Source organism: Thermobia domestica, chromosome 4, assembly GCF_964235325.1.
Source record: "Thermobia domestica chromosome 4, izTheDome1.hap1.1, whole genome shotgun sequence".
NCBI classification, from domain to species: domain Eukaryota; kingdom Metazoa; phylum Arthropoda; class Insecta; order Zygentoma; family Lepismatidae; genus Thermobia; species Thermobia domestica.
The window spans coordinates 140,596,454-140,740,632 of record NC_137457.1 but is presented as its reverse complement, the minus strand read 5'-3'; the positions used below and the strand labels follow the sequence as shown (position 1 = coordinate 140,740,632).

Genomic DNA, 144,179 nt, shown 5'->3' with positions numbered 1-144,179 from the left:
CTAATCTTTTTGTGCTATTAAATTTGAGTGACCTATTGAAGAATGAATAAATTTTGTTTGCAATTAACAAAAACGGAGGTCTATTTTATGTACATTTTGTACTACTCAAATAAACAAAGAAATACCATATTCTGCTACTCAAACAAACGACGGAATAAGCTCAGAATTTCTATACCTTTTTGTGTTATTCAAATAAACGAAGGAATAAATTTGTGTGACTTATACCAACCATGAAGGTTCATTATATCATTTTGTATTACTCTATTTCATTTTTGTAACAATCAGAAGAAAACAGCTCAGAATTTTATACCTTTGTGGTGTTACATTTTGTATATTTTTGTGTCATCCAGAGAACAATTTAAATTGGCTCTCCCGTCACTAAGAAAGGCTTATAAAATATTTCAACGAAAGATTTAACAAACCAGAATTGCGTCATAATTGTGTAGAACAGACTACATAGCAATTAGCGTTCTAAAGAAAACTGATGAATGATGACAAATCATAACAGCATGCATGGCTATTTTTGATCACAGCAGAAGAATCAGCTCATCAAGGAGAAGAAAAGTTTTTTAAAGATCCATGTTGAACACCATCTATAAAGAGTGCTGAAGATATTTAAGCAACGTTACCCAACATTTGTATTGCTAGTATACTGCCTATTGTTCATCGATTCAATTATATTTTTAAAACTTTTTTCCTCGTCTAAGATAAAGTATATGAAACTTCAAATATATATTTTTGCATTTATGTATTTTATTATAATGGAATATAAGTTTATGGAGTATATTTGGAAAATAATAGAACATACATCATGATGTTATATTGCCTTGAAAACATGTTATTAAACACGGAGAATGCATAGAATGCTTTTATTGTAGGTATATAAAATTATTTATTTGATTTGCTTTTGCTGAAGAGCAGAAAAATGACTAGCATAGAGATTGTTTATGTTTCACCTAGAGAAAAAGAAATTTCACGTGAAAACGAGAAACCTATACTGTTAATCCAGCCGTCTGACCCCGATTTGCCAGATGAATTACGTGATAAAGTGAGAATCGTATATCCAACACAAGAAATAGAAGAAGTGTATTATTTTAGACGCTATAATAGATATAATGATGAAATACTCCCGGAAAGTGATGATGACAGAGTTTCAAATATTACCTGTTTTGAACTGGAAGCTAATGAGTGTGACTGTACTAGTGAAACTATTAGTGATACATGTGTTATACAATTATTTAATGAGTATACACCAAATTCAGTATTATTATGTGAAGCATGTTCTAAACATAATGAGAATGAAAAAGATCACAACTGTTTGCTGCAGTATGATTACGAATTATTGCAAAAGGTGTGGACGATCTTAATTAAACGTGAAATGAGAGAAAAAATCTATAAACTTTATATAGAGAGGCATTTTAAAAGTTGTAATATTAAGAACACTTATACTTTGGAGAAAAAATTTAATCTGTTATATGAATACATTACACAGTGTGATTATTATATCAACAAAATAGTAGAAATGTTTTTAGAGAAAGATAAACAATTATTTAATTCTGTAAATCAACACTGAGCCCACTGTAGCATATGCATTTGATTGTGTAAGAATAGAAGAACTTGAACTGTTAACTGGATCAATTTGTAGTACTGTAATATTAAGAATTTAATAGATAACTAACATTGGACTCTGGCAACTGAATTGTCAGGGAGAGTCAATTTACATTGTTCTCTGGATGACACAAAAATATACAAAATGTAACACCACAAAGGTATAAAATTCTGAGCTATTTTCTTCTAATTGTTACAAAAATAAAATAGAGTAATACAAAATGATATAATGAACCTTCATGGTTGGTATAAGTCACACAAATTTATTCCTTCGTTTATTTGAATAACACAAAAAGGTATAGAAATTCTGAGCTTATTCCGGCGTTTGTTTCAGTAGCAGAATATGGTATTTCTTTGTTTATTTGAGTAGTACAAAATGTACATAAAATAGACCTCCGTTTTTTTTAATTACAAACAAAATTTATTCATTCTTCAATAGGCTAGTTACCATTGACCTTCTTTGCTTAAGCCACTCAAATTTATTCTTTCCTTTTTCTGCTTGCTATAAAAGTGAATAGCTCACACAAATTTATTCCTTTGTTTGTTTAAATTGGGTAGACCAAAAACACAAAAAGCTGTAACATGCTGAGCTATTTAAAATGGTATTTCCTTGCTTTTTTCGATTTGATACAAATTTTTCAAAAAGGTATAAAATTCTAAGTCAGTTAAAAATGGTTCTCGTTGGTAAAAAAAGAAATAGAACACCCAAATTTGCTCTTTCGTTCATTGAGCTATTATAAAGATACCTTCTTCGATTTTTCTGGTTAGTACAAAAAACAGGTCACTGAAATTTATCCCATCGTTTGTTTAAATAGTACAAAAGGTACAGATTCTCAGTTAGTTAAAATGGGTCTTCTTCGGTTTTTTCTGGTTAGTACAATTTTGTTCTTTCGTTAAAATACTCAGCTACAAAATTAAATAGCTCACTCATATTTATGCCTTCATTTATTAGACTAGTTTAAAATGATCCTTTTTTTTCTTTTTGCTTATTCCTTTGTTTGTTGAAATAATACAAAATGCTATAAAAACTCAACTTCGGTTTTTCAAATGCATTACTTCGTTTAATTGATTTTAGAGTTGACACAAATTATAATTCCTTTGTTTATTTGAATACTCCAAAATGGTGCAAAACTAAATACTCCATTGTTTAAAATAGTCCTTCTTCGCCTTTTGCTGAGCCATTTCTCATTGGTACAAAATTGAATAGGTCACTTAAATTTATTCTTTCGTATATTTAAATATTCAGCTAGTTCATTTTCTCTCGTTGGTATAAAAAGTAGAACATCGAAATTATGACTTGTTAAAATGATCCTTCTTCGGGTTTTTCTGATTGATACAAAAATAGAACATTTCAGTATTTCAAAAGTTACATAATGGTCAAATTTGAGTAAAATGGTTCATGTTCGCTTTCTCAAATTTAGCCCTTCGTTTTGATTAAATAATACAACATGCACTAGAAATTCTAAGCTAGATAAAAATGGCATTTCTCCTTGGTACAAAATGGAATAGATCACTTAAATTTATTCTTTCGTATATTCAGCTAGTTCATTTTTTCTCGTTGGTATAAAAAGTAGAACATGAAATTATTCTTACATAAATTCTGCGCTAATTAAAAAGGACTTTTTTTGCTTTTCTTTCGTTTATTTGAGTATTACAAAATGAAATGAAATTCTGAGTTAGTTAGAAAATAGTCCTTCTTGCTACAAAATTGGAAATCTCACTCAAGAGACCTTCGTTTGTTTAAATAGTACACTGTTAGCTAAATTGGACCTTCTTCGCTTTTTCTGTTTAGTACAAAAAACAGGCCACTCAAATTTATTCCATCGTTTGTTTAAATAATACAAAAATTTACAGAAATTCTCAGTTAGTTAAAATGAGCCTTTTTGCTTTTTCCTTTTGTTTGTTGAAGTTGACACAAATTATAAGTCCTTTGTTTATTTAAAAACTCCAAAATGGTACAATATTTCATTGTTTATTTGAGTAGTAAAATTCTGAACCAGTTAAAAATGACATTTCAGCATTGGAACAAAATTGAATAGGTCACTTAAATTTATTCTTTCGTATATTCAGCTAGTTCATTTTTTTCTCGTTGGTATAAAAAGTAGAACATCGAAATTATGAACTTGTTAAAATGATCCTTCTTCGGGTTTTTCTGATTGATACAAAAATAGAACATTTCAGTAAGTTCAAAAGTTACATAATTGTCAATTTTCGTTTGTTTAAACAGTACATAATGAGCAAGTTAAAGTAGCTCTTCTTCTCTTTTCTGGTTGATACAAAAGAAAATAATCCACCTAATCTTCACTTCCTTTTTTTCTGGTTGGCATTCATTCGTTTATTTGAGTAGTACAAAATGGTATAAAAGTCTGAGTTAGTTAAAATGAACCTTCTTCGGGTTTTTTTGTTTATTGAAGTAGTACAAAATTGCAATTCTCGTTGGTACAAAATTGAATAGGTCATTCAAATTTATCTTTTCATTTGTTTAAATAGTTAAAATGGTATATCTTTGCTTTTCTTGTAATTGGTACAAAAAAATAAAATAGACCACTGAAATTTGATCCCTCTATTATTTGAATAACACAAAAAAGGTATAAAATGACCCTTCTTTGATTTTCTTGTGATTGGTACAAAAAATAAAATTTCGTTTATTTGAGTAGTACAAAATTGTACAGAAATATGGAACTAGTTAAAACGGATCTTCTTCATTTTTTTCTGGTTCATACAAAGATAAATACTCCATCCAAATTTGAGTAAAATGGTCCATGTTCGCTTTCTCAAATTTAGCCCTTCGTTTTGCTTAAATAATACACAGCTACTTAATACGGCATATCTTTCGGTTCAAAATTTTCGGTGCGGATTTTGCAAAGTAAAATTCCGTTTTTTTTCTATTTATAACTTTAGAAAGAATACGTTATTGGGAAAAACACTTTTGGTGATCTATAGTGGGAACAGCCCCAATTACTTTTTCTTGCAAACACCTGATTTTTTCCGAGAAGAATTTTGCTTGCAATATAGCGTTACAGTGAATAATTGTTGATCGTTAAGAATAATAGGTTATTTAAAAAACACTAATTGGTGTTCTATAGTTGGAACAGTCCCAATTACTTTTTCATGCAAACAGCTGATTTTTCCGAGAAAAGAATTCTATAAACATTGCTTTACAGTGAATAATTGTTGAACGTTAAAAATAATAGATTATTAGAAAAAACACTAATTGGTGGTTTATAGTTGGAAGACAGCAATTAAGATAAAACAGCAAGCATTAACGATTTTACAATATTCTAAAAGTTAGATAAACAGCAAAAAAACAAAAAGGAGCGATTCAATATAATATCCGAATCTCAGCAATATTATTACTAAATGTGGAAACAGCACCTCAATATGGGGCTCAGTTTTCGTGTTATTAGGTTTTAAGTACTTTGACCTTTGACCTCGATGATCATTATTTTGGAACTTGTAGTAGTTGATGACCTATTACTCAATGTGGAAACAGCACCTGAGTATGTGGCTCAGTTTTCGTGTTATTAGGTTTTAAGTATGTTGACCTTTGACCTCGATGATTAGTATTTTAGAACTTGTAGTAGTTGATGACCAGTTACTAGATTTGGAAACAACATCTCAATATGTGGTTTCGTTTTCGATTTATTGGGTTTTAAGTATGTTGACCTTTGACCTCGAATACCAGTATTTTAGAACTTGTAGTAGTTGATGACCAATTACTAGATTTGGAAACAACATCTCAATATGTGGTTTCGTTTTCAAGTTCATTGGGTTTTAAGTATGTTGACCTTTGACCTCGATGGCCAGTATTTTAGAACTTGTAGTAGTTGATGACCAATTACTAGATTTGGAAACAGCACCTCAATATGTGGCTCAGTTTTCGTGTTATTAGGTTTTAAGTATTTTGACCTTTGACCTCGATGGCCACTATTTTGGAACTTGTAGTAGTTGATGACCAGTTACTAGATTTGGAAACACCACCTCAATACGTGGATCCATTTTCGAGTAATTAGGTTTTAAGTATTTTGACCTTTGACCTCGATGGCCACTATTTTGGAACTTGTAGTAGTTGATGACCAGTTACTAGATTTGGAAACACCACCTCAATACGTGCATCCATTTTCGAGTAATTAGGTTTTATGTACTGTGACCTTTGCCCTCGATGGCCACTATTTTGAACTTGTAGTAGTTGATGACCAGTTACTAGATTTGGAAACAGCACCTCAATATGTGGATCCATTTAAGAGTTATTTGGTTTTAAGTATTTTGGTCTTTGACCTCGATGACCACTAATTTTGGGACATGTAGTACCTGATGACCTATTGCTAAATGTGGCTCTGTTTTCGAATTTTAATTTTCGACCTTGATGACCAATTGCTAAATGTGGAAACAGCACCTAGATATGTTGTTTCGTTTCTTAGTTTGACCTTTGTTCACAATGGTCAGTAGTTTGAGGACATGCTTATGTCATTTCTGCTATGTTAAAATAGGGGTTGGAAAATGGAACGAGTTCACCCCTGCTATGTTACGTATTCTTATGTCATTTCTGATATGTTAAAATAGGGGTTGGAAAACGAATACACCCTTGCTATGTTATGTGTTATCTGCTCTTCTATGTGTTCGTAATTTCTGTTATCTTAAATACGCCATGTGTTATCTGTTGTGCTGTGTGTTACGTAGTGTTATGTGTTATCTTCTCTTCTATGTGTTCGTAGGGGTTGAAAACGAGTACCCCCCCCTAAAATGGAGGTTGTAAAAGAGAATGAGTACACCCCTAAAAAGTGGTCATAAAAGAGAACGAATACACCCCTAAATGGAGGTCGTAAAAGACCGTGGGTTCACAGTGTAAGGTGCTCAATTTCCCAGGGGCTTGTGAGTTTTTCTAGTATGGCCCAGATCGATCACTTTTCTACTACTGTTACTCCACCCCGTCTCGCAAGCGGATATTACTGTAAAGGAAAAATATTTTATCCGTCTAAGGGACGGATATTACTTTATACTGACAACTATTAATATTTGGTTGTTTCTTTCGTTTCGAAAATTGAATATTTTAAGATGTCAAATAGCAAAGGTATACCAAAAAGGAGTAAGGCTATACCACAAATAGCTATAGAACAGTTAGAGATGGCTATAGATCAGAAACTGATTATGATTACGGATCCGATGACTCGTATGTTCCTGAACAAGATCATTTATCCAAAAGTTCATAAAAGCAATCCAGAAATAGATTTTAATGATACCAATAACATATCTGATAAGGGATACAGCAATGATCAGAAAAGTGATCAGAATAATACGAAAGTACAACAGAAACTGATAGTGTTTATTGCAAAAAAAAAAAAAAGTTCAATCAGATAGAGTTGCAAGAAGCCAAATTTGGGTACTAAAACACCTAAGTGAAACGTTAAAAAAAATAAATTGTCATAATGGGCAGGACCCGCGAATTAGTTATAGAATTTTCCAAATCCAGAGGATATCTGGCATTTATTCTTTACTGATGACACTTTGAACGAAACTGTGAACTGCATTAGTGTACAATGGAAGTGATGAAAAGAAAGTTACATAACTCCTTCTCAAGTTATAAGAATACTGATAAAGACTAAAATTGAAGGGCTCATTGGTTTCATAACTTTGTGATCCATTTTCAAGTCGGGGCGTGATAGCTTGGTATCACCTTTATCAACTGACTGCACTGGACTTCATGCTTTTCATGCAACCATGTCTCAAACGGTGTGAAGTTTTGGTTTGATGAATCATCTACTCGTGAACGAAGGAATAGAAAGAATCCTCCAGCAGAAGTGTCCAATGTTTTCAATACGTTCATTTCTAATTGCCAAACGGCATATTCTATTGGGGTGCATATACGTGTTGATAAAACACTACAAGGTATATATTTAGAAATTAATTCTTAGCGGCGAAGCATGTTGCATTGAACTCATGGGTACATTTACAAGTGAACTACGATGTGCTTCTTATCCAGTTTATTAATTTTGTTACGTAGAATCAATTCTCTGGGTGTAACTAAACCTTATTGAAAACTTACTTACACCACTTTGGCTTCAAGCGTCTCAATTGTGCGTGTCCGTCTCTCAGGCGGATGTTACTGTTATAGCTTATTTTTTGGATGTTACCAACTAAGGGTTAATGGTAATAGATGTTGCAAGCCACCTGCGGCGGACAGCATTATCGATTGAATTTAGACCTAACGTTACGCATATAACGATATATGCAACCGAAATCGAGGTGTGCCGTAGGTTGCTTGCCAGGAATTGCCATGAAAGTAGAAGCTTAACACATTCTACATTCTTTTAATAAGTTGGAGTTATTTCCGGAAATCTAACGATGGAATTTGTGACAAAAATGAGGAATAACCAAGCACTATCTGTGTGGAATCAAAATTGCGGTGGTCCTCTGCAGAAGGTGGAATGAAGTTAGCTGGCCAATAGTAATCACTTTTATTTATTTATTTTTAGAAAAAAGTTAGGTTTTTTTATAGTGCATTAAAGAAGGGATTTACAACAGTAGCGAAGTTCTAACGATGTGTGAAATCATATTTGTGGCCTTCTCTGGTGTTTGGCCCGGCCTACGGCATGAAGCTACCTGACCACTAATGGACTTTTAAAACAAAACGCGTTATCTCTAGAGCAGTAACGAGGGAATATGCGGCAATAACGAGAACTCACGACGTGTGAAATCGAAAATATTGTCTGCCGTATCAGTCTTTTCTTTTATGCTTGCATGTAGTTCGCAGGCCGGTAATGACCTTTTTAAAAATATAAGGGTTTTTGCAGTGCATTAACGACTGAATATGAGACACTAAAGAGTACTAAAGAAGCACCCAAGACTTGGGAAATCGAAATTGTGGCCTGGCGTCGGTATTCTGTTTGGCCTGTGGCACAAATTAGAAGCCTAACAAAAGTTTATTTTAAATGAGCGAGTTAACTAGAGAGCACTAACAATGGAACATGCAACACTAACGACCACTACAAAAGCACTAAAGATGTGTGAAATCGGAATTGTTGTTTGTTGTAAGTCGAAATCGAAATTAGCGGGCCATTAAGGGCTTTTGTTAAGTAGAAGTTATCTGTAGAGCATTAGCGATGGAGTATGCATCACTAGCGAACATTAACGAAGCACTAATCACGGGAGTATTCGAAATTGTGGTATGGAGTAGGTTTCTTCTCTGGTCGGCTGGCATGAGTTAGCTGGCCAATAAGAGTTTCTTCAAAAATGTAGGCTTTATTTACGGAGCACTAACCATGGGACATGCGCACTAACGACCATAAACGACTAATAACGATGACTTATATCTTGGGGTCTGCTATAATTTCCATGCAGACTGTTGACGTAAAGTTTGATGGGCTAAATGAAAATTTTTAAAAATATATATACATTGTCTTTCAAGCACTAACGATGGGACATCCAGCAGTAAAGAGCACTAACGATATATGAGGTCGAAATCGTGGTATGCCATCGGTGGCTTGTCAGCATCATAAAACGGGCCAATATTTTAACCCTAAAAACTGCATACATATGTAGAAGCACGAAACTTTAATGTTTATAGCACTAAAAAGCAATAACGCTGGTCGGACTAGTAAATTCATTCATGTGGTGACTTTGATAGGTTGGTCTGTTGGTATGACGATGGCAGGCCATCAGTGACTCTTAAAAATTTGACGTTGTTTTTGCAGCACTAACGATCCGGTTTACAACACTAACGAAGCACTAGCAGTGTGTCAAATCGAAATTGTGGCCTGTTATTGATCCCCTGCAAAGTTCATGGACATTGAATTTGGAGATGTAGCACTACAGATGAAAAATGGCAAAATTTGAAACGACCTTCCCTCGCATATTTGAAAGCAGAATCTTTTCCTCGGGTGGACAAAAAAAGATTGTCAAATTAGGAGCTAGTTAGAACTTAAATTTGAAGATCTCACAATACAGGTGATTGCAGTGGGACAAATTTTGAAATAAAACACCTTTCCAAATTTCAATGGTACAATAGTTTTTCTTGTGTTGACCTAAATGTACAGTTCGCGGTATAGAAATTGTTACAAAAATTCTAGGTCAAATTAATAACAAAGTCTTGCCCCGTTTCCTTATGCATCTAGAAATAAATGTCTCAATCGATTAGTTGTTTCAAGTACGATCCAACTCCAACTTCTCCCTTCCTTCACCTCTCCTTGTCTAAAGTAGTGTGTTTGACGTAGTACACTCTTTCCATTCAGACGGAAAGAAACAACAATCAAGTTTACAATGATATAGCTCTAAAACAGTCATTTTCATTCGTTTGTTCTGAAATATCTTTCAACAGCCTACATTTAAAAGAGTCACACAATCGTCCCATAGCTTTATTAATACATTTAGTTTCATTCTTTCCGTTCTTTAAAGAATGAAAGCTAGTAAGATGCTCTTTAAGAAATCTATGGCAATTGCTAATTACGGCTGTAAGTTTTGTGCTTCCTAAAATCTGTAATGCATGCACAGACCTTGAGAATATCTACTGACAGAAATGAGTGTTAATCAATGATTCATTTCATATTTTTTCAGTAATTGCAAGCAAATGTTCCGAGAGCGTCATTTGGGCAGGACAGTAGGGTGTAATTTCCCCTCCATTGAGCTTCATAAATGTATATTTTTTGATCAAATGTATAATAATACACCAATAAAAAAGTCTAAAACTTTTGTCGGCGGACACTCTCCCCCTCCCACGGAATAAAATCTAAAATCACACTGCTTTTAGCAACAAACCTATAGAGTTACGATAGCACATTTGTGGAGATCTTACATTTGGTTTCAAGAGTCGAAGGTTTGATCTCAAGCCATATGAGTTCCTGGACGACATTGAGAGAGGGAAAGAGAGATTGAAATATGGAGACAGAGAGGAATGATATACATACACAGATTTAGACCTGGGGGAAAATGATCGGAAAGCATTCGTATTATGACGAAAATTGTGATTTTGTGAAACAGAAGAAGGGAAGGTTTCGAACTGCGAGGATCACATTAGGCAGTTGTGCAATTAAGGTGGAGGACACTTTTGAGAGCATCAGATGAATACATATGCAAAGAAAGATGTTGAGAACTGAGGAATTAAGGATTTAAAAAATCTACAGCTTTCGAGACGAGTTTCGAACCGCGAACCTTGTATTTATCGAACCATGACTTTATCCATTCCGATACGGAGAACTCTGTACTCATTCATGTACGTTTAATTTAGCTACGTTGAAAGCTAACTTAATGGGATATTCCAAAAGTTGACTTGATGGATGCGCCGTTCTAATGGGGTATAAACCTCTAGTAACTTAGTTAAAATGTGCATAATGAACTTCTTGTTTAGAACACTTTTTGGGACAGTAAAATTTGTTACTATTGTGTTAATTAGGTGACAATTGATAGAAGCATTTTATAAAGCAATGCAAAACCCTGTGCGTCATTGTCTGCTAGGTGAATGGTTAATGTATGTTACATCTACGTGTATGGACCGAGCTTCGAATTAAGACCATTCTTATTGATTATTTTTTGAGCTACATTCATACTGTGCATTCCACAAGTTCAATTTCGAAGTAATGTAGTCACAGCTAGCTTGATTCGATATTATTTTCAAATATGATATTTGTTATTACATGCGTTTGTTTAACTTGCGATGTTTCAAACTTGATATTAAACCTTACAACCTTAATGTAACTCATTTTCAGAACGGCATATCATCATGAATGTTTGCAAAACGATGGCACTCAGGTTTTATACAAAATTAGTTCTTACTAAAATGTATGTATATATATTAGAAAGTTTGACTCAGAAGAAAACGTACAGTGCAACATTGACTCTTGGAGAAAATAGTAGAAAAAGGGGCGTTCTGCGTGACTGGCTCTCTACCCACTTTCTCAGTCCCGCCTGAAGCAGACAATGAATTTCCCAGTGCTGCCCGGCACATTATGCCGGACGACACAGGGGATACGAGTAATCGAGCACCCTGAACCATACACCCACGGTCTTTTACGACCTCCATTTTAGGGGTGTATTTGTTCCCTTTTATGAGCACATTTTAGGGGGTGTGCTCGTTCTCTTTTATGAGCACTTTTTAGGGGTGAACTCGTTCCCTTTTATGATCACTTTTTCCAACCCCTAGCAGAGAATACGAAAACATGGCAGAGCAGATAATATATAAGGCTACGTAACATAGTAGGGATGTACTCGAACACCCTGAACTGTCCACCCACGGTCTTTTACGATCTCCAATTTAGGGGTGGACTCGTTGTCTTTTATGAGCATATTTTTCAACCCTTACTTTAACATAGCAGTAATTACATAAGACTACGAACTCATAGCAAAGCAGATAAAACATAAGACTAGGAACATATAGCAAAGCAGATAATACATAAGACTAGGAACACATAGCAAAGCAGATAATACATAAGACTACGTAACATAGTAGGGGTGGACCCGTTCCCTTTTATGATCACTTTTTCCACACCTTATTTTACCATAGCAGGTAATACATGGAGACTAGGAACATATAGTAGAGCAGATAATCTTTAAGGAATTGACTCTTTCCCTTTTTCCACCTTAGCAAGACTACATACCATAGCAGGGTGTATTCGTTGCTAACACCCTGAAACGTAAAACCACGTTTTTTACGACCTCCAGTTTAGGGGGTGAATTCGTTCTCTTTTATGAGCACATTTCCCATCCCCTATTTTAACATAGCATTTGTTCCAACCCCTATTCGAACTTAGCAGACAATACATAAGACTACGAAAGAGAATAGGGGTGTACTCTTTCTCTTTTATGAGCATTTTTTCAACCCCGATTTTAACTGTAAACATATCAGACAATGAACATAGCAAAGGGGGTGTACATAAGACTACGAACACACAACTATTTAACATAGCAAGGGTGTATTCATTCCACCCCTATTTAAACATACCAGAACTAGTAAAAGAGTATGACTTATTTTCCAACGCCTATTTTAACATAGCAGAAATTACATAAGACTACGAAACATAGCAGGAGTGTATTCATTCTGTTTTATGAGCATGTTTTTCAACCCTTAACCCATTTAGGACCAAATTATTATTTTTTGATTTCTTTCACTTTAAGAACTCAACTTAGTTTATTATTGCCTAAGTATCACGAAAATATAAGATTTTGATTTTTGCTGCGCACCGGATGTGATTTACGCCTATAAATAGGGCGCTGGTCCTTTCTGATATACTAGAAAGGCCATATTCCTAACTAATTGCATTATATTGCTTGAGTGAAGCAATTCAAATATTTACCGCAAAGTGCTTCAAGGCATTGAGTGATCACGGCCGGTCTATCGAAGCACGAAGTCTTCCTGATTTATATATATATATATATATATATATATATATATATATATATATATATATATATATATATATATATATATATATATATATGCGTGCGTGTTTTGTATTGATGTTTATTTACCAAAATTATACAAAATAAGATATATGACAAATAACTAAACATAACGTACAAATACCAGTATTTAGAACACTAACCAGTTACGTTTGAAGTTCAGATAATTGCTATTTTGTAATTTCGATCTACCTGTGCTAGTTTGTTACACGTGTTTGGCTTTGATTCATAGTTTATTTTTCTTTGCCTTGTTGGTAATTTACGAAACGCTTTGAAACACAATGTGACATAACACTTTTCAAAGTACGATAATGGTATTCAAGTGCATCTATTGGCATCTTTACGTCATTCTTTCCATAATGAAGTAACCACTTCCAGCGAGGTGTATATCATTCAATAGATTTGAAGAGGTGACCACCAGGTTTGATATATATGATAGATATACAGATATGTTGCGTGTAAATGTCAGAAGATACATATTGAACTGAGTTGGTTTAGTAAACATAATTATGAGTTTACGATCATCATGTTAATAATTCGTGAAAATATCACCCAATACCACTTCTTGCATCTTATATCAATTGTAAGTTTTTGAAGCAGTCGACACCTCCCATATGGTTATTGTAGGATAACATGAGGCTCCTCAATTCTAATATGCTCATGATGTAGTCTCCTCCGCCTCATCGTTCACGAAACAGGATGTATGTTGTCAGAATTTGTGCCAATTAGAACACGTCAATTGTCATTCCATTTGGCAATGAGGACTTACCATCCCAGTCGAATCTGTATTCATATGAACTCCCTGCATATGTATGTACTCAACTCCTGAATCAGTCAATGGATACTGAGACACGATTGCTTTGCAGAGTACCGATTGCTCTGAATCCCAATTCACAAAGATGTATTAGCAGATCTCTACTTGCGAAAAAAATCTCAAAATATAGCAGATGACTATTCGGACCATTTACAATATCTAGCATATAGAAAACCACTCTGGAATCTTAAGAAAAATCGTCTTCTATATCATGATGTATATTGTCGCTAGCACTCTCCTTTATTTTCATATCCTTTCCATAGCAGAGATCAAATACTTATAACAAGTTTTATTATCGAACAACAGAAAATGATGTTCTTTATATGTACATCATAACGAACTGTTTCCTTCACTATAGCTATATTGCACTGAGTCACTGTTGAAAATACAAAAGAATAACTCTGTAGGTGATTTGTTTACAACATTTCTCTTTCAGTTCGCTGAAGTTTCTGGCAGTTTGTACACCAACTTGAGGAAGCTTTGTGTATGATGCGTATTTCTTTTTCAAATTTGAACATTATTATTCAGCACTTTTCTTTTTCTGCCACTTATTTCTCTACTATAGTTACACTAAAGCTTTGATGCAAATTACATTCAATTGAGAAAAGTAAAAAAAAAATGTAGTTTTTAAGTATTGAACAATGAATGATAAGCGTAAGAACGCGAAAAATCAAGGGCGTCAGTCTATCTATACATTCGCTTTTATTATTTAGTAGTATATTGCTTTGGACCAGCGTCCTATTTATATGACACTAATGTTTCAACATCTATAGCACCGAAAGTAATAACAAAACTAAAATAACTTTTTGATAGTCTGATTGCCGCGTACCTATTGCTGCCTAATACATATAAATTAAATGCATTGTTTGTATTAAAAACAAAAAATAACGTTGCCCGAAACATACCCAAATAAAGTAACTTACACAGATAAATTTAAGCGTCCGTCTTTTACACAGGGAAAGGAAAAAATGTATCAAAAAGTTACAGTGCATGATGACAGGTCTCCAATTGCTCCCTGTAATTAGCAGAACACGAAAACCTTATTCTTCTTTTTTATAAAAAATAAAATATCAGGTGTCCTAAAAATAGGACACTGGGCCCGAATGGGTTAATTTAACAGACAATGAATACCTATGTAACATAGCAAAGGGGCTGTACGCACACACTGTATTCGTTCAACCCCATATTTTAACATACCAGAAATTACACATTCTCCACCCCACAGATTTCGTTCCCAACCCCTAAATTAAAATAGCAGTAATGACACAAGCATGTCCCCAAACTACTGAACATCGGGAACTCGTAAACGAAGCCACATTTAGTAATTGATCATCAAAGAGCACATGTCCCAAACGTGTTGACCATCGAGCTCAAAGATCAAACTCGAAAACGGATCCAAATATTAAGGTGGTGTTTACACATTCAGTATTTGGTCATCAAGTGCTGACCATCGAAGTCAAAGGTCAAAAGACTTAAAACCTAATAACTCGAAAACGGGTCCACATATTGTGGTGGTGTTTCAATATTTAGAAATTGGTAAACCAACTACTACAAATTCCAAAAATAATGACCATCGACATCAAAGTTCAAAAATACTAAAAACCTAATATCTCGAAAACGGATCCACATAATGAGATGGTGTATCCACATTTAGTAATTGGTCATCAACTACTACAAGTATCAAAAATAATGTTCATCGAGGTCAAAGGTCAAAATACTTAAAACCTAATAACTCGAAAACGGATCCACATATTGAGGTGGCGTTCCCACATTTAGTAATAAGTCATCAGGTACTACATGTCCCAAATTTAGTGTCCATCAATGTCAAAGGTCAAAATACTTAAAACCCTATAACTCGAAAACGGAGCAACAAATTGAGGTTGTGTTTCCACATTTAGTGATTGGTCAGAAACTACTTCATGTCCCAAAAGTACTGATGATCGAGGTCAAAGGTCAAATATTTAAGCCTTAATAGGTACTAAACGGAGTCACAGACTAAGGTGCTTTTTCCACATTTAGCAATAGGTACTATATGTCCCAAAGTTAGTGGCCATCGAGGTCAAAAGTCAAAATACTTAAAACCTAATAACTCGAAAACGGAGCGACATATTGAGGTGCTGTTCCCAACTACTACATGATCAAAAGTACTGACCATCGAGGTCAAAGACCAAACTCTTAAACACAGCAAGGTATTGAGGTTCTGTTTACAAATCTAGTAATACGTCTACAACTAATACATGTTCCAAAAGTACTGAATATCGAGGTCAAAGGTCAAATATCTAAGCCATAATAACTTTAAACAAAGCCTGTGTGACCTATTCAGTTTTGTACGAAGAAGAAAGAAGTGAGGAATGAATATATATGATTGCCTTACTTCGAGAAAGAAAGCAAAGATATGACATTTTAACAAGCTGAGAATTTTATACCATTTTGTACTACTGAAATAAATAAAAAAACGAAGAAGGATCATTTTAACTAACTCAGACTTTTATACAATGTTGTACTACTCCAATAAACGAAGGAATAGACTATTTAGTTTTGTACCAACGAGAAAAACAAAGAAGTGAAGAATGAATAAAATTAAGGTGAATTATTTTATTTTGTACCAACTTCTAAAGAGAAGAAAAGCTACATTAACTAGCTCGTTATGTACTCTTTAAACAAACGAAAATTGACCATTATGTAACTTTTGAACTATTGAAATGTTCTATTCTTGTATCAATCGAAAAAAAACAAGAGGGTTCATTTTAACAAGTTCATAATTTCTGTACCTTTTCGTGATATTCAAGTGAACGAAAGAATATTTTCGATGTTCTACTTTTTATACCAACGAGAAAAAATGAACTAGTGAACATCATCTTGTAATATTTAAATATATGAAAGAATAAATTTAAGTGACCTATTCAATTTTGTACCAATGAGAAATGCCATTTTAACTGGCTCAGAATTTGTGTGGTTTATTTAGTTTTGTACCAACCTGAAAAAATGAAGAAGGATTATTTTATATAATTCTACTACTCAAATAAACAATGGAGTATTTAGTGTTGAACCACTGAGGTAAAACAAAAAAATACCACTTTAACAACTAAGAATATTTTACCATTTTGGAGTATTCAAATAAAGAAAAGAATAAATTTTAGTGACTTATAATTTGTGTCTACAGTAAAAAGGACCATTCAATTAGCTCAGAATTTTATATCATTTTAAACTAGTCTAATAAACGAAGGCATAAATATGAGTGAGCTATTTAAGTTTGTAGCAATCAGAGAAAAAAACGAAGAAGGATCATTTTAACTAGCTGAGTATTTTATACCATTCTGCACTACTCAAATATACGAAAGAACAAAATTGTAGTAACCAGAAAATTCAAAGAAGGACCATTTTAACTAAGTGAGAATTTCTTTACCTTTTTGTACTATTTAAGCAAACTATGGGATAAGATTAAGTGGCCAGTTAGATAGCCAGTTTTTGACAATTCCTTCACAATATAATGATACACTTTCTTACAGGCTCCTACCCAAACACTTTTATTAGGAAACACCCAAATTTGTACTAAGGAAATAAAGCGAATTTAGTTTTGTACCAACCACGAAAAAAAACGAAGAAGGTCCATTTTAACCATGTTGTAATATTTAAACAAACCAAGGGATAAATTTGAGTGGTTTTTCAATTTTGTAGCAAGTAGAAAAAAGCGAAGAAGGATCATTTTAAGTAACTCAGAATTTTATATAAATTTTTTAATACTCAAATAAACGAAGAAATAAATTTTGGATGGAGTATTAGGTTTTGTGCCAAGCAGAAAAGGAAAGAATTTGTACTGATCAGAAAAGGCGAAGAAGGGTCATTTTAACTAAATCATCATTTTATATCTTTTTTGTGCCATTCAAATAAACGAAGGAATAAATTTGGTACAATCTATTCATTTTTGTACCAATCAGAAGGAAAGCAAAGAAGGGCCATTTTAACTAGCTGAGTATTTTTGTGCTACACAAATCAACCAATGAATAAATTTGTAGTAACTAAAAAAGCGAATTTAGTTTTGTACCAACCACGAAAAAAAGCGAAAAAGTTCCATTTTAACTAGCTCAATATTTCTGTGTCTTGAGAGCAAAGCGAAAACACTTATTCTGGCGTGAGTCTTATATACTCATCTACTTGAGTCATTTTACAGTCAGGCAAGGTTGAATAGCTAATGATTGTAAAAATGTTGAATATGAAGAAAGTGGTAGGAAATGAAGAACCCTGAGAAAATTCACAGGGTGTTGTTCATCACAAATTGTCATGGCCTGGGATTGAACTAAGGGATCCTAGTGCCAAATGTGTGCACTCTAGTAATGGATCAAACTGTTTCCCTTCAAAGAGTATTCCCTACAGTGATAATTAAGAATGGTGTCTAATATTGATCTCGTAGGTTTTCGTGCTCATGTTTTTAACTAAAACATTTTTTCTACAAACATTACAATGGACAAATGATGAAAGTGAATATGTATAACAAATAATAAATATTGAATGGTTGTATAAAATAATCTCTAATATTAAAAGTTAAATAAAATTGAATTAGCGCACAAAACTCGTGTTCAAAGAATCAACACAAAAACGTTTCATCTACACCTGTATCGCCCACCTATAATGCAACTAGATAGTTCGTTCGTTTTTTATAGTAACAATAAGAAAAATATATAATTTTGCATTTATGTATTTTATTATAATGGAATATAAGTTTATGGAGTATATTAGGAAAATAATAGAACATACATAATGATGTTATATTAACGAATTGTTTCTTGGAAAAGATTTATTTTGTATTACTTTGAAATATATTATTAAACAGAGAATATGAGTAAAGTATTTTTTGATTGTAATTTAAAACGGAGAATGCATAGAACACTTTATTATATGTAGGGGTAAAATGTGTTTAAAACATGAGCAGAAGCTTTTATTGTAGGTAGATAAATAGATGTATCACACTTGAAAAAAATATCTATTTGATTGGTTTTTGCTGAAGAGCAGAAAAATGGCTAGCATGAAGATTGTTTATGTTTCATCTAGAGAAAAAGAGGTTCAGCGTTAAAACGAAAACCTATTCTGTTAATTCACCCGTCTGACCCCGATTTGCCAGATGAATTACGTGATAAAGTGATAATCATATATCCATCACAAAAAATAGAAAAAGTGTATTATTTTAGACGCTATAATAGATGTAATGATGAAATACTCCCGGAAAGTGTTGATGACAGTGTTTCAAATATTAACTGTTTTGAAGTGGAAGCTAATGAGTGCGAGTTTACTAGTGAAAATATTAGTGATACATGTGTTATAGAATTACTTAATGAGTACACGCCAAGTTCAGTATTTTTATGTGAAGCATGTTCTGAACATAATGAAAATGAAAAAGATCTCAACTGTTTTCTGCAGTATGATTACGAATTATTACAAAAGGTGTGGACGATCCTAATTAAACGTGAAATGAGAGAGAAAGCCTATAAACTCTATTTAAAGATGCATTTTAAAGGTTGTAATATTAAGAACACTTATACTTTGGAGGAAAATATTAAACGGTTAACTGAAAAGCTCGAGTATATTCGAGATTTTAATTTTACAAATAATTTAAAACCTCGAGTATATTCGGGCATCATACGGAATTATTACAATTGATCACCGTTGAACGGTACAAAGTTTACAAGCTCGAGTATATTCGAGGTTTTATTGAAAGCGCATTTTAGGCTTACCTAAATCATTGTTGCTTTAAGTAAAAATAATCACACTGTTGCCATTCGTTTTGTTCCTAAAATGTTAGAAGATGTTAGATGTTAGAATTTAGCAATAAAAAATACGTAAAAATTGAAACGCTCCTTTGGAAATAATTGGTAAGTTAACCGGTTAATCTGGTTTATGAATACATTACTGAGTGTGATTGTTATATCAAAGAAATAGTAAAAATGTTTTTAGAGAAAGATAAACAATTATTAGTTTTGTAAATGAACACTGAGACACTGTAGCATATGCATTTGATTGTGTATGAATAGAAGAACATATTTATCCTCAAATATATAATAGGGCTAAGTAGTTTGATGTAAGTTGAGAAATTACAATTGGTTACAGAGAATTGAACTGTTAACTACATTATTTTATAAATGCATTTATTTTTGTACCAATCAGAAAAAGTAGAAACTCGTATCCATATGCCAGAATAAAGGTTTTCGCTTTCCTCTTAAGCCAGAAAAAGAAGAAACTCGCTAAGCTAGTTAAAATGGAGCTTCTTTGCTTTTCTTTTGATTGGTACAAAAATAAATGAGCCACCCAAATTTATTCCTTGGTTTATTTCAGTAGCGCAAAATGGTATGGAAACGGACTTTCTAAGCTTTCTTTCTTGGTTGGTACAAAACTAAATGAGACACCCAAATTTATTCCTTCGTTTAATTGATTAGTAAAAAATGGTACTTCCTTCCTTTTTTGCTTGCTACAAAACTGAATAGATCACTAAAATTTATTCCTTTTTTATTTGAGTACTACAAAAATATAAAATGGCCCTCCTTCGCTTTCTTCGTTTATTTAAATAGCACGAAAATGTATAGAATGCTGTCAGTTAAAATAGCATTTCTCGTTGGTACCAAATTGAATAGATCACTCAAATTTATTCCTTCGATTATTTGAATAGCACAAAAAGATATAAAATGATGATTTAGTTAAAATGATTTTTCTTCGCTTTTACTGGTCAGTACAAATTCTTTCCTTTCTCTGCTTGGCACAAAACCTAATACTTTATCCAAATTTATTTCTTCGTTTAGTTGAGAATTACAAAATTTATATAAAATTCTGTGTTAGTTAAAATAATTCTTCTTCGCTTTTTCTTCTTGCTACAAAATTGAATAACCACTCAGATTTATTCTTTCGTTTGTTTAAATAGTACAACATGCTCTAGAAATTCTGAGCTAGTAAAAATGGCATTTCTTCGCTTTTTCTGGCTAGTACAAATTCATTCCTTCTTTCACTTGTGTAGCTTTTTTGTTTGGTACAAAACGAAATAGGTCACAGAAATTTAACCCTTCGTTTGATTAAATATTACATAAAAGTATAAAATTCTGAGTTAGTTGAAATGGTCCTTCTTCGTTTTCTTCGTTTATTTAAATAGCAAAAAAGGTATAAAATGCTAAGTTAGTTAAAATGGCATTTCTCGTTGGTACCAAATTGAATAGGTCACTCAAATTTATTCTTTCAGTTTTTTTAAGTAGCACAGAAATATTAATCTGGTTATAATGGACTTTCTTCGCTTTTTTCGTGGTTGGTACAAAACTAAATTCGCTTTATTTGCTTAGTACAAATTTGGGTATTTCCTAATAAAAATGTTTGAGTGGGAGCCTGTAAGAAATTCTATCATTATATTGTGAAGAAATTGTCAAAAACTGGCTATCTAACAGGCCACTCAAATTTATCCCATAGTTTGCTTAAATAGTACAAAAAGGGAAAGAAATTCTCACTTAGTTAAAATGGGCCCTCTTTGCTTTTTCTGGTTACTACAATTTTGTTCTTTCGTATATTTGAGTAGTACAAAATGGTATAAAATACTCAGCTAATTAAAATGATCCTTCTTCGGTTTTTTCTTTGGTTGCTACAAATTTAAATAGCTCACTCATATTTATGCCTTTGATTATGAGACTAGTTTAAACTGATAAAAAATTCGGAGCTAGTTAAAATGGTCCTTTTTAGAGTTGTCACAAATTATAAGTCAGTCAAATTTATTCCTTTGTTTATTTGAATATTCCAAAAAGGTACAATATTCTTAGTTTGTTAAAATATTATTTCTTTGTTTTTTTCTCGGTGGTACAAAACTAAATACTTCATTGTTTATTTGAGTAGTAAAATTATATAAAATAGTCCTTCTTCGCCTTTTCTAGGTTGGTACAAAATTAAATAAACCACACAAATTCTAAGCCAGTTAAAATTGCATTTCTCGTTAGTACAAAATTGAATAGGTTTCTTAAATTTATTCTTTCATACATTTAAATAATACAAGATGATATAAAATATTCAGCTAGTTCATTTTTTCTTCTTTGGTATAAAAAGTAGAACGTCGAAATTATTCTTTCGTTCACTTGAATATCACGAAAAGGTACAGAAATTATGAACTTGTTGAAATGATCCTTCTTCTTTTTTTCTGATTGATAGAAAAATAGAACATTTCAGTAGTTCAAAAGTTACATAATGGTCAATTTTCGCTTGTCTAAAGAGCCCATAATGAGCTAGTTAAAGTAGCTTTTCTTCTCTTTTTCAGTTGGTATAAAAGAAAGTAATCCGCCTAAATTTTATTTATTCTTCACTTCTTTGTTTTTCTCGTTGGTACAAAACTAAATACTCTATTCCTTCGTTTATTGAAGTAGTACAAAATGGTATAAAAGTCTGAGTTAGTTAAAGTGGTCCTTCTTCGTTTTTTTGTTTATTTAAGTAGTACAAAATGATATAAAATTCTGAGCTAGATAAAATGGCATTTCTCGTTGGTACAAAACTGAATATTTCATTCAAATTTATCCTTTCGTTTGTTTAAATAGTACAAGATGATTTAAAATTCTCAGCTAGTTAAAATGGCATATCTTTGCTTACTTTCCCGAAGTAAGCCAGTCATTTATATTCATTCCTCACTTCTCTCTGCTTGGTACAACACTGAACAAGTCACACAGGTTTTGTTTAAAGTTAATAAGGCTTAAATATTTGACCTTTGACCTAAATAGTCATTATTTTAACATGTGGTAGTTGTAGACGTATTACTAGATTTGTAAACGGAACCTCAATACGTTGCTCTGTTTAAGAGTTTGACTTTTGACCTCGATGGTCAGTACTTTTGATCATGTAGTAGTTGGAAACAGCACCTCAATATGTCGCTCCGTTTTCGAGTTATTAGGTTACAAGTATTTTGACCTTTGATATCGATGACCACTAATTTTTGGACATGTAGTACCTGATGACCACTTGCTAAATGTGGAAAAAACACCTTAGTATTTGACCCCGTTTAGTAGTTATTAAGGCTTAATTATTTGACCTTTGACCTCGATCGTCAGTAGTTTTGCGACACGTAAAGTTCGTGACCAGTTACTAAATGTGGAAACATTTCCTCAATATGTTGCTCCGGTTTGGGGTTATTAGGTTTTAAGTATTTTGACCTTTGACCTCGATGGCCACCAATTTTGGGACATGTAGTACTTGATGACCTATTACCAAATGTGGAAACACCATCTCAATATGTGGATCCGTTTTCGAGTTATTAGGTTTTAAGTTTTTGACCTTTGACCTCGATGATCATTATTTTTGGAACTTGTAGTAGTTGATGACCAATTACTAAATGCGTAAACACCACCTAAATATATGGATCCGTTTTCGAGTTATTAGGTTTCAAGTATTTTGACTTTTTACCTCGATGGTCAGTAGTTGATGACCAATTACTGAATGTGGAAACACACCTCAATATGTGGACCCGTTTTCGAGTTTGACCTTTGAGCTCGATGGTCAACACGTTTGGGACATGTGCTCTTTGATGATCAATTACTAAATGTGGCTTCGTTTACGAGATTGACCTTTGTTCACGATGGTCAGTAGTTTGGGGATATGCTTGTGTCATTTCTGCTATGTTAAATTAAGGGTTGGGAACGAAATCTGTGGGGTGGAGAATGTGTAATTTTGTGGTATGTTAAAATAGGGGGTTGAACGAATACAGTGTGTGTTCGTAATTTTATGTACACCCCATTTGCTATGTTACATAGGTATTCATTGTCTGCTAAAATAGGGGTTGAAAAAATGCTCTTAAAAGGGAATGTACACCCCTGCTATGTTTCGTAGTCTTATGTAATTTCTGCTATGTTAAAGTAGGGGTTGGAAACTAAGCCATACTCTCTTACTAGTTCTGCTTTGTTTAATTTGGGGTGGAATGAATTCACCCCTGGTATGTTAAATAGTTGTGTGTTCGTAGTCTTATGTGAACCCCCTTTGCTACGTTCATTGTCTGATATGTTTATAGTTAAAATCGGGGTTGAAAAAATTCTCATAAATGAGAAGGAGTACACCCCTATTATGTTTCGTCGTCTTATGTATCATCTGCTAAGTTCGAATAGGGGTTGGAAACAATGCTATGTTAAAATAGGGGATGGAAAATGTGCTCATAAAAGAGAACGAAACACCCCCAAAACTGGAGGTGGTAAAAAAACGTGGCTGGACGTTCAGGGTGTTAGGAACGAATACACCCCTGCTATATTATGTATTCTTGCTATTGTGGAAAAAGGGAACGAGTCCACCCCTTAAAGATTATCTGCTCTTCTATGTGTTCGTAGTTTCAATGTATTCTCTGCTATTGTTAAATATGGGGTGGAAAAAATGATCATAAAATGGAACGAGTCCACCCTTACTATGTTACGTAGTCTTATATATTATCTGCTCTGCTATGTGTTCATATTCTGTGCTAGGGGTTGGAAAAAGTGATCATAAAAGGGAACGAGTTCACCCCTAAAAGTGCTCATAAATGGGAACAAATACACCCCTAAAATGGAGGTCGTAAAAGACCGTGGTTGTAGTTTTCAAGTTGCTCGATTTCTCGTATCCCCCTTGTGTCGTCCGGCGTAGTGTGTCAGGCGGCACTGGGAAATTCATTGTCTGCTTCAGGCGAGACTGAGAAAGTAGGTAGAGGGTCAGTGGAGCAGAACGCCACTTTTTCTGCTACTGGAGAAATTTCAAATGAATTTACTATAGGTATAAATTACAATCTCAACACTCTACTGTGGAAGCTAAGACACTGAAACCATTCCAGGGAACGAAAGGGGTTACAAGTAAAAAAATTAATAGAAAACGAATAATATTGAGGTTAAATTCATAATATTCTGGTTGGAAGAGATGAATAGTGGCTACCTTGGATAAACGGATCACTTGTTTGCAGCTTTGGATAAACGGAAAATTGTTTTAATAGTATATTCTAGATTCAAATATGATTGTTTAATAAAGTTTGTTCTTCAATATTACGTTTTATAATTATTTTTTACTCTATTCCTTATTTATAATCACAAGTTTCCTCTATATATTTATTCTATGTTTTACCTTTCTTATTTACATTGTATATCTTATACTTGAAGAGCAGCTTATGACAATTTAGAGCAGCAAGTACATATACAAAGTGCAAGCCCTAGCATTTCAGAGCTCCTGTTCTACGAAATCACCACTTTTCTGTAAATTATATCTAATTTTAGAGATGATGATATACATTTTAGTAAAACATGCCCTCAAAAAGTTTTGTCTACGCCCCTGCAAAACAGTGAAAATTTTAGAGAGGGAGCAGTTAGGAATGTTTCCCCAGAAGTTATATCTCCAATAATTCCGAGTGTGATATCAGTATTTGTGCATTATCACTTTTCACCCGCAGTGTATTGAAACGCAATAAAAAGAACTATTTTGAAGTCTTCACTTCTTCCCCCTATGACCTCATGCCAATAGGATCAACCTTGGACATATCCGCATCCGAAATATCACCTTTTATTTCAGTGATCCCAAAAACTATCCATTCGACACAAATATAGGATATTTTCGGTTATTTTTGCCTTTCACACACCCATCGTCAACTCCATGCCAATCAATGCTTAATTTGGACTTATGCAGCATCCGCAGTGTCACTATTTATCTTTGCACTTGAATTCGACACTAATATCGTTCGTATTTGACGTTATTTACAAGTCATCTTCACCTTTTGGTAGGGGTGATTTCAGTGTCTCGCCCCCATAACTATGGAGAAATTTCAACCAACGTAAGTATAATTATAAATTACCATTTGAAAAATAACTGTACAGATGATCTTTCTCGAAGAGGAATTCGTTAACTACTTTGTTACGTGTTTTGTTGCAAAACTCATGAATCGTTGCGGAAAAATTGCTTTACCAGTTAATGGTGACTGCTTTGATAGCAAGTGCAAAACATGAGAATTAAATTTGCCATATCTGTAGTTTCGTGTCGAGATGAAACAAACTTGTTAACCAAAGGTTTAAGAACAACTCAAGTTATTTAGTATAAACTTTGCCGAAGATTATTCACTTTGATCATCATAAAAGAAATAAGAAAGACGTTCTGAAACGAAGAAATATATCATACATCTTTGCAAGCGGAGGCAAAGAAACCTAACGTAATATGACTAAGGACGAATAATTTACGGCGTAGTGATCGTGGTTGAGTGGTGAACGCGACTCACCAGTAATTTGGAGGTTCGTGGTTCGAATCCGCGTTGGGTATTTTTCCAACTTTAGAATTTTTGACGGCGAGTGAACGACGTTGAAACACGTTTTATTATTTTCAGATATTTGAATACTCTGATGTTTCAATACTTGAACTATCAAATCTTCAGGGATAATAATCGTAATCGAGTTTCGTTTTAGTTTAAGGTATTATGAGTCTGCTGTTACACTTTCTAATGGAATTACGATTCCCTGTTTCTTTTCTATATATTTGTGAAAACACGTTAATGAACAATAATATGCAACTGTTTTTCGATTCGGATTGGTTTGAGTTAACAGCTTGAAAATGAAATGTCTACATTTAATGTTTCACGATTATGCCTGTCAGGTGGAGGAAAACTATGATTAAAGCAAGTGAATTATGATCGACGAATTGGGGAATTAAAAAGTTGGAGTGTCCCGAGGAAAGACACAAACACATCTCAAGATTACTTGACTTGTGAACGAACTAGAGACCTCACCCGTCAGATACTTCGGTAGGCGGGGTCTCAGTTTCGATTCGCGCTGGGAGAGCCTTTGAAATATTAAATATCCTCGATGCTACAGTGGTCGTGTCCCTCTCGTTCAAGGTTACTGGAAATAAATGTAAAACGAGAATAACCGAATATAATAAACATAAGTTACAGAGATAATTTCGGTCTTTTTTTAAAATTTAAACTTGAATTCTCTGGACTATAATAATTTATCATGACCGAAATTAGTTTCATTATATACACGAGTGTTACTCTTACTTAAGAGAGCAGTCATAGGGTAGTGGTTTGAGCAGTCGTTTCGTGAGTCAGGGGTCCGCGGTTCGTTTCCCTCCGGCAAAAATTCAGAAATATTTCATAATTTAAAAAGTTGATATTTCTGATGTAGAATAACATTAAACATAGTCAATTCCTCTCGTTCTTAAAAGTTAGAGTTGAACGACTTCCTTCACTTTAGAAAAACTAATATCAAGACGTCACAGACTACACTCTCGATTCCTACTGTCTGAAATCTTCGCGTGTTTCGCAAACAATTCATGAATACAAAGCTGTCATCCTTATAATCCAGTATAAGTCATAAATTTCTCTGAAACGACATTGTGGAATTGTTTCTAATTTCTTCCACTCTTACTAAAGGTAACAATAATATTTCCGTTCATCATTTTTAACACGCTCCATATATTCGTTCAACCAAAATAGGTAAATGCAAACTATTCTTTTTTCTATATATATTTTGTTAAAATATCAATATAACGTAAACATAATCCAATCTTTTTACCCAAAGAAAGGGCGTACTATGTATAGTGATGAAGACAAATCCTACTTAGTTTCTGATAAGACATTTGAAGGTTCGAATTTCATATTGTGTAGTAGATGACACCTTCTTTTTCCCCTCTTTTCCTTCCAAAGTATCTCTTATAAGGCAATTCATCCTTATTGAGGGTCCAAAAGTTTCTTTTGACTTTTCTTAACTTCTGTATGCTTATTTGCATTGGAATACTACGTAATATTTAGGTATCAAATATTCAGTAATAATAATAATAATAATAATAATAATAATAATAATAATAATAATAATAATAATAATAATAATAATAATAATAATAATGTCAATGAAATGGACAGTATCATTCGTTATTATTTGAATCAAATCAGCTTGTTTTAATCTATTTTAAATTAAATTGATATAATAAGCACAATTATGTGCAATAATGACAGAAAGAAAGGTTACCAATAAAACAGAAGTGGGAGAGGAGGTTCAATATGCAACGAAGATTCAAGATGCGGACGCCTCTTTTCAGAAGGAGGATCCAGGTTCGAATTTGGACACATCTAGCAAGCCAGATGAAGCGCAATGTTCATATTGCCATAAGAGTTTTTTAAGCCAACGAGCCATACATACTAATAGATGCCACCGCGAATCACTCAAGAGAAATCTATCTTCTTCCAATGCGAAAAGTGCCATTACCTATATTTCAAATATATTAACACACGAAGCGATTGATGAAAATTCAACGGACTCAACAGCTAAAATAGGCGAACTGTTAATTGTTTTAAAGTCCCACATTTCTACGCTCCGACGAGTTCCACGAGACCAGCTATGGCTCACTCCTTAAGTGAAGTTCTACAAAAGGTCACGAATACTAATGTTATTGATGCTGGGCTAGATCTTTTAATCTTCCCTTATGTGGTTCTCTGTATTCCTCCATATGACGAAAAAGTTACCAGCCTCACCACATGGGTGAAGCAAAGACTACGAAACTGGTCGGATAATCATCGAGATGCTTTGTCAGCCGAATTCATTAAATTATACAAAGTTTGTGATTTCTCAAAATCCACATCAATCCACAGCAAGGACATTGAAAAAAAAACTGTGATGTTAGAGGTGCAGTAAGACTATTAACATCCGAAGACTCGATAGCAACTCCAGATAATTCATTGTTAGAAGCACTCAGAGCAAGACATCAAGCTCACTCACATTTGTTAGACATTCCTGAACCTCCAGAGGGATCAGCATCAGCAACTAAAGTATCATCAACTGAATTATTGATTCGAAGCTCGGACCCTACATGTAGAAGTAACTTACATTAATCATTCACATAACAGACAATGACGCACAGGGTTTGGTATTACTTTATCAGATGCTTCTATCAAATATCACCTAATTAACACAATAGTTACAACTTTTAAAGCCCTAAAAGCATTCTGAACAAGGATAAGTTCATTAGGCAAATTGTAACTAAGTTATAAGAGGTTTATATCCTATCAGAACGGCGCAACCACCAATTCAACTTTTGGAATATCCCATTAAGTTGGCTTTCAACGAGGCTAAAGGAAAGGCATGTAAATGAGTACAGAGCTCTCCGTATCAAAATGGATAAAGTCATGGTTCGATAACCACAAGGTTCGCGGTTCGAAACTCGTCTCGAAAGCTGCAGATTTTTTAAATTCTTAATTCCTCAGTTCTCAAGACCTTTCTCTCCATTCGTAATCATCTGATGCTCTAAAAAGTATTCTCCACCTTAATTCGACAACTGCTAAATGTGATCCTCGCAGTTCGAAACCTTCCCTTCTCTGTTTTACAAAATTACAATTTTTGTCATAATGCGAATGCTGTCCGATCATTTTTCCCCAGTTCTAAATCTGTGTATATAAATCATTCTTCTCTGTCTCCATATTTCAATCTCCTTCTCTCTCTCTCTCTCTCTCTCTCTCTCTCTCTCCCTCTCCCTCTCTCTCTCTGTCTCTCTAAATGTCGCCCAGGAATTCATATGGCTTGAGATCGTACCTTCGACTCTTGAATCCAAATGTAAGCCTTCTAGAAATGTGCTGCCGTAACTATAGTTTTGTTGCTAAAAGCAGTGTGATCTTAGATTTTATTCGGGAGAGGGGGAGTGTCCGTCGACAAAAAATTTTCACTTTTTTATTGAAGTATTACTATACATTTGATCAAACAATATGTGTTTATGAAGCTCAATGGAGGGGAAATTACACGCTCCTGTCCTTCCCCAATGACGCTCTTGGAATATATAGAATGTAATTACTGAAAATAAATTAAATGATTGATTGAATAACACTCATTTCTGTCAGTAGATTTTCTCGAGATCTGTGTGTGCATTACGGACTTTAGAGAGCACAAAACTTACTGACGTTGTCGTAGGGAGCATCTTACTAGCTTGCAGTTTTTAAAGAAAGGAAAGAATAAAACTAAATGTGTTAATGGAGCTATGGGAAGATTGTGACTTTTTTTTAATTTAGGGTCTTAAAGATATTTCAAAAGAAACGAATGAAATAGACTGTTTTAGAGCTATAACATTTTAAACTTGATTCCTGTTTTCTTTTTCGTCTGAATGGAAAGAGTGTGTTACGTCACGCACACTACTTTAGACAACGAGAGGTGGAGGAGGGGAGTGGTTAGAGTTGGGTTGTACTAGAAACAACTAATCGATTGAGACATGTATTTCGGGATGCATAAGAAAACGGGAAAAAATTGTTATTAATTTGGACTTAGAACTTTTGTAGCAATTTCTATGCCGCGAACTGTACAAAAATTGGACAAAATTCTGAGCTAGTAACATTTAAACTTGCACATGTCGCACTACAACTAAATGTAAGCCGGTAGTATGAAGTATGGTAGAATATATTTCAAGGAAGATATAAAATTTCCGGAAAACATTTACCCCCTTGTGTTCCTCATTGTGCGAATTATTGGGGAAATGAAAATGTGTTGCTTGTTTTAGTGAGGGATGTAGGGGTCATATATATTTTAACCTTTTACCTATGTACGTTATTATGAATAATATGGCAGGGTGTTAAAATTTCCCAGTTTAAAATTTACCCCCATTGTGTTTCTCATTGTTGGAATTATTGGGGGAAAGTGAAATTTCGTAGTTGAATTTATTGGAGGACGTACGAGTTATATATGTAGTAAAGTTCTACATATGTACGCTACTTTGAATAATGTGGCAGGGGTAAAAACTTGCCTGGTCATTCTTTTACCCGCTTGTATTTATCATTGTTGGAATTCTTGGGGAAGGTGAAATTTTGTTGTTGGTTTCAGTCAGGGGTGTACGTGTCATATATGTAGTAAACATTTCCGTATGTACGCTAGTATGAATAATATGGCAGGGGGTAGAAATTTCCCGTGACAGTTTTACCCCCTTGTGTTTCTCATTGTTGGAAATATTGGGGGATGTGAAATTTTTTTGTTGGCTTAAGTGTATGATGTACGTGTCATATATGTAGTAGACTTTTATCTATGTACACTACTATGAATAATATGGCAGGGGCTAAAAATTTCCCCGTACAGTTTTAACCCTCTCGTGTTTCTCATTGTTCGAGTTGTTGGGAGGTGAAATTTAATTGTTGGTTTTAGTGGGGAATGTTAGTGTCATATAGGTAGTAAACTTTTACCTATGTACGGTAGTATGAATAATATGGCAGGTGGATAATATTTTCAAGACCAGTTTTACCCCCTTGTGTTTTTCATTGTTGAAATTATAAAGGGAGGTGAAATTTTGTAGTTGGTTTTATTGGTAGATGTACGTGTCATATATGTAGTAAACTATTATCTATATACGCTAGTGTGAATAATCTGGCAGGGGGTAAAAATTTGCCTGATCTTTTTTCTACCTCCTTGTGTTTCTCATTGTTGGACTTATTGTGAGAGATGGAATTTCGTTGCTTCATTTGGTGAAGGTTGTAGGTGTCAAATATCGAATAAACTTGAACTATGTACGATAGTATGAATAATATGGGAGAAGGGGGAAATATTCCCGAGATAGTTTTACCCCCTTCTGTTTCCCATTGTTGTTATATTTGGGGACGTGAAATTTTGTTGTTGGTTTTAGTGGTTTATGTACGTGTCATATATGTAGTAAACTTTTACCTATGTACGATAATATGAATAATACGCAAGGGTAAAAATTTCCAGGGAAAGTTTTACCCCTTGTGTTTCTCATTGCTGGAATTGTTGGGGAAATTTTTTGTTGGTTTCAGTTAGGGACGTACGTGTCATATAGGTAATAAACTCTTCCCTATGTACGCTAGTATGAATAATATGACAGGAGGGTAAAAATTGCCCGGTGTAGTTTTACCCAATTCTGTTTCTCTTTGATGGAATTATTTGGAAAGGTGGAATCTTGTTGATTGGTTTGGTGAGAGATGTAGGTGTGATTAGTGCTGGGCAGTGGGAATATTCCCGGTGGAAAGGAATTTTAAAAATGGGAATATTCCCGGTGTTTTTTCCCTGGCCTATAAATTCCCGGGAAGGAATTTATTTCCATTTCTTTACTTTATCTTCCAAATTATAAGAACCATATGACTATTTACTTTATTTTAATATATTATGCTTTACTTCTAGGTTTTAAATAATTTGGAGGTTAAAAAAATTCAAATTATTTGACGGTACTTTATATAACTGATAATATGATTTTTTAAGTTCCATTTCCATTTGCACTAAAAAGTATGGTAATTGTTTTGTATTGGAGACCAACACTAGCAAAAATTAGGATTATTTACGGAAGAAATGAGCTGATAGTGATGTTCAAGTAGTCAAGAAAACATCGGACATATTTTTTTAAGGCAGTAGGGCGTTTATACAAAACGAAAAGGTAAGTGGTAATTATTTATGTGAGAAAAGAAAGTGAATTTTTGGTAACGAAGATAGGAAACACCGTGCCATGCGGGTCTCTAACGCGCCTTCATTCGCTAACGTTCGTTCTGCAATGTTGTCTGAATTTAATGTTGCTAACATAATTAAACGTATGAAACCATAAAACAACCGCATCGGAATAGAACATCGCAAAAAAGTAGGTGCACAAGCTGGCCCCCAATGCTAAAGAAAAGCCAAAATTAGCAAAGTAATAATTTACAAATGATGAAAAGGAACCACTTTGTAAAGTAATTTAGAATTATGTAGAAATAGAGATGAAGTCCTATTAATAAACCCTGAACCAACATTAGTAATAGACGTCGATCTGTCTCCTCTCTCTGATTTGAATTTCTGAAGAAGTACTCGGACTTTTTTACGTGTGAATTAACGTATGGAATTTGGAGAAATAGGTAGAATGAAAGGTCGTGTATGGGCAATGTTACGTGCTAAAATATAAAGATAATTAAGTATCTTGCAAATTTTGTGAACATAAATATGTATTCGCAAATGTTGATAAATTGGTGAGACATGTACCCAATTTAAGTGGTTTATAAAATTTATAAATTTAATGTGTTTATAATATTAGTAATAGAGTCAAGTTAAGCAAATCCACTTACATATAAATTTAACCTGTTACTATATAATTTACTATATATTGTTTCACACATTTAATTGATAGAACATATTGTAAATTAATATACATTTATTCGTACTCTCTAAATATAAGAAAGTGTTAATAAAGTAACATAGTACCGTTCAGAATATACATTTTAAAGAATCCTCTGTGGACAACAGTAATAACATGCTGTGATGTAAAAATAATTCAACTTTGAAATTATAATATAGTAAAATAATGCAATTTTCTTTCTGATTGTGCATAAATTCCCGGATAAATTCCCATTTTGGGAATCTTCCCAGAGAATTTACCCTTCTCGGGAAATATCTTCCCGGGAATTTACCCTTCACTAGGTGTGATATATCTAGTAAACTTCAACCTATGTACGCTAGTATGAATAATTTGGCAGAGGGTAAAAATTTCCCGGGACATATTTACCCCTTATGTTTCCCATTGTTGGAATAGTTGGAGGAGGTGAAATTTATTGTTTTTTTTTGTGGGGGATGTACGTGTCATATATGTAGTAAACTTGTAGCTATGTACGCAACTATGAATTATATGGCAGGGGGTAAAAATTTCCCGGGTTAGTTTCACCTGCCTTGTGTTTCTCATTGCTGGGATTTTTTGGGAAAAGTGAAATTTTGTTGTTGGTTTTGCTGAGGGATGTAGGTGCCATATATGTAGTAAACTTTTACCTATATACGTTAGTATGAATAATATGGCAGGGGCAAAAAATTCCCTGGACAGTTATATTCCCTTTGTGTTTTTCATTGTTGGAATTTTGGGGAGTGTAGTTTACTTATATAAGCTAGTATGAATAATATGGCAGGGCAAAAAATTCCTTAGACAGTTTTATTCCCTTTGTGTTTTTCATTGTTGGAATTTTGGGGAGTGTAGTTTACTTATATAAGCTAGTATGAATAATCTGGCAGGGGGTAAAAATTTGCCTGGTCATCTTTCTACCCCCTTGTTTCTTTCATTGTTGGGATTATTGGGGGTGGTGAAATTTTGTTCTTGGTTTCAGTTAGGGATGTAGGTGTCATATATGTAGTAAACTTTAACCTATGTAGCTAGTATGAAAAATATGGCAGGGGTAAGAATTTCCCGGGACAGATTTACCCCTTTGCTTTACCGCCGAAAATAACTGTAACAAAAATAGCTGAATATCACACAACAGTAAGGCATATAAAAAGCTAATTGTGAGGTTATACAGAGGCAAATATAAAAGCTTTGCTACAAAAATACTTACAGAGACCGTAATTCAATGAGCTCGGAAATACAAACTAAGAAAACAATCGATATTCTTCAGTCTACAGAGCAATTGCTACTTAAAGAATCGACATATACTACTTCGGGAATCGAGACAAGACGAGAAATGTTTACGATACTTTTCGTCTCATCTCGATTCTCATCTCCAAAGTGAGACGATTACTTGAGTTAGCCTGGTTCCGTCTCCGATGTAAAATGTTAATTCTCATGTTATTTTGTTTGTTTTAGAAACGAGATGAGAAATTCTTCTTCTCGTGGGCAACCTTAAAAAACCGACATATTCTTTCCAAATGTTACGTTTCTGCTTGTATTGGTATGACCTGAGCGATAATTAGCTCCTAGCTTTCAATCTTCTACAATATAATAATAACTATTATTACTTTAGTATTATTCCTATTATTATTCTTGAAGATTTGATAGTTCAAGTATTGAAACATCCGAGTATTCAAATATCTGAATATAATAAGACGTATCTCATCGTCGATCAATTGCCATGAAAAATCCTAAGGTAAAAAAATCGTGACTTGGATTCGAACAAGCGCCTTGACCATTGAACCACGATCGCTATGCGGTAAACGATTCGTCTTTAGTCTGGTTACGTTAGGTTTCTTTGGCCCCTCTTGCAAAGTTGTATGGTATTTTTCTTCGATTCAAAATGTCTTTCGTATTTCTTTTATGATGATATAAGTGAATAATCTTCGCAAACTTTGTATTAATAACTAAACCTTGTTTCCGGATCCTGGCTTTTTGGGCTATTTTTTAGACTTTCAGTCAAGCAGCTACTGTATCGTCACTATTTATCCTAGGATCATGGTTCATACCTCGTTCTCGTCAGAATAGAGCTGGCTTTCAAATGGTACCACTTTCATGCTCATACCATATACCAGAAGCGGGAAAAAATGTCAAAGTGAAAATTTCGGAGGGAAAAATTTTTTCTCGAACTTTGGCTCCCCCTGAACCCCCCTATGTGAACGTAGCCATCTAAAAAAATCTGATAAATAGTACTTGGAGTACTGAATGAGTGTGCCAAATTTCAAGTTTCTATCTTGAATAGTAAGGGCGGGAGAATTTTTATCAAAAATTCCCACAATGCCCCAAAGTACCATAAAACACTATGATCTGAAGGGAAAAAATTCCTGAGACATCCATAATTACCCTAGGACTATAATCCGCCAATCATTCTCTTCAGAATAGAACTGTCTTTATGGCGGTACCATTCACATGTCTCCATCATGTATCTAAGGTGGGAAATTCCTCTAAAAAAGGGATTTTTGGGGCAAAATTTCCCGTTTTTCAAATTTTGCCCCTCTGGTCCCCCCTGTTTTCAAATTTTGCCCCTAATTACCCTAGAGTAATAATTCGACCGTCATTCTCTTCAGGATGGAACTGCCTTTCAGAGGGTATGACTCACGTGGTCCTATCATGTATGTGAGTCGGGAAAATGACCAAAAACGGGACTTTTGGGGGCAAAATTTTCCTTTTTTTAACATTTCGCCCCTCTGGTCTCCCCCCTCTTTTAACACTGACATCGGAACAAAAAATCTGGTAAATACTACTCGGTGGATTGAATGTTTGTGCAAAATTTCAATCTTCTACGTAGAAAAATAAGCCCGCCAAAAAATATTTCCCTACTTTGCCCCAGTTTTACCCTATACAGAAGTATATTTGGATAAAAATTCACTGAGACGGCCCTAATTACCCTAGAATAATAATTGGACCGTCATTCTCTTCAGAATGGAACTGCCTTTCAAACGGTGTGACTCACGTGGTCCTATCGTGTACGTAAGGCTGGAAAATGACCAAAAACGGGATTTTGGGTTAAAAATCCCTGTTTTTACCCCTTCGCCCCCTCTGGTTCCCCCCTGTTTTAGCACTGACATCGGAACAAAAAATCTGGTAGATACTACTCTGTGTACTAAATGTTTGTGCAAAATTTCAATCTTCTACCTCGAAAAATAAGCCCGCCCAAAAATATTGAACATAGACTTCGAAAATGAGAAGAGAAATTTTTGACTTATGACGTCATCACCTTCTATGTCTGGACGCAGGACGGTCTGAAACCATACGTAATGTTTTCTACAATGCCTCTGGACTTGGAAAATAAAACAAACCCGGACGATAAAGCTCAAATAGAAGAGAAATAACGCATTGTACTATGAAAAGTGCATATGGTACAAATTGTACCATAGGATCCCCAAGGGGTTAAACCTTGTTTTTTTTTTATTTTTCTCCACACGAAAGTACTGATATGACTCATATAATTCTCATATTTTGTATTTGTTTCAAAGCAGTCGCCATTACCCAGTCAATTACTTATGCCCGCCACGATTCATGTTAACCAAGAGAAATTCAATTTCCAGAAACGAAACTTTCACTTTCCGGATTTCGGAATATTATGGAATTCGGTAAACTTCCGCAGTTAAGAAAGATTCCGGAACTCAGGGAAGAACACTAAGTTAATAGCTGTCTACAAACAAACAATTAATGAAAAGCATTTTGTATCCTCCAATACGTTATGTATTGAAACCGACAACAGTTTCTGTATCTAACCAGAAATTGCTTGCATCTAGCTACTGGAAGTTTATATATGAGGAACTATATTTTGTCTTATCTTTTAGTGAATAAAAAACCTGTAAACCACTTATTGTCTAAATGGCTTTCGTTAAATCCAAGTTGTAGTTCTCACAGTTACATCAATGCGTGTCTATATGATCTGGTTAGTAAAACTTTCTATATGATAGAGTAAGTAAATCTTTTCCTACTCTCCCGTAAAGTTGTGATACGCTCTAGTACATAATACAGAGCAAATTATCAATTTATCCAAAGTTATTGTATTACTACATATCTGCTTCCACCGCTGTTAACTCTGGTCGATTTCATTGACGCGACATGTTGACATTCTACCCCTTTCTTCGTTTACTGAACCAAATAGTAAGTATTCTGAATTAGATTACTGCGCGTGCCTCGTAGATAAATATTTCTGATGCCAATATTTTCCGTCTTGTCCAAGGAATGTTCTTTTCCTTATTCCCAGCATGACCCTTTTATTACATAATATGAAGAGCACGTAGGCCTAAATACCTCATGTATTACATAGCATGTAGGTTTAACTACAACATGTAAGAACATTGTCGACTTCCAGCAATGAAGGAACATGTGTTCATAGTATACAACCCACGGCAGTGATAGCTGCTAATGCAGTGTTTGTAATCCCTAACGACATAGTGGATTAGTGGACAAAGCACTGGCTTTTCGCGGCGTTCACCTGAGTTCGAATCATGCTGTCCACCTATTGTGGCTTGATTTTTAAATCAATTTTAGAGAAAGTATTGTTTCTTTCCGCTACAAGTAGTCACTCTTTTAGAATTTTAATTCGTCCATCACAGTTAAAGTAACTGTCTATTCTTATTCTTTTTACGAATGATGAATCTTCTCTTTGGTTTCATCTCAAACATGCAAACGTAATGAAAAGACGCTGTTAATAATAATAATAATAATAATAATAATAATAATAATAATAATAATGATAATAATAATAATAATAATAATTGAAATATTACTAGCTAACTCTTGCGTATATTTCCAACAACATAATTTTATGTTATCATGTGGAAATAAGTATACGCGATAGCATATGAAAGTTCTATTAGTAGATTTCAATGCGAAGGTAGGACGAGAGGATATTTTCAAACCGATTATAGGGAACGAAAGTCTGCATAAGGAAAGTAATGACAACGGTGTTAGACTCGTGAACTTTGCAACTTCCAAAAACCTAATCGTGAAGAGTACAAAATTCCCACATCGCGACGTTCCTAAATACACTTGGACATCACATGACGCGAAATCACATAATCAAATTCATCACGTTTTAGTAGATAGAAGAAGAAAATCTAGCATAATTGATGTCCGGTCATTTAGAGCGATTATCACTGATTGTGACACTGGTCACAAACTGGTAGCAGCGATAATACGAGAGAGGTTATCGTTGAATAAAGATAATAATCATTGTCCGAAAATGGAGAAATTCAATTTAAAGAAATTAGAAGAGAGCCAAGTAACAGAGAAATACCAGATTGAAGTTTCGAATAGATTCTCGGCTTTAGAAGATTCGGAGGGCACTAGTGCTGAGGATACCTGGATTGAAATTAGAGATAGCATTAAAATATCAGCAAAAGAAAAGTTGGGACACGCGGAAATACGTAGGAAGGAAGCATGGTTCGACCAGGAATGCACAAAACTAGCAGAGAAGAAAAAACAGTCAAAATTACGCTGGCTACAAAATCCGAATGAAATGACTACACAAAATTTCGCAGATAGTAGGCGGGAAACTTCCAAAACTTTTAGAACAAAGAAACGCGATTCTCTGAAAGTTAAATTAATTAACTTGAAGATAATAGTAAAAATAAAAACATACGGGACATTTAAGAAAGGCTATCAACCTCTTGCTTATATATTAAAGAAATCTGACGGTACAGTTCTCGCTGACACGGATAGCATCTTAAATAGATGGAAAGATTACTTTGACGATTTGCTTAACACGCAACCAAAAACTAGTGTGCGTGAGGAAAAGGAGATACACACCGGAGAACCGTATATTTCAGAAACCAACCGAATGGAAGTAGAAACCGCTATAAAGAAATTTTAAAAAAACACAAATCTCCTGGTGTAGATGAAATTCCGGCTGAGTTAATTTTAGCTGGAGGCGAAAAATTGTGGAAGAAGATACACAAACTCATTCTCCTTATGTGGAACAAGGAAGAATTGCCACAGGAATGGAAAGAATCAATCATTGTTCCAATTCACAAGAAAGGTGACAAAACTGGCTGTAATAATTATCGAGGCATTTCTTTTCTGTCAACATTCTATAAAATCCTTTGAAATATTCTATTAGCAAGACTGACCCATACACAGATGAAATTATTGGAGATTATCAGTGTGGATTTAGACGAAATCGATCAACTATCGACCAAATATTTCCCATTCGCCAAATACTCGAAAAATAGTGGGAATAGAATACCCCGGTATATCAACTATTTATTGGTTTTAGAAAGGCGTATGACTCGGTTAGGAGAGAAACATTATACAACGTTCTTACGGAACTTGGAATACCGAGAAAGCTAATTAGATTAATTAAGATATGTTTAAATGAATCCCAAAGTACAGTCCGGGTAGGAAATTTTTTGTCCACGAGCTTTCACGTCAAAAATGGCATGAAACAAGGAGATGCGTTGTCGCTATTATTATTTAACTTCGTTCTGGAATACGCTATAAGGAAAACCAAAGATAGCGACCAGGGCCTACAGTTGAACGGTATTCACTAGTCATAAAAACCGCTGAACAAATATCATTTATCATTCTCACCCTAATAGTAATAACAGCACTAATTACTCTATACTACTCTATCCGAATTGCCTATGCTGCTATCATCATTAACCAACATAACCAAACATCAACCTCCTTACTCAAAAAAATCAAGAAACGTCAATTAGATCAACATTTATTATTGTTTCATTAAGAGGGATAATTATCCTGCCTTTAGCCGTCAATATTCTTTAAATAAAAGACTTTAAGTTAAAAAACTAATGGACTTCAAACCTATAAATAAAAGGCAACCTTTTAGGTCTTAGTATATTAAATACTACTACTCCGGAATTGCAGTCCGACATCATAAATATTGACTATAAAACCTTATAGGAGGTTTACTACACCATAAATACATTTACAATCTATCACCTAATACTTCGGCCACCCTATTTACTTTTACTTGCAACGATGATTATTTTACGAATCAAAATGACAATGGTACAATATACTTAATCTTTGGGGCCTGAGCAGGAATACATCACTAGGCCTCCTTATTCGAGCAGAACTTGGTCGCCCTGGTAGCTTAATTGACGATGACCAAATTTACAACGTAATTGTCGCTGCCCATGCTTTCATTACAATTTTCTTCATAGTTATGCCAATTATAATTGGGGGATTCGGTAATTGATTAGTTCCCTTTATACTAGGAGCACCTGACATAGCATTCCCTTGTCTAAATAATATAAGATTCTAATTGCTAACTCCCTCATTAACAGGAAGAATTGTAGAAAGTGGTGCAGGGACTGGATGAACTGTATACCATCTTCTCTCCAGAGCTATTGCTCACGCTGCGCCTTTGTCGATCTTTCTATTTTCTCCCTTCATTTAGCTGGTGTGTTCTCAATTCTTGGGGCAGTAAATTTTATTACAACTGTAATTAATATGCGAACTCCTGGAATAACTTTAGAACGAATGTCACTATTTGTTTGATCCGTAGTAATCACTGCCGTATTACTTCTACTATATCTTCCTGTACTGGCTGGAGCCATTACAATACTTTCAAATGACCGAAACCTTAATACTTTCTTCTTCGACCCCTCAGGATAAGGAGACCCTATTTTATATCAACATCTATTTTGATTCTTTGGTCACCCTGAAGTTAATTCTTCCAGGATTTCGTATAATTTCACACATTGTAACCCAAGAAATTGGTAAAGAGGAAACTTTTGGTGTTTTAGGGATAATTTACGCAATACTAGCAATTGGATTCCTAGGATTCATTGTGTGGGCCCACCATATATTCACTGTTGGTGTAGACGTTGATACTTGTGCTTACTTTACCGCGGCCACAATAATCATTGCAGTCCCAACAGGAATTAAGGTATTCAGATGAACTTCTGGGAGCACAAATAACTTAGTCACCTTCAATCTTATGAACTTTAGGCTTTATTTTCTTACTTACCGTGGGAGGCCTCACGGGAGTTGTACTAGCAAATTTATCTTTAGATATTGTCCTACACGATACTTATTACGTAGTAGCGCACTTCCACTTTGTATTATCTATAGGTGCTGTATTTGCCATCATAGCAGGAATTATCCATTGATTCCCCTTATTCAGAGGAACAACAATAAATCCAACATGACTGAAAATTCAATTTCTAGTAATATTCATAGGAGTAGATATTACATTCTTTCCTCAACATTTTTAGGCCTAAGAGGAATGCCTCGTCGATACTCAGATTACCCTGACGCCTATACTACATGAAATATAGTATCAAGTATTGGTTCATTCCTCTCCTTCGTTGCCGTCCTAGTACTTGTAATTATTATGTGAGACGCCCTTGCAAGAGCTCTGCCAGTAGTCTTTTCAGACCAACAAACAATCTCCTTGGAATGATTTCAAAACTTACCGCCCGCAGAACATAGTTATGCAGAACTTCCTTTACTAACAAACTTCTAAGGTGGCAGATAAGTGCATTGGACCTAAGCCCCAAATATAAGATAATAATCATCTTTCTTAGAAATGGCCATTTGAAATCAGCTAGGTCTCCAAGATGCTGTATCTCCTGTAATATAACAAATAGTATTCTTTCATGACCACACAATACTCACTGTAATCATAATTACAGTCCTTGTAGGCTATTTACTAGCCTCCCTCTTGCCAAACACATGTATTAACCGTAACTTACTAGAAGAACAAATCTTAGAAACCATTTGAACAATTCCACCTGCTGTTACATTAATCTTTATCGCCCTTCCGTCTCTGCGAGTCTTATACCTACTAGATGAAATTCATCAACCAGCAATCACCCTTAAAACAATTGGCCATCAATGGTATTGAAGTTATGAATATTCCAACTTCTCCTTAGCAGAATTTGATTCCTATATAATTCCCATTAATGAAATAAATCCCAGTTCATTTCGTCTACTAGATGTAGACAATCGTATTGTATTACCGATTAACATTGATATTCGTATCTTAATTACTGCTACTGACGTTCTTCACTCATGGGCCATGCCGACTTTTGGAATTAAAGCAAACGCCACCCCAGGGCGTTTAAATCAAGTAGCAGCTAATATTACACGTACAGCTTTATTCTTCGGTCAGTGCTCAGAAATCTGTGGAGCAAATTACAGCTTTATGCCGATTGTCGTTGAAGCCTGCCCTCATTCAATATTCATTAACTGAATAACAAAAATAATACAAAAACTTTGATGGTTGAAAGTAAGCAATGGTCTCTTAAACCAAAAGACAATAAAATAACAATTACTTCCAATGGAAATAATTAGTTAAATTATAACGTAAGCATGTCAAGCTTAAATTACTATTCAATAGTATTTTTCTATTCCCCAAATATCCTCCCCTAAAATGGCTCATATTATTCATTATATTCTCCTTATGCTATCTATTATTTGCATCTATTACATATTTTAATTCAGACACACCCTGCCCTACCTTAGACAGTATTAACATTAAAGAAAACTATAAATTGAAAATGATAACAAACCTTTTTTCAACCTTTGATTCCTCTACTTCAATTATAAACATTTCATTCAATTGACTTAGGACAGTAATTGGACTTCTAATTATCCCAATTCCATTTCTTCCCAGACGATCAAACATTTTATGAAATAAAATTACCTTAACTCTTCATAAGGAATTCGAAACCATAGTCGGCCCTACTAGTCATCAAGGAAGAATCTTAATATTTATTTCCCTATTCTCCTTCATCTTGTTCAACAACTATATAGGATTATTCCCCTATGTGTTTACCAGCTCTAGTGACTTAACTTTTACATTAACCTTAGCTCTTCCACTCTGAATAAGTTTTATGATCTATGGTTGAATTAACCACACCCAACATATATTTGCTCACCTCGTTCCTTCCGAAACTCCAGCCCCTCTCATACCATTCATAGTATGTATTGAAATAATCAATAACATCATCCGTCCTGGAAGCTTAGCTGTACGACTAATAGCAAACATAATTGCAGGGCATATCCTCCTAACACTAACAGCTAATACGGGCCCTTCTTTATCTCTCTCCATGCTTTCATTATTAATAAATGGACAAATTACCCATCTAATATTAGAATCTGACGTTGCACTAATCCAATCCTATGTATGTGCAGTCTTAGTCACATTATACTCAAGAGAAGTTACTTATATCAGCACCACAGGTTATGGCATTTGCGGATGATGTAAATTTAATAGGAGATGATGGGAGAACAATAGAAAGAAATTCAGAGACCTTATTAAACGCTTACAGGGACATAGATTTAGAAGTAAATGCAGAGAAAACTAAATACATGGAAGTGCATCGGGATCGGAATACAGCAAATTATGGATACATTAAAGTATTAAATAATACTTTTGATAAAGTGAATAGTTTCAAATATCTAGGAGCAATATTAACAGAGAAAATCATATTTACGAAGAAATTAAATGTCGACTAAGAGCAGGAAATTCGTATTACTATTCGGTTCAAAATCTCTTGTCGTCGCGAATTCTGTCGAGGAATTTGAAGCTTAAAATATACAAAACGTTAATCATGCCCGTTTTGCTGTATGGCTACGAAACATGGTCACTTACTCTGAGGGAAACCATAGACTGAAAGTATTTGAGAACAAGATCCTGAGACGAATAATCGGACCTAAGAGGGACGGGAATGGGGAATGGCGGAAACTTCATAACGAGGAACTACATAATATATATGGTTTACCCAACATTTTTAGGGTCGTCAAGTCTAGGAGGCTTAGGTGGGCAGGTCATGTAGCTAAAATGGAAGAAAGTAGAAACGCTTTCAAAGTCTTGACTGGAAGACCAAGCGGAAAACGACCATTAGGAAGATCTAGGCGCAGATGGGAGGACAATATTAAGGCGGATCTCGCAGAGCTAGGAATACAAAGTTGAAACTGGATGCAGTTAGCTAAGGATAGAAGTCAGTGGAGAGCTTTGGTGAACGCGGCATTGAACTTCCGGGTTCCATAGGCCATAGAGTTAGTTAGTTAGTTTGTGAAAATAAGTTAGGCTGGCTTGCGACCCCACATATTTTTTTCGATGTCCCTTATCGGTTCACTGTGTTCAACGTTGGTCCCATCCCACTATCACCTCCTATTCTCTCCATATAAATTATCGACATTTTGCCTAAATAGTAGTCTTCCGTGTCCCCATGACTTCCCATGACAATGCCTCTTCATTCTTTTTGAAACGAAATCGCTTATTTTTCTGAGTACTATGAGTGCCAATTTCCAGCGTTATATATATATATATATATATATATATATATATATATATATATATAATTATTATTATTATTTTACTTACCACTAATGTTGCCTCACGCAATTTGCAAATAAGAGTTGTCGCCATTCATGCTACCGAACTCGAAATACATGATTTACAGTTCTCTCCGTTAGGGGAAAGCAGATTTATTATTCTTTCAAATAACACGTTTCACAAGTTGCTTCACTTTCAAGGTGCAACTTCATATCATCACTAACAATAATATTGTTCCGATAGGAAAACAGCCACCTCCTTCAAAAAAGCCTGACTAGCGCGAAAGTCGTGAACCTTCTTTAGGTGATTAATCGGGTCCAATATTTCAATAAAAGAGGATAAATCCCTGCACTCAAATATATCAGTAAAAGATGAAAAGTAATCAAACATTGTTAATACCCCTTAATTGGCGAAATTTCGTTCCCTTGAAACTTTTTAATAGTTTGAAAGGCCGTCATTTTGAGCACTTTCATCTGATTGTTTTGGCTAACGAGCTCGTTCAAGATATTTCAACAGTTAATATTTGTGCCAAGTTTGGTCTCAATTTGCTGAAAATTACCTCGTTTATGGCATTCACAAAAGCGTTATATATATATATAAATATATATATATATATATATATATATATATATATATATATATATACAGAGAGAGAGAGAGAGAGAGAAGGTGAGAGTGAGAAAGAGATAGAGATAAACTGCCTCGCACCCTTCTCCCTCTCGCACCTGTGCTGCGTCGGAGCTAAACCCTGCCTCTTTGCAAAACGTATTGACCAGCCTAACCTAAAAAGAACCATCCCAGTACTCAACGTAGTAATCGTGATCAAGAAGTTAAAGGCATGTAGTTATTGTATTTTTAATGACCATCAGTATGGGTTCGAACTCCTCCTCTTCCGTGACTTTTCTTGTTGCTTTTTGCAACTACGTAGGAACGTTCAATTTTTATTATTTATTAATTGCAAAAGTCGTTTACATTCGAAATCAGAGGAAGTTTGGTGGAATTTGTTCGGCTATTCTCTTTAGAAATGAAGACAACAATAAAAGCAATACGCAAAGACAAAAGGTATTGTCAGTATTAAACATTACCAATAATAATTGTTATGAAAGAATAAATACAACCCCTTTTACCATTTCTCATGATCTGTATACATTATTAACACAAAGTTTCGAAAATCTCCTTGCAGGGGATTTTAACTGACTTCCTTTATATTTGTAAGCCAGCACCTTAACCACTACACCCATGTCATTGCTTGGTAAACGTTTTGTTGGCGGCGTGTTTGTACTCTATGCTGGTATTTGTATTCTATGCTCCCACTTCGACAATTTTTACTCTTTTTTCTCCGTCTAGCAAACTGTTTCTGGCTTTCTTTTTCGGTCTTGTCCTTCATTTAAACTATGCACTAATCGCATTCACAGCTTGTGCCCCTCTGCCATGTCTTATTCAGATCAGACTTTTCTTCTTGTGCTTCAGTAAACATTTGATTGATTTAATTCTCATACTCTCCATGGATGGAGCGCAGGAATGCCAGACTCAAAAAACAGGTGTACATTTACTTTCCTGACAGACTGTTCTATTATAAAAAGTTTTGAAATTTGGCAATTTCCAAAAGTAAAGTAGAAGGCTAATGTTCACGTGCTAAATAATTAAAGGGCTGCACTAATATCTCTATGCCTTCTGAAAAAGAATGGTCGCGTATACACACCTATATAACCATATAAGGTAATAAGATCTCTCGAAATTTGACAAATTAGGTCATATTCCTCTGCAACTCGAATTTTGGCAACTTTCACCCATCAAACGGAAAGAAATGGTCCTCCAATACTTATTGAGTTACATACCGTGGTCCTAGGCTACCACACAAAATTTTTAGATTTGGCACTTTGAAAATTTTTAGGGAAATGGTATTTTGTAAACCTGTCAAAAACCGCTGCCAGAATGTAGGGGGATGATACTATAGTACCCCTAGGTACTAGATCGTTAACCTGGGCGCCAGAATCCGGGAGTTGCAAAGTTCCCTCATCTTGCACCATTATTACTCCACCTATGGATAAATTTGTAATAAAGAGGAGTGGTTCCTAGGGTAAGCAATGCTGATTTTACCCAAATTTTGCACATAGATAGTACCCTACCAGAAAGCAATAATTGTGAAACGGTTCACAGTGCCACTACATAGGACTTGAAATACAGAGATTTGTTCGATTTTCTAGATTGAGACCCCAATAATATATCCTTCTACAAGGAAGATTATCTTAATCGTTTCAGAGGTGAAGTCGGAAGAGTAAACGGGTAGTAAACATAGGTTGAAGATTCGCGACTACATCGGGATATTGACTTTTTTTATAATGTGTTCCATAGATTGACATGAACACAATCTAATCACACATATAGTTCACTCGACATATTTTGGGGGAATAATTTAAGGTTCGTTGGTGTTTCATCGATTCTCTTCAGCTGGTGGTAAAAAATTTCAAAACATGACTGGAGTAAGCGCGAATCGTCGCTGTGCGCCAAGAATTTTTAGTGGAAGCTAGATAGTTGACATCTATTGTCCACCTACGCTTACTGCTTGGGGTAGTGAATGATGTAGTTGTCTTCTAGACTTCATTTTTGCCGAAGTCGGCAGTCTACTAGCCTTCGATGTTTATAAACGATGATAAAATAACAATAATAATAACAATTGAAATAAGTGATGGTACTAGTAGTATCACTGATAATCGAATAATAATATTGTCTATGAAAGATACTTCAAACTACATACATGAATTGGCCAGTTTTGGTTCCACTCCACCCAAATCAGAGTCGAATTGGAGGAGATTTTTCGCGCTGAGATTTAAAGTAGATCTAAAATTGACTTTTTCAAGTCGAGTCGAGTTTCAATGAAAAGTCGTTCGTGACCATCCCTACTAATGGGAGGTTAATCGGATTTAAGCGAAAACGAAAGTGACACTATTTACCTAAGCGACCATGAAAACTGTGCATTCCACACTAATATCGATCATTTTCTAGCAATCTTTTATATGTATCCCCCTCTAAATCACCATACCTGAACAGACAGTACTCTTTTTCACACTGTAACAAATATGGTTAAAATTACTCTCCGCATACATGATTTATCTTGCAACATACACACACACACACTTTATATATATATATATATATATATATATATATATATATATATATATATATATATATATATATATATATATATTGTTACAGAGTTATGCCTCGAAGTCCTAAGCCGGACTCAAATTATGGGGCGAGACGCCCGCGCTTTTCAAATTGTGTGTGCAGCAAGGAAAAGAGAGAAAGGGAGAACGGAGTCAGGTGAGGCTCTGATTGTATTAGCAACCTGATGCCTCATTGACACCAACCCACACGCGTGTAATAGTGGTATGACCCTGGCTTTGATTTACTCAGATCACAGCGCCGGGTCCCGGATGCAAATTTAGTTAATACCACGCAAGCGATAAGTACATGAAAAACATTATGTATTTGGAGCTATGCGTGAAATAAAAAATGTAAAAGTAAATATAAAATAGAAAATTCAGCCCCGGCGTGATGGGGAAAAATCATAGAAAAACTAGACGTCTTAGCCACTATTGAGCATGCGCGTGAAGAAACTTCTCCAAGCTCGTCGAGGCTCGTGACGTAGCTTTCGAGCGACGTCAGAACTGGCAGAAATGCGTGGGACGAAGTCCCTATATAAGCGAGGCCTGTTCGCCGGCTCGGGTGATTCTCCGGCCTGCAGTCAACCAGTGTGCTTCGCTCTTGATAGGGACGCTCGTCAGAAAATCAGGTATGTGATTATTTTTTTCTAAGTCTCCCCCCCTCGACACGGGATGAGCACCTTGAGATTTGTTAGTAATACATTTGAAGTTTAACTTTTAACATGAGACCAAATTCCCTCTTCAAGAATTATCATTTTTCCTTTCGGGCCAAATGCAAGTTGCAAGTACGGATTATCAAATTCACTATTTTCAATGAATCGCGGCTTAGCATAAAAACCTTCTAGCACCCATTGGGTAATGTAGGGGTGTGCCCATCAATGTGTTGTAGTAATAACTTCAAGTTGTAATTCCAAGTAACCGATTTGTAAGTTTCATCTGTATCCTCATTTTTTTTATTCTTATAAATAAAATGTAAAATGGAATGGTCTCTTTAATTTAGTCAAGCTATCCCTCCCTATCTAGATTCAGCTCACAGTCTTCATATGTTACCTGGGTTTCGATTTCCAGTACAAGCTCTACCACTGAAATACGAGTCTCCCCCCCAATATTGAGACTTTTAGTACACTTTCTCATCATCTTCGAACCAGTGAGACAAAGACGTTTTCAAGACCGAGGCTTAAAGGGACTCAGAACCGACTTTGTCATACTGGGTGGAGAGTGAAGGAGAGATCTCAATTACGATTTCACCGAAAAGAAAGTGTATACAAATATAAATGCCAACCTCAGAACAGAAAACAACGTAACAGTTTTATGGTGTTCGGTGTTCGCCGGGTAACGAACTGTGTGTTCTTGAATCCCTAAACAAATCTCTGGTGCTCGTTCACTTTATAGGGGAACCAAAAATCTCAGTTGCGTTTTAGGGCAAATCGCGAGTATTTTTTTTTATCGAAGAGTTTTCAATATATAAAAGTGTAAAGTGTATTCGAAGTTTTTTCTTTTGACTAGTCAAGTGGTGAATCTGTATTATGTAAAGTCAATAAAGTTCAGTGGCGTACTTGGACTAGGCGGTGTTCAGCTTATGACTCTGACATACAAGTATATTTTTTCTGCTCTAAGTAGTGCGTTTTACAAGGAGTGAAGTAGCGACGAAAATGTCTATTCTCAACTTCTTTCGCTTTAAGTTGTTATAAGTCAGCTAAAATCCCTACCACTTATTTGGGGAGGATCACAGGCAGATTATCTCTAGACAGCAGAACCGCCCGTTTCATGGGATGAAAGTTCGACGGTCTGCCTGGCGATAAGTGTCTAAAATCCTTTCCCATGCAAAGCTTGGGGGTCAAAGGTATCTTATTCTCTTGGTCCAGCAGGGCCCCCCTGCACTAGGGGTGCATGTCCGACGGCTGCCTGGGAATAACTGCCTAAAACTCTCCTTTATGCAAATGCAACACCAAAAATCAAAATGCAGGTACATGATCCAATGGTTGGATGTTCGTAATCCCCCTTGTGTGCATTAAAAAATGATGAAGTTTAAAAAAAAGAAAAGAAAAGAAGTTAAAGAATAGAAGTAAAAATTAAAATCATCATAAGTGAACAAAATAAACATTTTCTGTTATAAACAGCTGTCTAGTCACTTTCCATTTCCCGTTCTAAAGAGTAAAGCAAAATTTATAAAGAAAGGGAAGTTGAGTATTTCGAGTTCAAAGGAAGTTAAATGAAGATGTTGAAATAATAATAAGTATCTTAATACGTAAAAATTTGACGTAGCATTTCCGAAGGAAGTAGCTATCAGTGATTAAATTCCTATTATATCAGAGGAAATAGGTTGATTACCCACTGCCCTGGTTTAAGAGGGTACTGACTTGAAAAACAGATTTATTCATCAAAAATGAGTTTTGCGCAGAAAATAAAAGAAAAGCTATTAGATTTAGGGCAATCCCATTGTCCTAAGACACCCACGGGCAAGCACCGTTATATTTTGGATCGGTGGAATAATTATTATTGTATTGAATGCAATAAAATAAAAGTACATGGGCATTCTCCTCCTCAATTTGGCCGTTGGAAAAAGAACCCATTACCGAGATATTTGGATACGTGGAGTCAGCCCAGATATCTTGAACCAACGACCGCTAGCCCGCAAACTCCAGACGCTCCGGCGAGTGGTTACGATCTAACGCCGCTTGCCGCGTCTAGCCCTATCCCGAATAGAAATGATACAGAAATACAAAGTGCTGGTTCAAGTGAAAAACCAACGCCAGCTCCGAGGAAGATATATGTAAATTCAGATACTGACGAGACCCCAGCGGAGGTAGATCCAAAAACTCTAGTGAATGAAGTAAATTTAAAAGATGAACTAGAAATAGCAGAACTAATAACTGCAGGTCAGGAATGCCCTCAAGCAACAATTGAGATAGAAACAACAGCAGGTGTAATACCTGATGTCCCCTCGAACCAAAGACCCTTAGATAATAATAAGTTAGCTGATAAGGAAAATAGATTAAGTAACTTAGTGTTAAGTTCATTGAATAAAGATATTGGTTCAGAAGAACCAGATAGCCCAGTAGCGCTATATTTTCCTATAAAATACGAACTGTCAGATCCTACAACGCCGTTACAAATGCAAAGAGCGACCTTTCAATCCTTTTATGCTGGTAGTAGTGATGAAACAGTTTATGCTGAGATCGGTCCTAGAACTATGTATGCTAACTTAGATACTGAATCACGAATATCAATGAGTAAAGAGCCAATTTACGAAAATATTGGTCCCGAACCCAAGGCTTTCACGAATAAAGAGCCAATTTATGCAAATATAGGAACCGAACCAAGGGAAACAAAAATTGAGAGCCCTGACGAGAATAATGAAAATGAATTGCGCTCTCTGACACAACCTAACGATGAAGTATTAATAGACCAGATTAGGCATTCATTACAAACAGAATTGTCCCCAGCAGTAGGAAACTTAATTCGACCCTTAACTAGACAACTTCGGAACAAGAAAGTGCAGGTCACTGTTGTTCGTCACCAAGGTGACGACGAAGAGAAATTAGGTATTTTATTTCAAGCTGACCCCTCAGCCCCCTTTGAAGATTTATTACCTGAGGAATATGTAGTAGGAAATTTTGACATGGAAATACAGACCGACGTTTTCCAAAAGAAAGATGTTAGCGTTCAGACCGAATATAAGTTTACTAAAATGATCCGGATTGACACAGATCGTGAACTTAAGGTTATTCGGACAACCGCGACTCAAACCAACCCTGTCATGTTTGAAGATAGCCTTACCCTCCAAGAGAAACTGCAATATTTGAACAGTATAGATAACATACTCAGTGTAGTTAGTAAAGTTAGGTGGTCAAACGGAGATATTAGTAGTGCCGATGTAGATGGGGGTGAATCGTTGAAAGACGATTGGTTGGGATACGAACTACAGAAATTACAAAACGAAGAAATAGCCCGATTTCAAGAAGACAACCCGGAGTCTTCTCCTGCATCATCCCTGGAGAATGAGTCAAAACATTCATGGAACTCCGAAGAAGAACCCCGATATGACCATTGGGATCCTCCCACGGTTTCTACTCCCCGAGCAGCGAACCAAGACTCTCCCACAGAGCGTGCTGAACAGAGAAATGACCTCGTCGCCCCTGCTCCAGTTGAGAGGATGTTAGACGATGAGAAGAAAAGTTGTGATATCTTTCCCTCAGTTTATGCCCACCATCAGAAGCAAATGGAAGAAGAAGAAGAAGACAAGGATTCCTGGTCTGAGAGTAGAATAAACGAAAACATTGGTAAAATCTTTGATTACGCGGAATTTGGTGCGTCAGTAATTTGTTTAGATGAGGTAGAAAATAGAGACGATCCCTCAACCTCTCCAACCCAAAGTGAATCTAACAAACAAACTGATAGTGTTAAGGATATTGGTTTACAACCTTCAGCTAGTGCTAGTTCTAAATTTAGTTCCTATAACGAAACTGGTGAATCACCTGCGACCAAGGAAATGAAAAAGTACCAACAAGAGGAAAGGTTAGATCCCTTACAGATAGTGTTTGTTTCGCCACCTAGTAGCGTAGTTACACCCACGACCCCAGTGGAGAAATTAGAGTTTAGCGAAGGGGAAAAGACAGAAAAATTAGTATTTAGCGAACAAGATAGATCTTATACATCAGAATTTAGTCCAGAACAAACCTCCGAGTTAGAAAATAGAAGCGTAACTGATACCGACTATAGGTCCGTTTCTGAAAATTTCAACACCTCAGCTTCTTTAGACTGATCCTTAGATCTGAAAGATGAGCCCGTTTCACATTCATCAAGTGAAGATAAGACCTCTGACAAGCAAAAATCAAATTTTTCGCCCTTTTTAAAATTAAATCCTGAAGATAAGCGTCATATAAATTTAAAATCTGAGCAAGAAATTAAAACTAGTCCGGTTACCGAGCCATCTGTACCATATAGTTTTGAGAAACCTAAATTTACAGACACTGTTGTAACAGGCAAAGTTAGCAACCCTCCTCCCGAGGGTGACAATCAAAATTCTACTATTGGTGCTAAACCACAAGCATTCAAGATCTATCCAAATGTTGAAATTCCCTCCTTCTCTGGCAAAAGACATGAGTGCGTGGAAATTTTTCGGCAAGAATATGAATTAGTGGCTAGCATATACGAATGGTCAACCCCAGAAATAGTAAATTACCTTCCTTACTGTCTGAAAGGGGAAGCTTTCTCCTTCTATTTAGTAGACCTAGCAAACCTTTCACCTTTAAACTATAACGAGATGAAGGAAAAACTTGAAAAGGCTTTTCCTAGTATTGAGTATACTGCAAGATTAGAATACGACGTTGATACGAGAAAACAACAACCCAATGAAAGTACTTTAGCGTTCATTTATAAGTTAATAAAGGATTTGAAATTCTTACGAGGTTGGGTTAATGAAAGTGAATTGATGAGTAAACTTAGAATGAGTTTGTTAACTGACATCCTAAATAAGCTGATGCTGGAAGTGGATGATTGTGATAATCTCGAACAGTGCCTACAATATCTTAGAAAATTTCACACAGCACAAAGTTTAGTTAATCAGAGAATTAGCCATGACGTAATATGGGAAAATGACCGCTCGGACTGGTCAAGCATTAAAGAACAACACCAACCTGGATTTGTACAGATTAGTTCTTGTTACTCAGACGAAGTAGTAGCAGAACCGGGTTACAAAATGTATAGGAACACTCACCAAAATACCTATGGCTTTGGCCATGGGCAGGCGCAGCTTTGTACAGTCAAGATAAAAATAGGAGACCATTGGGCTCAAGCTCTTAGGACACAGGCTCAGAAATTTCGCTGGCTTCGAAAACCCTCTTACCCCCAACTAGCTGAGAGACTGAAGGGTTATGTAAAGCTTCGTGGCGTAGGTGCCTAACCCACAGATTACATTCCTGTGGTAAGAATAGCGTGTTGTTTCAAGGATCACTTGAAAACAACCAAACGAAGGTTTCTAGACGTAGCTATAGTTGACCCACAGTTTTGACCCTATGATGTCATTTTAGGGATAGATTTTTTGCACAAGTATGTCACAACCATTCATTCCAAATACTTGGAGCTAGCAGATAAAGACGGGAATCATGTTGAAGACCTATGGTTTACAATCCCAAAAGGTACATATGGGCATCGTCAAGGTGTGATTCATACCTTAGACTTGAAACATGTTGAACGATACCCACCGTCAGTAGGAAAAAGATCGTTTAACGATTCCCAATCCATACAGAACGATAATGCTAGACAAACGGCTTTCTCTATCCCCCCTCATAGAAACAAACCAACTTATAGGAAACGGAACCTCCCACTTAGGAGTAAGGATCCGTCTCCAAAATTGGTCACCGGGAATCCCATAAATCCCGTTGTTAGTGTACCTGATAAGAGACAAAAACTCCCTGCTAAGGAAATTACATCTTGCGTATTCGTGTGTTCCAGGGAAACTACAAAATTTCCCTCGGAGTCTACGAATAGAACGAATAGAAAAGTCAATAGGCGTAAAAATGCAAGACGTAAAAGAACTAAGAAAAGCAAGGTATCGTCCAGTGCTCCTGAGCTGGAACTTACCAATTCGCCTGACTTAGAAAAAGAGGAAAAGAATCTCTGCAGCTTTGACCCTCAACCAGGCCCTAGTGGAACTTTGGTAGCTAGTTCTACAGAAAGTTCGAGTACAGAGATTATTCCCAGAAAGAAAAAGGATGCGTTTTATGCGACAATATATAGTAAAAATAACCAACACTCTGTAAAGCCACCTCTGGCCTCACAGGCGCCTTATGAGCCTGTGGAGGACCAATCAAGTAGAGGACAGTTAGAAACATTCGAAAAACCTTTGACAACGGAAGGAAGTGTAAATGATCCAGCAACTCTCTCTGACCTAGAGAGTTCTGCTCAGGATCATAGTAAGAAAGAGGTCGTGCCAAACCCCCTGGGGTTGAGCGACGAACTTTTTGATATCTATCCGGACTCTACCTATAAAGTACACCTTCCAGCAAATGTCCGTGTGCCGTCCAAGGCTTCGTATGACATAGAAATTACTGCACCAACCGGGAACGTGCATATTTGGGAATTTCTACCGTCGAAAGGAATTCGATATTGGCACTCCTGTTTGACCCCAGAGGTCCAGTTTTTACTGGCCATGGAAATATTACTCTGACTATTTTTAATAGTTCAGATCGAACCAGATTTTTGTCTAAAAACCTTTATTTAGGGAAACTTGTTCCCCAGGTCGAGTCCTTAAATGACAAGACGGACAATGACGTACAGGCCGTTAATCAGATCATACACCTTACTAACAAAGATGAAACAGACGACGTGGAAGTCCCTGGACAACCCCAGAAAGTCCCCCAAACAAAAGAAGAATTAGCTCAAGTACTAAATATTGGCCCAAACTTAAACCCAGAAGAAAGAAACCAATTACTGGACTTATTGAGGAATTTAGGGATGTTGTAGCCTGGGACAAGTCTCGTCTGACTGCGGCTTCCGATAAATTTATGTGCCCCTTAGAGGTCATCACAGATATTCCTGTTTCTCACTCCCCATATAGAGAGAGATAGTCGCGGAAGAGATCCAGAGAATGTTAGACAGCAATATTATTCGGGAAAGTAAGAGCCCATATTCGGCACCCATTGTGATAGTTCCTAAAAAAGATGGCTCCCCGCGCATATGCGTGGATTTTAGAGGACTGAATAAGATATTAAGGCCAAATTATACGCCAGTGCCGCGCATAGATGAGGTACTAGCGTTCTTAAACGGGACCAAATTAATAAATACTCTGGACATGCAAAATGGATACCATCAATTGCTTATCCGTCCGTGCGATATAGAGAAGACTGCATTCATCCGCAGTCGGGGAAAGTTCGAATTCTTGAGACTATCATTCGGCCTAACCACAGCCCCGGCCCTTTTTCAAAATATGATGAATGTTATCTTTGGTGACATTATGTGCAAGTATGTAATCTGTTATTTAGACGATTTGGTTTGCCCTAGTCCTTCCTTCCCAGCTCTAATAGAAAGAACGAAAATTATTTTATCTCGACTCCGGGAGGCCAACCTAAAACTCAACCCTAAGAGATGTTACTTTGGTTACGAAGAAGCCTCGGTGCTTGGTCACATCGTCGGTAGACGAGGAATTTGTGTAGATCCCGCAAAAACGGAAGCTATATCAAAGGTCCCATACCCTACTACAGTCAAAGAAATACGTAGTTTTATTGGACTTTGTTCATTCTACAGAGCTTTTGTCCAAGGATTTTCTTCGATTGCAAAACCACTCATTTTATTGACTAAAAAAATGCCAAATTCGAATTTGGAGAAACCGAGAAACGAGCCTGGGATACCTTGAAATCTTGTCTTATATCTGCTCCCGCCCTTGCTCACTTTGACCCAAATCAGGACGCCATAGTCTATTCGGATGCCTGTCGAGACGGAATAGGTGGATACGTCGCACAAATTAAAGAAGACAACAAAGAGCACCCAATAGCCTATTTTTCGAAATCTTTGTCCCCAGCGGAACTCAACTACTCCACGGTTGAGCTTGAAGTGCTAAGAGTTACTAATACAATTTTGCATTTCCACTTTTTATTGGCAGATCGTCCCTTTATTGTTCGGACTGATGCTCACGGCATATGTTACCTAAGAAATAATAAGATGCAATTCTCGTTTCATGCGTTGGGCCATCCGTTTACAGCCTTACCAATTTACAATTGAACACATCAAAGGCCGCAATAATGTGACCGCAGACTTTTTGTCAAGGTGTCCGCTAAAAGAGGAGTTACCCTCAAAATTTGGACAAGAAGAAGATTGTGCCGATGTGTGCAACCTAGTGTTATGTCCCAAAATAGATATAAGAACAATGCAGAAAGAGGACGATAAAATTAGAGAACTAATACAAAAGAAGAAAGATAACCCTACTGATCGTGCTCTAAAACCCTATGTTGTAGTTGACGATGTCTTATATCGAGTCATGAACAAAGATAAGAAACTAGTGATACCAGAAAAGGCTATCCCCGATATATTACAAGAAGCCCATTCGTCTCCGCTGTGTGGAGGCCACACGGGATTTTCTCGCACTTATTCTAAAGTGAACGAACCTTACTACTTTCCTAACATGGGGAAAATAGTTAAGGAGTATGTTCGCTCTTGCGACGAATGTCAGAGGGTGAACATCCCTCGAGAAAAGAAACAAGGTTTTCTTCACCCTTTACCTGTAAAAGAGGAATTATTTTCCCGTTGGAGTTTAGATATTTTTGGCCCGCTACATAGTAGCGCAGGCTACACTTATATCCTGGTCATGATAGAATATCTTAGCCATTTCGCAATATTAGTACCGCTACGAAATATGAAAGCTCCGACCGTGGCTAGAGCCATGTTGGACGAGTTAATCACGCGTTTTGGCCCCCCAAAAGAGATATTGAAGGATAGAGAAACGAATTTTCTCTCAGCGATTATGGCCGAACTAAACCACTTATTTGACATTAAACATGTTCGAACTGCAGCATTCAAACCGTCAACAAACGGACTGTGTGAGCAATTCAACTCTGTCATTGCAAACTTTCTAACTAAATACACGGCTAAGCAGCCTACTAAGTGGGCAGAATATGTCAGATTGTGTGCATATGCTTACAATATATCAACCACCCCAATTAGAAAATACTCCCCATACGAGATTGTCTTTGGTCAAAGGGCTAGATTTCCCACTCAGTTGGACACCCAGTATCAATTTACAAAAATACAGGAACATCAGAAACAACTAAAGTTAATCCGTAAGTTAGCCCAGCAGGCTATGACACATGCACAGCAGCAAACTAAATTACGAGTTGATCGCACTAGACATGCTATTAAGTTAAAAGTTTCTGACTTAGTATTGTGTAGAGATTATCTACCTAAGAAGGGTATTTCTCCTAAGTTGACACCCAAGTTTATGGGACCGTATTACTTACGGAGTATTTCTCCCACAAATGCCTGTAAAATTGAATTAGTAGCAAACCCTAACCACACTCAGATTGTAACTATTGAAAGGTTAAAGAAGTATTTCCCCCGAGATAACTCACGCGAGCTGGAAGTTTCTAGCGATAGTGAGGACGAGGAATGTTAAGCGTATCATATAGGTTGCCCATGAGACCTAGTCGCCTCAATTTAGACGAATTTTTTAAAAAAAACAGGAAAACTTGGAGTATATTATTTAGTGAGTGTGTTGAATATATCATATCTCGCATAAACCTCTAAAAAGTGGAGTACACGTACTTAAGCATGACCTCTGGCATACCGGAAAAAGTACATACATAACTATAGATAGAGCCTAAAGGTATACATTGTGAAATTGTGAAAACAAAAAAATTGTATAGTATAATCTTCGCAAATCAAAACCAAAAAGTTACTTCCTGGGATCCATTCCTTCTCTCTCTTCGATGCTGTAAAAGAAATTAGATACCCATGGCCTACTATGGATAATAGGCACTCATCTTAGTCGGCGGCGCTAAAATTGATCTGAGGAGCAAATAAATCATTTTTAGAATTAGGGCCCTACCGTACCTAACATACCTACCATAACTACCATACCAAGGAAAAGTTAGACGCGTCACAGAAAAGATTATGTCGAGTTGTTACCTAAATGAATAGTTTGCCAACATATTGGGGCGAATATTTTTTTTCTTTGTGTGAATGTTGCCGGCAACGAATGAGTTACCCTTCTTCTTCTCCTATAAGACTCCCAATATGCTGACAAACACAGAGAACATATAAGGAAAACCAGTGTTGACATGGCTGAAAAGAGAAAATGTTGTTATTAATCCGTACATTTATACATACATGCGTAGATCCCTGTTTAAAATATACTCAAGTCCGACGTTAAGTATACGTCGTTGCAGCTGCAAACTCCTCATTCACATTATAAGAATCCATCCGTTGCCGCCGCCTGATTATTTTAGTACTTTCTCTCAAGAAACTTGCCGCTCTTCGTGCCTAGGAATGCGTTAACCTTGAAAATAAAAGCAAAGTCAATATCGCTTGTTTTTGTTACGCAGCTACAAAAATTTACTCCTACTTATGATAAACGCGTTAATGTTTACATGCGCTTATTTGACCTGGGATGTATACTCGTATCACAAAACAAAAAGGGAAGCTTGATTCTCCCCATCAAACATCTATATAGGCGTTTTTAATTATACCCGTTGTTCCTTTCCAGGATACCATCGGATTCTTACAAATAACCATGGCCATGGCACAAGGGCATCCCGAAGAACATCACTTGCCCCTTGGTAACGTTAACTCCGTTGCTACCGCTTATTTCCTTTCTGTTGCTGGGGTCACCCTGGACCCCAATTTATTTATTCCATACGAGCTTTCTTTTCTCGTAACCAATGAAGCCCCCATGGACGGCCCTGTCGTCCATGACCTTCTTGCTACTCCTTTTTCCTCTGTATCAGATCTATCCTACGCAAACCAGCTCCGTGTGGCTATACACGAAGCAACCACCCAGACTGCCTTCAATGCTGGTCACCATCACTTAGAAGACGTCCTGGGGAGATTGATGACCCATGTCCCTTATGGGACAGTCATTTTTACGTTCGGAAAGGCCGCCACCGAGCTCTTCCAGGTCAAGCTCCCGAGGCGCCCATTCATGGACCTGGCGGTGGTGTGCCCTAATCCATGGCATCATTGGCTTGCCCATCCGGCGTTGGGGCTTGATTTTTCCTGCCCAGTGGTGACACACTATGGGATTGATCAAACCCGGTGTAACCACAGCCTCTTGGAGCGAATGTATTATACCTGTTTGAATTGGAATCTACCCTCCCCTAATCCCAGTAATTGGGAGCCGGATTCGGGGGCCTCTGATGCATAATCTTCCCCAGTCTCGCACCCGGAACCATTTACACTTCAGATGGGTGCGACCCCCATTGTTTACTAACAGGTGTTGTTTAGAGGCGGGGCGCCATTGCAGCTCCCTTTGCTATGCAGCCCCTTGGGTCAGGGCAATCTTGCGACCGCCTTGGAGGTAAATCGGTACATGACCCAAAGATACTGATAACCATGGACGCAGGATATTATCCCGGAATCTTGTCCATGGTGAGGTTGTCGTACCAAACTGGTACTCCGATGGGGATGGCCAGCCTCCTTGTGCCCCCTCCCCCACCCCATTTCTGTTTTCTTTCCCACTCTCCTCCTGCCTCTTTTTTTATTTGCTGCTCTCCGCTTTGCCAGAGGCACTCATCACTCTCTCTCCTGTCATAAGCTTATGTTTACCCTCCCTCTTCGAGTGCTTCTGCACTCCCCTGCCTTGAGTACTCCACACGTGCCTGCCCCGTTTGTTTGCTTTCGAGCTTCGTTCGCAATTATCCCTATCTTTATTTTTTATTTTTTTCCCGTAGTTTGGGCGGTTAAATTTAAAAAAAAACTAAAACAAAAAAATAAAATAAAAATCAAAACAAAATAAAAATACAATACAATAAAATAAAAACCAAAAAATAAGGAGAAATACGCCTTCATTTTTGTAATGCATGCTGCTGCTGTGGACTTCGTGTCCATAGATATATGTGTCGCAATTTTCCTGCAACCCTTCTGGGTGAACACAAGTGACCTTATGCTGCTGTAAAATTGCCAATCTCTTAGCGATGGCCAATCTAGTGGCAAACTACGGCAATGTACTAGCATACTGCGCATATTGTACATAATGCGTTTACAATTATATGTGTATCAATCATTCATTTTTTTAAAGATGTAAATAGCTACCTGTGTACTATACTTCGCTACCTTTAGTTTGTAAGATTACATTACCTTTAGTATGTTCAGTTCATGTTGAATTATGATCAAGTATTAACAGTGATGCTCATTCTAGAATAATGTTTTTCAGTTATAAGAACATTCATGATATTTATCAAAATACTAGATAGTATCATATTGTATCATCATTTCATTGTGGCAAGATAAACTTAGGTTAGTGTTAAGGCTACCATATGTATTTCGTAAGAATATTGGGGGTAGATCGAGTCCCCCCATTTTTTTATTTTATGTCCTCCCATCATTGAGTAATGGGCTAGAACCCGAATATTGTAATTAACTCGATTATATTACTATCGCCATGTTATGTAAAGTAACGGTTACATAAATAACATCGTTGTGAGCTATAGTGCCCTCCTAGATGTTGTCTTACCACTACACCACTATCCTCGTGTTTTTTCAATCATCCCTGTGTAATTGCCTTTATACAAGTTAAAATCTTGGCTTGGATTGATTATAAGGCACACAACTCTGATTATACAACGCAGAGTGGTATTAAATCACTCTATCACTTGTATATTAAAATAATAATAATAGTAATAATAATAATAATAATAATAATAATAATAATAATAATAATAAAATAATAATAAAACAATTGGAAGTGAATCATTACGTGTATATCATTTCGTAATTAGGTTCAATACTCGAATAATAGAGTCCGTCATAATTTGCATGACACATATTAAGGATACTTGAGCTCTGTCAACTTGTTTTTAATAAATCTAGTATAAAATAACTTAATTCTATTCAGGATAACACTTGTGATTATACCCGTCAAAAGATTTAAAATTACAAGTCAGGAGACTTTCAAAATTTGGTGGCCCCCTCCATAAGCGCCCCTGTTTAATAGGTGGAAAACACTGCTTCACAACAGCGCATGTCGCACACGAACTTTAGGATATAAATATAAAAACGTGACGGTAATTATCATTTTAAGTTAAATAAATTGTCAAAATAAACAAACAAAAGTAGTACTCTTTAAAACTTAAAAGTTAATCAAATATCATTTTGCTTAATGGAATTTCTTAAAATGTTCGCGGATAGTTCCTCAAAAACCCCCCTCTCATTCAGGGTTAAAACGAAAAAAACAAAAAGAAAGAAATCACCTCTTATCAGGTGACGGAAGTGAATCCAGCTGTTAACAAGGACTCAGGATGATAGTTGCGCGAAGCGTCAACATCGAAGAACACACCAATATTTACAACGAGAAAATATAGAAACAATTTAAAAAAACAGGGGAATAAAATTACAACAAAACGAATATGAATAATAATGTTGCCAAACAGATTATCACGATTAGGATACACCGTAGTCTCTGTTAAGCAATTGGTTCTTATTAACCTCTAGTTCGATCCCCCGATGGATCATTTCTTTTAACCTATATCTAAATTATCGCTCCGCACGATCGCAAGTTTATATTTGAATTGGTTATGTGAAAGTAGGTTAGACTCAAGTACTTGCAATAGACATCTAGTTTACCACATATCATCACTATCTACATTAGGGGTCCCGAGTTCGAGACCCGGAATGGTTCTGTCAAAATTAATATCGTTGTAAAAAAATCTCAATTATCGGTGATTATTGGCATTTACGCAATTGTATCCAACCTTGAACGGAAACAGATAAGTCTGAGATCGAAACCCGACTCACGCACTTTCTGTATGCGTAACACACTCCAAACTATAGTAACATCTTTTGTTTTCCTTAGGGAACCATTTACTAACCACACATGTAATGAAAAACACACTTCTTATAATCACTATTAAACAGTTGCAGTTTAACAGTAACTTTGGTCACTATCTTTCGTTGTGGCTCTCAGTTAATTCAGTGATAAAAAAAACGGTATGGGATACTCCCAGGATACTAACTGCGATTTCGTTGCACTCGAGTTCAGCACTAAACTATGTTAACACTCACTGGTAAAACGAATTGGTAATTTGGCGTGAAGAAATTGAAAACGCATGTTTGAAGAATAATACACTAACAATTCAGGGAGATGGTACTTACCCTGTAACAGGAGACCTCCCCTCATTTTCTTTAGAGACGTAAAGTCTTCCCTTCTTTTTCCTTTGCGTTCTTCGAGCAAAAGATGATACGTATACTCCAACAAGCTGAAAAATATGAAAAAAAAAGTTAAGAACTAATTTAAACTCGTTGGTTATAATACTTAATAATTAGCACAGTGCAATAATTAGCATCATACTTGATATTTAGAAATTAGATAAATGTAACGATTATTTAAATCCAGTCACGCCTTAACTACCAAGTTCGTTAAAATTTCGACTAATAAGTAGTTGGGACACTACACACAACTTCAAGTCCCCGGGTCCAATCTATAATACTATGTTTGGATGTGAGAATGTTTCGTTTCAGACCTTTCATTGCAGAAGCCTTTCCGCAGATGCCTGCCCAGGTGAGAGAAGTGAAAAAACACTGCGCATTGGAAATAACTGAGTATTCATTTTCTTTTTTATATTTTTGTTAAAAGTTATTAATTTTTAATCATTTGATTATCAATTTACTTGGAGATAACTGACTATTTATTTTCCTTTCTTATGTTTTGTTATAGGTTAAAGTTAATATTTTTTAATCACTTGAATATCAATTTACTTCAAAAAAGGAATTGGACATTCTCCTTTGTTATTCTTACTAAGCTACCTACAAAAGGATGCAATATAATGAGCAAATCATAATGTGCCCAAGATAAGACTGCCTCCTCTGAGGGCATAATTTGTCAATAATTAACTTTATAAGGCTCAGAACCCTAAAATATTGATTCAAGAAATCTGTATCAATTGAGTCAACATATCATCAAGGATCTAGTGAGACACTATATAAAAAAAGAAGAAATAAAAGAAAAGGAAATCAGCATACAATTAAAAAAATATGCACGTTAACTGAGAATTTCTCAAGTGCTGGATTGCCCTATTGTGAGATACGTCTTATCTCGAACACTATGGGTACACAAGGTGTAATAAAGCGTAAAACTAGAAATGAATTTCAATTATGAAATTTTACATGCTTAAAATTTATATCAGTTTTCTTGAGACATTTTAAATTTTTAGTTCAATCAATTGACATAAATTTTGAAGATACTTTGGAACTAATTCTCCTAACTGGCATACTTGCAAAGGTATAAAGAAATTTAATTAATTCTTGTTGAATCTAAGATCTGCTTATTAGTCCTATGGTTCACGAAGTTACTTAAAAGCATTCCATCAACTCGTTCAGTTTTATCTCTGTTAGACTTAAAATTTAAAAGAAAAACGTAGATAATGTTAACATTTCAAGATATTAAATACCGTATACAACAAACTTTTTGTATTCATGCATAGCAATCCAAACGACTGACCACTCCTATCCTCTAAATGAGAAAAACAATGCAAATTTACTTATCTGACGATGTTAAGATGTCCCTAGTCTGAAGCCGGCGTCTGTAACAGTACACTAGATGTTTTCTCTCAGTTGCGATACAAAACCCCCCTTTTCCCCTCTCTCTCCGAACATTCGTCAGCTGAGCTGATAATTTACAAGCCACATATCATTATACCAAGCTGTATAATTAGCTAACTTCCGCCACGCTGGCTCAATTCAAACTTCCTTTTAACACTCTATTTCTCAACCTGACTACATCTAAAACAAAATATACGGCCAATGTATGTCAATAAAGCAATGTATGTTCTGACGTTTTAATAACAATCAAGGTATTGCCCATCTTGTAAAGTACCTTGGATTCATCACCCATTAATCAGTGCAGTAAAATGAAAAGTATACTCGATAGTCCACTTGCCTCCATCATTATTATTCCACTCACGAAGAAACAAACCAAGTTAGGTACATCAATCAATTTGTGAAGAACTTGTTCTACCATGATGTTATCTTTATCTTCACCCACAGTCACAGCTCAAACACAAGAGGCATCCTAATAGTAATGTGTGGTCAGCGCACATACACTTATTTCCAGACTTCTGATCTAATTTGTTCATGGTACAAAATTGATTCTTAATCTCATAGTGATATTAATACAATCACATACATTATTTAAGACAGGTACCCATACTTAGAATCTGAGGATGTGTGGACAGCACACTCAGGATAGCTGAGTGAAAAACATTTTTCTTATTCGATTCTCACTTTCAAATAGCTCATTATTGGTAACTTTCCATCGATCACTATACCTTTCCTAAACTGATGTGTGGTCAGCCCCGTTAAAAAATATATATAATGAACAATTACAAGAAGGATTCAGTGGACTTCCTATATAAACAAGTACTCTGCATAAGCCAGGGTTATTATGTAACGCATTAATGATAATGTAGTCTAATAGTCTCTTTGATTGCAGATCTCTATCCATTGCCTTCCCAGTGTGATGTCTAGAGTAAGCCCCCCCCACAGTCTTGATATCTGGAGGTACCCATGGATCCAGATCACAGCCTGTCGGCCCCATCCAGGGCTGATCCAGAGGGACGATATGAAAATCAATTATTGTAATTGATCGATCCATCACTGTTTGATAGTGGACAACAGTTATCTAAAACCTGAACTTCCATCCAGATACAGAACTTTCTCTGTGCCACAAAACTTATAAACTTCTGCAGTGACAAGGAAATCTCGTTTATCTACGGATAGACTCCCATTTACCTACATCAGTTCATTGCTTACAGGTGAAAAAACTCTTCTCGTACCAGGACAAACACAAAATTTGGACAAGTGATAATACTCAATGTAAAAGTAATAAAAACCCCTTCAAATCAGCGTTGTGACAAATCATAAGAAGATTGTAACAAAAACTCTTTCAAATCAGGGTTGTGACAAATCATAAGAAGATTGTAACGATAACCACACAAGCAAACGTTAAGAGACTTTAAAACTTGTTCAATATATGAAATAACTCAATTTCAGTGTAATAACCACGATCTAATGTACCAAAAGCCATGGAAAGTTATTGTCTGAATATATAAATTAAATTCCTACTGTTTGGTCAAGTAAAAGCACAAATCTGTTTCAGACAATTGAAGAAGCCTAAATGTGAGTACAGTAATCGACTCTCCACATTCCCATTCCACTATGTTAAAGACCGACATTTTTGGAACCTCTGTATATTTATCTTTTTTCAAAACCCGAAGAAAAAAAGAACGAGGAAGTATTTTATTAAATCATCCATTGCACATTGAATTTAATCATATCTGCATTCGACTGTTGCTCAACAACAGGATACATACATGTCACCATGTATGTCATCTCTATGTAGAATTATTCTCCGAATAACTAAATCACTTACACTATGTGTTTAAGATTTAAGAACAGAAAAGTTCACCACAAACGGATACCTATGGTTGTTATCAGTCAAGGTTAGTTGAATTAAAAGAAAGAAAGGAACATACTTCCGGTGTGTTTAAAAGCATATCAACCATAGCTTATGTTGTGGTTAACTTTTGTGTTTAAAATCTATCCTATAAAACAACAAGCACATGATGGAACATGATGTAACTTTACTTCGTAAACTTCCTTTATAACCACAAAGAAATCACTCTCGATTTCGTTTTGTATTAAAAAAAAAGACATAAAATACGAATGCTAAGACCAAACCTTCTTTTAATAATAATAAGAATAGAAATACTAACAATACTAACCTAGAGACCCCCCCAAACATGCCCCCTAATTATAAAGAAAATTTATACAGTCCCTTCTAAAACATGTACTATAGAATGGTAAATGTAACTGCATTCCTGAGTATTATAATTTGTATCTGTTACTACCATAGGCCATTAGGACATAAACTAACACACTAACCATAGGGTCAACTCTTCAAGTATTCAGTCTCCCCCTTGCTGACAGAACCTCTCATGGAAAAGAAATCTAGAGTGGTTTTATGTAATCCCTAGGTGCGCTAAAATGCGCTAATCAGTTTGTAATGTCTGTATATTGCCAGAATACGTAAATGTCAATGTGTCTAGCGTAATGCATACCACACAGGATGATAGAAACCAAATCGAGGTCATAATAGCAAACAGACTGAGTAGAAGTTTATAAAAACACATATACATACTGTGATCACTTGTATAGGACAGAGCTATACAGTAAGTTTGTAATATATTACACTTAGTGCAACCAATGTAGAGAGCAATAGCTAATAATGTTAGATTTATTCTTCAATCATATTGAGATGAGTCTTAATATCAAACGTTTATAGACGCACTTGAAAATACTTATTAAGCATTGTGTATTAATCGTTAGTCACGCATTATTCAAGTTGCACTATATACGCGATTTAAGCATTTGGTATGCAATCGCTTCTGTATTACAAGAATTATATTACAGGATATGTAACATGGTAATCAAATACTATCCAAGTTATATTTTTCCTTATATGCCATAATTATTCAATATTTACTTGATTCTGGATTTCTAGGAAAGTAGAGTATCGCCTATGCTTTATGAATTATAAATGGTATCTTGAAACAACATAAGGAATTTTGTTCACAAACTGTAAGGCACAACCCCGCAAGATTTTATGAAATAAAGCAAAAACGATCGAGTGTACTACTCTATATCCTTGTATGTGTTTCCCCTTTAGTTTATACTATATACAAGGAAAACTGCTATTGTAATTTTATTATTCATCTCAGTCAAACTTTAAAGCGCTTCACGCTATTTGCTTTTGAGTGTACTTAATTCTACTACTAGATTAAAATCTACTAGATTGATTTCACATGAAATCTCTTAACAATTATTAGCTAGAAGGATACAATGATTGTAAGGTTTCATTCTACAAATTTCAGATCATAAAGCTTCGTACTAAAAATGGTCCTTTATTTCACTAGTTTGTTAGTAGAATTGTTGTAGCATTTAAATGTAATATAGTCAAAACACATGAAATCTTACAATCCCGCTCTCTTCCAATTTATTCGTTCATAATCTCCAAAATTCTCAAGATGTTTGTTTTTAGTTTCTCAGCACCTTACGTAAGGCCAGTTGTATATTAACCCTTTAAATCCCAGCAACTTGCCTTGGACAACCGTTTCTGTATTTGGATATAAATATCAGGAAAATAACTTTCAACATTTTTTTTACCGAGGTCGGCGGATAACTGTTACACAGTTATGCCTCGAAGTCCTAAGCCGGACTCAAATTATGGGGCGGGACTCCCGCGCTTTTCAAATTGTGTGTGCAGCAAGGAAAAGAGAGAAAGGGAGAACGGAGTCAGGTGAGGCTCTGATAGTATTAGCAACCTGATGCCTCATTGACACCAACCCACACGCGTGTAATAGTGGTATGACCCTGGCTTTGATTTACTCAGATCACAGCGCCGGGTCCCGGATGCAAATTTAGTTAATACCACGCAAGCGATAAGTACATGAAAAACATTATGTATTTGGAGCTATGCGTGAAATAAAAAATGTAAAAGTAAATATATAAAATAGAAAACTCAGCCCCGGCGTGATGGGGAAAAATCATAGAAAAACTAGACGTCTTAGCCACTATTGAGCATGCGCGTGAAGAAGCTTCTCCAAGCTCGTCGAGGCTCGTGACGTAGCTTTCGAGCGACGTCAGAACTGGCAGAAATGCGTGGGACGAAGTCCCTATATAAGCGAGGCCTGTTCGCCGGCTCGGGTGATTCTCCGGCCTGCCGTCAACCAGTGTACTTCGCTCTTGATAGGGACGCTCGTCAGAAAATCAGGTATGTGATTATTTTTTTCTAAGTCTCCCCCCCTCGACACGGGATGAGCACCTTGAGATTTGTTAGTAATACATTTGAAGTTTAACTTTTAACATGAGACCAAATTCCCTCTTCAAGAATTATCATTTTTCCTTTCGGGCCAAATGCAAGTTGCAAGTACGGATTATCAAATTCACTATTTTCAATGAATCGCGTCTTAGCATAAAAACCTTCTAGCACCCATTGGGTAATGTAGGGGTTGTGCCCATCAATATGTTGTAGTAATAACTTCAAGTTGTAATTCCAAGTAACCGATTTGTAAGTTTCATCTGTATCCTCATTTTTATATTTTTATTCTTATAAATAAAATGTAAAATGGAATGGTCTCTTTAATTTAGTCAAGCTATCCCTCCCTATCTAGATTCAGCTCACAGTGTTCATATGTTACCTGGGTTTCGATTTCCAGTACAAGCTCTACCACTGAAATACGAGTCTCCCCCCCCCACTATTGAGACTTTTAGTACACTTTCTCATCATCTTCGAACCAGTGAGCCAAAGACGTTCTCTAGACCGAGGCTTAAAGAGAGTTGGACTCAGAACCAACTTTGTCATACTGGGTGGAGAGTGAAGGAGTGATCTCAATTACGATTTCACCAAAAAGAAAGTGTATACAAATATAAATGCCAACCTCAGAACAGAAAACAACGTGACAATATATATATATATATATATATATATATATATATATATATATATATATATAAGTGAGTGAGTGTAAGAGAGCGAGTAAGGTATTATAATTCCCATGTGCAAAAGCATAGTATTGAATTGATACCCCAGGAAAAGAAATTCAATTGTGCCTTGCTTTCGATCAGTTCACGTGACCTCTGCTGTTCTAGAATTTCTTACCTTTGAGGATAGCTAATTTTTTTCACAAGAAACATTATCTTATTTTGGATATGCTCTACGTCTCTGACATTTGAAGAACGTAAAACACATGCTGTAATGCGTGTATAAAAATAGCAACAAATAAATACTATAAATAACATATTAATTGCTGTTACACGATAATTTTAATTTGCATTTAATATTCACATACAAGATACCGACGTTCTGTCAATACTTGAGACTTTATATTCAAACATAATAATATTGACATATTGTGTATCTACGTATTATCTTATATATATGTTACCGTCAGAACTCGAAATTAGGTAAAACTAGAATTTCCTAGTTAAAACTAGTTTTCTCAAAGCCGCTTCGAAAGAACTAGTATTAACTAGTCAATACTAGAATTTACGATGTTAGTTAGGTAGTTCTAGTTTTTACTATTTTTCCTTCTAGTTAGAACGTGTTATTACTAGTCAAAACTAGTATTAACTGAAATGTGTTACCGTCAAAACCCGAAATCTGTTGAAACCAGAATACCCTAGTTAAAACTAGTTTCGGCAGCCTTTCGTATGAACTCAGTATTAACTAGTGAATTGTAAAATTGACAACGCTTATTAAGAATGCGTAGTTTACTATTTATTTTCATTAAAATACAACATTAATAGTGAAACCTGAAGAAATGTATTTATTAAGACACTTAGAAATAACTTTTCTTTTGCACAAATATCATAAATGTTTCTATATATTTCTAAAAAGTATTATGGCACTCACAATATCATAGAAATCCTTTGTTTTTCCAGTACTTTGCGAAATATAAGCCCTCTTGCATGCATAACCTCTGAATCCTTGTCGTTCAAATACAATTCTATAGAAACATTTATTAAGAAATACACAGAAAAGACTTTCGTTTTGCAAAAATATCTGAAATGCTTTTCTATGTTCGCACAAGATAAAATCCACACTACTATTGCACTACTACTTATTCAATTCGGTGGTGCCAAAGCCAATCTACTGACGTAATATTTTATATTTATTATGAAATACAAAGAAAAACGTTTTTATTGCTAAAACATCTAAAATGTTTCTATTTGTTACCACAAGGTAAATTATCATGGCATTTTGAGTTGCAGAGAAAACCTTTCTTCTTGCACAAGCATCTTTTCGAAATACATGCTTTCTTGCATACATAACGTGTGAACCCTTGTGGGGTTAATGCTGCTTTCCTGGCTGCAGTTCCCAACGAAATTTCAGTATCTGGTACTTCGATTGGTGTCAGGAACTCCTCGTGGCAAATGTCGAATTCAGACCTACAACAGACACATTTTGTTTAATCACATGGTGTGGGAATCCTGAATCACTTATATAAAAAATAATAATGACTTTTCAAAAAAAAATGTATTTTAACGCACAATTTCCACACTCGTCATAATTAGTATTTCAGAGAAACACCGGTAGTTAATCTGCGTATTTCCTACAAAAACGCCTATGCACTAAAGCACATTTCACGAGTACCGGTTTCACAAGCTAAACAACAGTCTTTTACCAGGATCAAGTTCGTGACATGTTATCAATCTACTGGTGAGTACACAGCAGACAACAACAGATGGGTTACACATTATTAAATCGGTTCCGGAAAAACATAATGGACATTATAACAGAAAATTATTTTGACATAAAATGATGTGAAGAATCCATCATTATTTCGATTAATAATAATATTACAGATACGTATAAAACACTAACATCTATGGTTAAGGGTGTTGACCAAGCTCCTCCCCATTAATTTTTCCGTTTTTTGAGGGTTGTGAGAAGTTGTAGGTCACTATCTCCATTTTGGAAAGCAAGCAAGACAGAATTTAAATAATTCTATGATCTAAAAGGATCGGCGCTGTAAACAATTTACTTTCTGTATAGAAATTTGAATAGCTGTGAATAATGATGTCACACGCTGACTACTCAAAAATCTAAACAAAAAAATAAGTTGTTTACAGGAATAATCCTTTCAGATCACAGACGTATTAAATTCTATCTTGCTTGCTATCCAAAATTGTGATAGTGACCTACAACTTCCCACAATCTTAAGAAAGAAAAGAAAGTAGTGGGGAGCTTAGTCAACACCGTTAACATATACAATATAGCTCTTAATTACCGAGCGGCCATAGATAAGTTGGTAAAGTGCTGGCTTCGCATTCGGAAGGTCGCAAGTTCGCGTCCAGCGGCCTACCATCCTGATTGAGGATTTCCAGCTTTTATAACTCTCATACCAATCAAAGAATGTGATAGTACCTATAAAACTAGTCCTTAACCAACTTCCTTCCCATATGCTATCTCGCACCCCATCCCGGCGAGATGCTTAAAGGTCTTAAATGAAAATGCTTAAGGCCTTCTGCGGGCGTGGTCGCGGGCTCTAAATCCCGCTGGGAGCTCTCCGCCTCGGTTACAAATTCGAGCAATGGTTCGGATCCCACTTTAACCTGTAGGTCCCGTAGTTAGAAGCTCCTTAGCTTGTTTAGGACGTTAGTACAAATTCTATCAATAAGGAGCACATAAAATTCAGAAAACTTACCTGCAATATAATTTATCCAGATTTCCATCCTTGGTTCCAATTTTGTGCAGATGTTTTCTAGAACAAATCCAATAACATTCCGAAAATCTGCCTTTGCTCTGTCCACATCATCCGGGATTGGTATTATGACATTATCTCCCACTTCAACAGGTGGATGGGTGGCATCAGAGATACGTTTCATTTTCTTGGCCTGCTTTGACAAATTTTCACGCGCTTCTTTCCTGGATGATGTGATATCAACCGCACTAGGACCAGCCTCATTTTCTCCTTCATCAAATGTTTCATGTTCACTAACGCGCTCATTCATGTCCTCAATAATACTCAGGAGCTCGTCCTCATCGTTTATGTTTTGGAGAACATCTGATGACAGTGCTGAAGTCCTACTCTTGGCTCAATGTCCAACACCGCACGGTATGGAGACTGTTTTATTCCGGAATGATAAGCTCGATTTTTCATAAACTGAACAAAGCTGAGACCAATTGACCAGATTGTTGTTTTATTATCATGCATCCAAGAGGCAAGCATATTTTCTATATCTTGATTTGCCCGTTCTACTGACCCTTGGCTTTGGCTGTGCCTGGGCTTTCCGTTGACTAACTTCAACTCAGGCCAGAGTGTCGTTAGTTCCTTGATGACAGAATTAACAAACTTTCTGCCATTATCAGAATGTAAAATACAGGGGGCACCAAATGTCAAAAATATGTCTGTCAGTTGGTAGGCTACTTCTTCAGCTCTTTTGGTTTTCAGCGCTCACAGTAAGATAAACTTCGTCAGATGATCCTGGTATACCATGATAAACTTGAACTTACGATCAGGGTGTGCTTGCATGTCTATCAGGTCCACTTGACATCGGCTGTTCATTTCTGTGTGAAGTATTGGCTTAGAAACAAAGCCCTTCTTTTTCATACTTTTCTTCCGTTGATGTGTTTCACACATTGACAGAAAAATATTTATCATTTGAGTCGTAACGTTGGCATATTTCCTAGAAGTTTCAGCTTTCATTCTATCTCGACCTCCGTGTGCCACAGCAACATGTGATGCTTCAATAACATCAAAGATCTCCTCAGCAGGTAAGTAGTACTTCACAGGCTCACTATTCGACACCAGTTTTTTGTTTCACCAATTTCCAAAACATTAAACCGTTTCAAAGTCTGTACTATAAAGGTGTTTTCTTTGCAGCAGATTTGCCTCTTCAACTTCAGTTAAAAGTTTACTGTAAACGTCCTTGGTCATTGCATTATAGTGACTGTCTTTTTCATTTTCCAAACGAATAATTACTTTGAGGAATCTTTCTTTCAAAATTGTTTCTTTATCGGACTGACTCATTACAACGAATAATCACCTCACACTTCCCGAAACACTAACACACGCTTAGCCACGACAAGAGAGACGCACCTGCACACTTTACAAAGGCTCCGAACAGACTGAGAGAAAACAAAACAATACTTTCCCAGTAGGAGCAAGTCCGAACTTGCAGAAACACTGTTAACTGATCCATTTTGGTCAGAACTAGTTTTAACTAGTAAAAACTGTATATGATTCACATTATATAGTCTTTTTCGTTAATTCCAGAATTACCTAACTATCATAGTAAATTCTAGTATTAACTAGTTAATACTAGTTCTTTCGAAACGGTTTTGAGAAAACTAGTTTTAACTAGGAAATTCTCGTTTTACCTAATTTCGGGTTATGACGGTAACACACACACACACACACACACACACATATATATATATATATATATATATATATATATATATATATATATATATATATATATATATATATATATATATATATATATATATATATATTGTGTGTCAGAGAGAGAGAAAGAGACAGAACTAACGTAGTTTAATGTAATTGTTTTACATAATATTCATGCGTTGACGAACATACAATATCATAAAACTACTGACTCCAATGGGTATCGATCTCACGACCTCATGATCTGAAAGCTTCGGGTTTACCTCTTAGCTGAGATAAACACTCTTGGGAAGTATTTTATACTGAAATATAACTGAGTACATTCTTGAATGTTGTTTGGCGTATGGAAGTAACAATGACGAAACAAGAGTGTGAATAGATAGTTTCAAAATAATGTATTATTTACTCTTTCAATCAATGTTACTTTTTCTACACCTAATACCCTTTCAACAGTTCTTATTATTGAGAAGAAGAAAACATATGTATAATTTTTGCCGATTGACAAGATTGGCTTGGAGTTTAGATCCAGTGGGTTTAGTTATTTATTTTCCTATGATGTCAGAATTTGGACTTTGAAAGTGTTCCATTTAAAACAGCCATATCGCTTATTCTGTTTGGATTATTATGCATGTTTTTATAATTTAAAGTTTATTCTTTGAAGAGTTTTCGTTTGTATTAATATTCATTTATTAAAACTGTTCCGTACGAGAGACACCCGATATGGCCCTGGATATGTGGCTGCTTACATTCGCAGTGGACATGTATCTCTTTTACATTGGGTTTAGATTTGCAGTCGCGGTGAAGGACAGCCTCACGGAATTGTAGTACATCAGGAAAGTGCTCAGTACTTAGTCATTATGAGCAATATCATGGTGAAATCCGAACAAGTACTTCAGCCTGATAGTATAATTCACTTCCAGGAAGATCAATACTTCCCATATGGTTGAGAAATGGTACACAGGGCAGACTGAGATTGATTTATTTGACATGCCACTTCATGGAGGAGGCCGCAATCCCATGGAAAATACACAGGCAGAGGTGAAGTGGGACTCTAAGAGAAAGTTGATCTGAGGCAGATCCACCAAGAATTTCGTATGATCTGTGGGACCTTGTTTTCGAGACATGTCTGGGGGTAGGAGAAGGAGAAAGATTTTTCGCATAATTAATAAATTCCATGTCCAGTAGAATAGACCGTGCAACAAATTTAGGAGACTCTCTGACACAATATTAATGTCAAAACAAATTTTATCAAGGCTACCGAAAACGTTCCGGAAAATATTTCTAGCAATAAATCAGTTCATGTGTATGTTTATGCAATTCTACTAACAAAAAATACATTACAGGCTTTGAACTCAAACCATCATGATTAATAATCCCGTACTCTACCAATGACCAAACATGAATACACAAACGTAATGTGAAGAAGGTCGACTTCGAATTTCCAGTTGTACAGGATGCTATAGAATATATATATAAGTTCAGCTGTAATTTGCCGAATAAATGAAGAATATGGAAAGAATAAAATAAAAATTAGAAGAATGTTTTGTAATAAAAAAGAAAAATTATTTAAAAAAAACATGTAGTTTTAAATATTAAATATGATATATTGCTAGTTTGAGGGGGTATATTTGAATGAATGTAACACTAATATCAAGGTGCAAATACTACTAAAGATATAGAAATGTCTGAGTTAGTAACCTGAAAAAAAGCCAGTCGTTGGTTGGGAACACTGCTTGCGCCTTCTGGCATCTGCTCCTTGGCTTAACAGTTATTTCAGCGGAGGAAGCCACCGCGATCGGAGAATGGTCAGCAGAAGGGGAAGTGAGCCAATTCGTGTGCCTATATCGTAACCGTGTGTAACAATTAAAAAAAAAAGATGTCGCGAGTTGACTCATAACTATAGCCTGTAACTTCTATTCGTTTGGTTTCTTATATACACACACATACACACACACACACACATATATATATATATATATATATATATATATTGTAAAACTTTGTGTAATTTCGTCTCATATAAGGAAGAGGTAGAGCAGATAATAAAAAGAGTGCCCGGAATCGACTCCCACTACCAGTTTAATTATAAAATCCACTATATGAGTATTTGTACAAAATACTATACAATTTGGTCTCTATTTAAAAGGGTGAGTAAAAGGTAGTCTTTGACCGAGTGGTCGCAGACAGGATCTCCAACAGAGCCCCGTAGCAGGCTAAGAGGAGTGGAGTTAAGGAACCAATGCTCCGTAGCAAGCAGAGGCAGGTTAAGTTGCCAACAGAGCCCCGTAGCAGGCTAAGCGGCTGAGGTTGGGATTCCCAGACAGAGCCCCGTAGCAGGCTAAGCCAGGAGATAGGATAGGCGTAGTCCCGTAGCAGACTAGAGGCCTGGGGTTAGGTTACTCCAAGAGTCCCATTGCAGACTAGAGGAGGATCACCAGAGAACTGGTCCCGAGTTGCCTTCGTCCATCCAATTTATAGGGTCCTTTTGGGTGGCGGTGGCGCTGTTGCTCCGATATCGTCTTCTGCTCCATGGGAGGGGCCAGAAGCCGTCGTCTGCATGTGATTACAGGTCCCTCTGGTGCAAGATCCTCTTGCCGAACCATGTGGTGTTGTTTGTAAACATTCAAGCGTGGAACTGCTTGTTTACGACATCACATAGGATATTACACCCCCTGGCTTGTTTAAAAAATAAGCCGAAGGGTTATTTTTCTTTATATGAGGGTTGGCATCTCTGAGGTATCACACACAAAAAAAGCACTAAAACATTAATAACACTTGCAACACACAAAAAAATCACTTTTCGGAACAGTAATAAGGTAGCGGAAGACAGCACTAAACAGTTGTCCCTAATCACAGGCAGGATCGGTGCATTTATATATGTCACTTCATTTCCGTCGAGGTAGGGCTGTTTTTGGCTTGGCGTCAATAAATATATACTAATTCACTTATAGTAAGTGGGGTTGGAGTCTGTGTTAGCTGTTGCTCCTTAGTTGTATTATTGGTATTAAATGTTTCCAAGGGAATAGGAGATGAAATTTCTATGCGGTTCGTTCTAGATTTGTTTGGTAACGAGCGAAGACGACAATATAATATGTATAAAATAGTAAGACTTAGGAATACTAAAAAAGTTGCAATTAATACGGTTATATAAAGATAATTTATATTGGAAAGTTCTGATTCGAACGGCGTGATTTCTTGGTCACCCTGTATAAGGTGTAAACGTTTCTAAAATATTTGCACTAAAGATATGTATTTCAATAAAATAATCCAATTTTAAATGTCAATGACAATAGTAATGATGGTCCTGAATTCCTTGTCATCCTGTATAATGTAAGCGTGGTCATAACTTTTGGAACATCCTGTATAATATTTATGTTGCGTAATGTCAGTGACAATATGTAGTTCACAGAAGAAAAGAAAAAATATTATCGATGATAATGTAGAAATATGTTAGCTGTCCTTGTAAAAGATCATTTGCCTTTTAAATGCGGAAATGCAGATGTCAGCATCCTTTCATTCAGTTGCAGAATAATGAATCAGCTTTTTATAAAACAAAGAGGAAATGAATGTTTGTGTCGTTATGAAGAGTGTTTTTATCTGCTGAACTCGCGTCTCTGTATTTCTTTCCTCTTAGTGGTGAGTACTGCATTTTTTTTCGCTCGTGTAGAAAATAAAATGAAGTTATTTATTCTTGTTCTATATGATCTCTGTATTCATGAAATGGCTTAATCCGGTCCACTGAAATCTCCTGTATTGTTTGACGATATGAATTTGGAAATTTGATCTTATAAAGATTAGGATTAACTCTTTCGATAATTTCTAGAGGTCCTACGTATTTGGATGAAAATGATTCTGGTATCCCAACTTGACGATTGGGAAAGAATACAAGTACTTTCTGTCCCTTATCAAAATTAGTTTGTTGATGTCTGCTGTCAAAATATTTTTTCTGTTTATTATAACTTGCGATTAAATTATCCTGAACGATCCCTCGTATCTTATTCAAATGTTCTTTGTTGACACATAATGTTGGAGTTGACGCTAATGCAATATCAGAGATGGTCTTAGGTTCGTATCCATACATGAGGAAAAAAGATGAATATCTAGTTCCGGCCTGCACAAATGTATTAATTGCGAATGTTATGTATGGAATTAGTTTTGGCCATTGATTTTGATTCTCCTGTACAAAAAATTTAAGAGCGTTCTGTATTATTCTGTGGAATGTTTCCACTACACCCAGATTTTTGTGGTCATACGCTGGACAAAATTTAAATTCAAAATTGTAGAATTTTGCTAAGTTTTGCAGTCTCTTAGCGTTATGTACAGGGTGTCTATCCAAATACAGGTATGAAAAAGCTTCGTACTTAAGAATAATGTCATATATGAGATATTGTTCAATTTCGTCTGCTGTGATGTTGTCTACAACTCTGGTGACACAGTATCGCGTGGACATTTCTATAGCAACTAGTATGTGTTTGAATTTTCCATCTCCGACCGGCACTCGCCCAATTGAATCGTACTGCCAGGCAGTGGCAATGGGTTTAGATGGGTGATGTAGCAATTGGCCCGCTGGTTTAGCTGGTAACTTCTTTAGTTTTTGACAAAGATTGCATGTCTTTATTCTATTGGCTATGTAAGCTTTCATGTTAGGAAAATAGTATTTTCTAAGCGCCGAATGGTATGTTTTGGTATATCCAAAGTGTGGTGCCATTGGGTTATTGTGTAAGGCATCAAACAACTTACTTAATAAAGATTTCGGCGCACAAAGTAGATATAACAATCCTAATTGGGGATGCTTCTGTGTTCTGTATAATATCCCGTCCTTTAGAGAAAAATATTTTGCGGCTCGAAAAGTAGACAACTTATTAGGTTCCTTATTTTCCAAAACAGTAATAATGTCAGAGAATGAAGGATCTTTCCTTTGTTCTTCTGCTAAATTTGGTAGGATTATAGGTTGTTCAATTTGGAGAGTAGTGTCTAAAGAATGGGATGCAAATACTTTAGCATCTTCCGTGTCCGAGAAATTGTCAATTTCTTGATTTTCTCCCTGTTTAATCTCCTGTTTATCTTCTAAACGACTAAAGATGTCCGCTGGGTGTAATTGACTTTTAATGTGTTGTATTTCGAAATTGTAGTCTGCTAAGAATATTCGGTAGCGACTAAATTTTCCAACTTTATCCGCTTGTGTTGTGAGAGATGTCAAGCATTTGGCGTCTATAAATAATTTAAATCTTCTATTTAGTAGGAAGTATCTAAATTTTCTCAAAACATAAATTAAGGCGTACAGCTCTTTTTGCCAAGTGGATGCTTTCCTTTCACTTGGTGTAAAACGTCTACTAGCATAGGCAACAACACGTTCTTGTTTCGTTTTTTGGTTATAACATGCTAATAAGCCTCCTGCGGAGATAGAGGAAGCGTCGGTATACACACGTATTTCCAGTGAGGGATCGAAGTGAAACAAAGATGGCGCGTGTATGATGTCAGTCTTAAGTTTCTCAAATAATTCGTTATGCTGAGAGGTCCATTTAAATTTTGAATTCTTGTCTAAAAGGCACTGAAATGGTTCTATTTTTTTCTGAGAAATTTTTGATATGCGCTCTTAAATAAGAACATAATCCTAAAAAGCTTTTCAGAGTTCTTTTAGTAGTTGGTTTCTTAAAATTTCGAATCTTGTTAGCGATTTTGGGTGAAATCTTGATTTCTTTCCTACTAACTGTGAAGCCTAAAACGTCCAATTCTGTGTATAATAAGTGGGACTTTTTTGGACTGGCACGAAAATCATGCTTTCTTAATCATTTAAAAAGTTTTCTAAATCCGATAACTGTTGTTTCCAATTTTTACTTCCCATGACCAAATCATCAGCAAAGGCAGTTATACGGGGTGGTAGGCCCTCTAAAAGCATGCGTACAGCTATACTGAGTCCGGCGGCGGAACTGGAGTGACCCATGGTACACCTCCGTAGAATATCCTCCGTATTTTGAAATGGTATACTTAGGTAATGTGAGAACCTATTACAAGCCTGGACATTCAAGACTAACCTGAATTCCGAAGTCCCTGGCTTCTTCACAATGAGCAATGGCGATGAAAACGAACTATCGCTAGTTTCCTTGATAATATTTGCGTCTAAGAGTTGCTTAATTTGTAAGTCAATTTGAGGTCTTACTGCTAATGGAACCGGAGGAGATCTTTGATGGAAGGATGCTCCTTTGTCTATCCGTATTTTATGTATATAACCTCGGAAATATACAATGTCTGTTGGTGTGTAGGAAAAAACATCTCTATATTTAAAGAGTAAATCTTGTATGGCTTTCTTTTTTTCTTCTGATAAATCCGGGTTTATGTCAAACAAATTAATATCAAAAAATGATTTTGTTTCTTCTAATTGATCCTGAATTTCTTTGTCTGATCTGTAAAAAGTTTCGTCATCATGGCCATTATCTTGACAATTACCCTGTAAATCTACTTCTTGAAGATTCTCTTCTACGTAAGCAATTGGGGTGCTTTTTACTAACGTTACCGGTCTACTAGTAGGATTTGATATTAATAAAGTCAAATTGTTCTTAAGTACCTTAGTAGGTAACGTTTGTAGTCCGTATTTGTCCAGCAAATTTTCTAATGGAGAGATGAAAAAATATTTATTATTCTTTTGCCGATTCTTGACACTAATTGGTAAAAAGAAATGTGACCTGGCTGGTATGGTAACCTTCCGAGTTGTAAAAACATCAGCCGACTTGTGCTGTTTTATTGTATGCATAGCGTTAGCAGATAATTTTTCCTGGGTATCAATTTCAATTGGATACTGCGGAGGCCATGGTTTCTTGTATACTGACAACATGTTATTCTTTAAGTCAATTTTAGTCCATAATCGATTTAGAATGTCTTCACCGAATAAACGCAAAAAATCTCCATGTTCTAAAATTATGAAATAATGAGAAAATGTTGTTGAGCCAATTCTGAATGTAATCAAAGCTATATAGCGTAAATTTACGACAGAATTCTCAATTCCTCGTAGATTAGTGCTAAAAGGAATCAATTTTGTGTATGGTGGAAGCCAATTTTTAGGCCAAAGACTCAATGAACTGCCAGTGTCTATGATTACAGGATACTTTTCTTTATTGATTGTCACATTTATTAATAATTTATGTTCCTGATTTAACATTTTAATGTTCTCCCTTCTATCTGATAACGGAGCTACTGCATAAAGTGATGTATTTGCCAATCTTTGTTGTTCACTTTTTTCCTCGTTCTCGGCCCTCAGAACATGTTCTTGAGAGGGTTTGTCCTGTTGCCCCCCTAGGCGTTTCCCTGCTGATTGTTCTTATAACATGTACTGGAAGAATGACCTTTCTTATAGCACGTACCGCATACTGTAACTGTTTCTGGCCTAGGATTACTATTATTATCTTTATTGTTATTTTTAGAATTGTTCTTATTTCCATTTCTCTGCCGATTTTGATTTCCGTTATTTGTACTTTTCGACCTATAATTGTTACGGCCACCTCTCCTACATTGTGAGTTCTTTATAGCATTTTGAGCTACAAGAAGAGATAGTTCAGCCATTTGATTTGCTAATTTAGTGAAATCTAACGAATTACTTGCACTGGAATTACTAGATGTACTAGGCGCGGGGGGTTTGGGAGGGGGATTCGGATTAGCAACTTGGGGGGAAGGATTTGGAATTATCTGATTTTGTGATGCACCCTGTAGCTGTGGTGCTGAAGGTGTAGGAAAAACTGGAGCTGGTTGCTGGTATTGATTCCAACTAGGTGTTGGGTTACATATCGGATAGGTCAGTTGTTGTTGATGCACAGGGAAGGAAGCGCCAGCGATTGCTGATGAATGTAAACTGCTGACTGGTGTACTCTGATCGCAGAGTGAATAAAATGCCTGTTGTAATTCCACGTAATCACGTTTCTTCATTAGGTCATTAGCTTTCTCGAGGTTGTGTAAATGCGTTTGTAAGGCGTGAACAGTTGTAAATGTTTCTAACGCTATCTTTTGCAAAAAAGTTTTCTTTAATCCTAAGGATAAATAGTTTATTTTCTGCTCCTCGGTGGCCTGAGGCAGAACTTGTTTAATGACCCTTAATTTTCTGAGAAAGTAAGCATCTACTGGCTCGTTTTCACCTTGTTGGACTTGAAAAATTTCGAATTCCGCTCGATATGCCGGTAATCTTGGTCTACTCAGTGCAACTAATTTGTCTTTTAATTGTTCATAATTAAGCGCGTCTAACTGATTCTGGGCCTTTAACTGTAGTACTAAATCAAGTGCTACATCTTGTAAGTACATAGGTAATAGTTCTTTCTTTTTCTGTTCATTCCATGAATGCAACAATGCAAGATGGTCAAAAAGCATAAAAAATCTATCGGGGTCCTCCGTAAGGTGTCCCGAATACTTAGTGAGGTGTGGTATATTAAAAGAAGGGCGCGAATTCTGCTCCATGTTAAAAATGTTTTCTGGAAAAGTGTTTTTACCAGTTCTAGTTTGAGGCATAAACAAATTCGCTTCACTAAAAGCACTAACACTTTAAAATTCACATACCTTCCAAAGAAAAAAAGTCCACTTCCGGTTAATAAAAATACTGTCCGGTAGGGGAGTATTCAGAGCTTATTCTGAGTCGGTCAAGCCTCTACCATGTAAAACTTTGTGTAATTTCGTCTCATATAAGGAAGAGGTAGAGCAGATAATAAAAAGAGTGCCCGGAATCGACTCCCACTACCAGTTTTATTATAAAATCCACTATATGAGTATTTGTACAAAATACTATACAATTTGGTCTCTATTTAAAAGGGTGAGTAAAAGGTAGTCTTTGACCGAGTGGTCGCAGACAGGATCTCCAACAGAGCCCCGTAGCAGGCTAAGAGGAGTGGAGTTAAGGAACCAATGCTCCGTAGCAAGCAGAGGCAGGTTAAGTTGCCAACAGAGCCCCGTAGCAGGCTAAGCGGCTGAGGTTGGGATTCCCAGACAGAGCCCCGTAGCAGGCTAAGCCAGGAGATAGGATAGGCGTAGTCCCGTAGCAGACTAGAGGCCTGGGGTTAGGTTACTCCAAGAGTCCCATTGCAGACTAGAGGAGGGTCACCAGAGAACTGGTCCCGAGTTGCCTTCGTCCATCCAATTTATAGGGTCCTTTTGGGTGGCGGTGGCGCTGTTGCTCCGATGTCGTCTTCTGCTCCATGGGAGGGGCCAGAAGCCGTCGTCTGCATGTGATTACAGGTCCCTCTGGTGGAAGATCCTCTTGCCGAACCATGTGGTGTTGTTTGTAAACATTCAAGCGTGGAACTGCTTGTTTACGACATCACATAGGATATTACAATATATATTCAGTTTATTAATCGCAAGGAGTTTTGATGTTTTACTCGACCTCTAGTTTTGCTTGTGATCTGACAGTAGGTTGTGGAAAATGTAAGAAAATTGTATTTTCTTGTAGTAGCTTACTTTCTACTCATTTTCAATATTAAAAACATTATTAGCTTCATATTTTGATCATTATTAACAATGTTTGATTAACTTTAAGTCAAATCGCAAGACTTTGACTTTGCTTCGCGCATCAGTTTGACCACGTATGTTGACAGTTTAAAGTTGGCTTTCTGACCGAATTCTGATTTAAATTCGGTTCTTGTAGATTCTGTTAATTGTTATAAGTATATTTTGTTAACTTTTTATTGTGATTAAATAGCGTTTTCTCAACTCGGACGCTGCATAACCTGAAAGGTTGAATTTTTTATTAATTTTTGTCTTTTACAGTCACCGGCAAAAACAGCCGAGTTCGCAGGATTGCATACATTCCAGTTATGGTTGCACTAAATTATCAAATTTCGGGAAATAAATAATAAAATCGAGTTTCGGGTATGATTTGGAGCATATATATATATATATATATATCGGGTGTTGCAAAATATGTGTTACAACGCTTGCGAGGTGACTCCTGCCACTGAGCAAGAAAAAAAGTTATCTTGAACTTTCGGCTATCGGACATAGTTTCGGATCTACAATGTGCCGAAAGCGTGGGAAAATGACTTTCGAACTCCAATAGTTCGGAAACTATCCAACGTAAAGAGGGCGGGTAAAAAATCACTGAAGAAGTCATACCTGCTGTATTGTATTTTGCATGTTTCACAATCCTACCATGCACGCGCAAGGGATTCCCCAAAGGCACGTAGGGAGTCCCGGATGATCTGCCAAATGAAAATTGGTCTAAATGAATATGAATTGATAGAGTTTCTATCAGGTAACAATAATTCGTTTGTATTAAGTAGATATCTGGAACAAATACAAAATGACGAACACCTTTATGCCCGTTGTGTGTGGTTGCATAATCGCCAAGTACGAATGCTGGCCAACAGTGACGTTCTGAGTATTAAGTGTAGCAAATTTATATTCAAACGCTCTAGAAAGACATCTGGACTGTCGGTAAAGAACAACAGATTAAGCAAGGTGATTCACAGGTGTGGGAACACGTAACGAAAAATGCCCAGAAATGCACTCATACTAAGTAAACGCGAGTTCAAAGCGTCGGAAATGTAAGGAATAGCATCAAGAACATGAAAGCCATTCCCAATTAACCAATAATATTCCATCAAACCAATCCAATATGATGTACGCGGTTGCATACCAATAAGCATGCAACAACTGAGGTCAAGTTGAAATTGTGCAAGGGGACTCACAAAGAAATTGGGTACATTAATGAATATCACTAATGTGACCGCATGATCGATATTGAAATATGACCAATGTGTGTGTTGATATCGACATGTAGCTAATAGACAAATGTCAACATGTCTCACTAATGCTGGAACAATGTCCCACGTGCGAAAAAGAGGAAAATAACTACTCGGGTTTTGAATCTCAGGCCGAGGGCTGCCCGTAGGATTGGAAATTGCGACCACGCTAGCGAAAGCGAGCGCTCTAGCCCTGAGGCTTCGAGGGAACCTCACTTTGTCTATATTCATTTCTTTGAGGAGTACCCACTTTGCTTGGCAAGCGCTCTTGTACAGCATCCCGACATGGTTGTTTGTTTCATTTTGTTACTCCTACTGCACAATTGTAAATAATCAATGCTTTAAGACGTTTCTTCCTATGTCTCGTGTCGTTTTATTTTCCATATGTATGGTGTTCCAGCTGTGGTGTTACATGTGGGAAATTGGTTCACTTTCGTCGTTGTGTTAGCATGTGCAATGTGTGTAAATACGAATTTCTGGAGGTATTTTCCTATATTTCAAGTACGTCATATGCCCCAGAATACGTGGCACATGATACAAGTTTTGTTATTTTCACGCTCTATCAGAATTTGAACCATGGATTAAGAGATTTATTTTCATATGTGTCGACTGTGGGACAATGTCACAAACAAAGAGGGACATTATTACAATCGTGTTCTACAGAGGTTGCTCAGTCTACTTTTGGCCAATTTCGACTTACCTAAAAATTTAGAAGAATCCATGGCGCCAGGACCTTAAGTGCTCGATGTGTTTCCCTTGGTTCCTAAAAATAGCTCGACTGCGTAATTTCAAAGGTAATAGGCTTCTCTTAAGAACTGCGAGGTGAATCTTGTCCCATTCCCTTTGCACAGCTTTCGAAAATCCTCCCACAGTTGTATCAGACCGTTTCCCCAAAGCTCGCTTCAACAATCGAAATACACAATAGTCTATAGGTCTTGCATCTAGAGATTTAACAGGTACCTCATTGAAAGGTATCACCTGTATACCACTTGCCTCCTCCATCTCCCTGTAGAATGCGAAGGACGATTGTGAGGTATGTGATGAGGCCTTGTCCATGTGAATGCGCACCGGATTGGCATCATTTTCGTACATTGCTGGAATCTCATGCTCGTAGATCGGCCTCATGATATGCTCCTGAAAATACTGCGAATGTAGTTTGTAGTTCTTCGCCACCCTACGAATCTTCAGCTTACCTCGGTAACAGTTGCCAGTAATGACCATGAACCCTTTTGGGAAGGATTCTTTACAGACACGGACCCACCTTACCGTCTCTCGGTACATGACGGCTCTCGGTTCGCCGCAGTCGGAAAGGTAAATCCATGCTTCATCAAGCGTTACGACGTACATCCATGCACCATTGTTTTGCCAGACCGTTCGTACAGCTTCTGGGCTTTACACTTTCGTTCCTTTTAGTGTACATCCGTGAGAAGATGGCTGCGAGCTTTCATGACTTTTTCCAGATTGAGTTGATGGTGTAACGTCCGGCTCACATTCCCCAAAGAAACGCCAAGACGATTAGCCAAACACCTTTGTGTTGGCGGATTTTCTTACATTGCCAGTTTGCGAAGTTTCCTCTGCATGGTGGATGTGATGTTGGTGCATTCCCGTTTCCTAGACAACTTCGTTGATGGTCCAAATGGTGGAGATCCGTTACCCTTGCACTTTTTATAATTTTTTTTATTCCACTTAAAATGATGTTGCAACCATCCTTCTTGCGCTGTTTTCTAATGACAGAAACACTAAAGTAAGCGTCGCAACGAACTGCAACATATCCTTCCAAAAACCGGCTTAGTTTGGGCGGCATTTTGGGTTGCAAAGCGGAAACCCTCAAACTTGGAAACTAATTGAACACAAGACTCACAACAATGGTCCTGTTTTGTGCGTTATTGACGTCCGCGCGGAAAAACAACTCCATTCCCAGGAAGCCACTGCCATACATTGCAGGACGCCACGAGCCAGGTCGGGTCAACGGCCGAGTATATTCTGTCCGGGAGGGAGAAGGAGCGAAATCGGCCAAACGTAGGCTGAACAACCTCTGTAGTTATCTTCTACAAAAAAGTGCACCAGATGTAATACCAGAATGTACATCGTTATTTTTCTAATTTTCACACGTTAAACGGTGTCCCAGCAGTAGTAGGACATGTTGACATGTGTATATTAGCTACATGTTGATAACACAGGCATTATCCATATTTCAATATCGATCATGCGATCCTACTAGTGACATTCCATTAGTTTACCCAGTATTTCTGTGAGTCTCCTTGCAAAATTTCAACTTGGCCTCAGTTGTTGCATCCTTATTGGCATGCAATTGAGCCCATCATATTACATCGGATTAATGGAATATTATTGGTTAATTGGCAATGGCTTTCATGTTCTTGGTGCTATTCCTTACATTTCCGATGCTTTGAATTCACGTTTACTTAGTATGAGTGCATTTCTGGGCACTTTTCGTTACGTGTTTCCGCATATGTGAATCACCCTGCTTCATCTGTTGTTCTTTACCGACAGTCCAGATGTCTTTCTAGAGCATTTGAAAACAAATTCGCTGCACTTAATACTCAGGCCGGCATCCGTACCTGGCGATTATGCAACCACACACAACGGGCTTGCAGGTGTCCGTCATTTTGTATGTGTTCCTGTTATCGACTTAATACAAACGAATTATTGTTACCTGATAGAAACTCTATCAACTCATATTCATTTAGATCAATTTTCATTTGGCAGATTATCCGATACTCCATACGTCCCTTTGGAGAATCCCTTGCACGTGCATTGTAGGATTGTGAAACATGCAAAATTCAATACAGCAGGTATGACTAAGAGAGTGATTTTTACCCGCCCTCTTTACGTTGGATAGTTTCCGAACTATTGGAGTTTGAAAGTCATTCTCGCATGCTTTCGACACATTGTAGATCCGAAACTATGTCCGATAGCCGAAAGTTCAAGATACCTTTTTTTCTAGTCTCAGTGGCAGGAGTCACCTCGCAAGCGTTGTAACATTTATTTTGCAACACCCGATATATTGAATTATTTATTTCTACGCATTTTTTAGTAATTTTTGGAAATTCAAATTAAACGTGTGTAATTCAGTCTTATGTTGAATTCGATCATTAATGTTCAAATTTGTATCAAATTTCTGCATTCTGTGGTAGATAAGTATATTTTGCTAATTTTTTCATTGCGATTAAATCGCGTTTGTCTCAACTCGAACCCGTTTGGTGATGCAATTAACCACTGGCTCTTTTCCGGTTCGATTTCGTTAGAAACTAATTTTTAAGAATAGCTAAAATGATTTGTAAATGTTAAGTTAATGTTTCTTTAAGGATATTACTGTTAAAAATTGTTACCGATAACTGAGAGTTAAGTATTAGGGATTTTGTTAGTGATATAAAAATTAAAGTATTTTGAGGTTTATAAGCGCTTACACTGTCTGTTGTTTCACGGTTCGGAGTCAAAACAAGTACGATTATCAGTTTTGAGCATAATGTGAAAGATTGAAATTTTAATTAATTTTTGTCTTGTACAGTCACCGACAAAATAGTTGAGTTCACGGGATTACATACCTTCCAGTTATGGGTTCATTCAATTATCACATTTCGGGAAATAAATAATATAATCCAGTTTGCCATTCCATTTGGAGCTTTTTGTGCATTTTAGTAATCTTTTGAAATTCAAATTAAATGTGGGTAATTCAGCCTGATGTCCAATTCGATCGTTAATATTTAAATTTCTATCGAGTTTCTGTGTTGTATGCTGGATCTTATTTAGAATATTGGTAATAATAAATTGTTAACATTGGATTAAATTATTTTATGGCATATTGCAGCCTCAAATTAACATTATAATGATTGAACTGTTTAATTAATGGAATCTGTACGTATTTTTTTTCTAGCTGGACATTATTTTGTTACCCACTCCTTTGTATAGTCGGTGTGGTTTGACCTTTGATTTTTTCTTTTTTCGGAGAATTCACCATTAAATTTATTTTGTGAACGGCTGTGACGTGCAGGAGATTTGAACTCTGGCTGAATTCCTCTATTAAATCGAGTAAAATAATTGAGGTTAGAGAATTTAATTAATAATATTTGGAATTATCTCGTTTTGACGAAATTACTTGAGAAATATAAAATATAATAGTTGACGTTGAAATAACTTGCTACTTTTCTGTTGGTCTATTTCAATGTTGTCTCCTTCATAGTATTATTGTAGTTAGTTTGGAGTAGTTAGTTTGTTAGTAGTAATATTTTGTATTTTATTTGGTTTCTGTAGTACAGTATCTACAGCTGGTTGTTTACGAAAATTTTTGGAAGTGTTTGATATTTGTGTGTTTGTTAATGAATATGGCTTCTCGTGCGGATGAATATTTCAGCGTTGTTATGCATGATGATGCGTCGCATTATTGGACGGTGGATAAAACTGGTATTTATGAGAATAGTAATAGTTTCAGTAGAATTGATATGAGTTTAACGCCTGTGAGAGCAACTCCAATACGTAATTCTTTATGCGTTCTTTTTGCAGATAGACGATACGAAGGCAAAGATAATAATACAGTTCACAATAATTGTGCTGTTTTTCAACCTTCGGTTCCTTTTAGTAATGGTGCTAATTTTGATAGACAAGTTGATTTTAGATTACCTGCGAATTTATCTAGTTGTACTTGACATTCTAATAATACCGGTAACAGGTATTTATATGTGGGAAACTATTACCGCAAAGTTTCTATTATGAATTCAACTCCTGTTGGAATAAATAGAAATTATATTCCTAATGTAAATGTTAGAGGTGATTTTAGATTTTTGCCGAAAAACTTTGATTATTTATACGAGGGTCATGTAAGAAGTAATGTAGGAAATCTTTATGATAGACAGTTTAAAGGAATTTCTGGGGACTTCAGGATTATTAGGAAATCCCAAAAACTTGAGCCCATATGGTTAGCGTGTTGAGACCTTGTGCCAATTCTCATTTATGATTAAACATATTCAATCGAACTAAAATGTAGTTGCAGATATCTTGACTCGAATGTATAACCCATTCGAATTCGTACAAATAGATGTTCCCGATGTTCCCGCTGGTATGAGAAGAAATCTTTGAATGTCAAATACTTGGAATTTGCCTATGATCAAAGAACCTCTGGACGTTTTTAGCTAAAAGATAATTATCTTAAAAGCATAACAGAGAGGATTGGAAGTGGGGAAAATATTAGTAATTACAGACTCAACAAGAATGTCCTTATGAAAAAGAGTAGGACTTTAAATTTTTCGTATAAGGTAATAATTCCTAAGAATCTACAAAAACTTGAAATTGAGTATTTGCATCTTTCGTGTTTGACAGGTCGCAGAGAAGTACTCATCGGACACTAAGAGCATTAAAATGTATTACACACGGGATACTTCAGTTGCTGACCAAAAAATATGTAAAGACATGTGATAGATACCAGAAGGTGAAGGAAGATACAAATGGGACCTTTAGTCTATAAGGTACGCAGTCGTGTTACTGAAAATTTTATGGTTGATTTCATTCTTCCTCTTCCTAATTCAGCTGTTTTTAAATTCGTTTTGATTGGCGTAGATTATGCAACTAAATATGTATTTTTAGAAAAGCTATGAGTTTTGAATACACAACCTATCTGCAAAAAATGATAGATGTATTTTGTCGTATAGGGTTTCTGGAGATTCTATATACTGAAAATGCATCTGTCTTTCTTTACCAGCAATTTACACAACTTTTGTACGGACTTGGAATTAAGCATATTAAGGTCAGTCCATATCATGCGGAGGCGAACATTGCTGAACGGCTTACGAACACCTTCAAATACTCCCTTAGGTCATATTTTTCGGATTCACATGAAGACTGCTCTAAATCAATTTCAAAGTTGCAATTAACACTCAATATTTGTGAGAAATCAGAGCTTAAACCTGAGGTATTTCTAGGACGTCAGTGATAACCACCTCTTGGATTACGCTGTAGGATTTCATCTTTCGATGTTAATAATATTAAAAACCCTGAAGTTTGGAAAGGATCTTTCAGGAACATGGAACAAGCCTGGGCTAGAACAAAAGCGATTATGTTGTCCAGACGCAGGCCTCTCGAAGTTTGGTTGAAGTTATGGTCCTTGAATAGTCACATGTGAAGTCATCTCTTAAACAAAATATGAAATTTCTGTTACCAATGGTTTGGACCTTTTGTACTTAGTAAATTTCTCACTCCCAACACGGTTTTGGTATTTGATGAGAATATTTTGCTAGGAGAAATACTACTCAATGAAAAAGTTTCCCTGAACTTTTTCCTTTAATCTAGTATGTATGAATATTTGTCGATTTTATTTAGAAATATAAGAAAAATATTGTTAATGAATATTGTTGAAAATGTCAATTGATTTTCAAAAAATTTTGAAAGTAGAGTTGCTTAAATTTTCATAATTGGTAAATTAAGGAATTTAAATTTATCTGAGAAATATTTTATTGTTTATATTAATTTCAAACTAAAGCTTGTTGAGAAAATATTAAATTTATTTAATATTGCAAAAATATAATAAAGTTTGTAAGAATTTTAATTTTTAGTGATTAAGATCATGATCTGTTTTAAAGTATTTTATTTAAATGTGTGAATTGTAAGAGGCATTTAATAATGCCTGAATTGTCTTGTTTTTTAAAATTGCTTTTCAGTTTGTGTAACGCCTACTCAGAGTGAGAAATCTCATGAAGATATGGATCAAAAAAATTACCTCGTACAATTTTTCTTTCCACTGGGTTAGATTGTACGAGCGTTGGAACTGCTACAGAATATCCTATAAGTTATGCTGTCATGTGTCGAATAAATTAAGAATATGAAAAAATAAACTAAAATTAAAAGAATGTTTTTAATAAAAAATGAATAATATTAAAAACTATATATATTTTATATATTAAATACGACATATTATTAGTTTGAAATATTGTATTTGAATGAGTATTTTCACCTCCATTGTGACACTAATATCGAGGTGAAAATACTACTAAAATATATAGAAATATTTGAGTTAGTAACCTGAGAAATATTTGGGTAAAAGCCAGTCGTTAGTTGGCAACACTACTAGCGCTTTGTGGTATGTACTCCTTGAATGAACACTTAGTTCAGAGGAAGAAACCACCTGGATTGGAGAATGGTCAGCAGAAGCGGAAGTGAGACAGTTCGTGTGCCTGTATTGTAACCGCGTGTAACAATTATTTTTGAAAAAAATCATGAGTTGGCTCATACTAATAGACTGTGAGTCCTATTCAGTTTATTAATCACAAGAAATTTTGAGGTTTCACTCGATCTTTTGTTAGTAAGACAATTGTGCTGTAGTTTTGCTTGAGAGGTGGACCGACAGTTAGGGGTGGAGAGGGTTAGAAAATTGTAATTTCTTGCAGTAGCTTACATTCTTCTCATTTTTATTATTAAAAAATATTAGCTCCATATTTTGATGATTATTAACAATGTTTGATTAACTCAGAATCCACTCTGAGTCAACTGATTTAAATTCGGTTCTTGTAGATTCTATTATTTGTTATAAGTATATTTTGTTAATTCTTTCATTGCGATTAAATTGCGTTCGTCTCAACTCGGACACGCTTGGTGGTGCAATTAACCACTGGCTCTTTTCCGGTTAGATTTCGTTAGAAATTATTAAAAGAATGGCTAGAAGTGATTAGCAAATGTAAAGTTAACGTATTTTGAAGAACAATACTGTTAAAAATTGTTACCGATAACTGAGAATTAAGTATATGGGATTTTGCTAGTGATATAAAAATTAAAGTATTTTGAGGTTTATAAGCGTTTAAACAGTCTGCTGTTCATGGTTCAGATTCAAAAGAAATAGGATTATCAATTTTGAGCATAATGTGAAAGGTTCAAATTTTAATTATTTTTTTCTTGTACAGTCACCGACAAAATAGTTGAGTTCACGGGATTACATACCTTCCAGTTATGGTTTCATTCAATTATCAAATTGCGGGAAATAAATAATATAATCGAGTTTGCCATACCATTTGGGGCATATATATATATATATATATATATATATATATATATATATATATATATACATATATATATATAGATGTATTTTCAGTAATCTTTTGAAATTCAAATTAAACCTGAATCATTCAGCCTGATATACAATTCGATCGTTAATATTTAAATTTCTATCGAGGTTCTGTGTTGTATGCTGGGTCTTATTTAGAATATTGTTAATGATAAATTGTTAATATTGGAATTAAATATTTTTATTCTATATTGCAGCCTCAAATTAACATTATAATGATTGAACTGTTTAATTAATAGAATCTGAACGTAACTTTTTTCTAGCTGGACCATATTCCATGACCGCCTTTTTTGTATAGTCCATGTGGTTTGACCTTTCAATTTCTTCGGAGAATTAACCTTAAGAATTCTATTCAGAACCGCTGTGACGTGACGGATAGTGTTACACAGTGTTTTGTAACATTGATGCTCACATGCATTGGAAATGTTATATTCAACTTTAGATATTCCGCAACACACTAATGCATACACTCACAAACACAAAGCGAGAGAGAGAGATGAACATAAGAAAACATATCAGACTATTGAACTCCGTTTTTATACTACTTTGACGCTTATTTTATTACGTAGGCAAGAATTGTTCTATGTCTTAACTTTCAGCATTCTTTTACGTATGTATAGGTTCCTTTAAACCTAAAAAACACAAAAGCATGTGTTGAGATTAATACAAGGTTCGAAGTATTGTATCATTAAGTACTTCAATTGATGTTGCTCTTTTGTACACTTGGTTACAAGCCTCATAATATTTAAAAGAATAAAATCAAATCTGCACAATTTTCCCAGATTGCAAAGGTTGGCTTGGAGGTTCGAAACTTGTTTCCTTTTTTGAAGATACCCGAATTTGGACTTAAAAAGTGTTTGCCTCGAAACAGCAATGAAAAGTACGGTCATTCTTTGTGGAACAGCATGTACATATTAGGGTCCTTTAGATTAAAATATAAATATTAATTTGGCTGTTTCTAAAATTTAAGTCTTGAGCCTAGGTACTCCTTCCAAATGTTTAAATGGGTGCACCAATATATGCATGTCTTATGAAGGAGAATTGACCCTTTACACAGCAGTAACCATATAAATTAATAAAATCTCATCTAAAGAAACAAATTATGTCAAAAACCTCCGAAAATTGAACTTTTACCAGTGAAAGTAAATGAAATGGTCCCAAAAATTTATACAGGTATGCCATGGTACTAGGCTACCTTACGAAATTTTCATAATTAGCGATTTCCAAAATTTAACGACGTCGTCGTATGTTCCAGTTTTAAAATTCAGGGGTGGGCAAATGTACCCCTGTCAATATGTAAAGGAGTAGTTATGATTACCCATACGTCATTGATCCTAGGCCAAAAACCATGGGTCTCTATAGCTGTGTTCCAGGGGCACAGGGGACAAAGTAATAAATTGACCAGGTCAAGTCATTACTACTATAAAGAGCAGCAGGGGTCAAAGTAATAAATTTGACCAGGTCAGGTCATTACTACTATGAAGAGCAGCACTATGGTTATGTGGGATCCGTAAATCATGTACTAAGATATTCGATGTCTTACCAAAGTTGGGAAGATCTATAAAAGATGGACACTCTGCGTACGTGAAAGACAATTGCATTTGAGGCTTGGTTCACCTTATGTATCGAAAGTTTTGAACTCTGAGCTGTTTTACCATCACTTTTGTCTTTATTTTCATTTTTATTTTTATTGATGACGTCCAATTTCGGTCTTTCGATTTACAAAAACATAACTTTGACTTCGGTGTACAACCTCCTTCATCTGGTGATATTGTGATATTCGTCAATACAGTGGCAGGTGCTGTCCTTTATCTAGTTGCTTCGTGCAGTTTCCTTTCTCTGTCTCTTTTGATTTTTGCGTTATGACGGTTTCACATTCTAAATTACATTATAATGAGGAAGATACATTTCATAACTTTATCTTCACGTCGGTACAGTTTAGCACGGCTATATAGAACAGGAAATTACCTTATATAAGGGATAATCTAATATATATACTCTGTAGAGTGGGCCACATAAATTACTGATCAACAAATTCCTTGAGTTAGGCAACACAACTAACGCCAGCTCCAAGATTAATTACGCCTGGTACAGTAGCTAGAACAGCAGAATGAGGTTGTCTCACCTCTTAAAAGCTGAAATCGTAAACAGTATTTTTGTGCAGAAGTGGAATGAAACGATGACCGACGATATGACAAAAGGGTGTATTTAGATACTCGTACTCATAGTACTGCATTTTTGTACCATGCATATTAAAACAATACACAGACACTTCAAAAATATACGGATACCAGAAGCGCTGATGAGTCGGGGGACTTAGTTAATCTTATAAGTAACTCAAAGGTCATTTATAAGGTTTTACTGATGTCATATATGAAGTTTGTTTATGTTATTTAACTATACATACCGCATATCAAATATATATACGGATAGATTCTGAGGTATTTATGGTAGGTTATTTTCTTTTAATTAACCCAAAGCTTTCCGCCGAGTTTCATGCTAGTCCTACCTGCAAATCAATTAAAAGTATGGATTGATCGTTTTGGGAGAAGAATCCAACTCCTAATGTAAATTTTGGGGGTCTAACAGGGCGTGAACTGCTAGGTTCCGGCGGAGTTGATTCCTAAGTAATACCACTTCGAAAGAAGAAATTGTTGATTTCATGGTTCGTTAAATAATTTTTGAAAATAATAACTATTGGCAATTTGTTTCTAAATATTAAAAAAGCAAAATTCGAAAACACTCAAACGAGTTGGAGAACTTATTCCTTATTAACGTATTTCCATTAGGTTACAAATATAACTGAGGGTTCATCATTTGTATAATATTTGTGACATTTTACACATTGAGACACAAAGAGGAAAAGGGATATACTATCAATAAACAACTTAAAAATACACGAAATTGACGGATAATTTCAAATATAGAACCATTCAAACAATTAACTCTGTAACTCGTTTTCTCCATTCATTTTGTTTCCTTTATTTTCATGATTACATCATCATTACATTTCTCCACTGGATATTATCTTTCATTTAGCAGCATCCAACTGGACCTCAGCCTTGTAAATGAAAGATTTTAAAAAGGTTAAACGGCGAAGGCGGGAAGCAATCCCGGACGACCAGATTAGAAAAGCTACAACTCTAGCCACTCATCCAAAGCCTCACCTCTTCCGCTTCGCTTAAATAAAGAGCGTTTACTGTTCGCTCAAGAGAGTAGCTTATTAATAGTCAGATTGATTGGCAAAACAAAGGATAGGAGGGCATTATATCACTGTATTCAATAAATTATCAATATTACAGATTAAAAAAAAAAAATTCAAAACTCCTTCATTTTGAATCAAATACGGTGCGTGTATTATACACGTAAACAAACTAACACAAACCAATTACTGATTGTCTATCAAATCTTCCTGAATAATAATAATAATAATAATAATAATAATAATAATAATAAACTCAAAGAAGAATAGAAGTTAGTAGCTTATAATCGCTCGGGGCATTACATTACAACCAGAAATGTAACATTCGTCAAGAATATTTCGGTTTTGTTTAGTGTTACTGACGAGAAGAGGAATTTCTAATCTCGTTTCTGAAACAAAACCAAACAACGCTTTCGTTTAAAATTTTTGTAGTTGCCGAGGTGTGTCCTGGAGGTCCAGACGGTCTCCCGAAACCCGACTTATCTGTACATTTTGTCTAATTTTAGGCAACTTTAAACATTTTAATGCCATTATTATTATTATTATTATTAATTTTATTATTTTTATTACTGAAAGTTTCAGACCTCAATATTAGGTCCTATTGAAATGTAAATAAGGGTACTGAAGTTGATAGGAAAAGAAAAGGAAATGATAAGAGATAGTGATAGGGAAAGGGTAAGAGGTATTAGTATTCGAAAGCAAACGAAAGGTGAGAAAGAAGGTGTCAGCTCCTGAACAATATTAATATCGAAATTTCGGATGCCTAAACAGAAATTAAGTAGGATTTGTCTTCACCACGATACGTGGTAACACGCTTTCTTTGGCTAAAAGACTTTGGATTATGGATGCGTTATATTGATATTTTAACAAAATATATTACCAATATAAAGAATTGTTTCTATTTACAAATTTTGGTTGAACGGATATATGCAAAGTGTTGGAAATGGCGAACGAAAATATTATTATTTCTAGCACTAGGAGTAATAGTAAAAGACGTTCGTAATAATTGCTCAGAAACAATGTTGTTTCAGACACATTTATGACTCATACTAGGCCCTAAGCATTATTTGCATTACCTGTCTCTAATATTGGGGGACGGACGGGTAAGACCGTTCCCATAAAGCGATGTTGAAACTATTTATCGGTGTTGATGATATTTATTTTTATTGATGTTGAAAAACAATACTGTGGAGGATCAGGGCATCAGAGGTGTCTTCAACATTGTGAGGTGGGCAGATGTGATGCTAATTCGAGGGGAATATCAATTTCATCTCATTTTTCTTTGTGGCAATGGGACACAATTCATTACATTTCTCCCCAAAAACACATTTCAAATCGGATTATGGATAGCACAATCCTCAGTTTCAAGATTGCTAGTGATATACACATTGTCAACAGATGTAGACAAAGCATAAGAACATTTTTTACACAACGACTGTGGTAACTATAATGTGACTCGTGATATCAATATATTTACGAAATTGAGTATATTTTTTGGCAGTTACCAACAGCGCCGATTTTGGGGGACCCGTTCATAAAAAATACATACAACAGTACATATAATAATAATAATAATAATCATATTCAAAAAATACATGTGGCTCACATAAGCTTTGGGGCGGGCAGGTTCAGTGCCCTTGCCAGTTACAACGAAATATTGAGAGATTACAACTGATTTGCATATTTTTATTGTTTTAATTCATTATAAACATATGGAGAATTAACATTTTACTTGTAGCTACAAGTGGCTACTTTATTCGTTGAAGCAAAAAAAAAATAATAATAATAATAAAAAGTTGACTCCCGCGAGAATGGAACCAGTAAATTTTAGAACGTGAGTCACAAACGGCTCCGACTCTGCCACGACGTCACTTAAGAAATTTGAGCAATGCACGGCATATGTGACGAGTCGAAAATTTTAAGACGCTTTTTCTATGCTATATTAGGCCATTGCGCTCTCCCAGTTTGTAATATGAACCCTTTAAATTTCACAATCACCTTGCCAAAAATGGCCCCGTTGTTAATTTACCCAAGTCTGTTTTCACTGTTTTGGATATTGATATTTGTAATTTCAATAATAGCAAGATACGGAGATAGTTTCGGTGAATCAGAAAAAAATGGTCTGTTCCACTATAAGTATATTTTTGTTCTTTAAATTTAAATTTGAAGTCTCTCGAGTATAGTATTTTATCAGGATAGAAATCAGTGAGATTCGTCGTTATCGTCAACGTGTGTAATTTGCTTCATAAAGGAGTGTTTTTTACTCTTACTTAACAAAGAAGTATTATGGTAGTGTCGTGAGCATTCGTTTCGTAATTCGAGGGTCCCGGGTTCGATTCCCGGCCCGGTAAGTTGTTTTTGTGAACTACAATATGCACACTTCTGATGTATAATAACATTAAGAATGCTTAATTTATTTCCGTCTCACGAGTTCCAGTGGAAACAGCTTTCTTCACAGGCGAAATACTAGCAACATGACGTCTCATGTCTATCTACAACCTTGATTCGTACTGTGGTGGAAAACGTAAGGTGTCTAGCAAACAATTCATGATTACGATCCCTAAGGGTCATTCTTAGGGCCAAGTATGAATCATAAATGTGTCTGAAGTTTCGATATTAATATTGTTCAGGATCTGACGCCTTCTTTCTCACCTTTCGTTTGCTTTCGGATACTAATACCTCTCATCCTTTCCCTATTACTATCTCTTATCCTTTCCATTTCTTTTCCTTCTTTTCCTTTTCTATCATTTTCAGTACGCTTATTTACATTGCAATAGGACTAATATTCAGGTTTCAAATTTTCAGTAATAATAATAATAATAATAATAATAATAATAATAATGATAATAATGGCAATAAATTTTTTTTATGTTGCCTAAAATTAGACAAATCTTACAGATAATTGGGGTTCCTGGGAGGGCGTCTGGAACTACAAAGAATTTAAACCAAAGCGTAGTTTAGTTTTGTATCAGAAACGAAATGAGAAATTCCTCTTCTCGTGAGCAACACTAAACAAAACCGAAATATTCTTGCCAAAAGTTACATTTCTGGTTGTAATGTTATGCCCTGAGCAATAATAAGGCCCTTACTTTTAATCTTCTATAAGATTATTATTATTATTATTACTATTTGTGAAGATTTGATAGTTCAATTATTAAAACTTCCGAGTATTCAAATATCACAAGAAAATAAAACATGTGTCATCGCCGATCAATGCCACGTAAAATTCAAAAGTGAAAAAAAAATGTAGTGGTGTTTCGTGGATCCGATTTGATTCATCTACCTTCAGCTCACGGGCGTCGTTAACGGGAGGGTCGGTGGTTCGCGTCCCCTCATATTTCGTCAAGTATATTTAAAGAAAATATACTACTTTGTATAAGTAACTTTCGTCGGAAAGAGGATTTTGATTTTGATTCATCCGACGCCCTCAGAAAAAGCTAACGACGCCAGTGTTCAGATTACTGGTCTAACGCCTTGACCGCTTAACCATGATTACTACAGTAATTGATTTGTTTTTAGTTTCTTCACTTGTATATTACACGGGCCGTATTTGATTCAAAATAAAGGAGTTTTGTATTTTGTTTTTAAGAAATCTGTAATATTGATAATTTAGTGAACACAGTGACATAATGCCCTCCTATCCTTTGTTTTGCCAATCAATCTGAAAATTAACAAGCTACTGTTTTGAGCGAACAGTAAACGTTCTTTATTTAGGCGAGGCGGCAGAGGTAACACTTTAAATGAGTGGTTTTGAGTTGTAGCTTTTCTAACGTGGTGGTCCGGGTTTGCTTCCCGCCTTCACCAGTAACGTTTTCAAAATGTTTTATTTACAAGGCTGAGGTCCAGTTGGATGCTGCTAAATAAAAGATAATCTCCAGTGGAGAATGCAGTGATGACGTAATCCTGAAAATAAAGGAAACAAAATGAATGGAGAAAACGAGTTACAGAGTTAATTCTGTGAATGGTTCTATATTTGATATTATTCGTTAATTTTGTGCAATTTAAGTTGTTTATTGACACGGTATTATCCCCTTTTCTCTTTGTGACTCAATGTGTAAAATTTCACAAATATTATACAAATCATGAACCCTCAGTTATATTTGTAACCTAACGGAAATACGTTAATAAGGAATAAGTTCTCCAACTCCTTTGAGTGTTTTAGAATTTTGCTTTTTTAATATTTAGATACAAATTGCCAATGGTTATTATTTTCAAAAATTATTTAACGAATAATGAAATCAACGATTTCTTCTTTCGAAATAGTATTAAGTATGAATCAGCACCTCCGGAACCTAGGAGTTCACGCCCTGTTAGACCCCCAAAATTTACATTAGGGGTTAGATCCTTCTCCCCTAACGATCAATCCATACTTTTAATTGATTTGCAGGTAGGACTAGCGTGAAACTCGGCGGAAAGCTTTGGGTTAGTTAAAAGAAAATAACCTACCATATAATATACTGCATAATCTATCCGTATATTATTTCATACGCGGATATGTATAGATATATGCCATAAATAAACTTGTTTGTATAATCCTTATTTGTTTAATTATAGGATTAACAATGTCTGCCTCTGTTATATTCTTTTCGGCGTCTCTGGTATCCGTATATTTTTTGAAGTGGTCCTGTATAATTTTATGTGTGTATCATACAAACAAGAAGTACTGTGAGTTCAAGTATTCAAAGACTCCCTTTTCTCATTTCGTCAGTCAGCGTTTCGCTCCACTTCTGCACAAAAATACTGTTTAGGATTTGAGCTTTTAACAGGTGACGGTAACTTCACACTGCTGTGCTAGCTTCTACCAGGCGTAATTAATCTTGGAGCAGGCGTTAGTTGGGTTGCCTATCTCGCGGACTTTGTACATCACTAATTTATGTGGCTTACTGTACACCCACTAAACATTGAGGAAATACACATTTTTAATGGTGTATGTGTGAATCCCTTTACGCTGTTAAGGACCAAAAACCACAGCTTCTGGAATTCGAAATAGGGCCTCTTGAAATTTAACTTCTTGTAGATTTTGATCGTGATCATGAACTCACGACCTCATGATCTGAACACTCAGGCTTTTCCCCTGAGCTAACATAATCACTCTTGGGAAGCCGGTTATGGTAAAATACAATTGAATTCATATGTAAATGTTCTTTTTCGTATGGAAACCACAATGACAGAACAAGAATGTGAATATAGCTTCGAAATATATCATTAAGTGCTTTTATCATTGTTACTCTAACTTACAAATGTGTTTCAATTACTGCTAGATTTACAAAATAGGTCAGGTGAAAATATTGCACCATTCACCTTATATTTATAAAAATGTTTTCAATATATGATTAAACTTGCAAAATAAAAACGTTATCAAACTGAAAAGATACAAACCAAAATTTTTAAACCAATTACAAAGTTAAAACAATCAAACAAAAGTTTCAAAACAAAATTTTCAAACTAAAAGTTTCGAAAAGAAATTTTTTCAAACCAAATAATTTAAACTACAAGTTTGTCACCGCCTACAGCTCATTTTTTGCGATTTAAAAGAGACATTGAGAAAATAGATTTATTCTGAACTTTATTAACTAACCCTCGTATAGATCCAAATGTTCTAGAAACTCTTTGTCACCGCTTTGGAATGTCTTTTCATCTGTGTTAGTAGACTTCCGTTAGATTTCGTAACCATATACGGACATACGACGCAGAAACAACGACTCTCTTTGTGAACGTTCTCTAACTCTGGAAAAACGGGAAAGTCGCAAAAACACTTTACTTCTTGACGGTGCTCAACGCTGATTTGATTATTTAAAATGTCCGCACTTCTTTAGCCAAAGAGTGTGAACTTGTCATCATACGTCATCACCGAAGAATTTCAGCCCCGAAAAGATATACGCACTAGCTAACTGAACAAAAAGGGGCAGTCGCCGTGGGCCAGTGCAGGAGGAGCGTGTTGACGTTCGCTCGCCCAAATTTCACTTTCCTAAAAGCAGCATTCAGGCTGCTTAGTTTCTATACACAAAGTGACAGTTTACATTTTTCATAGTGATTTTCTATAAGTGCACTTGTTTAACAGTACCTTGATAACGACCCTACGGGACAGGACTCATAATTGTGGCGCCTATTAGGAACTCTCATTAGAGAAGCAGCAACGGAAAGTTAACCTTGGGACTTCACCCCAGAACCAGCGCACCTCCTCGAACACGGGACAACGAGGGAGCAACATCAACAGGCTAGCCGAAGAAACACGTGAGTTTATTAACATTTTAAGCCACCACAGTATCCGCTATTTGAGCCACCACACCGTCGTGTTGCTGATACTGAGTTGTTAATAGTAGATGTATTTGAAACATACATTCTTGTAATACTCGTGCTTCTATAGTAATATTACACTCGTTTTATCAAAAGGTTATTTTGTCATTTGTTGTAATATCATATGTGTAGCTTAACCAATATTTTATTTACGTTGCCTACATTTTCATCCGCCATGTTCTCAGCCATCGTGAGTTGAAACTGTAGGCATGGGAAAATAATCGTGATCGTCGTAGGGCAACTGGGAATTATAACAAAAAAAAGAGGGGCAAATATATGAGAAATAAACGTTACTCCGAACCACGACGTAAATAACGATTACACCCGAAATGGCTAAACCGTGACAGACCCTACTTTAATCTTCGGATAGAACTGCATTTAATTATTTCAGCGTTCATTTATTAAAATACGAAAATAGTAAATATTTGAATCACGTAGTCGCAAGCAGCCAACTGGGCGCAGAATCATGCGTAGATTGTTTTAACTCGTGAAAAGAAAAGAGCAAGAGGAAAGAAAATAAAAGGTAGTGTTTGAAAACAGAAAGTAAATTCAATTACCACAGTAATATTAGTAGCATAACTTGTTTCGTGCGAGATTAAAACGTTTTGTCCATTCGCGAACTTTTCTTCCGCTAACTTTTCACAGTACGAAAGCACAGAACAGCTGATACTAGCCGAACACACAAACACGTATATGTACACCCGTATGTATGCACCTTCTTTTTTGATTTATTTATCACGATGAATGAATAATAATTCGTTTGTTTATGTTAATTGTCTATCGAAACACTTTGCAAAATGAAATTTTAAAGCAAAATGAAAAATTTTGTGTAATTGAAATGGTGAAATAGTTTTAGAAAAGTGTGTGTTTACATTGTTATTTACTTCAAGTGTTTGTTGCTGCATGTTTTGTATTGTGATTTGGTTTGTTTTAAGTTAAGCAAATATGGAAGCGAACATCTTAGAACAATTTCAGGCAATGTTAACAGAACAATTAGAGAAACAGTCTGAGAAATTAGAGCAAAGTTTAGAGAAACTAGAAAATAACAGTAAACGCTTAGAGCATAAAATTGATACTAATAACGAGCGAATAGAGGAATTGGCAAACGAGTGCGCGAACAATAAGTTAGAGTTAGAAAATAAGTTTGATTGCAAATTCGATCAACTCAGTACCGATATTACTACCACCAACAATTCTATTACAGAGGTTCGTGTTACATTAGCTAATCTAACCAAACGCGTCGAGACAGACAACGCGGAACATAAGAAAAGCATTGATGAGTTACGAGAAGTTGTTCGAACGGTACAGGTTGAGTGTAGGCAAGCCACCGAAAAACAACAATGCGAAATTAATGTTATTAAAGAGGAAGTGCAAGGGGTAAAAGATCAGGTGGATGAAATCGAAAAATGTCAAGTACTTATGAATGGGAAATGTGAGGTTATTGGTTTCCGTGTAAACAAGCATGAAAGCACAATACAGGAATTGAACGGGTATGTTAAGGAACTCGCGGAAAAAACAAGTGAGATAGGTGAAGAAGTACATGCGCACCGGCAAATTTTAAAATTGAATAGTGAGCGATCAGATGGAATCGAACAGACCTTAGAAAGTTTTAGAGAACATCATAAAGCTAGTGTTGAAATGATAATTGAGCATTTCGAAAAACAACCTGCTGTCATTGTAAAATGCACAGGTTACAAAGAGTAAACCGTGAATTGTTGGCGCGACAAGAGCACATTGAAAACAAACTACAACAACTACATACTAATGCACGCGGGTCTCCACGTAAGGAAAGTCAATCTGATCATGAGTACCACGATTCGGACTATCAAAGTGAGGGATTCGAATCCGATGGATCTGATAGTAGTGTGAAACGAGTATATTCACGCAGAGTCTCTAAGCCCAAACGCGTCATTCAAGTCAGAGATTTACAGTACTTACCGAAATATACCGGACTTCCGGATGGTACAACTGCGCGCTCATATATTCAGGATCTGAAAGAAAAGGCCCGAGTTGTAGGGATACACGAAGATGATTTAGTTAACCTCATTCCCTGTCTCGTTGAACAAGTTGCTAAAGAATGTGTCACAAATTACCCTCGAGAATTTGAAACTTTTAGTCAGTTCGAAAGAGCATTAATCGATACATTTGATTCAGACACCATTGTTGCTAGCCAAATTGCTTCGTGTAGAAGCAAAAATTTGATCCCAAGACCCACGACAATGTTCGCAGCTTTGCTACCAAACAGTACTAACAATCGAGAGATCTGAACCCGGAAAGTTCACCCGCGAAGATTATTGCAAGCATTATTGATACTTTGCCGCGCAAGTATCGCGAAGAACTGACGTTACATCCGTGTACTTCTTTTCAACAGTTCTTAGCAAGTATTGCCAGAATTGAATCATTACGACTTACTGAAAATGGTAATATGAAGAGAAGTTACAATACGTATAATAGCAATAATTATAAAGATAATCGTACATTTCGCGTGCAACAAGCCCGAACGACAAATAATTCATCTAATGCCCAACGAGGGAATAACAGGCGAAACAATCAGGGAGACGGTACTCGACAAAACTCGCGCGATACGAACAATCAGAATACTGAAAATACGCAAATGAACAATGAACAGAATCGAACCCAAGTACCCCGTAGCGAAAGGGACAATAATTGGCGTGGTAATAATAATCGAAGACCGGGACAACGTCGCGGGAATAATAGAGGACGGGGAAATTATAGACACAATTGGAGGGCCCAAAATAATAATAGGTCAAACCAGAATCGAACCCAAGACCAGTCACGCGAAGAATCGGAAAACTGAATGAAGACGGGTTTCAAGGGGGGACATCCGTCGAAATAACCACTAATCAAATCCCCAACAATGTATTCCGTGTTCGAAATTTCACATTCGAATCTGACTCAGATTTAGATCAGGACGCTAGGAGTGATACAGAAGACGATAAATTCGAAGAAAAAATAGTCAAAGCGTATGGTCGGCATTATTCTGCTTACATTAGTACCCGCGTGAATGGAATTGAATTAAAAACACTGTGCGATACGGGAGCAGAGACTTCGTTAGCCTCTTACGACCTGTGGAAAGAAATTACAAAAGAAATCTCATTTCCTAAATTACAACCAGCTGATGATGTTCTTACTGTAGATTATAGTGGAAAGTTAAAGAAAAAGTGCAAGGGTAGGACTGTTATACCACTTGAAATAGATTCACTTACATTTACATTGGAAGTCTTTGTTGTGGCAGATTTAAATGAGAAATTTATAATGGGCTTGAATGCATTAGAACAATTACAAAGCATCATCAATCTTAGTCAAGGTAATATTTCATTAGAATATGATAACACTGGGGTGGTTGTCTCCCTTTTGCCATCGAATCACCAGGCCGTGACGATGACAGTGAGTCTTGTGTCGGATCAGCTGACGAAGAAGATGTCAGCGTAAGACAACCCTGTATAAATAATGTTAATTGTGGTCAGGAAGAAACTGTTCTTAAACGGGTAGCAACATCACAACAATTGAAAGCTGCTGTTGATCGTGCTAGTACATTAGGCCCCCATCAAAAGGAACAACTCTTGGATTTATTTTTTTCGATATAGAGAAATCTTCACGAATTATCCCGGCAGATGTAAAGGTTTTCAGTATGAAATGGAGATCGACACTAATGAACCCTTGGTTCGTAAACAGTATCTCATAGCATACAAACATTTACCGTTTGTACGAGGAGAGATTAAAAAGTTGTTGCAACTGGGAATAATTACCAACAGTCAATCTATTCATAGCAACCCCATTCTAGTCGTCCCGAAAAAGAACAATAAACAAAGATTATGCATTGATTTGAGGGCTGTTAATGAACATTCAGTGTTAAGGCAAGTCAAACCAGAACGCATAGAAGACTTGTTAGCCAAATTACAGGGAAAACCTTTTACTAGCGTCTTGGATTTAAATTCCTCGTATCATCATTGTCCTTTACATCCAAAATCTCAACCGTATACGGCATTTAATTTTGAGGGACAGTGCTATCAATATCAGCGAGTACCTTTTGGGTATAGGAATGGTGGACAAGCTTTAAATGCTATGATGTCTCATGTATTAGGCCCAGAGTTACACAGCAAAATCATTCGGTACATAGATGATAATTTGATCACAAATGACAGTTTCCAGGATCATTTACAGTTGTTAGATCAGATTTTTGCCAAATTTAAACAGTATAATATAACAGTGAATATCGACAAGTGCTTGTTCTGTGCACCAGAAGTATCATTTTTGGGGTACATTATCAGTCCCGAAGGAATAAAAAAGATGAAAGGACCATAAAAGCAGTCAGGGAATTGCCAGTACCCACCAACATTAAAAGTTTCAATCTGCGTTAGGATTATTTAATTGGTGTCAAAATTTCATACCGGACTATGCTACAAAAGCCGTTCCGTTGTATGCGTTGGAAAAGAAGGGTAAAAAATGGCAGTCGACTGAAGAATGTGAGAAAGCTTTCAATCAAATTAAAGATGACATTTGCGCAAATATTTTGCTGTCACATCCTGACTTTACAAAACCTTTTTATGTCCAGGTAGATGCTTCGACCGTCGGATTGGGATGTAAATTATGGCAAGAACAAGATAGGAAACCACGAATTATTCAGTGTATTAGCCGTACCTTGACCCCATGCGAACGTCGGTACTCGATTTCGGAACTTGAATGCCTAGCAGTCATATACGCTTTGAGAAAATGGAGACCCATGTTGTTAGGAAGACGAATTATTATTGTCACTGTCCACCATGCTCTTTTATTTCTTAAACATGTAAAGTCTTGGAACAATAGGTTATCACGCTGGAGTGCAGAAATCAGCGAATTCCAACATGACATCGAATTTGTATAGGGAGAGACTAATAAATTTTGTGACGCCCTTAGCAGATTATTTCCATCGCATGAACATAGATTGCTTAAGGTACATTCCTTTCAAGTATTACAAGATGAAGTTCTTAATATTTCTCCTCAGCGATTAGCAGACCTTCAAAGAGAATGTCCAGACTACAGAAATGTCATACGTGTTTTAGAAGGAACAGTGGACGAAATTGAATTTCGGAACAGTAGATCATGGAAACAAAATTACAAGTTAGAAAATGATATCTTGCTAATTCGAGACTTTCACCATCCTAATAAGTGGAAAATTTGTATACCACCAGTTTTGGTTCACAACATACTCACCGCGTACCATTCTGATGTAGGTCACCCAGGCATTGATAGAACTATTGCATTCATTTCCAAAGCATTTCATTGGAAAGGACTAAGAACTTCGGTCAAAAATTTTGTGAGAGATTGCATTATATGTGCTCGTATGAAACCAGATCAACACCCACGAGCTAAGTTGTTAAGTACCATCCCGTCACGCCGACCGCGAGATTGCATTTCCATTGACATGTTAGGAGCGTACCCAATTGGAAAATCACAGAAGCGTTTTGCTCTTGTTATTATGGATTTGTACACACGGTATTGTACAGCATTTGTATTAAGGAGTTCTACAGCCAAAGCGATTGTTAGATGTTTTGAAGAATATTATTTCCCCATGCTTGGACTGCCTCGTTTTATTTTATCAGATAATGCGCCAGTTTTCCATTCTAAATGTTTCGTTCAAGCTATGAAAAAATATAATGTGGTCGTGAAGTATTGTACCGTCTATCACGCTCAAAGCTCTTTGGTAGAGAGAGTGAATAAAGAACTGGTTCAAACATTAAGAACTTTATGTTCCCAATCACACACGGAATGGGCCGAAAACTTGACACAGGCCGTACTTTTGTATAATTACTCTATTTCACAGAACCTAGGAGTTTCACCAGCTAGTTTACACCTGAACATAGATTCTTCACGTCCCATATTTTTGCATTTAGGTGTTAATGTTAAGGAAGATGTATCTGACGAGGATGGGATAAATTGGAGCAATAAATTAGTCTTGGCCAATACGAAACGAACTGAAAAAATCAAAAAGAGGAATAAAAGATGGAATGAAACCCAAACACACAGACGTCTAGTGCGTGTGGGAGACTTTGTATTTGTGCGCCAGCATAATGTGAGCAGCCTTATAAAGAAACAAATTGCCAAGTTTTTTGAACTTTTCCGTGGGCCATATATATGTACTAGTGTGTCAAGTAACGATAGGGCAGTTGAGTTACGGGACCCTTTGAGTGGTGAAAGTATAGGATATCAATCTATGGATAGGGTCAAGATCTGGACGCCTACACCACAAACGTATAATACTTGGCTATTGCTGGCTAAGAGACATTTACCTGAAGATGAAATCGGTAAATTGCAGAACCTTCCCCATCGACTTGAGACAATTGATGATCCATTACCTCTATTGCAACCTGAGTGTGAAATCCATAACCACCAAGAACCAATGAGTGAAGACAGCAACGAAACACAGCTTAAACAATGTTCTGCACGATTAGAAAATATGCATAAGATAAATCATTTCTTGTACAAAACACGTGATTTGTATCTCACTGATTACTGTATGCGTTCCCCAGAGTGGACCAGTGAATGTCTTAAGGTGATTATGCCCAATTATTCCAGTGGACTTCAATTATGGCACTAAAAAAAAAAGATTGGGGGTGAAATGGAAAAGTAAGAAGTTGTGCCATTCTTCATTTAGAGACACCAATAGAAACATAAAGATTGCTATTTCTTTTATTTTAATTATTCCCCACCGAATTTCGAAAGATAGGAATTTGTTTTTCAGTCTCAAGTGTGTGCACACTGTCACCGACGCGCCCAGCCAGAGGAACCACCAGTATCCATTCATAATCAGGTACGTTCATTTAAATATCATGTTTTATTCTTTCTTTACAGTTTTTGGAGATGATAGATGAAAGGAAGACCAGAGGAAGGACAGTATTGGAAATTTTAAATAGGTAATCAATTTAGATCGCGATCTCGGACTTTGAAAATTTTAACAAGGCCCCACCACTTTTGAAAACTTTGATTATCCCGTTTTGGATACAGAATTTCTGTATTGAATTTTGTTAGGATGTCTATATTTTGCATGTCATTTCTTTTCAGGTGCTTCCAGCCTTGGGAACTAAATGTCATTAATAAAATTCTACCATTCCATTTTCTTTCGAGTTTTTATTCGTTTACCTTGTATGATTATAAACATTTAGCTGTCCCCATACCATCATGCATGTAGAGAGATGTTAGGCAATTAGAGATACTTAAAATTCAATTACAGAAATACTAATGAATGTTACAATTAATTATGAAATTTGGATTTTGAAAAAAAAAGATGTGTGTTCTTCAGTTGATGAATCTTTTCATCCAACTTTGTTATTAAAAGCATGTGTAAGAGCATATTGAATTTGTAATATAAAACTGGTTAGGCGTCGAAATACTGAAAATTAAATAATACTTAGTATGGTTTTGTAAGTAATTGGAAATAATGTTGAATTTAAGAAATCTGTTTACGAATTTATTCACGTATAATGTTCGTTATGTAAAGTCAGTGGGTATTTGTCACGACATTAATGAAGTTTTGAACTTAGTTGAATTTAATTACAAAAAACTGTTCTACAACGTAAGAAGAGGTAAAAGGTTGAAAAAATATGATTCAGCCCTTAGAGGCGTCACTACTATTCTCTTTCAAAATTAAAGTGACGAAATCGGGATGGCATCCGGTTGGGCCTCAGCTAGTGTGTGAATTTGGCCTTTAGACACACACACTTCTAAATTCCATTTCGGCTTGTGACATTTTAAATATATTTATTTAAGAACAAGGTATTTAATTTGACGCTTAAAATTTCACATTTTATTAGATATTCATTTTTAATTGACGAAAAAGAGATCATAAATTGCGTTTATTTGGGTTTTGGCAAATAACTTTTCTCTTCTTTCCTTCCTGTAGTACAATTTTCCCGAAACATTACGTATATTTGTAATAATGTTGCGAGAAAATTGCACTACCAATGATCACCGACACAATTTGGTATCGATATATAAAGTGTTTGTTTTAATTAGGTAACAATTACTTATAATAAAATTGGCTCGTAAAAATGGGAAATATGTATGATATAAATTGGTTGCAAAATATTATGGAAATCAGATAACCAAAACTATCATCAGTCTTGTATTCATTGATGTTGGAGAGTCTAAAAAAAAGTTTGATAAATATTGCTTTAAGTTTTGAAATAAATCCATTTTGGAAATAGAACATGCGAATAATAAATCAAAAATGATATCTGTCGGATGTGACGATTAATTCAGGATGTGAAAATTTTCCAATTTCAGCTCTTTTAACTTCTCTTGTATGAAAAGAGTCTGTCGGTTCTTAAGTGAACATCGTATAATTATCAACCCACTGATTATCATGGTCGGACTCGTAGTATTGACCTTATTGTCTTGTTTCGTTAAGGTCATTACAACTCTGTTATTTCTTTTTCATTACTCATATGAAAGAAAAGATAAGCATGACATGTTTGTGCTGGATGCCGATTAGCGTTCCCTTACGCACTCATAATTCTATCAGTCTGCTGGAAAATTGTCATCTTGGATTGTAAATAATCATAATCTCAAATGTGTAAGCTAGTATTCTCGATTGTGACTTTAATCTCGGCTATGATTTATTCCCGGATGTGACGATATTATTGATGTTGATAAGTGCATTTTGCCAGGAGGCCGGCACATTTTTTGGCTAGCGCTCTTTAAAGGAATGCAATTGTAAACCTACTAATTTTGTAGGTATGAGCGGGCCTAAAACAATTAATAGTTATTGAGTGATTGATGATATTGAGGTGCAGGGCTGTAGTATCGAACTCCCCTCTCCCAGGGTATTCTTCTTGTCCTTTTCATATTTTTTTTCTCAATACCTTCTGCAGGTCTAGATACTGGCAGCCCAATTGGGGTTGGAAAATGTTACCCGATTATGACAGCTGCAATGCGTGAAGCATTCAGCTGGGTGGAATTAGGATTTGGTGAAGGAGCGATTTCTTCAAATCGTCGGGGAGTTCAGCGATCCCGCACACTCCAGCTATGCGAGAGATTGTAAGTCGGTGCCTTTTGGTCTTCGGGACCAGTTCATTAACCTATGTTTTTGTTTAATTAACGACTTACAACCTGTGCTGTCAACCAATGACACGCAGGATGGCACTACGTAAGGCTTAACCGCCGTTTAACCCATGTATATATATTAAAATGTTTTAAGGTTTACTAGTTATGTTATGTAATGCAAATATATAGGTTGATATTTTAACTATTTTGCATATCTGTAAAAATCTGTAAAAATATAATCTGTAAAAATGTTAGCATATAGGCAGGTTTTGTTTAGTTTTGAACCTTACTAGTTTATGAATAGGTTTTGCACATTCAGTGAGAAAATGTAATCAGAACTTGAATTTCGTTCATATATCGTATTACGTTTATATATTATGTTCGTATATTTCAATTATTATTTTCGAAAATAGATATTTAGAAATGAAGAAGTAGCATTGATATGGAAAGCATATTAAAAAAAAAGTTTGCTTTCATAGTTTCTACACATTTATCTATTCCCCAACGACTCACATAAAGGAGAGAATACCTAATTATGTTTCGTTTGTTTTAAATAATTCATACAGGTGGAAAAATTTAATTTAATTCACTTTATTAGAGTTTTATTCATTCTAATATGAAAAAAGTGTTAGTTGTAGCTTTCGCTACAGGCTTCATTTGAATAACATGATTATAATTAACGAATTATTTTGTTGTTTAACCGATTATTCTTATGTTCGAAAGCTTACAAGGAGAGAAAATACCGTTTCGAATCAGCACTTGTCAATAAACTCACACTACTATAACGAAAATTTAGATTGGATTTGAGCATTTTGAGAATTGAGAATTTAAAAAATAAATAAATAAATAATGGAAAGAAATTGGTCTATTGTACAATTTAATAGTAATTAATGGATTCCATTGCTTAAAGTATGTCGAGGGAATCAAGCTTAAATCTATTTGGCACGTTGATATTGATCAAAGTAATCAAGCGAACAGGATGAGTGGGTACGAGATATTATTGAGCTATATGCATTTTAGTTCAACTGAATGGCAATTCAGCATTACAAACAAGTTAGGGCTATTTTGAGATGCCCAATTCTGTATAGAGCGGCATCCTTGTATCAGTTTCTTGTTACGGTGTATGTGTATTTTAACGTGAAACCAAAGGCCATTAGAGGGCGGTTCACGTTCGGAGATATATGCTCCCTGTCACTCCTTGAATACCTAGCTTGGGAATGCTAGAAGAGTAGGGAGAGTTTGTTATAAGTGTTTAATGTTTTTTAGAGGTGGATTGTAAATCCCTCTTATTATGTGATATGTGTTTGCGAGTAATGCCCGTCAATGTGTTGGTAGATTTGATTTCGCCATTGCCTGTAAGATATCTGTTGAACATGAGAGTAAAGGCATAACTGTATCAGCCTTAAGTCGTGTGTTCGCCAATGTTATACAAGTTCCGTGCACTAGTGTTGATGCCCGCATACTTTTTGCAATAAATAAATAAGTAAAATAAAAGTTTACGTTTGTTGTGAGTAATGCTGATAATTAAAAAAAAGTGAGTTGACATGTGAATCCCAAAATTATTTGAAACAATTTGATGAATCTCTTGTTTGTTGTTTGAGCAATACAATTATTGAGACTTGATAGTATATTTGATCTTGCATTCTTTTAGTACTTTTGATTTTTAGTAAATTGAGAATATAGTATTTTGAATAATTAGTATGTGATTTACTTCATGACTATTTTACGAATTTTTGTTTTGAAAACACTTTTGGATTATTACTATTTTACATGTATGAACATATATGTTAGTTGATATAATCATTTTGATGTTATGTTAGATTTTTATGTTTGATAATTGAATAATAATAAGAAGAAAAGTTAAGTATTGATTAAGTTTGTTGTAAAAAGGTGCATATATACACACACTACATTACACTAAATATTCATATTAGGAATTTTAACGCTATCGTTTACATCGTCGTTAGGCTACACTTCCGAAATCGGTATACACATTTTACTATTGTTTAGTAGTTAAGTATTTTCTGTATTAATGTTTATTTGTATATCTATTTGGCTTAATATATTTGAATATATTATGTGTTTAGTGAAAAACAATGAAAAATAATTGAAAGGTAAACTAAAGTACATTGAATTATAGTGAGAAACCAATGTTAAAAAAATGAATAAACAAATAACAGGAAATATAAACTGAAAATATTAATAAATTAAAAATGAACAATTTATTAATGGTGGCATAAAGGTGGCTTTGTTTGAACAAAAGGTGGTTTAATTAGAACTTGAAAGTGGCTTCATATAAATAAAAGGTGGCTTTAAAGAACGTAATGGGTGGCTTTAGCAAAGGTGGCTTGTTGTCATACAGGGTGAACAATCTCACAGTTAATAAGTGAAGTGCAAAATATACAGTGCAGTCCCAATATGTCGAATTTTCATAGTGAGTCCCCAACGATCTACGATTCATATACATTGTGTTCCATAATATAGTGATTTTCTAGTAACAATTCAGTACATTAGTGAAGTACGTTATATACAGTACTATATATCGAGTCGTTATGGTGAACTCTCAGTGACAGTTGATTTATATACAGGACGTTCCCAAAAATACAATGACAATTAAGTAACATTCCAGTATGGACTATTAACCCTTCAACGGCCAGGGTTCTCTTCACAAATTGAAACAATTTGCTCGGACACTGCTCGGGCCCCAATAGGTTGTCACCGTCCTACAGCTCATTTTTTGCGATTTAAAAGAGACATTGAGAAAATAGATTTATTCTGAACTTTATTAACTAACCCTCGTATAGATCCAAATGTTCTAGAAACTTTGTCACCGCTTTGGAATGTCTTTTCATCTGTGTTAGTAGACTTCCGTTAGATTTCGTAACCATATACGGACATACGACGCAGAAACAACGACTCTCTTTGTGAACGTTCTCTAACTCTGGAAAAACGGGAAAGTCGCAAAAACACTTTGCTTCTTGACGGTGCTCAACGCTGATTTGATTATTTAAAATGTCCGCACTTCTTTAGCCAAAGAGTGTGAACTTGTCATCATACGTCATCACAGAAGAGTTTCAGCCCGGAAAAGATATACGCACTAGCTAACTGAACAAAAAGGGGCAGTCGCCGTGGGCCAGTGCAGGAGGAACGTGTTGACGTTCGCTCGCCCAAATTTCACTTTCCTAAAAGCAGCATTCAGGCTGCTTAGTTTCTATACACAAAGTGACAGTTTACATTTTTCATAGTGATTTTCTATAAGTGCACTTGTTTAACAGTACCTTGATAACGACCCTACGGGACAGGACTCATAATTGTGGCGCCTATTAGGAACTCTCATTAGAGAAGCAGCAACGGAAAGTTAACCTTGGGACTTCACCCCAGAACCAGCGCACCTCCTCGAACACGGGACAACGAGGGAGCAACATCAACAGGCTAGCCGAAGAAACACGTGAGTTTATTAACATTTTAAGCCACCACAGTATCCGCTATTTGAGCCACCACACCGTCGTGTTACTGATACTGAGTTGTTAATAGTAGATGTATTTGAAACATACATTCTTGTAATACTCGTGCTTCTATAGTAATATTACACTCGTTTTATCAAAAGGTTATTTTGTCATTTGTTGTAATAACATATGTGTAGCTTAACCAATATTTTATTTACGTTGCCTACATTTTCATCCGCCATGTTCTCAGCCATCGTGAGTTGAAACTGTAGGCATGGGAAAATAATCGTGATCGTCGTAGGGCAACTGGGAATTATAACAAAAAAAAAAGAGAGAGAGGGGCAAATATATGAGAAATAAACGTTACTCCGAACCACGACGTAAATAACGATTACAAGTTTTCAAGCTAAATTTTAAAAATGAAAGTTTCAATCTAAAAAATCTCAATACACATTTTCAATCTAAATTTTTCAGACAAAAATTTACAAAATTGTTTTTTTTTTCAAGCAAAGTTCAAACTAAATTTTCAAATATAAATTTCCTTAAGTTTTCTAAGTTAATTCCGCAAAATTTCAAACCAATCTTACTAAAAATTTTCAAACAAACACTACTGTTTGATTAAAAAATAAAGGTTTTCAACTATTCGATTAAGAAATAAACTGTTTCCTGTTTCTTCAATAACATTTAACTTTAAGTGGAAGAACTGAAACAAAAAAAAGTTCAAACTAAAAATTCTAAAACAATAACATTAAAAGTAAATTATTACAAGATGTTTCAAACGAATATAAAATCATTGATGTTCAATAATCACTTTAAATACGCATGATATTAAACATGAGTTACTGTTCATCTTGATTATACGGTGGAAACATCTAGTTTCGTGTATAGTCGCATTACATAGTTGGTGAGGTAAAATTTGTTTGTGAAACAATTATCAGTCAAGTATGATAAATTCAGAGCTCACCACTGAGGAATAAACAGCATTCTTCTGTCCAGGAGTTAATACATTCCTTCTTGTTGGACATTCCTTCTTGTTGGACATTCCTTCTTGTTGTAATGTTCCGCTTTGTTCCTGCTGTCCCACTTGTGGAGGAAACAACAATATTTCGTATAACCAAGTTGCAAACCCATTAACAAAGAAATGACTTTTAAATCACAGCAAACGGTTCACTTGTATTTCTCATACTGAATTTTTTTAACACTATTTTGATGTTTTCATAGGTTTCCTTCATATTAGTTGCATAAGCCAAAGTCAGTGAAGGAAAATTTGTTGCCATTGTCCAAAGGACAGCCTTCAAACTAGTTTTGGAAGAGTCAATAAACAATCTCTACTTTTTACTTATATGTGCATGTCCGAGTGTACCCATCACAGCACAGGCATTATTGCAATACACTAAATCATTTTCTTGAGTATAGTAGCTTTGAAACTCTGTATGACGATTTCGAAAAATACGCAGTTCAGTGTCACGATGGAGCAGATCCAGCCTTTAAGTCTAGAAGCAAGAAGTTCTTCCTGTAACTTGGAAAGTTTTAAATCCCGTACGAGGTCATTTAGTTCACCCTGAGTTATCAGATGGGGATCCAATGTAGATGTGCTTCCTACATAAGTAGGATCATCTTCTTCACTTGGAACTTCAGTAGTTGCCTCAAGCACGTAATCCTCATTTAACGTAAGATGAGTAGGAGGTATTGGTATAGGTAATTCTGCACTGTGTGGAACTGGCCTAATTGCTGATGGCAAATTAGGGTAGTGTGCTGTGTTTTTAGATTTACTGGTTATTACTTTTATCTGTGTCATACAAAAGTAGCAGTCTGAAAAATGTCCGTGAACCTGGCCCCACCCACATCGGCACAAATTTTAAAACATATGCCAAAAATTAGTGTCCAATTAGTGCTGACGACCTGCAATGTTAAAACAATTTGTGCCGTTACACAGACTTCAAAAAAAATTCTGGGTGGGGCTAACTTCACGCTAGCCCCACCCACTCAACCGATCGAGATGAAACCTATACACAAAGTTAGTGCTAAATTAGTGCTGTTGATACCGCATAAAAAAATTAGTGCTATTATCAGAAGGCCAAAATATATTCGAAAATGTTCAATCCCGGCATCATCAAAGAAAAAAAGATCCCTCATTTTTATGATAAGATATATAGCGCTAATTTTCTTTCTATGCAGTAACGTCAGCACTAATTTAGCACTAATTTTTGGCATAGTTTACATAATTAGTGTTCCATTGTTAAAAGTGATGCTTAGTACGCTTAAATGTACTAACAATGCTATAACGATTGACGTTAACCCCATGTTTCTACATCAATTTGTATAGATATGGATATTTCTGAAGTTGTCCCCCAACCAAAAATCTAAAATAACTCGTAACCTCTGATACCACTAACGTTAGTTCTTAATGCGTTTACGCGCACTAACGATGCACTAAGGATTGCCATTAACCCCGAATTTCTACGTCAATTTATATGGAATTTGATATTTTTGAAGTTGCCCCCCACCAAAACTCTTCAATAACTCGTTAACTCTGATATCACTAATGTTAGTGCTTAGTGCGTTTATTGCACTAATGATGCACTAAAAATATGCGACGTTTGTTGTAATTTGGAAGGTGGGGGGATACTTCAGACACGTCGCATAAAAAGAATATTAGCGCTATGTATAAACGTGATTGAAGGTGGCTCCCCATCTCTTCCAAATTACACCAAATGTCGCATATCGTTAGTGCATCATTAGTGCCCTTAAACGCACTAGGCACTAAGGGTAGTGCTACCTTAGTTTACGAGTAATTGAAGATTTTTGGTGAGGGGGCGAACTTCAGAAATATCAGATTCCATACAAATTGATGTAGAAACATGAAGTTAACGGCAGTCGTTAGTGTATCGTTAGTGCACTCAAACGCACTAAGCACTAACGTTAGTGCCATCATATTTTGTGATTTATTCATTACGTTTGGTGGTGGGGCTGCTTCAGATATATCAAATTCCATACAAATTGACGTAGAAACATGGGGTTAACGGCAATCACTAATCCATCTTTAGTGGGGAGAACAACTTCATATGAAGTTAGCCCCTACCAAAAATATTCAATATCTCGTAAGTTGTGATTGCACTAACGTGTACGAACGATGCACTAACGATGTACGATGTACGTAATTTGGTAGAGGTAGGGAGAGGGCACTTCAAACACGTCGCATAGAAAGAAAAATATTGCTATGTATACAGGTGCTTGAAGTTGGCCCCCACCTCTCCCAAATTATACCAAACGTCGCACATCGTTAGTGCATGGAAAGTGCATTCAAACGCACTAAGCACTAATGTTAGTGCTATCAGCGTTTACGAGTTATTGGAGATTTTTGGTGGGGACAACTTCAGAAATATCCAATTCTATACAAATTGACGTAGAAACATGCAGTTAACGGCAATCGTTAGTGCATCGATAGTAGTTCACATAAACGCACTAAACACTAACGTTAGTGATATCATATTTTGGCATTTATTCAAGATTTTTGGAGGGGGCAACTTGAGAAATATCAAATTCCATATAAATTGACGTAGAAAATAGGGTTAACGGTAATCTCTAGTTCATCGTTAGTGCCCTTAAACGCATTAAGCAATAACGTTAGTGCTACCATATATTGGGATTTGTTCAAGATTTTTCGTGAGGGCAACTTCAGAAATATCCAAATCTATACAAATTAACGTAGAAACATAGACTTAATGACAAATTGTTAGTGCATCGTTAGTGCACTTAAACGCACTAAACACTAACGTTATTGCTATCAAATTTGGTATTTGTTCAAGGCTTTTGGTAGGGACCAACCTCAGAAATATCAAATTGTATACAAGCTGATAGTGTTTTCTAGAAGAACTAACGCATGACACTAACTTTTTCGTTAGTGTTTGAAGTGGGGAAAGTTCGAGCTGACCTCCAAAGATATTTTACTTTTAGCACCTACACCAATGAAGCACTAACGTTAGGGGTTGGTGCACTTACAAGCACTAACACTGCACTAACGAATGCACTACAAGAGATCATGAGTGCTTTTAAATGTGGTGGAAATTTGATATATTGGGAAATTCCTTATAAATTTCTTATAAACAATAACGAATCATTTTTCTAGAAGCACTGACGATGCACTAACGAATTGCACTAATTTTTTCCTAAGTGCTTATAGTAGGGACTAAGTTCATACTATTTCTCAAAGTATTTTACTTGTTTTACCTATACCAATGAAGCACTAACGTTAGGTGTTTGTGCATTAAAAAGCACTAACGATGCGCTAACGAATTGCACTATTTTTTTCCTTAGTGGTTGAAGTGTCTGTAGCAGCGAGAAATTGTCCCACGAAAGGGATTTCCTGGTAACACCTTCACTTAAGATGCACTAACGACATCCCTGAACATAACCTCCACATAACCCATTAACGATAAATTTAGTGTTAATCGCTAGGGCATCGTTAATGATTCTTAGTGCATTAACACCTATCGTTAGTGCTTTATTACTATAGGAGCTACAAATAAAAACCTTTTGTGGCGCCGAGTGCACGCTGCACCTGCCACTTCAAGTACTAATGGAAAATTTAGTGTCATTCGTTAGTGTTCCTAGTGCACCGACAACTAACATTAGTGCTCCATTAGTTTTTGTAGGCTCTACAACTAGAAAAACATTTGGGGCCAGCGTGAATTTGGCTCCCATTTTTAGCACTAACGAAAAAGTAAGTGTCATTCGTTCATGCATCGTTTGTGCTTCTAGAAAACACACAGTTTCGTAATTGCTTAACTATTGATGTAGATATGGCTAATTGCATGTCACGAAACTCCATAAAAATTCATGGGGAAGTATTCATTGATACTGGCACTAGTTTTCTTTTTAGGCGGTATCGACAGCACTAATTTAACACTAACATTGTGTATAGGTTTCATCTCAATCATTTGAGTGGGTGCAGCTTGGTTCACGTTAGCCCCACCTAAATATTCTTGTTTTTTGACGTTTGTGTAACAGCACTAATTTTATAACTATGCAAAAAATTAGTGCTACATTAGTGCTGATACCACATAGAAAAAGAATCAGTGCTATGTATAGTATGATAGAAACGAGGGTCGATTGTTTTCTTTGATGATACCGCCATATTAGATTTTCGAATATATTTGGCCTGCTGATAATGGCATTAATTTTCGTTTTACGCGGTATGGTCAGCACTATTTTACCACTAACATTGCGTATAGGTTTCATCTCAATCGGTTGAGTGGGTGGGGCTAGGTTCACGCTAGCCCCACCTAAATATTCTTGTTTTTTGACGTTTGTGTAACAGCACTAATTTTGAAAACTATGCCAAAAATTAGTGCTAAATTAGTGCTGACGATCCCGCACAGAAAGATCCCGCACAGAAAGAAAATTAGTGCTATGTATAGTATGATAAAAATGAGAATCGAGTGTTTTCTTTGATGATGCCGCCATATTAGATTTTCGAATATATTTGGGCTTGTGATAATGCCACTAATTTTCTTTTTATGTGGTATTGACAGCACTAATTTAGCACTAGCTTTGTGTATAGGTTACATCTCAATCGTTTAAAGGGTTGGGCGAGTGTGAACCTAGACCCACCCAGAATCGTTTTTGTTCTTGACGTTTGTGTAACAGCACTATTTTTTTAACATTATAGGTCGTGAACACTAATTAGGCACTAACTTTTGTCATATATTTTAAAATTAGTGACGCTGTGGTTGGGGCCAAGTTCATGTGAAGGCAGCCCCACCCACTTTTACCCCTCGAGAACTCGCAGCGCGGTCTTTTTGACCGCACCTATAAATATTCTTTGATTTTGTTTAGTGGCTTTGAGCAAACTTCCCCTCACCCCCTCTAATCCTTCCCCAGGCTGTATTGTTGCAACACACCACCGCTTTTGGCGTTAGTTGGTGCCCAGTGCTTTCTGTGCTCTGTCAACTGGACCTTTAAGCTTATTGCGGTCATTTCTTCCGCGCGCGAGCGCTCATGTATTTGATTGTTTTTATCTTAATATTTTTCTTTCAAATTTGTTTATTCATATTTTTGGAGATATACTTTAAATATAACACGTACGATTAACTCAGTATTTTAGTGAGTGTTCTAGTTATGATTTGAATGAATATGGATTCGAAAGAACAAGAAAGGATTGAAAAATTGCTTCTGAGTGTAGAGAAAGAGGAATCTGCCAATCAGGTACTACGACGTGAACATGGACGTACATGATACTATGTACTGTAACACGTTTTGTGAGAAAAATGATTTATTTAACAATTAAAAAGTATCAAATTCATTTAAAATTACGTAATTCATTCCTTTACGTCAAATCTTACAGCGAGGTCGTGTCGACCGCGTGCGAGTTCTCGCGTGACGGTCTGTGCGCGAGTGCTGAAGGGTTAATAATGGAACACTAATTTTGTAAATAATGCCAAAAATTAGTGCTATATTAGTGCTGACGATACTGCATAGAAAGATTAGCCCTCTATATCTTATCATAAAAATGAGGGATCTTTTGTAGTCTTTGATGATAACCCATTGAACATTTTCGAACATATTTTGGCCTTCTGATAATAGAACGTATTTTCTTTTTATGCGGTATCACCAGCACTAATTTAGCACTAACTTTGTGTATGGGTTTCATGTCGCTCAGTTGAGTGTGTGGAGCTAGCGTAAACCTAGCCCCACCCAGAATCCTTTTTGTTTTTTGAATTATGTGTAACGGCACATATTTTTAATGTTACAGATCGTCAGCACTAATTGGGCACTAATTTTTGACATATGTTTTAAAATTAGTGCCGATGTGGCTGGGGCCAGGTTCACGGACATGTCTAAAAAATGATCTTTGGGTTCACTCCAGATCATCGGTACTGCGAAGTTCATGTTTCGTTCACCATTTGCCCACCCAGTCAGACGTTTCACGCAAGTACAACAAATGTGGTGCGGAGCTCAATTCTTATCTTGGTATTTTACAGAGCAACTAAAATATAAGTGATAACACTTCATCACAGGTGGAGTAAAGCATCGACGTTGCGATTTAAATGCCAGCTCCACACATGCATAACAGAAATTGTCCGGGTGATTTACAAACTTCCTCGGCATCTTGTATCCTGTAGGGTATCACACACACGAGTCTACATTCCATCAATCAGGAAGCAGCACAAACGTAATCTAAACTCAGTGCATCACCATACAACACAATCTATTCAAACTCCACAATGCACAAACACTTCAACTTAAACGCGGACACATCTATAACACGCCCAGCTTGGACCGTCACTCAACGCTATTAACAGTCATCAGGCTACGTGAGTCATCATTTTTTTTTATGGATCGTTTCCAGATCAAAATATTAAAAAGTGACTTATTTTCCACAGAAAGCACGCGCGTATTTGTTCTTGTATTTGAGTATTCATCAATGTGCCGACAATAATACGTCAACGTTAGGTTTTTGTGTTTGGTAAAAATCTTGGATAGTATATTCTTTATTACCTATAAATAGACACAATAGTTTATATCTCTAGACAGAATAATGCGGCTCACATGAAAATAACATTATTTATTAAGCAGACATAAAACTATGTTTTAGTTCAGTTCCTCTTTCTGTATTACTATATACAAATAGCAGGTTGAGACAAAAAAATCTTTTAAAATACTTTTTGGAAGGAATTTCCAATCAAATACGTGTAGAAATTCCCTCATACAAAAATAGTGACATAGTGTACACATCATTGAAAATACGTTTTACTGGAACCCCAATGAGGTATAAACCGTGCTTATATTGTAATTTTTGTGGACGTTATATGTGATTTTATCTGCACTAATGAATATGGTAAAATGAACAGTACACATAGCGTATTTTTATATAAATATATTTATTTCTCTAGAAAGAATAATGCGATTCGTATGAAACTTAGAGGGTTCACCAAGTATAAATCAAGCTAACATAAAATACCATTTGTGTGTTTATATACCTAAGGGTACCGGAGCTACAGGTTGAAAAATTGTAAAAAAAATTGAGGGAAAATTTCCCGAAAATCTCTCTGTCACGGGGAAACTGAGTCTGATGGAGAAAAACTGATTGCAGATTCGAATTCTACGTGAGACTTTCTATTAGAATTAGGCATTTTCATTTCTGGGTCAAAATCTTGTTGACTAGTTTTATGATGTAAGAAGAAGAAGAGAACATTGCCATCGTCAAAAGATATTTTTGATCAATTCAACTATGGTTTCGCCGCACCATCAATCCTGTGAATGTGTTAAAAGTATATTTGATGTTTTTCAACGTTACCCACGCAAATCAGTTTTCTGAGCAATGGTTTTATTGGCTACAAACAAATTAATTCAATAACTCAAAATCATCGATTTTGTAGTAAGTGGTGGCAGTGATGAATACATTGATTTGCCACAATCATTATTGTACATCCAAGCAAAAATTGTGATATCAGGTGTTTGCTCTTTCACTCAAACGGAGAAGCCACTTGAACATGTAAATGACTTTTAACGGCATGTTTAGTGAAGTACAAATGAAATTGAACAATAAACTGATTTCATTTCCGTCACTAATCATCCATATTGTTCGTACCAGCAAAAACAGCTCAATTATAGTAATGTAGCTAAAATACATATTTACAAACAACAATATTGTTAAAAGATACGGCTGACCATATGAACGCAACCACCAGTGGGAAGAAAGGATTTCAGCAACGCTGTGAACTAACAAAACAAAGTATGAAATTCGGTATGATTGGACTTCTTCATTGTGACACTTTTAATCAGGAAAAATTTTTAATTGATAGTGTGTGTATAAGTGTGAAAATTATTCCTTCGAAACCCCACATTTGTCTCATGGCCACTGAAAGTGGTGACAGTGTAAAAATCAATATAATATATTCACCGTTATAGGTGAAAAAATTCAGCATTAGGTCTAGTGTCAAAGTGGTACACAGTAAAATTTTACTATATACGCGGCAATGTACTCTCTGACAAGAGTTCGAATGAAATGAATCCCCTTTCCGAATGTTATACAATCCAAACTATTCATAACCTGTATATGAAACATCGCCAAATCATATTATTGTAGGATTTTCATTAAATGAAGCATCCAGTGGAACGATTACAAGCAATCCATTTCAATTTCAACATCTAATCATTAATGCTTTACATTTTATGTGAATGGAAAAGCTGTACCTTAAAAAACATTCCAACAAAGCTATAAACAGAACACTACATTTCATCATACTACACTTTGTTTTAAGGTCCAGGCATACATTTCACCAATTCTAGAAATACCATTTTAAGAGCCGAGGACAAAAATGAATATACACTGTTTGTATTTGACCTAACTCCTGATTCTTCTGTTGGAGATTGTCACCATTGGAATTTACAACGACACACGGAGCCATCCGATTGAAAGTTCATTTCCGAGAGAAATTAGCAGCACCTGCAACTATGCTGTGTATGCGGAGCTTCCATCACTCCTAGTGATCGACCATCACCACAACATTATTCTGGACTTTTAAGTAACAACATACGTATAAGTTATTTATCATTTCAATTCATGATATTGAATTCACTACAAATGGCTAGTGCCTTAATCAGTAGTTCATTATTCAGTAATTATTTAAACGGATGAGTTGCCCTCTCAGATTTTTCTTCATGTGGCAATTAATGTAAATACAGATCCATAAACAAAATTAGGAAACCATTCAAATTTATATTGATAACACAAGGCCGCATAGGTTCTGTTGTTTTTATAATTTTGGATGTTTTATATATATTTGAAAATGCTGAAACCGAAACTGGTCCTAGTTTTCTTATATCACGTAAGAATTTCTTACAATTCACCATTAATATATGTTGATTGTGGTATGCATGTTTAAGTGTAATTCAACTGATTGGCGCTAGATGTCACGAGTACGTGGTGAAATTATCCAGGCGGTAACAATAATGAACGTGTTTTAAATGTAAGGAAGTTTAATTTAATTGAATTTACTAAAATTTTGCCTGCATGAATATTTTTAGAATATGTCTATTTCAAACCTTGTTCACTCATATGAAATAAATTTCATATTTAGTTACCGCAAATCTTTGATGTGCTTCACTAGTGAAGTGCTTCTTTGATGTGCTTTCAATACATACTAAACCAAGAAGCCTAGCCTCTCTTGTGTTTCTTACGGTGTCAGCTACGACCAAGTATTGCAATACGTACTTGCGAGCATAACACAATTAGGGCACTTAGAGGATTGACGAAAGTTTTCACTTTCGGAGGGCGCTTGCTTTTTGAATCTCATCTATCATCCTTCTTTTCGTTTGCATCTTCATTTGGGCTTCGGCCCCAGTTTCTCTACGTATCATGACGGATCTTAGCAATGCTTCCGGCTCCTCGCAACTCGGTCACCAAACTCCAGCTAATATAGGGCCAAACGGTCGGCAGAAAACTCAACCCCGGATTGTAACCGGAACGGTACGGTAGGACTTGCCACCACTGTTTCTCCTACTTACGCTGACTGCATTACTAAAGGGCAGCGCATTCGCTGTCGATCTCTCTCGGATGGTGATCCATCCATAGATCCGAAGAAACAGCGAGTTACATCTATTATTGATCCAAGTATGAGCAACACCATGAATTGGGCATCATCTAATTCCGTCGATAACTCAAACTCACATCACCAACCAGAACCAATATATAACTTCCTGCTGACAGATTATGACCAAAAGTATAACACCGTTAGAGCAGTTTTTCAGCAGTTGATTAAATACATGTCTCGTCCTGAGATACGCGAAATTGTCAAAACTCGCAGAGGCATTATACTAAAATCTACCAACTCAAATTTTGTATCGCATGTGCGTAACAAAGCCACATTTGAGATCTTTTTACCAAAGGCTAAACTCTCCGCACTAACTCCAAGTGCACGTAAAACTCCTCCTCCTCCTAGGCGATTGCCAATGCTATCCGTTGTTATACGGGGAGTTGAACCAGATCTCACCGATGAGGAAATCTATGAGGAATTACATCAGGAAGGATTTCCTGTAAAGCGATGTATCCGGATAAAGAACGCTAACGGTGCAACATATCTTGTACGGATTCTCACCGATCAACCACAGTTGATAGACCAGCTTTTGTCCACTGGAGCTTACATTTATCGAAGACGTTACAAAGTAGAACCTTCTCGCACACCTCTTCCTCTTCCGTTAAGATGCGAGAGATGTCAACTGTATAATGCACATCCCACATCCGAGTGTACTAATGATAATAAGTGTGGCTATTGTTCATTACAACATGCTACGAAGGATTGCCCCAATCAAAAGGCGCCACCACAGTGTAGTGCGTGTCCTGAGAAGCATCCTATATATAGTTACAGATGTAAAGCTAAGCCACAACCGGAACCTTCTAAACCAGAACTGGTTGCACCCATAAGGTCTGCTGACCGTCCCACTCCACCTGCAAACTCTTTACTTGATCCTGTTACTGTTGAAGATCTGCTCCGATTCCTCACGATTAGTCTACAGAACATTCATTCGTTTCTTTGCACTCACATTCTCAACCAAATCATCCATGCAGCTAAACTTCTGTTTAACCTTCAGCTCCATGCAACCCATTCTGGACCAACAGTTCATTTTCAAATCCAACCTATCGAAGTTTACGTTTAATATGGCAGCTTCCATTTGCAATATTTTTTGTATTTTCGTAATGGCGTATAGCTTCTTATTTATGAACATACGCTCACTATTGACACATCAAGTACTATTCACGCAGTTATTACAGGAAGAACACATCTCAGCCTTCGCACTCAACGAAACTTATCTGGTTCCTTATCTACAGTGTTACATACGAAAATATAACTTACTACGTCATGATGCTCCGTCCGGACCCCGTCTATACGGCGGTAAAGCTATCGGCATTAGCACTCGTCTACCATACCGCACTGTTACCCTGCCTCAAACTTTCAATCTGCCTGAATACAATGTAACTACTCTCTACCTTCGGGGTCGCACAGTCACATTTGCCACAATCTATGTTCGGCCAGGAAAGATTCTCACCTATGATTTCTTTCGTTTCATTGATACGCAATCCCGGCATTATATTATCATGGCAGACTTGAATTTTCATAGTAGAACACAGCGCGACAAACAGCAATTTCTTGATTTTATAGAAACTTCCACTACAGGAGAATTTCACATCTTGCCACAACCTACGAGGCCAGCTAGCAACACAACGCCTGACGTAGTAATAACGTCGTCTTCTCTTTCTCCTCTTATTACCATTACTGTACTAGATTCCATCGGCAGCGATTATGTTCCTGTTAAACTAGAACTGCAATGTACAGTGAAGTCGTCAAATCAGTTACCAGCTAGAAAAAATTATCTATATCATAAGGCTAATTGGGATCAATACCGATCCACAATAGACGACGCCATTAGTACACTCACTATTCCTACCTCGCAGCATAGTCTTGATCACGTTATCACTGACCTTACTGCAGCAATTCAAGGAGCAGCGGAACATTCTATTCCGTCTACTCATGTACAACCGCATAAACCTATTTTGCCACCAAGATATCTTGCATTAATTTCTGCTTCACGTCGAGCTTATCGTGAATATAGAACCAGTGGCAACTTGGAGGCACTGCGCTTACACCGCCAATATCTCCGAATAACACACAACTACATTGTAGCATACAAGAAAAGACAGTGGATTTTAACGTGTAATACTCTTACTGCAGAAACTCATCCCAGCAAATATTGGCGTAAATTCAACCAACTTACTGGAAAAACGTCTCGTACACCCTATCCTCTTATTCACAACCATCAAGCTCTTAATAATGACATAGACAAGGCTAATATTTTTGCTACATTTTTCCAAGAAGTCTTCACTCCTCTTTCTGGAGGGCACACACCGCACCGCCTTCAAACTTCTATCAATCTTCACGCCGATCCGACCGCTCATCATCTACAGCCTTCTGACCACCATACTCTGGAACCTAATAATCCACTTACTCAGGCTATAGACCCAGATGACATCAGGGCTATTTTAGCAACCAAACTCAGTACGGCACCTGGATTCGACTCCATCACATATTTTCTCATCAAACAAACACCGCCTTCTTTCATTCTGATTCTAAGCCATATTTATACCTTTATCCTGCGCACTGGCTTCCTTCCGCTCAATTGGAAGTATTCTAAAGTTCTTTTATTTCCTAAGCCTAAGAAACCACCATCCGACGTACAGTCGTAATGCCCGATCCATTTAACAAGTTGTCTCTGCAAATTATTAGAACGTATACTCGTTCGTCGGCTCCACGACCACCTCCTCATGCACAATCTTCTGCCGATCCATCAAGCCGGGTTCCGACCGCGCTTCAGTACACTCGATCAGCTCTTAAGACTCGCCACTGCTATTTATAACCAATACAACAAGGGATTTCCTTCTTGTTTAGTTACGTTTGATTTGGAAAAGGCATTTGATAAAGTCTGGCATCCTGGCTTGATATACAAATTACACAACTACATGCTGCCCATATCTTACATACGATTAATCAATACTTTCTTAACAGGACGTCTTGCATATATTTCTATTAACAACGCTTTATCACACCCCATATTCTTACATTCTGGCGTACCTCAAGGTTCTTCTGTCTCCTTTGTTATATCTACTGTACGTTGCTGATCTCAGACTGACTCCCCACGTCCAAGTTTACCAATTCGCCGATGACACAGCATTTCTCACAACAGCTCGCACTATCCAGCGTATTAATAGACTCATGCAGCCAGCTATCGACACATTTGTCCGTTGGTGTCAGGTCTGGAGACTCAGTATTAACTCAGCGAAAACACAATCTGTAGTTTTTTTTACCACCACGTAGACGATCCAGAGTGTTTCGCAATCCGAATTTATTAAATATTCACGTGGACGACACGCCAGTTCCTTTCACATCATCTCTTACTTACCTTGGGGTGATATTTGACTCAAAGCTTACGTGGACTCTGCATCTTAAGAAAATTGTTACTCAAGCTAAGAACAGACTAAATCTACTTAAACGTTTAGTTGGCACCAGCTGGGGTTTACGACCACCCACTGTCCTCCACACTTACAAAGCTTTTATGAGGACTACTTTAACCTATGGCCATACAGCTTGGGCCGCAGCTCCCGACAAATTTTATAAACAATTGTCTATAATGGAGCGGCATGCTTTTAGATTGGCCTATCGAATTCACTTACCAAGCCCAACCAGACTTCTCTACGATCTCATAGACTTTCCACCACTGCTTACCCATCTAGAACAGCTTCGCATTCGTTACATCACGAAACGCTTTGATTTACGACACCCATGCTTCAGGATATACTACGATATGACCGAAACAATGATGCACCGCCACGATACGTCGACACTCCGCTCCAACACTATCTTACACTGTATCACTTGCAAATGGATACTGCCCATCGAGACCCAGAAATATTTGATATATATCATCCACGCCATTTGTCATCTTCCATCTATCCATCATATGCACAGTAATAACCAACTAACATGGGCCTCCTCTGTCTACATCAGTTCCTGAATAGCTCCAGGAACAGAAGATAACAGCATCCGTTCACTAACAGAACCTAGTGTTGTGGCGTCCAGTATAATTCATCTTCATTTTCATCAACATTTTTAAATATTATTTCGTTAAGTTGTAATTGTTTTCCTTATTTGTTATTATATTCACATTGTTATTATATTGTTATTATTATTGTTTCATATTTCTAATAGCCTCCATGCAATATTACCTTTGTTATTATTATTATTACGTTTTTGTGTCACCTGTTTCAACTTATCTCTATTGTGTATGTATGTTTTATATATGTTAATTACTTAAAATAATGAATGAATAAAGGAAAACCCCTTAGACCAACCACAATTTCTGTAGTCTCACATTCCTAATACAACACTTCCCCGAAGAAAGGGCGCAACCCTTTAACCGGGTAGACGACAAAAAAATGCTTCAATATTTCAGAACTGGCCACCTAGAGCTCTAACCAGGTTAAAAAATAGGGTATCCGTAGCTGGCGGAGAAAAACAAGCGAGTCAGGTAGTGTGTCTATCCCTATTGATAGAATCGCGAACTTCATTAATACGGTTGGATTACTTACCTCTCTGAGGATTAAGGAAACAACCGTCGAATTGGTTTTAAGCCTCCACGGAGGCTAACACACCTAATTGATTATTACTGTTGACGAACGTGCTATTCTCTTGGTTAACGATTTGTTTGCGATATTCTCCTCTTCGGAGGCTGATATCACCAAAACTAGTTGACGACTTCGGCATATCTACCGGATAACGATTTATATTACTGCTTCCTCTTCGGAGGAGTAGACACTTTAATTAAATCCACCCTTTAGAGCATTGATCTAAGACACCAAAGTATACATGGGCTATCAGTGGCTATCAGGGGGTATCTTTTGTGGTAAGCTGGCGCCATCTCCCAGTTTAGTTATTAAGATGGCTTCTCAGAAGCCAGCAGCAAAATCAGATAAGAAAGTACAAACACCCCGGATTCCAGGTCTCAGGGTCAAAATAGCAAAACCAACGTACAAACCATTAGATTTTCTAGTGCCTTTAAGCAAAAAGAAGCAAGCAGCCGCCTCAGCGAAATTGAAATCCACTGCAATTAAGCAGTCCAGTGCTTCACAACCCTCCACTTCGAGTAAGCCTGAAGACATGGACTTCACGGTAGTAGGAACGCTGAAGCGATGTAGGTCTTCTTTAGCAAACATCAAGACAGAACACCTCACTAATAGTGTCTCCGAATATCCACCTCTTCCACTCAGTAATAAGTTCGAGGTTTTGTCCCCAGCACAATCAGATAATGCTAGTACTAGCACAAAAACTGCTACGACAAATCAGCCAAAAGCCGCCTCCGATTTTCATCTACGGAATTACCAACATCTATACGTTTATTAAGACCTTGTCACGAGCATTGAAGGAGCCTCCTCTAGCTGAGCCAACTACGGAGCGCATTCGGATTCAAGCGGCAAACAAAGATGACTACAATTCTATCAAGGCTTACTGCGATCAAACGAAACCTGAGTATGCCACAGGGGTAGCAAAAATGAAAGGCCTATTTAGGTGGTTGTCCGAAAACTGTCTATTGACACTGACTTAGACGATCTGAAGGATGAATTTATCCGACTGGGCTACACACCAACAAGCGTTCACCAAATGTCTCGCAAAAGCAAGACAGATAACAAGAAAATTATGATGCCACTGTTTTTGATTGCTCTGGAACGAAGTGCAGGTGTTAAAGAGATCTATGCTATCAACAACCTACTTCATTACAAGGTCCAAATCGAACCATATAAGCCTCCCTCGGTGCTACAGTGTTACAGATGCCAATGCTTGGGGAATTCACAGGACACCTGCCAAGCGCAACCTGTGGGCAATTTCATTTTACCTAGTCCTGCAGAAAATCCGACTCCTCCACACCCGCCACTTGCGCAAATTGTCAGGGCGATTACCCGGCTAATTACCGTGGATGTCCAGTATTCAAATTCTATTCTGAGGCTCTTAAATTGCCGGCACAACAGCCGACGAAACTTCAAGATAAAGCGGAGAAAACTGTCAACAAACCAGCAGCAGAGACAATTCCCAATCCCACTATTATTAATGTCCAACCTATGGCTACGGACAATGAAGACGCTGAAGCTCCCCCTGCTTCCCACATCCAACCAGCTTCTGCTGAAAAACAGGAGAGCCCCAAAGAAGACCTGGACTCACAGGAAAGACAGGAGAGCCCCAAAGAAGAAGTCTATTCTTTCATTCCTCAAGGGGTTACATTTCCACAAAATCATAACGCATATTAAATGAGGTATTACCTGTCTCCGTCAAGCAGCAGACTCAGCTTCCAAGGCTGCAGCAGTAATAGAAACAATAGCCGATATGGTTGACGAATCCTGTTTCTAACTCCAGCGTCCTACATCATACACTTATTCTTGCTACATGGAATACAGATGGTCTCGAGGGGCAGAAACAAATGCTAATTAGATTTCTCACACACCATAGAGTTGATGTCATGTTTGTACAAGAAACACACTTTACTGCTGGGATCACTACTTGGCGACTACCCAATTAGATTGTCTATCGGCAGGATAGAGTGGGCAGACAGAAAGGAGAATTACTACTTATAATCAAAAAGACTTTCCCAGTCAGGTTGGTTACAATACCACCCTACTTACTTCGGAGGCACTTGCTGTTGAGCTAATAACGCCAGGCGTTCCATTAATATTGGTTACCGGGTAAAGGTCCTCGGCCACACAACTAGAGCCCACAGACTTCGATGTCATCGCAAACTTAGGGCCAAAGGTCATTTTAGCTGGAGATCTTAATGCTAAACATGGAGCAGTGCTCCGCCAGACCCAACTCATCATCCAAAGTTCGGCGGACAACCCGATTTGCTTGACGTCGCTCTTTGTAAAGACGTATCGTTTACTGTGCATCCTTATGTCATCTCAGATTTAGACTCTGACCACGATCCAGTCATTTTTCACGTCTCACACCGCAGCATTACCCATTCTGCCCCTATTTTTAAGCATATAGAAACCGATTGGGATATTTTTAAACAAAACTAAACACTATTATCGATCTCCGAGATCGGCCAGCTACCATTGAGGACATCGACCAAGCGGTTTCTCACATCACATTAGCACTTCGAACAGCACAGGCAGAGAGCTCCACTACCAAAATCTCTCCAACGCACATAGGACAATGTGACAGTCTACATCTGCAGATCTATCTCCATTTAAACGTTGGGCTAGACGCCGATGGCAACACACACTACATCCAGCATACAAAACATTATGGAATAAACTGCGTGCGAAGCTCAAGTGCTCACACAGCGACAAAATCAACAGTACTGGGAAGATACTTTTCGAAATATCACAGCAAATGATCGAAAAATTTGGACATTCTCTAAATCCTTTCAGAGTGCTACAAATGCTTCCAGAGCTAGAGTCCTTTAAGGCTCACAAGTACTGACTCAAGACCCACAGTCGCAAGCGGATATTTTCGCTGACTCCCTGGAAGAACAGTTCCAGCCTAACAGATCACGTCTTGATCCCTATCTCAAACAGCACATCCGAACCACACTACATAGTTTAACTACACAAAACCCTACACATGACATCATCTTAGTTACACCTCGAGAAATAGAAAGACGTATCAAATGTCTTCCGGCGAAGACAGCGTTCGGGCCCGACCGAATTCGATCTGATATCCTAAGACATCCAACCAGAAAACTACTGGTCTTCCTAACCTATTTATTTAATGCCATCTTTCACTTATGCTATTTCCCGAAGACCTGGAAGGAAGCTCGTATAATCACCATCCCCAATCCCGGGAAAAATCCACTTCTCCCGGAAAACTATAGGCCAATAAGTCTTCTGTCACACCTAAGCAAATTCTTTGAACGTGTTTTTCTCTGGAGACTGAAACAGCATGTAGCTACTAGAGACCTTCTACCATTACATCAGTTCGGGTTTCGTGCACAACATAGCACTACTACATAACTCGTGCGAGTAGTGGATCATTTAACAGTGGCTTTTAACAGAAAACAACACACCCTTGGAGTCTATCTGGATGACTCAAAAGCCTTTGATAAAGTCTGGTTAGCTGGACTTTTATATAAACTATACACGCAAGTTTTTTTAGATCGTCTTCTGCATTTACTGCGTTCCTACCACATTGGCAGAAAATTCCATGTGTCTGTTGACGGTTCTAATCCAAGTCTAGACCTATTAAAGCAAGTGTTCCACAAGGCGCTGTACTTTCACCGCTTTTATATAATCTGTACACAGCAGATATCCTGACCTTGCCCCATTGTTTTGTTGCAACATACGCCGACGGTACTGCCTTTTTCGCGACGAGTAGCTCACTTCCACAATGTTACATATACATGCAACGCCAACTCATAGGTTTTCAAGAATGGGCAAGACGTTGGAGAATCAAAATAAATGCAGATAAAAGCTGTGCTGTCATCCACAATCGGAGACGCACCCGCGTCCATCGAAATCTAAACTATGAGAAGACACGCATTCCTCATGCTACGCACGTCAAATATTTGGGTGTAACTTTAGATCGTGGTCTAACGTTCGCCGCACACATCAGAAACATAAAACAGAGAGCATTACGAAAAATCTCAGCGTTGTACCCCATCTTGCGCTGTAGCTCCCTTTCTCATGTGGTCCGAGTTAACATCTTCAAAATGATAATCCTGTCTACCATCTCTTATGCATGCCCTGCCTGGCAACATGCTTCACATAGTCACGTACAAACTCTCGAAAGTGTGCAAACTCGAGCTGGTCGTATAATCACTGGTCACGACAGATATACACGAAACAGCCAGATCCTGGAAGACTTAGAGCTACCCACTGTCAGAGACGTACTACGGCATCTCCACAATAAGTTCTGTCGTACTTTACCCAGACATATAAATTCAGCTATAGCTAATATCGGCACCGAATGCGCACTGCGGAACGTCCATCTAACACCACGCATTTAAAATCTCTCCAGAACTGGTCAAGAAGTCATAATCAGCTACTCTGCGACAGTTGAAGATGTAGTCTCCCATACGTACCAAAACAATAGTAACATCCAACAAATCACCAGCACAGCTTGATATATTCTTTATAACATATTACTCATGGAGTCAGGGACTCCGGCCCGCAACTCTATACATAACCACAAAATTACCGTGACCGTGACCGTGTTCAATATTAATGACATTTTAATATCGCAGACTAGCTCGCTTTTTTGTAATTCGTTGAAAACCGTGTCGCCATGGCGTCTCGTGGTTGTAAGAATAGACTAGATTTATTTTGTTTTGTCTGTGGTGAATTTGTTCCACACAGACAGAAATTACAGATTTTGTAAGAAGGGCATATTTCGCATACTTCCGTATGGAACTTGGAGATCAAGATAAAGCGTGGACTCCACACAATCTATGTACATCTTGTGTGGAATCGTTACGGAACTGGAGCACTGGAAAGCGGTCATCTATGCCATTCGCAGTACTAATGGTCTGGAGAGAATCGAAAATCCACAGCGATGATTGCTACTTCTGTTCTGTGAAATTGTAGGACACAATACTCGAAACGAGACAAAGATAGTGTATCCCAATATTCCTTCTGTAATGAGACCTGTGCTGGACGGCCTAGACTTGCCTGTTCCGACACCTCCATCAAATCTTGAGTTTGTAAGTGATCCCTGTTCTTAGAGTGATTCAGTGGAAAATAGTGAAATAGAAGATGAAGTTTACAATCCCCCTAGCGGATCTCGTGACCCTATACCACTCACACAAACGCCAGCTCAATGATCTAGTTAGAGACATAAATCTGTCTAAAGAATCTGCTGAACTTGTTGGTTCCAGACTTAATGAAATTGCTGGCCTTTGGAACATTTTCCTGGTACAGATATCGGGAAAAAATTGTGCAGTATTACTCAAAAGTAAGTTCTGTCGTGTTTTGTTGTGATGTGTCAGGTTTGTTGATCACGATAAATTTCCCTTGCCTTTCTAGTGATTGCAGATTATCCATTGACTCGAATGAAACAAGTTTAAAATTTGTTCTGATATATAATGGAAATAAGTTCCCCTCAGTTCCTCTTGCTCATTCTGCGTCACTGAAAGAAACATATGACAATGTGCAATTTATTCTCAATAAAATTAAATACGAGGTACATGGTTGGGTGGTGTGTGGAGATTTGAAGGATTTGAGCATTGTACTTGGGCAACAAGATGGGTATACAAAAATACCATGTTACATTTGCGAGTGGGATAGTAGGGCACGAAATGACCACTGGGGAAGGAAACAGTAGCCATTACGGAAAACACTGAACGCGGGATCAAAAAACATCATTCAACAAAATTTAGTCAGTCCTGAGAAAGTTATACTTCCTCCCCTTAACATAAAATTGGGATTGATGAAACCATTTGTTAAGGCACTCGACTAGGAAGGCGAATGTTTTAAGTTCACATGCAACAAATTTCCTTCACTTTCATGTGAAAAGAGAAACAAGGTGTCTTCGTTGGCCCAGAGATTAGAAAGTTAATGAAGGATAAAAGCTTCGAGGGAAAAAATTACTAATGCTGAAAGGAATGCTGGGATAGTATTTAAAAGCGTGGTGGTGAACTTCCTGGGGAACAATAAAAGTACTGATTACAGAGAAGTTGCTGAGAATATGTTAGTTAAATTTCAAGAACTGGGTTGCAACATGAATCTCAAGTTGCATTTTTTTGCTTTCTCATCTTGATTACTTTCCACCAAATCTCGGAGAATTAAGTGAGGAACAAGGCGAATGGTTCCATCAAGACATGAGGGATATAGAGAAAAGGTATCACGCACTTTGGAGTGATGGCTGACTACTGTTGCACATTGCACAGAGAAACTTCAGAATAAAATCACAAGGAAATTAGGAAAGCTAATAAGAGAAAGCTTGCTAAAAAGATGTGAAAAATAAATATGTTATATGACTTTGTTGATTTCCATTTTACAACGTATATATTTATGTATATATTTCCATATTATATGTATATATGTGGTAATCTGTATGTGTAGAGAATCTTATATACTTTTCTTTGTCTATCTGCATTAACATTAAACAAAACATGTTCAGTTATTTAGCATAATAAGGTCTTTAGTGTGATAGAAGATAAGAAATAAGGTATAATAAAGCAGTATTAAATACGGAAGAAGGCCGAAATTTTGACATTGATTTGGAAGAAAACCTTACGTGACAGGTAAAAACGAATTCATTATTCGTAATCAGCTGGGAACAAAGAATTAAGTTCACCTATTAATCAAAAAACAACATGAACTTTTTTTTTCAATTTGCAGCCTTGTGTAATCGAGGTTATGAGAAATGTTATGATAGCTATGGTCTTCCACCTTACGTACTGTAACGTAAGGTTGAATTCTTAAAACTTCACTGTATGTATTATAAATATAATAATAGTCGAATGCAAAGTCTTGGATCACCCTATGTAGCTATGTTGTTTACGTTTATTTATGCTGTAAAGTTCAAAGAGAATCCCTAAGTGAAATTCAATACTTGTTCAGAACGGCACCCCAAATCTATGACTGTACACTGCTGCAATACACCTTGCGCACAATTTTATCATATTTATCATTGACAGTGTATTTTTACATGTAATGTTTTTATCAGCATCTGTTTCTATAATGATAATCTTTCTTCCCCGTTCCCTTTACAGAATTCACAATATGAAACTTTGCAATCCTGTGCTATGCTCAATGACATGGAACCAAATCATCACAATCAAGGAGAAAAGGAGGAGGAGATCTAATCAAGAAACCCAGCTCAATATACAAAAATGTGTATCTGTAATGAAACGACATCTACAACCTACAAACATTGTAAATACCTTAGTATACCAAGAAGAAGGAATCCGAAAAAAATGAATAAAATAAAATTTAAGCATATCTGTCTGTCTTTTATTTCCAACTCATAGGTATACTATCAACATGGTACACGAAACTATAACGTTACAACGTTATTAAATTTAAAGTATTGGTTTCCTTAAGAAGTGATCAATATAAGACGAGAAGCCAGCTCATGAACCTTGTTCAAAATCTCACTTATCTAATAACAAATGTCCCACAGAATATTGGCCAAGTATTGTTTTCGACAAGTCTCAAGTTTGTACAGAGGTAGTTCTGCAATATAAATGTTACAATGTACCTATGTCATGAATTCTAACCCCCCGCTTCAATAATTAAATATATTGCTTACATCGTCATAATTTTCCGCCATAAAAGGAATAACAGAATCAATCAAAATTTCAGTGATTTCTAGAGAGCATGTTTTATGATCAGAGGTGGTCCTAAATTTAAACTTTACTTAATGTACCTTGGTCGTATCAAAGAGAATAGATCAGGTGATCTTACTAATATTTGACACGCAAATTTTTCAAAAGAGTCCTACCAAATTTTTGTTGGGACAATTGCTAAACTGTAAGCGGATGAGGCATTAACTTTTTCCGCCACCAACGAATTTCGAAGTGGTTTCATCTGCATCATTTCGTGTGTGTTTTGGGCCGTTTTGGGCGTCTAGACCCACGTTTTGGGCGCCACGTTTTGGGAAGTTTCTCAAAATAGGCCTACTAATATGGCGGAATAAGATGATGTTTTTTCTCCACCAACGAATTTCGAGGTGGTTTCCTTCACATCGTTTCGTCCTTGCTTTGTGGTGTTTTGTGTACCTATTTGGACGTTTTATGCGTCATTAGAAGTGTGTCGAATTGTGCCTTCGGTTAATATAAAAACGATCCGGTCTTCCGCCACTATCGTTTTCGGCGTACAAAACGCGCACAGAACGGTACAAAATAGCCACTAACTGCTGCGAAAGACAATATCTCAATGTGCGATAGTGGCGGAACAGACGGTCATTTTAATTTCATTTTGGGAAGTCATTTTTGATCCACTTCCACTGACGCAAGAAGCTGCACAAAACTGCACAAATACGCACAAAAGGATGTGAAATTATCTACCTCGAAAATCGATAGTGACGGAAGATTAGGTCATTTTCGTCCCACCTCGGATGCTATTTTGACCCACTTCCGGTAGCGTACAACACGTGGAAGTAGGTAAACAAAACGGAACAACTAGGCACTAAAGGATGCGAAAGGAACGACGTCGAAATTCGAAAGTGGCGTAACAGTGGGTCGTTTTCACCTCACCTTGCAAAGTGATTTTGACCCACTTGGAATGGAGCATAAAACATGGAAATTGGCCCACGACACTATACTATTCGAAAGGATCTACCTCGAAATGCGATAGTGGCGGAACAGTGGGTTAGTTTCGTCTCATATTTGTAGCCCATTTTGACAAACTTCCTTTGACACAGGAAAGGTGGAAATAGCTACACGAAACAGCACAAATAGGCACTAGACGATGAGAAACGAACAAGGTAGAAACTCAGTAGCGATGGATCAATTCCTCATTAAAATCTCATCTCCAAGGCACTATTAACCGACTTCCAGTGACACACTAAAATTTGAAGTAAGAGGGAAACACGATAGAAAACAGTCACTAAAGATGTGAAACAAACGACCTGGAAATTCGACAGTGGCGAAAGAGTTTATCACTTTCGTTCAACTTTGAAGGTCCATTTTACCCACTTCTGGTGACGCACAAACGAACAAATACCCGCACAACACAACACCAAAAAGGGACTAAACATTGCGATAGAAATGAGCTCGAAATTCGGTAGTGGCGGAAGAGTGGGTCATTCTCGTTCTACATTGTAGGTCTATTTTGACCAACTTCCATGGACTCACAAAACGTGAAAATAACTGTAAAAAACAGTAGAACACAGGCAATAAGCGACACGAAAGAAATCACGTCCAAATTCGATAATGGCGTAACAATGGAGCATTTTCTTCCTACTTTGTAGCCAATCTTGACCTACTTCAGGCGACGCACACGAAGTCAGAATAGGCCCTCAAAAATGATACAAAATACGCACAAAACGATGCAAAAGAAACCACCTCGACATTCGCTAATAGGGGAACAAGTTAATGACACCAGTGGATGTTTGTAGGTTCCGATGTCTTTAAAAAGAGAATAGCCCTTAGTACACATGCATATAATCAAATAAGGTAATAGAACTAATCGAAAGATATAAAATAGCTCAAGAACGTCCCAAATTTAATTTTTAGCAATTTTTACTCATGAAAAGCAGCAAGATGGACCCCCAAAACCAATATAGGTTCATATTCGTGTCCTTTAGTAATATACTACAAATTTTAATTAGTCATTTTCAAAATTGGAGAGCTGGGCCGAGGAATAATTCCCAAATTTTTAAAACAGTGCGTCAATATACTCAAATGTTATAAAAGAAAATGCACTCCTCTACACACCCATATAACCGAATAAGTTAATAAGACTTTATCAAAGGGGATAAATTAGGACAAATTCCTCAAAATTAGAATTTTTGGGATTTCTTTACACATGAAAAGGAACAAGATGGACCTCATAAATTGATACAGGTACATTAAATGATCCTGGGTTAGCATACCAAATTTTCGATTTTTCAATTTCCAAAATTGAAGGAGATGGTCCTATGTACCGCTGGGAAAAATTGGAGTTTGCCAAGGTACCCCTGTCAAAATGTAGACGGGATCGTCTTAGATACCTCTACTTCATTGATCCCGGGCCAGGGGCCATGGGTCCTGGAGTACGGGTCCAAGGGCACATTGCTCACAGTCCGAAGTTAGACCAGGTAAGGCCATTACTACTCTCATGCTCTGGCGCCTTGCATTAACGGTTCCAAACACAGAACATTAGTGTCCTTTTCCTAGTTATTGTACTCTTTTGAACCTCAACTTTCTTACCTGTTAATTACAACGGTGTTCAACGGTCCCTTGTGGACTTGGATTGAGCGTAAGCAGTTCTTGTGAACATTTAACTTAAGGGGTACAAAACGTTACTTCCTCACTCCTTGCATGCGCCAGCGGCGTTTGTATTTAACACATGTTTCACGTTATTTCTAGATAAGTTTGAATTGAACACTTGTCTGGTTTTACCATTTCTTTTGTCTATATTTTAATTGTTGGTTGTGACGATAACATTCAATTTGGGTCATTCTATTTACAAAAATATAAGCCTCTCTTGGGTTGGCAAAACTTTTCACCTGGTGATGTTTCCAAATAGGACAGGTATCGTTCTTTCTCTACTGGCTTCCTGGAAAGCTTCGATTCTCTGCATCATTTGGTTTCACCGTTATCACTAGTGGACATTCTAAATAATTTTATAATGTGGAAAATTCACCTCATGGATTTTCCGTCAAATCGGAACAGGTTAACGTTCTCGTATTCGCTTATGTGTTTACGGTCACATAAAACACATTTAGTTTGTGTGAGTGTCGCAACACTAAATTAAACTAAATAAAAGACAGCCTAATATCTATATCTATCTACCCATTTATGTCTCTATCTATCTATCTATCTATCTATCTATCTATCTATATATATATATATATATATATATATATATTGTTACGGTGTAACATTAGGTTGGCCTTGAAACTACGGTCAAGCCGCCACTGATTTATTTCGGCCACTACTGAAGTGAAGTGACCCTAATCTTCGGGAAGATCGGTAGAGGTTCGTTCTTGAAATTTGGTCCTTGTAGGTACCATGCCGACGTGATTACTTGTTATTTTTTATATTCTTTTATTTTTTATTCTCCCACACCTTTGGAAAATTTAACAGAGCAAGCCACGATGAAAGAAGTGACGTAAATAAGTAGCCGATGATAAACACGTATTAAATTATCAACAAACAATTCCCTGAAGTGTGACGAAAAAACTCAGAGCGTTTCTGAGATCTCTATTCTACGCAATTACGAAAATTACGGAATTGAGTTCTCCTGAAGTATAACGCTCATAATTATTGTAAATTCGTCAGTGTCCCTGCACATCTTAGAGGTCTTGGGTTCCGTTATTTTTCCAAAGGAAAGGGATGTCAGTGGCTGATAAAATTGTGTAGTTTTATCTAAAAACCAGAAAATAAGAACGGGACTCAGTTCCTGGATGGGAAATCTTAGGCAGACGGAGCATATAAAAATTAGAAAAGGAAATTCTCGGGAGTTTTTGGGGGCTAGTATTGTGTTGTGTTCTCCTTGTGCGGGTCTTGGTTCATCGCCATCGCGCGGAGTGTCAGTCATCATTCTGTGTTGAAGCTTCTTCATGTATATAAGAAATGAAACTTTAATATTTTCTATTCAAGGCAAAGAAGGTGCAGATATCAAGGTAGGGAGGCTGAAACTGAGGACTTTAACAAATTTCCGTCAATCAAAACATTAACTCTAGTTTAGTGGATTAATTTCTCAATACTTCTCTTTTATTTGTCGGTAGAATACATTACATCCGTGAGATAGCCAGTAAGGTAAATCTGTTTGAGCCGGCGTTTAATATTAAGAAAAGATACTACATGAATGGTTAAAATATGATATTGAAGACGACCCTTGAAAACCTTAATGAAATTCTGAGCTACTTTTTTATTCTTATTTTTGTAATTTTAAATATCTTGTAATAAAGTTGCTAAGTTAAAAGGATAATTTCACTTTTTCGATTAATTACTGATCTATAGTTAATGGCCACAAACAGCTGTCTGGAGAATTAGTCAATAGACCAACTATGCTAGTCGGTCGCTTTAGTGTATTATAACGTCCCTCTTTTCTTTATAAGTATCCTGTGAACTTTGCGCTGATGACAGAAGGTTTTCACAAGGCAGTTTAGATAGCGCACTATTCACTATCTTATCAAGGGACATAATACTTGAAGTTGCTTAAGCAAGTACTCAATTAGAGTGTGAGACGCCGCCGTGAACGAAAGGTTTGTCGGAGTCGTACCTTCTCGTATGATTCTCACTCTCCTTCAATCTTACTTTCGTGACACCTACTCTGGGTGCATCCTCAACAACATAAGACTTGCTTAAAGAAGATTCGCCTAGAGGGAAAATCTGGGACCAACCTCGATAATGGCATGCTTGGGAATCTAATACACATATTTGCTAAAGTAAGTATATTCTTTTTCAGGATCCTTGTAGGAACCACATAACTAGTGTTCTGCATACTTACGTTGTGACTAAATGAGGTTCGAAACTTGACCATTGCCAACTCCTTTAGTTTTTGATACTAAACGCAAGGTGTACACCCACAGCTACAAATATATATATTAATAACTTTGGTGGAGGCTTTTCTTTGTAGCATTTTTCCTGTATTGACGCTTTTTTTCCAATCCCTCCCTCCATACGCTGCATTATTCTTTGCCAAACAATTGTTGTACGTAGAGTTATTAAATTTTATTTTTAATTCAACCCAATATATTTTAGGTATATTTTAGGTATAGGATTTTGTCTAATATTCTTTTAGAGTTACGTTTGATATTCTAATGACTATTCAGTGGCGTAGCTAAGTATCTGTCTTGCGCGAGCGGAAGTTTCTCTTGGCAGTACAATATACAAAAATATCTAAGTTTAGGAGTAGTTTTAAAAATAGAATTTTGATTTCTGCTCGGGCACTGTCCAACCCATCCGTTGTCACTTTTGAATACCGGACTACACTCAATCACCTGAAAATTGTATAGGGTTAAAGCTCAACAAGCCCGCGTGGTAATGAAGATCCGATATCTTTCTCTTCAACCTTTCAAATAAAATCTAACACGTGTAAACGAAAGTTTTATTTATTTTGTTTAACAAAGAGAAAGATGGGTCCATCGGAAATCTAGAAAGGTAGGAAGTGTTAAAGATAATAGCTGTATATAATTCATTGTTTTAGTAGGTTACTAAAACAAGTAGCGGATAATAATATGGTAGCAATGTCACGAACAAACAGCTGACGGCCACGCAGCATACGAATAATACACTATGAGATTTTCGAAAAAGATCAAACAAGCTCTGCAAGAGTTGGATTTCGACAATGCCTATTCTCTCTCTTTCCCGATGAAAAGCATCGCATTGTACAACACCGGTTTGGAAATGTATACTGCATTCATTGTGATAAGAGGGAGGCGTTAGGAACACGACGACCGGGATATGGTCGGTGGATAGAGAATGAATCAAGAGTATCTGATACGTGGAACCAAAAACAGGATTTCATCACTTTTAGTTGAGTTCTGAGAAATATGAAACGAGAGTGCAGAATAAAATTACATAGGCATTGTGAAAACCTATAATTTGAATGTATGAAGAAGACAAGTGAATGTATCTGACAGAATACATTTCCTTAATCTTGCGGTGAGTTGCTAACAAATGATTTAAATTTTATCTCAACAGAGTCATTATGATGTAACTTACCGTTCAAACCTGACTGACAAGTTATCAGCGGATGTTTTGGTTGCATATAAACTCAGTAACGTAGCTGCGGTGAGAAGCGCTTTCGCCGGAAATAGGTTGATTGAGTGCATTTCGTAGGAGATAAGCCACATGAAAACGTCACTGAAATAGTTAATGACTGTTTTACATAATCTAAATAAAATTTCAGTCTAAACAACTTATACTGTTCTTTAACCAGAAATTTCTCCTGTGTTTATAAATTGATAACTCCCAAATTGTAGTCTATAGTTGAAAGTACAAAAGGAAGCACTATTATGAGTCCGTTATGGTACGCTTGAAGATAATTTTGGAATACAACATTTACAATATCTACGCTCGATTTGTGCTCAATAGGGTATTAGCATATAAAAACCGATTTATAAAATAGTTAGTGTGCAGTTGGGTGCACGAGAAATAACCCTTAGTAAGGTTCAATTTTCCATTATACTCTTACTTGGGGAATTGCTATCCATACCTACTTAGGCAACAAAAACTTCCCTTCAAGTCATATGATTCCTGCAGGGTGGCCAACCTCCTAGGGATTACAGCTACCAGATAGATTCCGTAATAATAACAATAATAATAATAATAATAATAATAATAATAATAATAATAATAATAATAATAATAATAATTAATCAGTACTAATATACTAGTACGGCTTGTAAAAGGGACAGGAATCTCACGTCCGCTCTCTGAGCCAGCGTGACCTCCACAAAAATATTTGCGATACTTATTGCCTTACGCAGTGTAAACAAATTTGGTAAATCGACGGCAACGTTAGCATAGCGATTGGCAATCGGGCAGTCTTATGACAATATAACTAAAGGAAGTTCATAAAGTAAGGCTATGGTGTTCATAATAGATAAATATGAAACACTTAGTTTTTAACACAGGTTTTAATCTCACCTACCTTCGGCGAGGTTCCAGCCTCAGACTGGACCCCTTTCTTCCAGATGGTGAGTAGTGAGTAATTTGTCCACAAGCAACGTTTACGTAACAAATTACTCTAATAAATCAAAACATCTTCCACTCTATAATTATGTTCACACTCCTAATCACTAATCTTTGGTACGCATTAACGAGTCTTTCGTACGTATTCATTATGAGACCGGGCGTAACACTTCTAAACCAACCTGCAGGTCTTTTTCCATCTAGCACGGCTATTCTTACCTCTCATCGATTTTCCGCGATGCTTTTACGAGAGATTTTGCCAACGAAATTCATTATTGACTGGAAAAAGAAAAGAAAAGAAAGAAACCAGCGCCCAACTGGTGAGGTCGGCTTGCCCAGCCGTCATTTGGCATTAACGTTCGGTGTCAACTCCACCACTTGTGATCACGCGATTTTTCCGCCATATATACACGTTGGCAGAGTGCTTTCTTCTAGTAGTTCCGTGTCTTGCACTCCTGATTCTGATTCGACTCTGAGGATTCGGAATCGCTAGTGATTGCATCATTATTTGTATTTTTGATACTTTCCCGTGCCTTAATTGTAGTACCATAATATTAGTAACGTCTCTTACATTTATTATATGGTCTCATCAGACGTAACACTGCAGACAGGCGTCTGGCAAATGGGATGGTTGG

The 144,179-nt window shown here is 36.3% G+C and overlaps 1 long non-coding RNA gene across 1 annotated transcript; it reads left to right on the top strand.

Annotated features, from left to right (window-relative positions):
* The first annotated feature begins 76,539 nt into the window (after positions 1-76,539).
* On the top strand, positions 76,540-136,155 carry LOC145683364 (uncharacterized). Its single transcript, XR_014131065.1, has 3 exons — positions 76,540-76,578; positions 88,992-89,137; positions 135,967-136,155. It is a non-coding gene; the product is annotated as an uncharacterized LOC145683364 (long non-coding RNA).
* Positions 136,156-144,179: the final 8,024 nt, after the last annotated feature.